Genomic DNA, 141151 nt, shown 5'->3' with positions numbered 1-141151 from the left:
TGTCCTGATGCCCAATAGGAGAGCGCGGGCAGAATCCACTTATTTGCATAACCTCGTCCCCCCTCTCCCGCAGGAGCGCCACTGAAAACCCGCCAATCACAACGCGGCGTGCTGGGAACCTTAATTTGCATACAGCCTCTATAAGTACCGAGCCGCTTCCGGTAGCCTCGGTCCCGCTGTTGTGCTTGCGTCCTTGGTCTTTTCCTGCCGCTGGTGCTTCCCGCTATGCCTGAGCCGGCCAAGTCCGCTCCCGCGCCCAAGAAGGGCTCGAAGAAGGCGGTCACCAAAGCCCAGAAGAAGGATGGCAAGAAGCGCAAGCGCAGCCGGAAGGAGAGCTATTCCATCTACGTGTACAAGGTGCTCAAGCAGGTGCACCCCGACACCGGCATCTCGTCCAAGGCCATGGGCATCATGAACTCCTTCGTCAACGACATCTTCGAGCGCATCGCCGGCGAAGCATCCCGCCTGGCGCATTACAACAAGCGCTCGACCATCACGTCCCGGGAGATCCAGACGGCCGTGCGCCTGCTGCTGCCCGGCGAGCTGGCCAAGCACGCCGTGTCCGAGGGCACCAAGGCTGTCACCAAGTACACCAGCTCCAAGTGAGTCCCTGCCGGGACGCGGCGCTCGCACGAGTCGCCGGCCGCTTGACCCCCCCCCCCCAAAGGCTCTTTTCAGAGCCACCTATCGTTTCAGTGAAAGAGCTTGTCGGTCACTTCTCTCATTCCAATGTCGGTACCGTCCTTTCCTATGCCACCTACCTGTTTCCCAGTGGGTGTCAGGGATGCCTATTCAGCAGCTCTGGGCCCAGACACCCCTCTGTCGTTGCCCCAGCCTGAATGATCTCTTCAGATGTGCTGGTTGATTGCCTCTTTCACGTGTAGCTCAGGGCTCCTTGGTGAAGGTTAGAAAAGCATGCCCCCCCCCCCCCCCCCCGAGTTGTTCCCAGCAGCAGGGCACAGCTTTACATTCTCCCGAATCTGCAGACAGACCTCTTTATTTTTCCCGACTTCGGGAGACTTCGGTAATTAAAACCTTTTTCTCTTTGGCTGGAGTTATTCCTCCACACCTCTGTTTCTCAGATGACATGATATGCTCTGTGGGTTTAGACTTCTGGACAGAACATGCAGGAATGCTCTTTGCCCTGCCTCACAGTTCAGTCAATATGAAGAAATCAGACACCGTCCCTTCAATGAACCAATTTCCCAGTGGGAAATTCGTACTTTGAAACGACAACTGGGAAGGTACAGATTTTGCAGCTTGAAGAACCTAGCTAGGAGGCATGTTCCCACACAAGTAACTGCCTCCACCTGAAAACCCTAATGGTGCGTGGTCATCGATGTAAATCTACTGAAGATGACGGGGTGTTGGGGGGCAAGCAGTGTTAAGTCTGGCATTTGGGTCAGGTGAGTATTTTGGAAATGCATTCTTTTTGATCTCTGGGAACTTGATTCAGTGTGATGGATACCACATGCCTCAGCACCTCCAGTAAAGTTTCCTGGTGTACCCAGATACCTTGAGTCTGTGATTTTACCTTACACATTTCCTCCTGTCTCAGTTATGTATTCTTCTTCAAGTATGCAGAATCAATACATGCTCTTGCTCTAATTGGAGAATTTCAACACTGTCCGATTAAGGTAATACATATTAAGGGACTTCAAGAACCTGGGCCTGCTTTTCATAAAATGTCCTCCCAGAGACTTTAAACAGCGGCTGATGTTAAAACTACTCCACCTTAAAAACATTTGTTCCTTGCCGAGAGCAATTCATTCTCTGTCCGAAAAAAGAGGCACCAAAAATTAGTAATACAAGCTCTCTCCATTTTTGAGACTATGGTTACAAAGATGTGTTTCCTAAAATATCTCAATGGCCATTAGACCCTGAATCAATCAACCTAACCATAAAATCCCACATAGGTCCACCGAACCCAAATCACTGGGATACTGTTCGTCAGAGGCAAGGATGAACACATTGGAACACACCAGGTGGTGCATAGTTGGTAACCACTGACATGGTTATGCGGTTGCCTTATTCCTTGCTTCACAGTTTTTAGTCACAACCCCCGGCGCTTTCTTTTTTCCTGTCCTTTCCCAGAATTGTTGGTAACATTATGTACAAAACTAGCTGCATTTTCCCTTTATTCCCTCATTAATTCCAGGCACCAAATGTAGGACAGGACTTTACATTCCTGCATTTAAACATTTTAAAGAGGTCAAATGAGAACAGAAGGCAAAGCACAAAATAAAGTCATAAAACTGAAACTCCATGTAAAAAATGTTAAGCACACTGCAACAGGGTCCTAGCGGTTGCTTTGGCTTTTTTTTCTCTTACGTACCTACGTAAAATCCCAAATATTATCTTCCAGCATGATATTTCTTATTTTTTGTGTGCTGTACCCAAATACAGGTAAATTATTTCCTAGTTATTGTACTAAATCCATCCCTTTCTCATGCTTTAGCCTCAGGAAACATCTCCCTGATGTAACACATGCCTTGCTTGGATCTACTGCTAGATGAGGCCAATTGCTAGAGCTGAGAAAGTTCAGCTTTAACTTTTTAGAGCTGGTGAGGAGGGAGATTGAGTTTTCAGGGTAGGAATAGAACAAAGAAAACATTTCTAGAGGCTCTCAGCATGTGTGAATAGCCTAATATTTGGGGGAGGCAGTGGTCGATATTTGTTTCTGAGGACTCAGAATGAGTAGGAAAGCAGAAAAGAACTAATCTTGAAGGGTGGAGAAAGTGATTCAATGTAAACTAAATTACCCATCAATCAGTAGTTCCCTTTAGCAACCACATTTACACTTACACGTTTGAAAACAAAACTAACACCCTGTTCTAGGTTATGTACCATAGAGTGATTAATAAAAGATTTTCAAATATATAACTATATTACAGCTGAATAACACTGAAGAAAGAATAGAAATAGGAGTTCAAGGAAAAAAAGGAAAATCATTATTGTTTTTTAAGAGTCATATTTGCATATTTTTAATGTGCGAGTATGTTTTCACAAAGGTTTTATGTTTATGTCCTTAATTTTCTGGGGTTCTATTGACCATGTTTTTCAAATTGTAGTTTGCAACTCATTAGTGGGTTGTGAGATCAACTTCATGGAGCTCAACAGGCATTTAAAAAGGAGGTGAAATGGAATAGGAAAGAAGAGAACAGCAAATTATTACTGTGCACCACACAAAGTAGAGGTAAGGGTTGTTTTGTAAAACTATCTCTGATATGAAATATAATTCTTACTGTAAGCTGCTGAGCAAAAAGCTGTGAAAAACTCTGGGATAAACAAAAAGCTAATAAAAAGGAGTTAAATGAGTTGGAGTGGAAGTTTGCAGTCTATTTTCTGCTTGGAGTGATTATGTGACTGGTTCTACATTAACCAAATTGAAGAAAATGAAAGAAATAGGATGTTTTGGGGAAAATGAGATTATGAGGGAAGTCTGAAATGTTTTGCACTGAGATGCCTTACTGAGTCCACGTGGATATTTCAGGTAAATCTGCTGACCTTCAGGAGAGGGGTTTTACCTGGAGACATACATTTGGAAGGTATAACAAAAAAGGATGGTAGTTGAGGCTGTGTCTTTGATGAAGACTACCTAGTATTTTTTTCTGATTTTAAAAGAAAGTGAGACTAGTTGCCCTGAGATGTCAGCTGATGAGACATGGCACATTTGGTCAGTTCCTCTGAGTGACTGCACTCAAAGACCTGTAAAGGAAACTGAAATGGTGCCTCTGGAGATGTTGCCAGCATTCTGTCCAGGTGGACCTGCAGAGCATGTGAGCTGGACTAGAGAAGGAAACATTTTCTAAGAACTTCCGTGTCTCTGAGGTTTCTTTAGGCACCAGTGTGCCTAAGAAAGGAAACCAAGAAGGCTGAGAAGTTGAAAAAGTTAACTTGGACCTGTATTGCACATTTACAATGTTAATAATAAATTCCTAAGCCTTTTGAAGACTTTTACGTTCCCTTCCCTTCTCCAATTTGAATGACCACTGCACGGTAACTTCAAAAACTGATTTGAGGTTGAGTTCCATAGCTGCTCCTTTGTCCAAGATGTTTAGTGACTGTATGTTGTAAATTGTGGGGCAAACAAGCTGAGACAATATGGCATCAATTATAGAGATTTTTAAAAAAATATTTCTTCTTCCTGCATTTTCTCTCTTCTATTGGTTCATTGAAGGGACGGTGTCTGATTTCTTTATATTGACTGAACTGTGAGGCAGGGCAAAGAGCATTCCTGCATGTTCTGTCCAGAAGTCTAAACCCACAGAGCATATCATGTCATCTGAGAAACAGAGGTGTGGAGGAATAACTCCAGCCAAAGAGAAAAAGGTTTTAATTACCGAAGTCTCCCGAAGTCGGGAAAAATAAAGAGGTCTGTCTGCAGATTCGGGAGAATGTAAAGCTGTGCCCTGCTGCTGGGAACAACTCGGGGGGGGGGGGGGGGGCATGCTTTTCTAACCTTCACCAAGGAGCCCTGAGCTACACGTGAAAGAGGCAATCAACCAGCACATCTGAAGAGATCATTCAGGCTGGGGCAACGACAGAGGGGTGTCTGGGCCCAGAGCTGCTGAATAGGCATCCCTGACACCCACTGGGAAACAGGTAGGTGGCATAGGAAAGGACGGTACCGACATTGGAATGAGAGAAGTGACCGACAAGCTCTTTCACTGAAACGATAGGTGGCTCTGAAAAGAGCCTTTGGGGGGGGGGGGTCAAGCGGCCGGCGACTCGTGCGAGCGCCGCGTCCCGGCAGGGACTCACTTGGAGCTGGTGTACTTGGTGACAGCCTTGGTGCCCTCGGACACGGCGTGCTTGGCCAGCTCGCCGGGCAGCAGCAGGCGCACGGCCGTCTGGATCTCCCGGGACGTGATGGTCGAGCGCTTGTTGTAATGCGCCAGGCGGGATGCTTCGCCGGCGATGCGCTCGAAGATGTCGTTGACGAAGGAGTTCATGATGCCCATGGCCTTGGACGAGATGCCGGTGTCGGGGTGCACCTGCTTGAGCACCTTGTACACGTAGATGGAATAGCTCTCCTTCCGGCTGCGCTTGCGCTTCTTGCCATCCTTCTTCTGGGCTTTGGTGACCGCCTTCTTCGAGCCCTTCTTGGGCGCGGGAGCGGACTTGGCCGGCTCAGGCATAGCGGGAAGCACCAGCGGCAGGAAAAGACCAAGGACGCAAGCACAACAGCGGGACCGAGGCTACCGGAAGCGGCTCGGTACTTATAGAGGCTGTATGCAAATTAAGGTTCCCAGCACGCCGCGTTGTGATTGGCGGGTTTTCAGTGGCGCTCCTGCGGGAGAGGGGGGACGAGGTTATGCAAATAAGTGGATTCTGCCCGCGCTCTCCTATTGGGCATCAGGACAAAGCTCTGCTTTAGCCAATCAACGTGCTCGGTGAACAATCGCCGTTCTGCCTATAAAAAGGTGAAGGGGAGCCGTTTAGGGCGACTTCCTCGATCGTCAGTCGGGAGCTGCTCGCAGTGCGTATCGCCGTCATGTCTGGTCGTGGTAAACAAGGAGGCAAGGCCCGCGCTAAGGCCAAGTCCCGCTCGTCCCGCGCTGGCCTCCAATTTCCTGTGGGGCGTGTGCATCGTCTGCTGCGCAAAGGCAACTACGCCGAGCGGGTGGGGGCCGGCGCGCCCGTCTACATGGCGGCCGTGCTGGAGTACCTGACCGCGGAGATCCTGGAGCTGGCGGGGAACGCCGCCCGAGACAACAAGAAGACGCGCATCATCCCTCGCCACCTCCAGCTGGCCATCCGCAACGACGAGGAGCTTAACAAGCTGCTGGGCAAAGTCACCATCGCCCAGGGCGGCGTTTTGCCGAACATCCAGGCCGTGCTGCTCCCTAAAAAGACGGAGAGCCACCACAAGGCAAAGGGCAAGTGAGGAGCCGTGCGTCTCGCGCCCACCCAGCCCCCGTTTGAAAGGGGCACCTGTGAAATCAAAGGCTCTTTTCAGAGCCACCCACTCTTTCAAGTAAAAGAGCTGTTACTATGCTAACCAGGTTCTTCCATTCCACGTTTCGCAGTAGGGAGCGCCCACCCCACCCATACGCGGGGGGTTGCGAGTGCCATTTGCCTTCGACTCCCAACCGTCCCTTCGCCCACATCTCGAGCACTCCCGCTGCCTTGCCTTTGGCAGGGCGGGGCCGTAATCTTTAAGGCCACGGATCAGGGCTAGTGGAGGCAACAAGACCTCTCGGGCGCCCCCAGCCACTCGGTTACAACTCCTTTGGGAGGCGGCCTCCGGCGCGCTTGATCGATCTCAGTCGGCGCCCAGCGCGCAACTCCCCAGTTACCCCGGAGACCTGTGCCCGGCACTTGGGACCTAGTAGGAAGGGAACGCTCACAAACGCACCACACGGACACCCCACCGCAGTCGGGAGGGGAGCGGGCAGTTTTCGAGACTGGCCAACCGGGGGCTTGCTTGGCCTGACCGAGCCGACTGTCTTTGTAGGTTAGTTTGCTTTTGGGTTTTTAGAAGTGAGAAGATGCCTTCCAGGCGGAGATAGGGGCTTTCCAGGGCGGGATCTTGTGCCCGGGGCGGGGACAATTTTCCGATCCGAAAGGCGGGAAAAGCGGTCCTTCAGACCGACTACGGGGTTCGGAAAACCTAACAAGGCCACCAGGGGGCGGGGGGGAGGAGGGGGCAAACGGAAGGTTGAGGTTCGGCGCGGGAGTTACAAGGCGTGGAAAGGAAGAGGGTATGGCGGGGAGCGTGTCCTAGGGAGTGGAGGGCTGCGGGGGAACATTCTGACACAGTCGCGGGTAAGAAAAAAGGAAAGAACAAGAAAAAAATGACTCGGCCCGAAAGAAAGGGGAAAAAAATAGAAAAAACTGTTGGCAAACTGCTGCAAAGTAGAGGGGGGGGGCGGGGGCGCGCGCGCGCGCGCGCAGGGAGAATTCTGCCCCAGCCAATCGGGGACGCCAAGGAGGATGACATCACAGCCAATGGGCAGCCAGCGCGGGACTTTCAATTTTATCGTCCCGCCCAATCCGGAAGCGACTGTGTCTATAAAGACGGCGGCGGTGGCCCGGGGCCTCGCTCCCTTCCCCGCCGTTGTGTTGTTCGGCTCGCGTGTCTGATCGCCATGGCCCGTACCAAGCAGACTGCTCGCAAGTCGACCGGTGGCAAGGCCCCGCGCAAGCAGCTGGCCACCAAGGCGGCCCGCAAGAGCGCGCCGGCCACGGGCGGCGTGAAGAAGCCGCACCGCTACCGCCCGGGCACCGTGGCGCTGCGCGAGATCCGCCGCTACCAGAAGTCCACGGAGCTGCTGATCCGCAAGCTGCCCTTCCAGCGCCTGGTGCGCGAGATCGCGCAGGACTTCAAGACCGACCTGCGCTTCCAGAGCTCGGCCGTCATGGCGCTGCAGGAGGCGAGCGAGGCCTACCTGGTGGGGCTGTTCGAAGACACCAACCTGTGCGCCATCCACGCCAAACGTGTCACCATCATGCCTAAAGACATCCAGCTGGCTCGCCGCATTCGCGGGGAGCGAGCGTAAGAAGTACGCGCACTCTGTTCCATCGCATCCAAAGGCTCTTTTCAGAGCCACCCACAACAGCACTGGGAAGGAGCTGTATTGTATCACTTGGGGCCTCCGTGCTCCCACCGCGTCCTGCCGGGGAGGGAAGGGGGGGAGGCGGCGGCGTTGGGTTCCCAACACAGGCATAGGCTCCAGGCCTCAAGACGTACTTCCCTCTGCTGCCCACTTTCCGAGGTGTCGTTTTGAGTTTCACAGGGGTTTGCTCAGTCTTAATGGGGACTGCCGGCGTAGCCGCTGCTCCCCTGGGCGAGGTCGGGACGCCCAGTTTCGCTGCTCGGACACCTCGCGCAGTCGTGGTGTAGGGCTCTCGTGGGCCGTTTTGGTCACAAGTGACCGGGGGTCGGAGGTTGGGCTGTCCCCCCGAGCAGCTACTGGGGGACGCTCAGGGACACGCCGTCCAGAGCGCACCCCGGAGGCCTCTCGGCCAGCTGCGGGCCTCCCGACCCCGCCGGAAACGGCCCCACCCGGCGCGGCTCTCGGGCTGCGGAGGAAAGTCGCCCCCTCTGTCGGGTGGGTTTCTGTCAGTTCAAGTCCCGGATGCCTGCGTCCCGACGGCAGATAACTTCGGGTCTCACTCGCCAACTGGGTGATACCTCCTATCCTGTGCTCCCAATCAAGGCCCCGGCGGGGGGAGGCGCGGGGGGGCCGCGCGTGTGTACAGGCCCTATGGGCCACTCGGGAGCTGGGCCTTCAGCGGGCCGTTTCCTGCCCGGGTCCGCAGAGTGAGACTCGCTGTACACCGGGGAGGCGTCTGAAAGCTTCGACCTGTGTCTGGGTACTCTGCCCGGACATGGTTTCTCCGCTTTTTTTTTTTTTTTTTTTTAAGCTCCCCTTGCCTCTCGAGATGTGTCAGAAGAGGGGAGAGCCGTGTAGGGTCTGTGTCCCTCCTGCTACAGGTGGCCACATGTTTCTGTTTCAGGCAATTTTCAGAGCATGCCTCTAGGTCTCTGCCCAGTCCCTTGTTGCTAGCGTAGGCCCCAGTGCAGGCTGGGTCCCTTGGACCGGGCCTGTACTCTTGAGTTAGGAAGTCCTAGTGACTTAGAGGTGTGTGTGTGTGTGTGTGGGGGGGGGGGGGGGGTGCCACCTTTGCATCCATCCTCAAGGCAAACCTTGCTTTCTGAGAGACACTCTGAGGCTCTCAGGTGAGTGACTTGCCCAGCATCTCAGGTCCAGGAGCAGCTAGCTGAGCTGACCCTGGGACCTAAGATGCTGGTGTCAGATGATGGTCCTCTACAGCCTCTTGCCTACACCCAAGATGGCACTGCTTTCATTTACCAGCCTCCCCCGCCCCTTTACTTAGAGGAAGTCTCCCTGTCTGAATCTCAAGTTTAGTGGCATCGTTGACATCTAGCCAAGAACAATAAAATCTTGTGTTCCTGTCACGGTAAAGGCCTGCCTACCCTCACAGCAGTCTTTCAGATCTTTCCATCTGTTTCAGAGGCTGGTGCAGACGAGTTCATCAATACAAGAGAACAATTTAAGATGCAGGTTTTAACACTTAACCATTTCTGCACTTAAAGCACTCCTCTACTCGCAGATGAGAGTTAAAGGATAATGAAGGACAAGGTAAATAAATGCTCTTCCTCTGATCATTAGCTTCTACACGGCCAGCTTGGTTGTGGGAAAAGTCTACCCTGCACCTGGGACTTTACCAAGTGAGAAACTTGTCTTCGTTCAGCCTGGTGCGTGTGCCCGTGTAGAGGGGAACTGTGTGGTATTATGGCCCTGTTGACACCTTTTGCTTCACGCCCTCTCCTGGTTGTCCTCCTCACCCTTTTCTCCAGGTCCCTCTCTCACCTTTCTCATGTTCTCCTCCTCGTTCTCTGCCAGGCCCATCGATATCCTGGTTTCACCCATGCTGGCCGTTGTCTTTTTCCTCCCTGCAACTGAAGTGAGATCACGGATTCCCTGCTTTGCACATCTCTGCCTCTGACAGCTGCTCGCAAATCGGTATCTCCTGCTGAGACCCCTGTCCTGAGCTCTACACCAATATTTTCTAACTGCCCTGTGACTGGGTCCTTCTGGATGGATAGAAGCCACTTCAACCTCAGCTTATTTCCAAAACTGCCACATCTTGCTTCCTTCCCAAAGCTGTGTTTCATATTTCTCATCTTAATGAAAGACACCTTCAGCTCCCCACCCCAACCCCCACCCCCACCCTTCCCGGGCAGAGGTTCCTTCCTCCCGTCCTTTGTCCAAATCTCATGAGTCAACAAATGCTATCAAATCTACTTTCTGACTTTCAATTCTGCCACCCTCCCTCCATCCGTCCGTGGTCCCTGCCTGAACTGATGCCCTCACCAGCTCTGATTATTCAGGATAGATTTCCCGCCTCCTTCCCAACTCCCTTCAGAAATGATGAAGTCCACCTTCTTCTTTCTCTTCTTTAATTATCTTTACTGTTGAAAATATTACAGATGTCCCCTTTTTTCCCCCATTGATCCCTTCCACCCCCAGGCCTTCCCCATACCAATGTCTGCGTCCATGGGTTATGCTTATAAACATGTAAATTCTTTGATTAATGTCTCCCCACCCACACCCACCTTCCCTCTGAGATCCCTCACTCTGTTCCATGCTTCTATGTCTCTGCAAGTCCACCTTCTTTTGCATGGCGGTTAATAACTAGTAGGGACTCTGCAGTTAGACGAGCTCGGATTTGAATCCTGCTCATGCTGACAGAATTTTCTGGGGATGTGGTAGAGGATCGGGGTATGATCGGGGGCTGAGAGTGAAGTACATAGGGAAAGGCAGGAAGAGGAGGAAGGACGGCAGAGAAGAGAAAGGGGATGGGAAACAGACCTCTAGGGTCCTCATTGCTATACAGGTAAGCTGGGGGTAGGAGGTTAAAGCCTGCGGCCCCTTACGGGTAGAGCCAGGGCTCCTGACCCCCTCACCCCTAGCAGGAAAAGTCTCCAGAGAAAAAAGACTGGGATCTCCATGTCCTCAGGTGTAAAGCAGGATCCTAACTGCACTCACTCCAAGATCACTGTGAGGATGAAAAGAGAGAGTACAGCCCTCGCACAAAGGGCTTAGAACAGAGCCTTATATGTGGTCGCAAATCTATTAACAGCAACAGCAATCATGATGTAAATACTAGTGACATTAGTATCGATTGATGTAAGTCCCAATTACAATCACTCACGCCACTTAAAGAAGAAGAAGAAGAAGAAGAAGAAGAAGAAGAAGAAGAAGAAGAAGAAGAAGAAAAACACACCCACAAAGAAAATTGGTGAATAATTTTAAACACACGACCAGCTTCCAGGCTGCATGGCCTGGGCAGTAAAAATACCCAGGTTCCTAGGTGGCTTATGGCTCATCTTTCCCTCACCTCCTCTCGTTCAATTTCACAATAACCCTGGCAGGGAGGGAGGGCTTTTTTTTTGGTATTCCTGTTGAATGGTTGAAGAAACTAAACCTTCAGTGGAGGAAGAGACACCTGGGAATGTGTGGTTCACACAGCCAGAAGATGGCATGGGGGGGGGGACCACTTGAGCCTGGGGGGTCTTGTGTTTTGCTTTCCATTCTGTATTAGATTGCTACATAATACTTACATCTAGAGGTACAGTACCACTATATACGTTCAGTAGCTCTGATTTCTGACTCTAAACTACGGTAAGATATAATTTTATGTTACTACCTACTGCACGTTCATACACACACGTGTAAAAATTGAAACAAGGTGTAGAAAAGGATTTCTTTTTTTTCACTTGGGATATTCTCAACCCAATTCTGCTCCATTAATTAAAGATACTGGCTCCCAATTTCCAAATTGAATTCACCACCTTGTTCATGGGTCACGACCAGCAACTGAAAACCACCGCAATGGAGAAAACAACGAAAACACAGGATACCGAGGATACTTTTCACACACTGGCCTGAGAGCCTGCCAAATTTGTTTTAAAATTGCGCTTAATGAGTTCACCCGTGATCTTATAACCTGTATTTCTTCTCCTTGATTTTCGAATGGGGCTGTTGGATTGGATTTTGCGAGTGCTCTCGCACCAGTGTAGTGGCACAAAACACCATCCAACCTGAACAGGGCCCCTAAGCCACCTGGCCTACTCTCTCATTGCAGAAGTGCGAAGGGAAGCCCAAAAGAATTAACTGATGAACAAGTGGCAGAACTGGCATCTCAGGACCGCAAATCTGGGGCCGCCTTGAGACTAACAGTGACCTTGCCCCGTCTTGCTGGTTTAAACTTCACACGGCCCAGTAACACGACCACAAATGTGGCTAACGCCCCAAATCAAACCGTCCGTGTTTAAAGATGGGGCACACTATCCTCTCAGACAGCTAGGAGAAAAAGTCCTCTGCCAGCATCCTTGCATCAACAGGAGCCCCCGATGAGGTATCCCAGCACCGTAACCGGGCAAAGGTAGCGAAAACTGCGCTCCAGAGGCAGGAGGGATGCTAGGCTGGCTTACAGAAAGGGGGGGAGAAAGTTCCCGCCTCACCCCTTCCCCCATCCCAGTCCCCTGAGTAGCCCGTCTCTACGCAAGTACGGATTTGAGTAATGCGAAGTTCGATTGGTCCAAACACCACCGCCCTGATTGGCTGAGTTCTCACACCGACTGTCCTGGAGCCCCACTGATTGGCCAATAACTATGCAAATACGGATACAGTCACACACCTCTGGACAGGGAAGGCCTCAGCCCCGTTCAAAATAAGCTTTGGCAAAAAGCTTCGTGGTGCCTAGGGCTGTTAAGCGCTTTGGCTATCACTACCCGCCCCCAAAACTGCAAAGCGCAAAGCAATCGCGCGCGCGCACACACACACACACACACACACGCGTGTGCCCAGCTCCCCCGAGGATTATGTGGGTGGCCCTAAAAAGGGCCTTTGGGATAGCCGCACGAGTAAGGCCTGCAGCGGCGGCCTAACCGCCAAAGCCATACAGGGTACGTCCCTGTCGCTTTAGGGCGTACACCACGTCCATGGCCGTGACCGTCTTGCGCTTTGCGTGTTCAGTGTAGGTGACGGCATCCCGGATGACGTTCTCCAGGAACACCTTCAGTACCCCCCGAGTCTCCTCGTAAATGAGCCCCGAGATGCGCTTGACTCCACCACGCCGAGCAAGACGTCGGATGGCGGGCTTGGTGATGCCTTGGATGTTGTCTCTCAGGACCTTGCGGTGGCGCTTGGCGCCGCCTTTACCCAGCCCTTTGCCGCCCTTGCCTCTCCCAGACATAGTGACCGCGCTCTGAGCACACAAGCCTCAGTGCCGGAGAGGCCCGCTCTGCCCCTGATATACAAGAACATCGGACCGGATTGAAAACCTCAAGCGCGCCGGCGGGAAGCCCTCGAAATTTGCCCCCGCCCCTCCGCAGTTTCTCATCTCGTTTCCCGCGGGCCCTGTCCCTTCTGCTCCACTCTCCACGCCGCCCCCTAGCGGACCCTGCCTGCCACAATCCCGGGAGAATTCAGATCCCAAAGCCGGCCTTCCGGACTCCGCAGCTGTTTTCGTCTCCCCGCCATTTCTGCGCTCTCCCCAGGCATTAAATTTTGGCGAAGAAGAAAGGTTTTTCCGGAGGGGGGATGGGGGGGGGAAGAACGGGGACGCGAGCGCCAGCACCGGGTTTAATCCCATCAAGGGGATCCCCAGGGCTGCGAGTCCGTAGTTAAAGAAAACCGCAACAAAAGCAATTCCAGTTGTTAGGCTGACTGACCTGTCTCCAGAGCAGCCGGCAGCTGGGCGGCGGGGGAAGAAGGTCCTGTAATGCTCAGGTTTAGTCTCCATTTTGTTGGTCCCGGTATTCATATGCTGAAGACCTAACTCCTAGCACCTCCGGATGTGAGAGCATTTGGAGATAGGACCTTTACAAAGGCAGTTAAAATGGGGGTCACTAGGATGGGCCCTAATCCAATGTGAGTGGGATCTTTATAAAACGGCGGGATCAGACACAGACAACACTGAGGGACAACTATGTGGGGACAGGGCGAGGACAACCATCTGCAAGCCAAGGAGAGACCTCAGGAGATACTAAACCTGCTGAAATCATGATCTCTGACTTTCACCTAGAACTGTGAGAAAATTGTTTAAGCCACCCAGTCTGCGGTGCTTTGTTATGGCAGCCCCAGCAAATACAGGCCCCCTTTGATCTCTGCCCAGACCCTCATTCCCTACCCAGACCCACAGCACACAATGGGATCCTCAGGATCTGTACTTTGTGAGTTATAAGCAGAAACATCAGTGACTTGGGGCTGTGCAGGGCTGGTACCTTGGCACTGGGCATCTCATCCATTGAAGTTTTGTTTTCAAAAGTGCAGCCTCAAGTTCTCAGAGTGAGTAATATTCCACCGTGTCAGAGCCATCAGTGGCTGAGCAAATCCCTGAGCATGTAGATTTCTACCTCAGGGCCATTCCTCCCCAGGACCATACTCCCTGAATTAATACTCAATCAGATTTAAAATGCCAAAGATATCCAAGACCTCCCTGTGGCCCTGAGATCTGACAACAGCCTGCGCATCTGTCATGGCTAAAGCAGTTCAGAGGTCCTCTGGCTTAGTGGGAATGGCTGTATCCTACCTTCGCCCTTCTCTCCTCTGTTCCTCCTGCCACAACAGTGGAGTGCTTGCTCACTCACCAGACTCAAAGCTTGCAGGCTGAGGAAGGGGAACACTGAAAGAAGGCAGAGAAGCAGGAGCACTGGGGAGTCTAGGGCCTGGTCCCTCACTAGTGAAGGACAGTGGAGGCCCTCCCTGGTTGGTCTTTCCTTGTTTCCTGTCAAAGGTGAGCCCCTTAAGGGTAGGGCCTTGTGTGCATCATTGATCTCTCTTCCAGGGCTGCTACACAGCAGAGGCTCTGGGCCTCAACCATGGAAAGGTTCTCTACTTGGCTTGATCTGAGAGCCCTGCCCACACATGAAACCCAGGAAACACCAGGCAGTGCAAACATGTATGTACACACGCACTTTCTGAGGAAGTGGGGCCTATCTGATCTAATATCTCTTGGCCAGCAGAGGGTCAGGCCCACCTGGGCAGGGCACTGCTGCCTTACCTATCAGCAGCCGTATCTTGGGGATTTGCCCCCACAGGGCTACGGCAACAGAGTACATTACTCAATCAAACCTGCCTCTGGCCACTTGGTAGGTGTCAGCCAAAACACCACACCAAGTTGGTTTTGCTAGTGGGAACTTTATTGCAAAAGAAAATGAAGCGAAAAACAACTCGCATTCACTTAAAAAGTCTCATTGTGTCCACCCTGGTTCCAAGAAAAGTCTGCCATGGAATTGGTATTGTTAATTGGACTTTGGGTCCTTAAATCACAGCTGATGGTGGCTTCTGCTAAGGCAGTGGCTAAGAGTGAAAAGAGATGAAATGACAGATTTGAAGTAATTATAGGTTAATTTGACAAGATTTGGTGATTTAGGCATGTGGAGAAGGCAAAAGAATAGGGAGCTTTTGCTTGGCCTGAGGAGCTGGGAGATGGTGGAAGATTTCACTAAAGTGGAGAATTCAGGAAGAAGAAATAGCTTTTGGAACCAATAAGATGCATAAAGCCCTTTCTGTCATTGAAGTTGAGATTCCTGTTATCTATCTAGAGTCTAGAAGGACACATTCACCAAGAGTTGGATATATTAATCTATTCAGCAAAGGGGCTCAGCTAGAGACATTTTGGGGGAAGCCCTTGGCAGATATTTAAGAACAAAAGTCAGGGAATTTGATGAGACCTATCCAGAGGTCAGGGAGAAGAGGGCTGAGGCAAGAACCCTGGGCAAATGGTGACTGGGCTGATAGTTGAAGAAAACACCAAGAAGCAGAAGGATAGCGGGAGACAGAGGAGGACCTCCAGGAAAGACAGAATGTCCAGTCCTAGCCAGTGTGACTCAGTTGGTTGCATCGTCCTGTGCACTGAAAGTTCCTGTTTGATTCCCATCAGTACACATACCCAGGTTGTAGTTTCGAAACCTGGTCAGGGTGCATACAGGAGGCAACCAATTGCCTCGATGTTTCCCTTTCTCTCTCTCTCTCCCTTCTTCCCTCTCTAAAAAATCAAAAACAGTTTTTGAAAAAGCAGTATGTCTAAAGAAGGCAAAGATTGTATCAACAGGGCCAAATCTTGCACTGATGTTCAGAAATATATATTTTTAAAATATGTTTGTTTTTTAGTGATTTTAGAGAGAGGAAGAGGGAGGGATAGAGAGAGACATCAATGAGAGAGAAACATCAATCCATTGTCTTGAGACTCCTGAAAATCTTTGTAAAAAGCTCAAGCCTCAAACAGAATTCCTCTAATAATTATTATATCTATAGCAGGAGCTATTTGCCTGAAGGCCATGGTAGAAATGCAGGCTTCAATTAAGATAGAGTCAGAGAGAGTGAGCATTTCACTCTGTTACACTTATGTTCATTAAACTCAGTCACTTCTGACTATACTTTGTATTTCATCTCTTTTATTTATATTTTTAAATTTTTATTTATTGATTTTTTGAGAGAGAGAGAAAAAAAACATCAATTTGTTGTTCCATTCATTGGTTGATTCTTGTATGTGTCCTGACCAGGTATCAAACCCACAATCTTGGGGTATCTGGGTGATACACTAACCAACTGAGCTACCCAGCCTGGGTTTCATCTCTCTTTTAATCACCATGACAACCCTGTATATCAGGTGAGTGTTTTGTCATCCTCATTTTATGGACTAGGAAGCTTGAAGTATTTTGCCCAAGCTCCCACAGCTAGTGAGTACCAGGGCCAGAGACTCTGATCAAAGTGCTGGGACTCCAAAGTTCATATTCTCAAGCAGAAAACACCAAGCGAAGAGCCCATACTAAAAGCCGAGAGGGGAAGTGACAGGAAGCTCATAATGCACAGGGTTGAGGGCCTTGTTGCTTCATTGGAATCTTTACCCGCTTACCCACTCCCCACCTGACTACCATCAAGTGGAGAAAAACCTCCGCACATGCCAGAGTTGAGCTTGTCACTCCTGTTACAGGCTTTACCACCTTTCCATGCCCTCCACCCCTTTGCCTTCAGATGAAACTTACACCCACGCATCATAGTCAGTAGAGAAGCAGAGGCTAAGTTCAATGGCGCAGATTTGAGTTTGAGTCCAGGCTCTGCCTCTTACTGCCCCCACAACTTTGGCAAATGCTTAATCTCACCAGACCTCAGTTCCTCATCTGTAAAATGGGGATAACGGGCCCTGCCTGGTGGTGGTGTCTGGGGACATATAAAGAAACAGTTCCCATAAAGTGACAAACATAGTGTCTGACCCAGAACAAACAATGGGGAAATTTTATGCTATTATTAGCTACTCAGAAAAAAATAGGACAAAATTATAAAAGTAAACCACCTTACAATTCCTAAATTATGAGTCTCCCCTGGTTTTTAATTAGATGTTCACTAGCTATTCCTCTAGCTGCACAAGTTTGTTCTGGACTGCCCAATAGTGGCAGTTCCCAACCACTCCCATGACTTGACAAACCCTTTCTTCTTTCCAAATATATTCCCCACCTTCGTAGGCCTATTGTTTAGTCTGTAGAACTCAGCCTGTGAAGCTTTCCTCATGTGCCTGCCCTACCATCACCACCCCTGCTACTCCTCAGACCAACAGATGGCATTTTCCTTAGGTTCTAATAAGCATGCACTCTCCTCTGTTTTAGTAGTTCCTCCAGGATTATTTATCTTTACAATTCTCCACTAGGTTCTGAGTTCCTTCAGGGTAGGCCTTTAGTGCTCTTCATCTCTTTAGGAAGGTTTTTGCCCATGTCACCTACTGCCTGGAACATGCTTCCTTCCCAGCCTCTTCAGGTCTCATCCTAAAAGGCCCTTCCTCAAGGAGGCCTTCATTATCAGCACCAACATTTAGTTACATTCTCTGTATCTGTTCTCCCATCTTAACACTCCTCACACTTTATTATAGTCACTGGTGTAATATCCATCTTCAAGTCTAGCCACTAAAAAAGTCCAAGAAGGCAGAAGCCACACTGTTCTGTTTAACCTTGTATCCTCACTCCCCAGCAGATTGCCTGGTATCTAACTGACACTCAATAATTGTTGAATAAAAGAATAAAATAATGATACCATACCTAACAATACTTAAGAATCAGAGAAAAGGAATGGTCCTAGAGAGCCGTTCTTATAGAACTTAATAATATTAATAGATAATATTTACTAAATTAATACAGATTTTCAATCAGCCATATTAAATGAATGATTAAACCTAGTCTGCCTAGTCACAGGGACAGTCTCTCCGTTAAGAGTCAGTTTCTGAAACCTAAACATAGCTGCCCCTCAGGCTTACTTTCTGTGCCAGACTTATTGCAAGCTCTTTAGTCCCCTTCTTAAAGGAGTGGGGCTCCTCAGACAACATTATGAAACCATATGGTACAAGAATTACTGATAAAGTTTACGTTTGTCCTTTTTTTTGTTTTGTTTTGTTTCTTGTGAAGGCGACTGAGGCAGTGAGGCAGCTACTGGAGGTTAGTGAGCAGATGGGCAGATCTGTGCTTTAGAAGATTACTCTGGCAGCAAGACGGGATGGATTAGAGCAGTAATTTTCAACTTTTTTCATCTCATGGCACACATAAACTACTAAACTTCTGCAACACACCAAGAAATATATTTTTTGGCGATCTGACAAAAAAAATAGGTATAATTTTGATTCATTCACACAGGACGGCTATTGTGTTGGCTGTTGTCATTTTTTTATTCGACAATCAAAGAGAAAAGAGGTCAGTGCCCCTGGCTAATAGGTATTGCACGTTTTAAAAATTCTTGTGGCACACCAGTTTGCCTCTTGCGGCACACCAGCTGAAAATGGCTGGATTAGAGAAGTTTTGAGCCTAGGAGAACAAATGTGAAACCCTAACACTTTCTCCCACTTGAACAGAATTAGTATATGTGTACGTTTCATCCCCCATCTGAGTTCCTTTGCAATCGAGGGCACAGAGTTTATCATGTTCATCTGTGGAACTACCATGACACAAATTTGGAGAGCATTAAAAAGTGAAAGAAGGACTGGAAACAACCCAAGTATCTATGAACAAGTGAATGGATTAACAGTTGTAGTGTGACTACTACTCAGCAATAAAATGGAATGAACTGATACATATAACAGCATGAGTGACTCTCAAAATAATTCTGCTGAGTGAAAGAAGCCCATACAAATGATACACAGTGTATGAGTTCACTTATATAAAATTCTAGAAAACGCAAACTATCTATAATCAGATAAAGCAAACCAGTGGTTTCCAGAGGGCAGGGATGGGAGCAAAGGAGGGTACTGGTGAAGAGTGGCCCAAGTGGGAAGAATTATGAAAAAACAATAGGAAACTCTGGGACGGGGGTGGTGGTGTGATGAATGTGTTCATTATTTTGATTGCAGTGATGCTTTCATAGATATACGTCAAAATTTAGCAAATTATACTTTAATCATGTGCAGTTTATTGTATGCCAATTATACCTCAGTAAAGTTGTTTTTAAGTTGAGGTGGGCATGGTAGAGAATAAGTTAAGAAATGTCATTTAAGCTGGAAGATACAGCCTTGGCTTGAAAGCAAGCTCTGGCCAAGCTAGAAAGAAGGGGCAGTTCAGTCCAGACCAGGGAAAGAATAAACAGGTTTAGAAGAAGGCAAACATAATTTTAACTTGAGCAGAAATAAAAAAAAGGAAGATTATTGAGGGCCTTGAATATCAAGCTTTTCCAAAGCGTGCACTGGGTTGCAGTCCTACTACTTACTCCCTAATCGACCCTGGAAGTTATTTAACTTCTCCAAGACTCAGCTTCCTTTATGTATAAAATAAGGTTGATAATAATGGAACCTATATTAAAGGGTGGCTGTAAAGATTAAATTAGGCAATGCATGTAAACCACTTGGCAAAAGACCAGGCAAATAGTTAGGTGCTCTAAAAAAGGATACAGAGCCCAAAAATAAAAAACAAAATAAAAGTAATAGTTAAAATTTAAAAAGAGATGCTCAATAAGTAGGAGCAATTATTACTATAACAATTATTGTTATTAATCCCAACATCAGCAAATGTATACAGATGTTTGAGCAGGAGAAAGAAGTGATCAAAGAGGTTTCTTAGGAGGATTCATCTCACCATTACTAATTGCCTCTCTCGGAAGTTAAAATACCAAACTCTATCACCTCTACCTGCCTTCCTCACTCTGTAACTTCCTTCCTAGTAAACACCATCCCCAGGAGGAGCCCATAACCAGTAACTACGGTTCTCTTGTGCTAGTGAAGGGGTTCCAGCTGATGAGCCCTACCTACCACTGTGGGGCTAAACTAAACTGAGTTCAGCTATGGCCTCTGGGATGGAGAACCAGAGCCCGCAATCTCATCCTCAAGGCCACCGCCACCACCATAGATATATATTCAGGATGCATTCTGAAGAGAATAAAGTAGGTGATATTTCTTTTGATTTTTATTTTAAAGCATTGGTATTTCCCCCCCAAATCCAGAGAGAGGCCCAGGTTTTCAGACAGTTACCTTACTTTCTCAAGGTCCTTAAACACTTTATTCTCTGGAGAGTTTCTGAGGAGAAGCCCTTCTGTGCTTCAGTCGCCTCACCTATAAAATGGGAGATAATAATGGTAACTACTTCATGAGGTTCTTGTGAGGATTAAACAAAATGAGTCAGTACATGTAAAGGATCTTGAACGTTGGCTGGCACATCTCTGTAGGTGTTGGCTAAAATTTTGTAAGGATTTTATTTTTTCTGTCTTGTTTATAATTCTTACTTGTGGTCATGTATTTTTCAATTACTAAGCATTAACAAAGTCCTCGTAACAGGCCTCAGTGCACCTCTGGGCTAGAAGTTTGGCTAATTAGTCTTATAAATATTCATTCTCCAAGTGAGAGGCACCCAGCTTTTCCACAGACGCAGTACTGGTTGTATATACTAACGTCATTTAGTTAGAAAATACACTACAGATAAAAGAATTCTAAATATATTTTTTAAGTATAGTCCCGATAATTTTAAATTAACTGGTAATTTTTTATTAATAACAATACCATCTTCATACATTTGAAAACACATGTAGAAAACATAAGATTTACTCAGTCTATGATAGTCTGGTGTCTATTTGGATTCATGAAACCCCTGTAATTGACTCCAGGACCTCTTAGTGAAAAGTACAGTTGGATAACTGATCAGACCATTGGTGTCTTTATCAGCAAAATCAAGGCTTGGACAGAAAGATTCAACATAATAAAACTAAAATGCAACTGTCCTCAAACCTGAGGATACAATAATGGACAATGTTAGCTGTATGACCAGTGGACCCATCACTTTGCTTCTCTCAACCTTGTTTATAAAAGGGTTATTAACCCTTTTAATAGGTTATTGCCTATCTTACAGGGTCTGTCTTACAAGGTCTCCCAAAAAGCAAATGAGACTGGTATGTGTAAATTAAAAGCTCACCTGGGTATGGAAGAGAGGGCTAAGGTGCATGTGTGTGTGTGTGGGGGGGGGGGGGGTATCAGAAAGGGGAAAAGGGTCTTTCCAGTGACCATGCTCTCTATGTAATAAAACCCAAAAGATGTTATAGTAAACTGAGAAAGGTACAGAGAAGACCTGCTATTGCCACCTCCTCTTTAGGGCAAAAAGAATCTTCAGGGGCCTCCTCCCAGCTGTTGCCCTTAGGTGACCACGGGCAGACTTGGGGGAAGGAGCTCCAGAACATTTCCATTTTCACCATGTTTTCACATACATCTAATGGAAATGAACCGCGCCCATCCTTCCATGGACATGATTAAGGGGTGCGATAAGAAAATTCAACGAATATTAATAAAAGTCTTTAAGTATCCGGTATGTGCCAGGAACTTAATAGCGCGGACGATATAGCGGAAAACCAGACTAGCAAAGTCTCTAAGGGCTTGAGAAAAACTCTAACAAAATAAAAAACAAATTTCTAACAGCTGCTAGGAGGAAGATAAAACCATGAGGGACTAGGACAGGAAAGGAGAGGTACAAGTTCCTGAGTGGATTTTGGAATCCTGAGAAGTGACTTCGAGCCGGGACTTGGACGGCCAGTGCCTTTAAGTAACCTGAATCCAGAGCATTCTAAATGCCCGGGGGGGGGGGGGGGGGGGGGGCGTGGAGGGAGAGGGTATAGGGGGGATAAATGGTGATGAAAAGATAATTTTGGAAACAAACAAAAAATGCAAAAATTATCCACAAGAATGAGACACAATAGGGATTTCAAAGCCCCGAAATGAGTAGAAACCAGAATCTGTGCATTTCAGAACGGCGCGTGGTTTTGAATATTAATGTAGTCCAGCCAGGGAAAGGCTGAGATCTTGTAGCTCGGACTCCGAGACGCTTAGTACCCAGAATCGCTGGTGTCCCCAGGAGGCCACATCGCAGTGCAGAACTAGTAACCCGCACCAAAGCAGCTACCAAATTCTCGAGAAAATTCTTCAGGGTTGTGACGCAGTATTCGCGGAACCTGGGTTATGTGCTGGGGTCCTTTCTTAAATGATGGCTGAAATCGTTTTAAAACACCGATGAAACATACCAAAGCACCAGGACACCCCAGTCTAGGACCAGAGGGTGGGAGGAGCACATTCTAACCTACTGTAGAGCTGACTCACAGAACAGGAGCAGAGGAAGGGGTTAAAGACGCGCCCTGCATTCAAAGAGCAAAGCCAGTCACGGTTCCGGGACCTAAAAAATGCTTAAAAACTACGTGTGCCAATTCCGTGGCCTTTATTAGAGTAACTTACTTTGTGAAAAGGAACAGAGAAGGAAAATTGCGAACAGCTCTTTCTCGTGACTAGATGGGTGGCTCTGAAAAGAGCCTTTGGAGTCAAGCAGCCGGCGACTCCTACGAGCGCCGCGTCCCGGCAGGGACTCACTTGGAGCTGGTGTACTTGGTGACAGCCTTGGTGCCCTCGGACACGGCGTGCTTGGCCAGCTCGCCGGGCAGCAGCAGGCGCACGGCCGTCTGGATCTCCCGGGACGTGATGGTCGAGCGCTTGTTGTAATGCGCCAGGCGGGATGCTTCGCCGGCGATGCGCTCGAAGATGTCGTTGACGAAGGAGTTCATGATGCCCATGGCCTTGGACGAGATGCCGGTGTCGGGGTGCACTTGCTTGAGCACCTTGTACACGTAGATGGAATAGCTCTCCTTCCGGCTGCGCTTGCGCTTCTTGCCATCCTTCTTCTGGGCTTTGGTGACCGCCTTCTTCGAGCCCTTCTTGGGCGCGGGAGCGGATTTCGCCGGTTCCGGCATTGCAGAAAACACCACACAGGGTAGCTGAGAAAAAAAGTGCAACGATAGGCGGACCTGATCCTTTTATAACCACCGTATGCAAATTAGGACTCCAGAAGTCTTTCGTTTCCATTGGGCCACGTAGAACCTTGCGTTTCCAGCAATAATTACGTGAAAACACAAACTCGTGACCTTATTGGTCATTTCTGGAGCCAGTTTAGGACCAATGAAAAATGCATTTCTGACCCCACCCCTAGGAAAGCTTATAAAGGCTTTCTAATTGCTAATCCTTCAATCCTGTTTTGCAGCGAGATTCTGAGCTTTAGCAGTTTTAACCTCCTTTCTAATCATGTCCGGTCGCGGGAAGCAAGGAGGCAAAGCTCGAGCTAAGGCTAAGTCGCGCTCGTCACGCGCGGGGCTGCAGTTCCCGGTGGGCAGAGTGCACCGTCTGCTGCGCAAGGGGAACTATGCCGAGCGGGTGGGGGCCGGCGCGCCCGTCTACATGGCGGCCGTGCTGGAGTACCTGACCGCGGAGATCCTGGAGCTGGCGGGTAACGCCGCCCGAGACAACAAGAAGACGCGCATCATCCCTCGCCACCTCCAGCTGGCCATCCGCAACGACGAGGAGCTTAACAAGCTGCTGGGCAAGGTCACCATCGCGCAGGGCGGCGTTTTGCCGAACATCCAGGCCGTTTTATTACCAAAGAAAACCGAAAGCCACAAGGCCAAAAGTAAATAAATGCTAACAAAGAAAACCAAAGACCAAAGGCTCTTTTTAGAGCCACCCAAGCTTTCAAAAAAAAGAGCTAATGCGCTATTTTGTGATCAGCCCTTCATTTGACACTTTGTTGGCTCTTAAAAGAGCCTTTGGGGTGAGTGGGACTGACTGATGGTGTCAAGCCTTAGTTACTTGTTCTTGCCAGGCTTATGACCCTCCGTTTTCTTGGGTAACAAGACAGCCTGGATATTGGGCAAGACACCGCCCTGGGCAATGGTAACACCCCCAAGTAACTTGTTGAGCTCTTCGTCATTTCTCACGGCGAGTTGCAAATGGCGAGGGATGATGCGCGTCTTCTTGTTGTCTCGGGCGGCGTTACCCGCCAGCTCCAGGATCTCCGCGGTCAGGTACTCCAGCACGGCCGCCATGTAGACGGGCGCGCCGGCCCCCACCCGCTCGGCGTAGTTGCCTTTGCGCAGCAGACGATGCACCCGGCCCACCGGGAACTGCAGGCCCGCGCGGGACGAGCGCGACTTGGCCTTCGCGCGAGCTTTGCCTCCCTGCTTTCCGCGTCCTGACATCACGGCTAAAAAAAAGGAATAACAGCCTGTTTTACCATAAGAAGAATGTGAAAAGGATAACCAATTTGGTGTAATTTATAAGAGCTACCGGGAGGGGGTAAAAGGAGGTAGTTTGATTGGCTAAGAGCGGGGCCCTATCAGCCAGCCAGTAGGGAAGCAGAAAGCAGCCTCTTGTTTGCATCCGGCACAACCAGGAAATGACGGATTTAGTAAATGCCTACCAATTGCTGCGAACTATATTAAATCCCCTTATTTGCATGCCAGGATTTTTAAAGAGACAAGATTTTCAAACAAAGCGCAATTTTGTTCTGGTCTTGTTTCCGGCTAGCATTTTTTCCAGTTTAGGGTGGTGGCTTTTTGTAGGTTTTTCGTTTGTTTTTTGCAGTTTAGAGCTGGAAGGGAAATCCCAAGAAGGACCAAAAGGACTGCGGAGGGCCTCCGGCCGATGCATTCACTCCCGCTCTGGGGTACGAGATTATGAAGCTGATTACCTCCTTGAGCCCTAAATTACCCTCAAAGTCCTGCCGTTTTGCCTCATCGCCGCCAAACTCCCCTCTCTTCAATTTAGTCACTGCCAGCGGCGTGGTTTGGCCCTACCCCCACTCGCCTCCGCCCCCGGAATCCTGGGTGACTAAGGGCTGCAACAGACTGCTCTTCCTCCTCTTCACCTGCGGGAGGCGTCCGAAACCACCTTGAAACTTGCTCCCTTGGCTTTCAAAATGTCCTCCGGCTTTCCTTTTCCTGCTCCAATCCCTCTGCCCGTCCCTAAATCCGCGCGTACATCCAGGCTCTGCCTCCCTCCCCACCCCTCCCATTGTTCACTCTTCCCGAAGAGTCTTGCCCGCTTCCGTGCTTTCCACTAACATCCAAACTTGTAGCAGGAACTCAAAGCCTTACACCAAACTGTTTACTGGGTAGTTCAACCCGTTTGTTCCAACTACTCTACCTGTACAAACGCGAATTTATTCAAACAATGCCTACCCTCTTCTCTTTGCTCTGTTTTCCTGAATTGCACCAACAGTCTTGCAGGTCCCTAAGCCAGAATCTACTCCTCCCTGCATCTCAACAGCATATCCAGTTACTTCCTTAACATCTGTACATACAGTTGCCTCTGGTTAGAATGCTTCACCCTCCTGTTCACCTGTAAAATCCTCCTCATTCTACCAGTTTCAGTCCAGATATCACCTCTTCCTTCATGAGGCCTTCCCTACTCCTAAACACACAGCCTCGGGGTACCCATATGCCTTTTAAACATCCTGGTGATAGCCCCAGTCTGTACTGTGCTTTGACCTTGGTCTCGTTTCCTTTTTATGACCACCTCAAAGGAGAGACCATGTCTTCATCTTTGAATCAAGAGTCCTTAATTCTCTCTACCTGGCTCTTAGTAGGGTAAATGTTTTTGGCATGAATAAATGAAACAATACTCTTAAGAGAATTAGTGTCATTTTTAAAATAGTTCTCTTTAGTCAACAACCACTCTCCAAGTGCCAACTACAAATAGTAGACTGTGGTGGTCAGAGAGATGGAAGATATAATAGAAGCTTGTCGGTTAAATGAAAATAATATACCCTACCGTAACAGAGTTGTTAGAATAAATGAGAATAAGTGTAAAGAACCTAGTGCAGAGCCTAGAACCTGGGAGGCTCAGAGCTGGATTAGGAAGCAGAATAGCTTAATGGTTAAGAACCCAAATTCCAGAGCCTGGGTTTAGAGAACAGTACCTTGGACCAACAAAGCAAGGGGCATCCTAAAAATTCTTCGAATGAATTTTTAATTTCAAAAATAAACATTAGATTTATCCTATAACCCAGAAATTCCACCCCGGAAATACCCCAAACATGAATGAATGTTTGCATCCAACAAAAAGCATATACAAGAATGTAGTATATTCATATAACTACAATACCACATGAGAAAATGAACAAATTACTGCCACACACATGGATGAATCTAACAGACAATGTTGAGCAAAAGACAACACAAATGAATTCATACTATTTGATTCAATTTATATAAAGTTCAAAAACAGACAAATCTATGGCGAGAGAGGTTAGAATAACGATTACTATAACAGGATGGTATTGACTTCCCAGAGCCTTCAAAAGTGCTAGAAATTTTCTGTATCTTGATATGTTTGTACTCATATGTAAAATTAAGCTGTACACTTAAGGTTTATAAATTTCTCAAGTGAAAATTATGTCGATAAGCACAAATTAATTTTTTCTAACAAACAAATATTGAAGTAATCATGGTGGGGGGAGGATCAGTATTTTGTTGGGCATCCCAATCTACATGTTACAGATTAGTGTTTACTGTTGTTTGTTTTGTTTTCATTACACACGAGGTGACCATCATAATTTCTAGGTGCTTAAAGCCTCTAAATGTCTTAATCTGGCCATGATAAACCTTCACTAAACAGTAGGTATTATTATGGCTGTTTTTATTAGAAACAAAGACTATAGGTGGCCCTATAGAGCTTGACCCTTGCAAAGGGTCAACAGAAATAATGTCAGCCCTCTCTATTCGGACATTATTCCATTCAATAAGTTTTATTGAACACCTAAGTGTGCCACAACATCTAGAATGTAATGAATACATTCCCTCTGCCTAGATTTCTCTTTCCACAGGGTTGGTTCCCTCTAGTCCAGAGTTTTCTCTGTGCCCCTAAGTCTGGGTGACTTGCCTCCTTGGCATTCTGTTTTAAGTCCCATCATAGCACTTAGCAATTGTCCCCTCACTTGTCCATCTTCTCCAGTGTTCTGTAAACTCCTTGAGAACAGGGTCTGCTTTATTCCCCAACCTACCGAACTGGTCTACCACACAATAATTATGTGTTCAAAAATGGAATGGAGTCCTATTTTCTTGTATGTAAAATAAAGGAGCAGGGCTACATGATTGGCAATAAAACGTATCGAATAATTCCAATCCCAAATGCGCAGGGATTGCCGGGTTTTTGTTTAGACCACAATTCCCGTGAGCCCTCGGGGCACACGTAGCACCTGTCAGTTCTACTATTGCGCAGCGAAGACTCCATTTCCCAGCGTGCCTCACTCAGGACTCGAGGACTGCATTTCACCTAGAAAGCCGGGAGTCGCGTCCCTGCACCGAAACTTCTGTAGCCAGGGCTGCGCCAGAGGTAGAAAGGGCCCAGCCTAGGGTTCAGAGGGGACAGTGGCCCAACCGAAAACCCGGAGTTGCACATACCTGCTTTTGCAACCTCGGTTCCAGGCTTTATTAATCCCCTTACTAACGAACGTGCCTCGCGAGCGGGCCTTCTCTAACCCTGCCGCTGCCGGCGGCCGCTGAGCGCCCAGACGTCACGCAGAGGAAAGGGGCGGGGCCTCGGGGTCTGGCCTTAGGGCCGGCTCTCCCGCAGCTGCGGGCTGTGCACGTCGGCGGGTGGGGGTGGGAGTAAGAGGGTGGCGGGATGTGGCTCTGAACCGGCGGTAGCCCCGACCCTCACTCCTCTGGCCCTTGTCTCTAAGGTAGCTGATGCTGAGTGGGCAGCTGGTCAGACGCAAGTTCTCCATGGCCGGCCGCGTCTGTCTGTCCCGGGGCAGCGCGGGATCCGGGACCATAGGTCCCGTCGAAGCCACCATTCGCACGAAGTTGGAGCAGGCCCTGAACCCCGAAGTGCTGGAACTGCGTAACGAGAGCAGCGGCCACGCGGTCCCATCGGGCAGCGAGACGCACTTCCGCGTGGCGGTGGTGAGCTCTCGCTTCGAGGGACTGAGCCCCCTGCAGCGGCACCGGCTGGTCCACGCTGCGCTGGCCGAGGAGCTAGCTGGGCCAGTCCACGCGCTGGCCATACAGGCGCGGACCCCTGCCCAGTGGAGGGAGAACCCTCAGCTGGATACGAGCCCCCCATGCCTGGGAGGGAGCAAGAAAACTCGAGGAACCCCTTGAACCCCAAGAGAGAGCATCAGGATCCAAATGGGTTGGGTGAGAGTAAACTGCTGGGGCCTTCTTTCCTTAAGTACAGTCCAATATTTGTAAGGGATGAGGACCAGTGGACCCTCGCTTAACAGGCACATACATTATTCTCGGAGATAGCAACTCATTGCAGATCAAAGCTAACTCAAGAGTAGAATCATTCATTCCATTTGCCCTGGACTATTCCGGAAAAACTGCCCAGTCATTTCATGTTAAATTGTGACTAAGGAACCACCAGATCAGATGAGTTGGAAATAATCCTGTACATTAAAAGGGAAATTATCATATGAGCTGTGTTGCTGTGTTGTGAATGCCTGCTGAATCAGTGCTACAGATGTTCTTGAGGGAAGAAATACCTTAAGTCTTGGGTAGTTAGGGAGGGCTTCATGGAGGAAGTGATTTCGTTGCATCTTTAAAGGAAAGCACAAAAAGGAAAGGAAAGGGGAAGAGCCACCCCTGCCTCCCCCCCCAAAAAAAACATAGAAACTAGACTCGACAGTGACTGACTGGACAAGAGGAGTTGCAGACACATTTGAGTTTCATACTGGGGGAATGTGTCTTTCTAACAGCCCATCCATTTCCAAAAGGATTTGCATTTGTAAGAAAAATTTGGGGGTGGGGGAACACTAAAGCAGTGAAAAGATAACCTAGAAAATGAGTATAGAAGATGGAGAAATTTTTAACCCTTTTTCATGAGCCTTCCGAATGTCATATTTCTTTTTAAATATGTTTCATTGATTTTTTAAGCAAGGGAGAAATAGGCTGCCTCCTGCACGCCGCCTACTGGGGACCAAGCCTGTAATCTGGCATGTGCCCTGGTGGGGAATCCAACCTGTGACCTCTGGGTGCAAGGATCGCTGCTCAACCAACCCAACCATACCAGCGGGGGCATTAAGTCATATTTCTCAGGAGTACTCAAAATAAGCAAATTTCTGTTGATCTCAATGTAGAAATAGAGCTTAAATACCAAAGAAAAAGTTTGATTCACATGTATTGTGACCATTTATGGCTAAAAAGTTTAGACTGCATCTGGTTGGGCAGTAGAGTCATCGAAGAGCTTTGAGGAAGAGCATGCCAGAGAGCACTGTGGGGCAGGTTGATCTAACAGTGATGTAAGTGGGTTGGCATAGGAAATCGAAGACAGAGATCAACCAAGACTGAAAGTGGAATGCTGACTTAGAAATCAGCTGTGGGACTAGAAAGGAAGGAGCTGATTTGAGAGCTACCATAAAAAGTCAGAAAATGGCTTAATTAGAGCTAATCAACTAGAGTGAGAAGGGAGTCAAGGCGGTGGTTTTCAGATTTCCTCACATAAGAATTGCCAAGAGAACTTGTTTAAATTGTAGGTTCTAGGTCCCCTCTCTTTTCAAAACAGGTTCCTGATTCCACAAGAATGGAATATGGAATTTATATCTTTAAAAAACAAGAGGATTTGGAGGAAATTGGTTGTTCTCAAGAAACATTACTCCAAGTTTTATTTTCATTTTTGGGTTAAGTATCTTAAAATTTATTTTTGTATATTTTATTTTATTGTGATAAGAACACTTGAAATGAGATACCTTTCTAACAAATTTTTAAGTGTACCATACATTATTGACTGTAGGTGCAATGTTGTACAGCAGATCTCTGGAACTTACTCATTGTGCTTAACTGAAACTTCATGCCTGTTGATAGTAACTCTCATTTCCTTCCCCCAGCCTCTGGCAACCACCATTCCATTTGATTATATGAATGTGACTATTTCAGATAACACAAGTAGCATCATGCAGTATTTGTCTTTGTGGCCGGCTTACTTGAGTTGGCATAATATTCTCATGGCTCATCCATGTTACATGTTGCAAAATTTCCCTTTTTAAAAAATGCTGAATAGTATTCCATTATATGTATAGAACACATTTTCTTTATCCATTTATCTATCAATGGACATTTAGGTTGTTTCCACATCTCAGCTGTTGTAAATAGTGCTCCAAGATCCTGATTTCAATTCTTTTGGTTAAGGACCCTGAAGTAGGATTGCTGGGTTATATGGTAGTTCTATATTTGACTTTTTTAGCAGCCCCTATATTCTTTTCCATAGCAGCTGCACCATTTTGCATCTCCACCAAAAATGTGCAAGGATTCCAATTTCTCCACATCTTTGCCAACACTTTTTGTCTTTGGGGGTTTTTTGGTAATAGCCATCTGATAGGAGTGAGGTGATATCTCGTGGTTTTGATTTGCATTTCCCTGATGATTAGTTACATGGAACATTTTTTCATATATCCATTTGCCATCTGTATGTCTTCTTTGGAGAAATTTTGTTTAAGTCCTTAGTTCATTTTTAAAACCAGGTTATTAATTTTTTTTGCTATGAGTTGTAGGACATTATCCCAAGTCTTCCAATCTGGGAAACTGAGAGGGCCCTCCATCTGTAGAAATGGAAAGGTCAGAATAGAGGGGCCAGTTGAGGCTACCTCAATATAATACCTCATGTTATTCTGGCTTTCAGTTTAGAGAAGAGGTGTTTTTCCATCTCACCATCTTCCAGCAGGCAGAACAGAGAGGCAAAGAAGCAGACATAGCCTATTTGGATTTTAAGGATTGGTTGTTTTCTTTTTATTTTTCATCAATATTTTTCATCTCATTTTTCACATCAACAGAGTTGGGTTTAGGGTTCCCCAGGAGAATAAGGGAATGGATGGATCTCTCCAAGGGGTGCAGGAGAGAGGGCTGCATCCAGCAAGGGAAGGGTGAAAAGGGCGCACACTCGCACACTGGGCACTGGAGGAGAAGGCAGTCCTTTGAGCACAGACACCAAAGAGTTAAACAGTCACCATCTCGTTCAGTGTTACAAAATGGGGAGAGTAACCATAGGGGGGGCACCAGATGCAGCATGAGGAGGGTGAATTTGAATTTTCTTTTTTTGTTGTTTTCACTTTTTCCCTTTTAACTTAACATTTTACAAACAGCTAAAAACTACAACACATCACAACTACAGTGGGGGGGGGGCACCAAAGAAAGCAGCCACATGGAGTAGGGTGGGGCAGGGGCAGCTTAACCTACAGGGACTATTTGTGGAGAGGGTGAGACGGGGAAACTGAGGGTCTGGTCCCTGCATTAGGGGTCCCTGGCTTACTTTCCACTTTAGAGACTTGATGTGTGGGCCCCTGCTTCCTGCCCCTGCCCCAGCTCTTTGTGCTTTTTGATCTGCTGGTTTGACCATATGCCTGGTTTCTTTCCCTCCCCTGCCCCCCTGCCCCCCTGCCTCTGAGGGGACAGGTTGGAGGTGGGAGGGCAGCTGTGCTGTTACAGTCTGTGCTATAGTGGGTGGAGTCTCACTCCAGAGGAGGCCTGTGCTTCTTGAGAGGAAGGAAGGTGCCCTCAGATCTCCCTAGACTGGTACTCTTATCCCAGCGTGGCTAGGGCTCCTCCCTTCCAGGCCTGGCACAAAAACAAGATTAGGGGAGGTACTATGGAAGGCAGGGTTGTGTGTGTGTCTGCTGAAATTACCCTTGGCTTGTATTTTAGGACATATAGTGACACCCCGCCCCATGGCACATACACACACATACATAAGTGTACACACTCAGTCACATACACACAGTCCTGCTGAGCTGCTTCAGAACTTAATATGTAAATAAATAAGAATCAGAAAGCTAATTTCATAAAATTCAGGCTTCTTACTTACAGCCTAAATTGAGGGGGAACTGGAGACTAGGGGTCTGAGGTTTATTGCTACTCCCCCAGCATCCAACAGGAAGCATGAGAGAGCACTCGAGGCCCAACTCTAAGTTAAAAGTTCTTTTGGTCCATGGTCTACACTAAGCTGCAGCCCCCAACATAACCACATGCCCATGATTTCACCAGGGCCTAGGCAGAGGAAATGAGGGGGAAGGCAGGAAGCCCGTTCTGGAGCCCCAGGAGCTAAGAAAAGCAGGGGCACCCCTCACTAACACTGGGGGAGAAGGGCGGGGCCAAGCCTTCTCTTGTGCAAAGTCAAGGGTGGCAGGAGGTGGGGAGTAGAGCGGCATCCCGAAACTGGGACGAAGGAGCCTTCCCTGTAGTCCTTGCCCACGGGGTCACACACATGCACACGCACACGCACACAAGGCTAAGACACCAAACACAGGCATGAGGAGTGATGGCTTGGGGCCAGGATGGCAGGGCAGGGCAAGGGAAGAAGTTGTTGGTCTCACAGTGTGCCTGCCACCCCCAAAGTCCCAGAGACTCCCTCACTGCAGCACCTGCCCCCGGGTCTCGGGCAGCTTCAGGGCCAGAGAGCTACCGAGGGCAAGAGCAGCAGAGGCAAAGAGGATGGGGGCAGCCTTGGTGATTCCCACAAAGGACGTGAAGATGCTGATCCCCAGCACCGCTGCCAGCTTGCACAGGGCGTTCAGGAAGCCGAAGGCTGTGGTCCTGTTCAGGGGTCCCCCAGTGCAGCGCGATGGGCAGGCCCAGGAGAGAGACAAAGAAAGAGGCATGGGAGGGTTTGTGGGGGAAGAGCGGGTATTTGGAAGCAAAGGAGAGGTGGCAGGCAGTGTCCAAGAGGGAGAGGAAAGACAAAGGTCAGAGAGGTGAGGGATGCACATCAGGGAATACAAATAAGTTGGGAGGCAAGGGGTAAGGAGACCAAAAATTAGGTAAATAGTTAAGATTTCAAGGAGTGAAGACAAAACCAACCAGCCTTAGAGGAGAAACTCAATGGGAATGTGTATCCTTTACCCCTAAAGATGCTTTTCCCATTCAGTCCCTCTTCCTCGCCTCACTTCTCCCCCACCTTCTATGCCCTCAAACTGCTGCCCTGCCCCCACCACACTCCAACTACCTCTTGTCCGAGGGGTAGAGTTCGACAGTCAACACGTCCAGCGCGTTCCAGGATGCAATGCTGACCCCCCCAAAAAGGCAGAGCAGAGCAATCATAGCTGACTCGCTGTTCCCGAAAGACAGGAAGAAGCAGGAGACACAGGACATCACACTGGAGCCAGCTGGAACCGGGAGGGAGAGTGGTGTGAGCCCGCCTGAAACGGAGCCCTCTCACCACCCACCCTGTCCCATCGGATGGTGTTGAGTGCAGCCCAGGATGAGACTCCTTTTCCAAGGCACCCAAAAGGAAGGCTTTTTACTCGTCCCCAGCCTCCTTTATAATTTTCTTCTTCTTAATAATATCAGTACCAACTACTTCTTCAACATCAGCTATGGGCCAAACAACTTGATGCTTTACGTTCCCTGATTTAATATGTCAACCCTCTGAGGCAGGTTCTGTCATCATCTCCATTTTCCAGATGAGACAACTGGGCTCATAGAGGTTAAGGAACCTGCCCAAGGTAGGTGGTGGAGCTGAGATTCAAAACCTATCATCTCAAAGCCTGTTCGCTGAATCACTTGCTATCCTGTCTACCTCCTTTACTCACCAGGGGAGCTTCTGGGCCAGGCCCCACCCCATCCTGCAGCCATCCCAAGCAGAAGACATGAGAGAGAGAACCTTCTCTGGCTAAGCTCTTCCAGACTAAGGGGAGAAGCCTGTTGACGGTCTCGCCTCCCCCCAGCACCCTGGTCAGTTCTCACACCACCACCCAGCTTCTCCCCCTTACCAAGCATTCGGAGCCTGCCAATCTTGTCCATGAGCAGGGCAGACACAATATTCCCAGGAAGCACAGCCAGCGTTCCCAAGAAGCTGACGAAGTACACCATGTAGGCGCCTTCGCCCGTCCCTGTCACATCTAACGGGCAGCCCTCCTTGTTGTGCAGGAATGTGCTGTTCACCAGATGGCTGTTCACAAATTTGTACTCAAACAGATCTGGGGTGAGGGTCAAGACAGGCAGGAAGTCATGTCAAATGAGAGAGGGAGGCTGCTACTGCTATGGCTCAGGGTTCTGCCTTTGTGGGGTTTAGCACTTACCGCAAAACAGCAAACAACATCACCATAGGAACTAGAAATCTTTTTTTAAGAAATCTTTATGGCAGAAAATGTCTGTAGTCTATCAAATGAAACAGTGTGACTGTTTCCAAGTTTTTAAATTAATAATCTGCTTCCCCACCCATGCCTTTCCCTTTCCCTTCCCCCTCCCCCGCCCTCCCCTCAGGCACATCACCTTTACCTTCCGCACTTCTAAACTCCAAGGGCCTTTCCTTTGCCTCTGTAATTTGTCTCCTAATCCCATTTCTTCTATGAATTAATTCTACCTCTGTGATTTTTCCAAATAAATGTTTTCTTATAAAAAAATAATAATCTGCTTCCTGTTCATTCTTTTTGTCCGCCCTGCTGACTATTAGCAGTAGCAATGCCATGAGTTTAGGAAAAATATTTAAAATCATTAAAAGTCCAGCCCTGGCTGTGTGACTCAGTTGGTCAGATGTAGTTCTGTGCACTGAAGGGTTGCCGATTCAATTCCCTGTCAGGGCACATGCCCAGGTTGTGGGCTCAATCCCCAGTGGGAGGGGAGCAGGAGGCAGCAATCGATGTTGCTCTCACATCAATGTTTCTCTCTCCTTCCTCTCTCTCTAAAAAATCAATTAAAAAACCATTCTAAATCCTATTCATTACCTTTTCCTGAAAGGTGGGAAAAACTCACCCAGTACTCCTCATTTAGAGGTGGGAAAGCCCTGTCTAACAATTCCAGCATTTCATGTGCATATAGTTTGAGAATCACTGTTAAAGAAATGGATTAATGCAATGATCCCCAACATTTTCCCCACCAAATATCTTTGTTTTTCTTTTTCCCAAGGACCCTGTTTTGAATGACTTTTGCCCTCTTCAAAAGTGCATTACTACTACCACATTGAGTTGTTTTAATTCCAGGCAAAGGCAAAGAAACTTGATATTTTTGTCAGATATTCTGTCACAGGAAAATGTTCAATTTCCATCCGAGTCTTAGAATTATTGGTGGTAGTCAGTAGGCCCCATACCACCGTCCTCCAAGGCTCCAGGGAGCTCAGCTTGAGAACCCTGAGCTAGGGACCCCTCCTCAAGGTGCACCCAACCTTTGGTCTGCGAGCCATCCGCCACTCCTCCTTACCGGTGTTATAGAACACGGTGTTGATGAACGTGCAGTTGCGGAAAAACGTGTTGGTGGATGTGACGTCCTCGAAATAACACTCCTCAAACAGGGAATCCTCAAAGGACACTGACTTCAGACGCAGCCCAATGAACCTGGAAGACCAGGGCGGTGAGAGGCACCTCCCCTCACCTTCATCCCCTCGCCCAAGGCTCACTCCCTTAGCGAAGTAACAGGAAGGTACGGCATTGAGAAGCCACAGAGCTCTGCCCCCAAAATACCTGCCTCAAAACTCCCAGACTCATAAAAGAGACAAGGGGCAGAAGGAACCGGAGAAGAATAAAGGCCCCCACATACTTGTCATTGAAGTACTGGCCCCCTCTGTGGATCTGATTCTCCAGGGTGAAGTTAAAAGTCACATGCTCTACACGCTCCCCAGGGAACACTTTGGTGCGTGCTGCGTAGTCCACCGCCTGGAGGTGGCGGATCATGTCAGGAAACCAAACAGTCAGGCCATAGTAACTGAAGAGTCAAGCACGATGGAATCAGACAGGGCTCAGGGATTAGAAGCAGGCAGTCCACAATGAGGGGGAAATCGAGGATCAGCCATGTAAGGACCTTGCTCACCGCTCCAGCCTTACCTCTCACCACTCCTCCCTTCACCAATTGTAGTGATTCTTCTAACCCTCCCACCATACCCTTTATCTCCCAGGCATTTGCTCTTCCCTCTGCCTAAAACATCCTTCCTAATCAAAGCTCAGCCTAACTCCAATTCATTCAGGACTCGGATCTGGGCTGGGATCATGACTTTGTACTTTCCCCCTCAAGGCACTCGTCACACTGCTTTATACTAGTTTTGCCCAGCTCCCTGCCCAATATGTAAACTCCATGAGGACTGGACCACATCTGTTTCAGCCCAGCACAGTACCTGACACAGATCAGAAACTTAATACTGTTCAGCCCGTAGCACAACTTTGTTGGATTAATGAATGGAGGAGCAGGGTAGAGGACCAGAGGGGATCTGAAGAAGCACCTTTCCTCATTATTTGCCCCCTTCATTTCCATGTTCTCCACCTCTCTCCCAACCCCCACACCATCATGCCCACCACATACCATCTACCCCACCCACCTTCTCACCTGAACGACATGGTGAACCACACACCCATCATCATCAGAGTGATGCGTCGATATTCTGGACCAAAACAGGACAGGAAATTCCCCCAAACCTAGGCGAAATCGAACAATGTCAGACAGTGGCTACACTAACTTCTAACACCCTCACATCCCCATGTTCCTGCCCTACCACCTCCCTTCAGTTTACCCATCACCCCCCACACAGGCTTGACCCCTGCGTTCCTCTCCACCCCTCCCACTTCCTTCTCTCTCTCCACCATGCAATCCCCTATTACCTGCCCCCCCAGGTTCGATGCGCGGACCCCCCAGCGCTGGTACCAGGTCCCTGTGTCTGACTGGATCTCAATCAACTCATCCTCCTGATGAATCGTCTTAATGTGGGTTACCTGGGGTCAAGAGAAGGGGTGAGCAGTCACCTAGTCTGTATTTCCCAACCCCTTCCAGGTGTCTCAGTTTCTCTTGCAGTAGCAAAATGGGAGGAAGGGGTGGATAGGATACCCTAAGAGATGTCATTGAGGGAGAGTATGGTCAGAGATGCCTAGGAAGGTGGTGGTATCCAGAGACAGGCCAGGTGGGGGAGGGGGTGCGGCAGCTTGGAGGACTGAAGGGTAGGGCTGTGGCTTACTGAGAAGACTCGTTCAGGATGCCCCTTGGCTCGCATGTTGGTGTCATGAACTTGCTTCAGCACCATCCAGGCCTCATCGTGCTTCCCATTCTAGAGCCGACAGAATCCCCATATCCAGGTTAGCCCCTTCCTGACTCTGGGTTATAGATCCCCCTCACTCCAATCTGCTTCAGGAGTCATAGAACACAAAAAGGCTCCTACCCCCAACCCCTGACCTATGGGCATATCCATTACCCACTCTGCAAGGGCCCCAAGCAAGATATAATCAGATTTGGGCAAGAGTGGGGGGAGTCCAGAAGACAGGTACAAGCATAGGTTCTAGGGATCTCTTGGTACAAAACACGCATATGACGATGATGGGAAGCAAGCATGTAGTCAGAGACGGAGCAGCACCCTAACCCTGCTGGACCGAGATATAGTTGGAGGGAAGAGTTTGGGATGGCGGCGGTAAAACTTCCCTGGACCTATGAAGTCAGGGTCAGGGCCCCTGCCTGTAAAATTGTAAGCCACCTGAGGTTGAACAGGTCCCCTGGCTCCTCTACCCACAGAAGCCTTCTAGAGCTACATTCCATACAAAGGAAGTAAGATAAAGTCCTACTGGGTATGGGCCCTACAAGGAAGGAAGGCAGCTATATAGGACCAAACCCAACCCACAATGGTGTTTGAACACAGGGACCCCTACCCCCAACCCAGCCCCAGCCCAGTCACCTCCAAGAAGAAGCGGGGACTCTCAGGCTGTGTGGTCAGAGCCCCGATGGCAAACACAGAAGGAAAGGCGCAGACGAGCACAAAGACCCTCCAGCTGTGAAACTGGTAAGCGGACCCCATCTGGAAGCTCCACCCTGGCAGCGATAGGCACAGGGTCAGCAGAGAGGCCACTGACCGGGGGTCCCCACCACAGAGAGCACAGGAGCGGAGGGGGACAGTCTGGGGTGCATTCCCCACGGGCTGCTCACCATAATGGGGGATGATAGCCCAGGCCATAGCAGCTGCATAGACTCCACCAATCATCCAAAACATGCAGAGCCAGCTCAAATGCTCCCCACGTTTCTCCTGGGCCAGAAACTCCGAGAAATAGGAGAAGACAATGGGGATGGACCCCCCAATCCTGGAGGGCATTGCAAGAATTCAGCATTGGAAAATGGCCATATTCCTGATCTCCTGCCCCAGTGCTCTGGATCGCCTAGTTCCTTTCGTCATCCAGACCTTTCTAAAGACACTCCTTCTCACACCTAGAGCCCCACACGCTCCCTCACCACCAGCCATCCAGCACCCATCCCTGGGACTCTGGAAACAGGGCAGCAGGTCTCAGGGAAAGGAAAGGAACAAACATTGAATCTTGAAGACACTACCAAGTTGGAAGGAAGGGAAGATAATTACAGAAAAAGGGAAATCCCCCCCGCCCCCCCAAAAAAAGATAGGCAAAGAAGAGCCTGAGGGCGGGTGTGAGGGAGCAGGCCAGGAAAAAAGCTTAGAAACAAGGAGGAAGTACATGCAGATAGGAGTGCAAGAGTAGGATGGGGAAGGCTTCAGGGTTCAGGTTGTCAGATGCAGGAAATATGTAGACTCCGGGAAGGAAACAGCTCAAGGGTCCACAGGCACCCAGGGGTGAGGATGAGACCCACTAGGCCTCTTCATGGAGTCAGGCTCAGAACGGAACTAAAGGACGGGGTGGAAGACTCAGGAGTGGACCAGACGTGGAATGGCATTCTGGACAGGCAGTGCATAGGTCCTGGGCAGGGAGAAGCTGGCCTGAAAATGGTGGGAGGAGAAAGGAATCCATTCATTCAACTCATGCATACTTAAAGTGCATCTGGTGTGCCTGGCACTATGCTGGACCCTAGAGATATTACAGTGACCACAGCACCATCCTGCCCTCCAGGGGCCTAGGAGGTGGACACTCACCCGACCCCAGAAAGGAGGCGGCAGAAGAGGAAAGTGCCATAACCCTGGACAAAAGATGAGAAAAAGGCGAAGACGCTGTTGACTGAGAGAGAGATGAGCAGACACTGTCTCCGACCCAGCCGATCAGCGAGACCGCCCCAGAGGAAGGCTCCCACCATCATGCCCAGGTAGACGATGAGGCCTGGAAGGAGGGAAACAGAGGCAGGAGAGGTATGAGTCTATAGACCCATTTCAATTTTTCCACTCACTGAACATGAAACGATCTGAAACTGCAGCAGAATGGATCAAGGACCCGAAGGACTTTGAGAGGCTAAGTCTACCCAGAGGTGAGAGCAGGGGAGAGAAGATGAATTATGGAAGCAAAGATGGAAGGCCATCTCTGCAGCCCAGTGGTTCAGAGGCAGGAATACAGATACAGGAGAACCCCAGAATTCTCCTTTCTGTCCCTCTCACTTCTCTCTCTTGCTGTCACACACACATAATACCCCCATCTCTGGCTTGCCTGGAATGAGGAATGGATCTGCCTAGATTCCCAAACCCACCCAAGGTCTCCCTCCAGCCTTCCTGCCTTGAGGCCCTCAAAGTAGCAGGAGGTGTCTCTCATGTTCCCTGGGAAAAGAGCCAGTCCTTTACTCCACCCAGGAAATCCTCCCCACAAAATCCATTCTTTACTCCTTGTAGTTCCAATACTTCTGGTCCTAAAACTCTTGTTCCTTACTTCATTCATAAATTCAGAGCTGAAATCAATCTGAAAAAATCATCTACTCCAAACTCTACATTTTACCCATAGTTAAGCCAAGCTCCAGGGAAAAGGGACCTGCCCAATATCTCATGGCAACTTGGTGGCCAAGCAAGACTGAGATCCTTTCTGAGTGAGTCTAGTAGTTTCCTCCTTCAGAGTCCCCATCAGGAAGGACCATCAGAGACCACTCACTGGCCCCTGACTCCCAAAGCTGACCAAGGGCTTCTCTGGCTGGAGGCAGGCCCAGGATTGTTCCCCTACCCCCACCACCCCAAACTGACCCTTCCCATACAACCTAGGGAGTTTGAATACTGACTTCTTGTTGCCCCAGTTAGGGAAAGGGAGCAGGATAGCAAGAGGAAAGGAGCTGAAGAAACATTAAATGAGGTGCCTCCTACCATGCCACCTCCTACAGAATTAAGCAGACCACCACCTAACCATTAGTCCAAGCCCCAGCCCAGTTGTCCTCCCCCAGGCTCCTCTTTTACAAACAACTTCACTGTGACCCAAGCCCAAGAGAAGGGTGTGTGTCAGGGTAGAATGCAGAGGAATCCTGAGCCCTCTGGAGACATTTTGAGAGCAGGGTCCTAGGGAGCCCAGCAGTGAGGACAGGAGTTCTCAGGAGCGTGAGGTATTCATGGAGTTTGGAGCAGGATGGGGCTGGAGCACCCCCAATGTGTCTTACCCAGCATGCCTTTGTTGGAGTCAGACAGGCACATGTCTTTCTCAGCGCTGGGCAGCACGAAGCCCACCACAAAGACCTCAACACCATCAGCCATCAGCGCCAGACCAAGCACGAAGTAGAGTGTCCACTGGAAGCGACCATGGCCACACTCCCGGAGGATGGCTTCATACTGCTGGGACAGTTCTTCCCGTTCTTTCCGCCGCTGTGCCTCCCCCCGGCCCCCAGGGGGGCCCTCCCCATCGCCCAAGCCTCCCCTCACTCCAGCCAGGGGTTCCCCATCTGCCATCCGCTCGCCTTTGCCCCCAGACTCTGCCCGGGGGATGCCCTGATATTCCCCCTCGTAGATCTCATCTTCCTCGTCGTGGCCCTCTGTGGCATCGCTGGAGACGCCACCTTCCTCCTCGTCCTGGGTCCCTTCCCCGTGGTAATAGCCATCAGCAGGGGCAGGGAAGTCATCATCATCATCTTCCTCCTCAAAGCGGGAGTAGGATCTGCGGGAATATTCGTCCTGGACTCTGTCCAGGCCCTTCACCACCTTCTTGGCTGCGTGTTTCTTGACTTCCTTGGCAATATCTTTGGCCCCACGGATGAAAGCTGCCCGGTCTCTGAAACCCTCTTCCATGACGGGTGTCCCTTATTCAGCGTTTAATCAAGAACGTGGAGTCAGAAAGACCCCTCTCCCTGTTACTTAGCTGAAGTGCGGTCAAGTATCTTTGGGTGCAGAACAGGAGAAAACAGGACCTGGCCAGTGAGTGTCTAGGAGAAGAAAGGAGGGAGAAGAGGTCTGGCCTCCACCCAGTTCAGCTGGGTACATAGGGGGGGGGAGAGAGGGAGCAGGGGGATGGGAAGGCGAGGGAAAGCCAGTTTGGGGGTGCTAAGCTGGGGAGCCAGGATAACTCAGGAAAAGCCGCCTACTTCTCTTCCAGGCACTTCTGGAGATCTAGAAGCAATAAGAGGGAAAGAAAAGAGGTTGTCAGGCCTAAGATGGTTAGGAAGGCCAATACAGAGCTCCTACCAACCCAGTGCCCCACCTGCACCACGTGGTACAGAGATGGTCTCCTTGCTTCAAGCCCTCACTCAAGAAAAAGGGATGATTACTGGGGCCAACTGCAGGTCATTCAGCATAAACCCCTTACTTTGACCTTGGAGGCTAGATCCATCTAATTTACTCCTGAGTCACAGTCATCTACACAGAGCTCTTCTGACCCTCTGACCCACATCAAGATCAGACCCCTTCCCTTACCACCGACCTGCAAAGACTAAAAGAGGAAGTATGAGAAACCAGAATTCCCTACTCTAGTCTGCTCTGGGTTTCTTACTGAGGGCAGAGCTTGGTGAGAAACATGTAGAAGAAGCACCAAGTCGTCCAACCTGTTGCCTTCAGTCCACTGATGGCATCTGAAGGTGGAGCTTCCAAAGTCCTCCTCTCAGGTTCCTTGTTTATAAACCTCCCAAGGAGAGGTCTTCTCCCAACATAGCCCAGTGGGTAAAAGCTCAGCTTCCAGACTTTGGTTTGAATTTCTGCTTCGACACTTACTAGCTAAGTGACCGCGGCAAATCCCTGAGCATATGCTCCTCAGTTTCCTCTCACTTAAGAAAGGAAAAGTAAGGGTTAAGTAACACAATGCATATCAGCTCCTTACCATAGACCCTGGCACATAAAACGTGATGAATAAATATTAGTTATCACCCTTTGTGGCAATAATGATATAGTGTGGTGCCCTCTACTCATAAGACCCCCCGAAAAAGCCACTTCTGAGTACTCTCGAGGGAGGGAAGGGAAGGCAGAAAGGGAAACTGGCAGGAGAAAGCTGCTTCAGCGCAAAGTACACAAAGTTATGTGACCTGAGTTGAAATCCCAGCTCTGCTATTTACTTACTAACCAACCTTAGGCCGGTGACTTAACTTCCCTAAGCCTCAATGTCCTTATATTTAAACTGGAGATAATAATCTCTGTTTCTCCAAGTCCATGTGAGAATTTAATCTCACAGCAGATATTCTATAAATATTAGTTTTCTTTCTATTAAATTGAAAAATGTGGAAGAAGCAGGAAACAGCAAGGGAAAAGCAGAGGGTCCTACTTGGGTGCTATTGCCCAGTATCCTCCCAAAACAATCCCAAGACCCATCTGTGTTCAAACAAATTCCAACAGCTGGGCCCACACTGTCACCAGCCAGACAAGCAAGGGAAGAGTAGAAAAAAGGGAGACCTAGAACCTGAGGCCATGGAGAAGAGGGCAGATCAAAAGCTAAGAAAGAGGTAATGACTGGCTGCTGCCACCTTCCTTCAGGATATCATCACTGGTGAGTGGCAATGGAGAAGGCCGGTCAAGCATACACTTCCAAGATGGGGGGTCCAAAGTCTACAGTAGTCAAACCTCATTCCTCCAGGGCCTCCTCTCTTAATCCCCCTTAATCCTTTCTGTTCCTCCTCCAAGAGTCTAGGGAAAAGGAGTCCACAAATACCGCACTGCGTAGGAGGTTGGTGTAGAATGAAGGGGGCCTTCAGCCTCCCCTCCAAAAAAGACATCCTCCAGAGGGAGACATAGGAGAACCCCCACTTCCTTCATAAAAGCAGAGGAAGCAGGACTAGATTCTCATCAGAGATCATTCCCCTAAAATATCTTGCCTCCTTTTGCTCCCACCCATCCAAGGCCTTCATTAAATGTCACACACACACACACACACACACACACACACACACACACACACGCCCTGGGAGAATGGGGTAAGTAGTGCTATGTGGTTCATAGAGAAGCACTGGCAAGCAGAGCCTTACCCCCTCAAGGACAGATGTGAGCAGTGGACCACGATGGCCAGAACCAGTGACCCCTATGTCACCTTCTTGTCTTTGTGGATCAGGGCCCAAACCATCCCCCATGAAAGAGAGGGAACTGTGGAATCACCTCTCTGCATGGCAATTTGCTTTCTTCTTTCTTTCCCAGCCAGGATCTCTCCCCAAACCCTGAAGGAGGCAGATGGACCCACCAGGAGCCATACCCAATGTCTGCTAGCACTGTTTACCCCCGAGGGTACATGTAGGGTAGAGAAGGCCCCCAGAGACACAGCAGGATGTGGTGGCTCAACAGCCAGCTCCCCCAGGGCCAGCAAGCCCAGGAGGTCAGGAGGGAGAGAAAGAAGACAAATTCTTTGAGCTGGTGAGAAAGTGATGCTATTTTTAGCCCCAAAAGCAGCACAGGGTGGCTAAGCCTGTGGGAGAGAAACAAGACTTGGAGAGGTGGAGGCTGAAGGAGACAAGATTCAGGGTTATACAGCCCTTTAAGGCTGGCTGGCTCCACCTGACTGGAAAAATGTGTCCGAGAGATTCTCGGCAGAGGAGTCGAGGACCAGGACTCCTGAGCAAATGCTGCCTTTCAGGACAACTCGCTCATCCCTGGATAAGAGGAGGGTCCGGAAGCTACCCCCCTCCCCGCAATGAAAGCACCTGACTTTTGGAGCCACCTGGAATCCCCAGCCCACTCTAGTCCAGGTGACAAGGTCATTAAGAAGCAGTCACTTATCAAAACATCCACAGAGGGGAAGGTGAGGGTACCCTGAGGGAGGAGGTACTGGAGCACCCCTCCCTGTTACCGCTGGGCGATTGGGCCTCAGCCCCCACCCCAGGATAGTCAAGGCTGCACCTCCCCTCCCTACATCCCACCCCAGGAAGATGGAGCATCCACATTTCTGAGGGGGAAAGGGTGTCAGCTGAGAATGCACACATCGGAAATACCGAGGGCAGAGAGGCAGGGACGAAGGAAGAGACCTCTACACGCACACGGGCACAGAGACCTTCGCTACCAGCATCTGTGGCGACCCCCCCCATCCCGCCTCTGCTCTGCTGTAAGGAATGAGCCCCTAGAATTGACTGAACCGATTCTCAGCGCCTCCCCTCATCCTTGGTCCTGCTGCTGGACCAGTGCCCATCATCACTCAGCACCCCTTCCCTCCACCCCGAGCAAGTGCCTCCGGACCCACCATCGTGCCCCCAACCCTGGTGGTTTACCATCTCTACCACCCAGCATTTCCATCCTTACCCCCTCCCCCTCCCTCCCCTGCCCTTCCTCCACTGCACCCCCACCCCAAGTCCAGGCGAGCAGACTGAGGCAGCATCCGTTCTCCCGCCCCAGCCAAGGTCATTTATCATTCACGGGGGGGAGGGGGAGTCGCCAAGGTGAGGAGGGGATTGGCGTTTGAGGGAACCCTGTCCCACCCGACAACCCACCACCCATCAGTATCTGAGGAGGGCAGTGGAGGAAAACGCCCCTCCTCTCTCCCTCCGCCTCTCTCTGTCTCTGTCTTTCCTCTCTCTGTCTCTCCATATATATTTTAATCAGCACAGCAACTGAAATAAATGTCCATTCAAGCCACTGCCAATCCCTTCACCCCTAAAGAGGGGATGGTCACCCTCCCCCCCAGCAAAGCATCGGAGGGTAAAATGGCTGCAAGGCAAGGATGCTCCTGCCCTGCGCGGGGCGGAGGCGGCACTGAGAGGAGGGGTCTCACCTGGGCTGGCCCCGGGGAGGGGAGTCCCGGGGGAGGGCAGGGGTCCCGGCCGCGGGGCTGGCGGCAGCGGCGACTGCTCCGGTACCCGGGGAAGCGGCAATGCAGACCTGCCCCCCCCAGCTCCGGCCCCGCCTCCCCCCCCCCTCCCGTGCTGCTGAGAATCGGGAGAGACCATTGTTGGGGGTGGGGGGCAGGAGGAAAAAGCATGGGGAGGGACTCGGGGCAGGGCGCCACGGAGAAATGATGCAGGACGAGGGGCGTTGTCACGGGGACAGCTGGAGACGGCACACCGCCCTTCCCAGCCTCTTCCCAGTACAAAATGAAAGAAACTGGGGAAAGAAATAGTGACCTCAGGGAGACAAGTGGGAGACAGGGCAGGTGGTGGACGAGGCAGCCCCTTCTCAGCCCCAGTCCCGGACCCGCAGGCTTCAGGGGCTCTCGCCGCCGTCAGAGCACCCCCCTTCCCCTTCTCCGCTGCTCCCAGCCCGAATCCTTCCCCACACGCCGAGTGCTCGGCCTTCAAGTTTACCTGGCTATTTTAGAGAAAGCAGAAATAACAAGGCGTGGTTCCCATCCTGAGCTGCCAGAAGCAGAGGCTCCTGGATCCCTGCCGGCTCTTTCCAGAAACAGTCCAGGTCATTATTTACATGCAGAAGACCTCCCCATCCTCCAGTCAGCGGGCGGCAGCAGAGGTGAGTCCTGAGAAGCTGGGTTGTGCAGGCCTGACCACTGGACATCTCCCCTCCTATTCATTTGCTGCACTGACTCAAAAAGTACTCTCTCTATACTCTTCCCCGCTTTCTTTTAACTCACACACACACTTCTGCTTCCAGGGCAGGAAGGAGTACATTGATTTCAGTTCTTTCCTTTCATCTGTCCTTTGTCCCTGTACCAATAACCTGGGCTCAGAGATCCATACATACAACTCGGTGACCATCCTGCTCCGGGGGGGAGGGGCTATGTGCTGGTTTGGAGATGTACATAATGTGTCCACCTATTCCAGGTAAGGCCTTAGGATATTCTGGACAGAGCACTGAGCAGGGGCTCTGACTTGGTTCTTGCTTCTAACAAGCTTTGGCCAAGGCTTTTGGTCAAGTTCTCTGCCTCCCTGAAACTGTTTTCTCATCGGGAAAATGCAGGGCTTGGATGAGATGCTGCATCAGATCACTTTCAGATCTAATAGTATGTGATTCTGCTTTGTTAAACGTGGAGATTTCATAATGCTGGGATATGTTACATAGAGAGGACTGGCAGGCTATGTCCCAAGGGACCTCACAGGTGGCATTTGTGGTATTGAATTTACAACGGGATGTGGGCCTGGGTTTCAAAGATTCCAGAGCTGCATCTTGAAAATACTCATTGTTTACAATTTAGGGAAATATAAAGCCATAACACATACATATTAATTTACCATGAGAAATCTTACTGTCAGACTGAATGAAAACTCATGTCCAGTACATTCTCGCCCTTAAGCCCAATCAGAATCATAATGTGAATGTATAAATGCACAATGACATAACTGAACAGGAGTATTTGCATCTTTAATGGCATCTGGCCATCCAGTAAGGAGTCATGCCAATGGGTTCAGAAAACTCTTCTTGGCTACAATTCTCTACCCCCATCTCCATGTTATGGGCATCCTGGCCAGTGCTCCTGGACTACTCCAACTGTTGGCTAAAGCACTTTCCAGGATTGTACACGGAACAGTGCCCATGTGGGTCTCAAGGACTCTCCCTTTACTAGGCTTTTATTGCTGACCCCTCTTCAAGGCTGACACATTTTTTATTGAAGTAAGCTAACATTCTCAATTAGGTTATAGCCAAGTACTGCTGGCAGGGAGCCCTTTCTCTTCTTTAAGGTGACTTTGGATACTTTCCACTGATCCATTACTTGCTAATAGAAATCTTGTAGTCTTAGAGAGATCGTATTTTTCCTTTTAAGTTCTAAGGAAAGACTTCATTGTTTTTTCCAGGTACCATGACCCCATGTACCTCACCAGCTACTCCTTCACAGTTCCCTTTGCTGGGTCCATTAACATTAGAGTTCCTAGGGGCTCAGTCCTGGGCGCTTCTCCCCTTCCACCTACTCTATTATCCTTGGTCACCTCAGGAAGTCTCATGACTTTTATGCTGTCTATATCCTGATGATTCCCACATTTATATCTCTAGTTCAGATCTTTCCCCCAAGCCCCAAACCAAAATTTCCATCTGTCAATCCAACATCACCATATGGGTATCTATTAAGCATCTCAGACTTAACAGATCCACAGACAAACTTCTGATCCAGGTCTTTCTGGACTGTCTCTTCACTAAGATGCTCAGGCTGGAAAAGACATTTAGTTATCTCTTCTCTTTCTTTCTCTCATCTCTACATCAGGTCTTGTCTGCCCTACCTTCAAAATATATTCTGAATCCACCACTTCTTACCAGCTCCATCACTTCCTCCCCAAGGTAAGCCATCATCTCTCTTTAGCTGCTGCAACAGCCTCTTAACTGGTTTCCCTGCTTCCAATCTTGCTCCCCTAAAACATTCTCAGCAGTCAAGTGAGAATAAAAACAGATCTGATCCAGCAAAGAAATTAGTGCATATATCCCACAGAAAGACAAGTATTTTCTGAGCAGCTTTATTTGTAATATTCAAAAACTTCAACTATTCACCAGAAAATGGTTAAACTTGGGTAAACAAATAGTGGTATATTCACATAAGGGAATGCTATTTAACAAATTTTTAAGACTGAACTAATATATGCAACAGCATAAAAAGATCTCACAAATAATGAACAAAAGCCAGACCAAAAAGAGCACATACTATATATATGATTCCGTTTATATAAAGTTCAAGAAAAAGCAAATTAATTTACAGTAAGAGAAAATAGTTACCTCTGGGAGGTGGAAATTGACTGTGATGGGGCATAAGGGAAACTTCTGGGTACTGCAGTGCTACATCGTGATCTAGATGGTGGTTTTAAGGGTGAATACATATGTGAATATCCACCAAAGACCTGTGTGTTATTCTGTATATGTATCACAATTTTCAAAGTTTTCTTTTTAATGTTTTTATTGATTTCAAAGAGAAGAAATGGAAACATCAGTGATGAGAGACAGTCACTGACCAGCTGCTTCCTGCACCGCCCCCTACTGGGAATCGAGCCCGAAGCATGTGTGGTGACCAGGAATCAAATTGTGATCTTGTTTCATAGGTTGACACTGAATCACTGAGCCATGCCAGCCAGGCTCAAAAAAGTTTTAGAGATCTTATCACTTCCCTTTCTTCAAATCCTCCATTATACTAAGGATTAAATCCAAACTCTTAACCAAGGCCTAGAAGGCCCTGTATGATCTGGCCCCTGCGGGCCTCCCCAACCCCTTCCCCACCTCTCCCAGGCTTCAGCTATTTTAGTCACCTAAGACTAAATTCCAAAGATAACCACATTAACGTAGATAGTATGTTTAGAGAAATCTAGCTTTCTTTCATCTCTCCTCCCTCCCCCCCATTGTATCAATTTCCACTAATTTGGGGTTTACCCTTACATTTTTAAAATATAAACAAATGTATTCATTATGTACCACTCCTAAGATAGGTAAGGTGGCACACTACATTGTTCTGCATGTGACTGTCTTCACTCAATATATCCTGGAGATCTCTTCACAGTAGGTAGCATCTATATTACTTTCTACTGCGGCTCAGTACTCTATTGTGTGAGCTTACCAGTGTATTCAATCAGTCCCTTACTGATGTATATGAGTTGTTTCCAAACTAGTTATTACAAGTAGTACTACAATGAATAGCTTTGTGCACGTTACTTCATGGTTTTGCCAGCATATCTCCAGGAAATTTAATTTTGTTCTCACTTAATACAATTACCATTGATACTAAGTCTCCATCTTACTATATAAGCTTGACATAGGAAATAACTGCTGCAGTGCAGGGTCCAGAAATTACAGCAGCACATTACAAAATAATTCTTTAAATGTGGACTAAACACCCTCACTCCTACATTACCACTCTTCTCCCAATATACAAGTATCTCTTTCTTCTAGAAAAAGAGAAAAGTTACTTTGCCAAGGAAAACACCACAAATAAACAAGAAGTTTAGCTTTATTTTCTCTGTGCATCTGCAAAATACTTAGAACCAACATAGAAAAAATAATAAAACTTCCTATGAAAAAAAATTATACTTAAAAAAAACGGCCTAAGGGCCCTGGCCAGTGTGGCTCAGTTGGTTGGGTGTTGGCCCATGCACCAAAAGGTTATGCACCAAAAGGTTCTATTTCCACGTCAGGGCACATGCCCGAGTTGCAGGCTTGAGCCTTGATAGGGGACATGCAGGAAGCAGCCAATCGATGTTTTGCTCTCACATTGATGTTTCTCTCCCTCTATTCCTCTCTCAAAAAGTCAATAAAAAAATCTTTAAAAAATAAAAGGCCTAAGGGATCAAGGCCTTAACCCCAGGAAGCTACAGCAACTCTGACTGGTCCAAGGAATTGAAAAGATACTGGAAAGATACAAGAGGAAAGAGAATGAGAAATTACTGAGGGAGAGGGCCTCGAAGTGGGCCACGAGGGGGAACTGGAGGCCGGGGAGTGGGTCTGGGTGGAGGCAGGGGCCCCCTCTGGTAGCCATAAGGTGGGGGTCGTGGAGGACCAGTGTATCCATGAGGGGGCATCAGTGGAGGAGGTCCACGCATACCATGGGGAGGCATAGGACCTGGGTGACCTGTAAGAAGAGGAAAAAAAGTTAATAAAAGCAAGAAATAGGAGATAGTTGATGCTGGGACAATGTAGGGAGAGAAGAGATGAGGAGACAGAAGAGCAGGGGAAAAGGGGTGTGACAAAGGAAGCCACAAGAATATGATGTATGAATATGAGGGAGGTGGCTAGAGCCTACTCACCCATGGGAGACCCAAATGGAGGCCCTCGGGGAGGCATGCCCATTGGAGGAGGTCCAGGATGAGGCATTCCAGGTGGTGGTCGGGGTGGTGGCTGCCCCCCAGATCCTGGAGGCCCAGCATGGGGATGTCCTAGGCCATGAGGGCCATGGTGGGCCAGCTGCATCTGAGACATTCCTATGAGAACAGATACACAGAGAAAGGGCAAAGAAAACAGAATGAAAACAAAGCGGAGACAGAAGTGACATCAGGAAGAGTATGGAAAATAAGGCTGGTAAAAGCTTCCTTTATCCTTGAACCCACTCCAACAATACAAACCAACCAACTACCCGATCAATTCCTCACCCACCTCACTTGCTCCTTCCAAGATTTAGGCACTGTAATAGTGCTGCAGAAGTATATAAGAAATTGAGTGATTCTACTGATAGAACTTGGGAAAGTAGCAGAGATACTGTCTCGACAAAGATCTATTTTTAAAGGATGAATAAGAATTTTTCAGGTGGACAGAGTGGGAATAAAGCATCGAAGGCAGAAAAGATTAGGACCATGGGTGTGTCGTCAAACAGCATAGTATGTTTCGGGAAAACCAGTAACTTCGTTAATCAGGGGCCATTGTCATGAAAAGCGTAAAATGCTATGGTACTGAGTCTGGGATTTACTCTGTACATAAAAGGCAGCAACAGAAGAATTTTGAGTAAGGGTGTTTTAGAAAAATAACTGGGAAAATGTGTCAAAGGTAGAGAAAACTGGAGTCAAAGTAGGAGTTAGGAAGTTCCTATAATAAATTGTATCTGAAATAGTGAGAGTATGAGAGCCTGAACAAGGGCACTGGCAGTGGGGGCCGATGCCAAATATATTAACATGACTTGGTATCAAGAGTGGGGTGATAAGGAATAGTCAAAAATGTCTCCCAGATTTCTGAATTAAGCACCTGAAAACAAAGAATATTAGAGGAAGAATAGGGTTGAAGGGGAGGGGTAGAAAAGTGGAGCTGTCCATTAAGAAGCAGGATTAAGTGTCTAGAATAAGCATGAATCAGAGATATACACCTAGGAGGCATCGGTGTGCAAGTAATGAAACTATGCAGGCACAAAGAGAGAAAAAGGAGCCTATTAAGTGGCCGAGATTGAGGAGAGAAAGATAAAGGATCCTGAAAAACCAAGAGAGAAGATTTTCAAACAAAAAGACATGGCCAACTCATAGACACAGACAATAGCATGGTGATTACCAGAAGGAAAGGGGGGTAGAGGGAAGCAGAAGAGGGTAAAGGGGTGATAAATGGTGATAGGATGCATTACAGAATTGTGCACTATATATTGAAACCTATATAATCCTATTAACAAGCGTCACTCTAAAAAATAAAAAAGTAAAGGACATGGCTACTTTTGAGTATGTAGGAACAAAGATCAAACCAGATAAGGAGCAGAAGTGTCCCCTAGATTTGGCAATTAGGTCACTGCTTTGGGGCAAAAGTCAGATAACAGGATGGAAGTAAAAGTTAAGGAAACAAAAACAGCAAGTATAGTTATACCCTTTAGAAAAACTTAAATAAGAAATGGAGACAGGGAGGTAGTCATTAAAGTAAACACAGTAAAGTATTTTGTTTGTTTTTATAAAAGAATATCTGAAGGAAAGGACAACTCTGGAACTATCTATTACTGTTAAAGGAAAAAGGGCAGCAGCATAAATGGTAATAGGAGATCCTCTTCCAATCTCATCCCTCCTTTTCCCAGCAAAGAACACCCACCTGGATGGGGCATCCCACCCGGTGGAAACGGGTGAGGATGTGAGTGTCCGTGTCCAGGATGTCCAGCCCCTGGGGTTCCTGCTGTAGGGGGCCCATGTCCTCCAGCCCCAGGAGGCATAGGTGGTGGGGGCATGGCTGGGGGTATGCCAGGTGGAAGGGCTCCAGGAGGTGGCACTGGGGGTGGGAAGGAGCCAGGAGGAGGCATGCCTATAGAGAAAATGGAAGAAGAATTAATGAAAGTAAGGAGAGAATGTCTTTAGTGAGCCTGTTCCAATGTGGCCTCTCCAGGTAGATGAGCTCTTTTCTCTCAAAAGCAATGTTAGCCAATACAAACAACTTCAGCCTCCTGGAGACACTCAGCAACTTTCCTCCCCACCACAACCATCACCCTTCAATCCCCTTCTCGTCACCCAGTGACTCAATGTCCTCTTTTATTGGTTCTTTTTCCTTCTTCCTGCCCTTCTTCCTTCCCCCCCAAACCCAAGACAAACATTTTGAATCAAAAGCACTGAATCAAAAGCTTTACCTGGTGGAGGAAGCCCAGATCCCAATGATGATACCACAGGATTGGGGGCAGAGGGTGGAGGCGGTGCATCTGCAAACAGCTGATGAGGGCGATCAGCCTGGGAGAGTGGGTTCTGGGCTGCCAGAAGTCGTTCAGCTGCTGAGCCATGACGTTCACCCTTGGAGTCCTTCTTGAAGGCATAGGACACAGTGATAGGGCGGTTACAGAGATACTGCCCATTCATAGCTTCAATTGCTGCGTCCGAAGCATCAAACGAAGCAAAATTAATAAAGGCATAACCTTTGGAGTTCCCTGTGTCAGGGTCCCGCATAATCTTGGGAGTTTGTAAGATGACCCCAAAGGCGCTGAAAGTATCATAAAGCAACTTCTCATCAATCTCTGGATCCAGGTTCCCAATGAAAATGTTGGCCCCCACATCCAGGTTTTTGTTGTGAGCTGATGCTTTGTTCACCCGGATTGGCTTCCCATAAAGTTTGATCATGTTCATGATCTTAATGGCATAATCAGCATCTTCCTCACTCAAGAATTCCACAAAGCCATAGCCTGGAGAAGTGGAAGAGAGGAGGTTAACTTAAGTGAAATGGTTCAAAATGGGCTATAACTCATTCACCTTTGAAAGCACCAAAAATAAGAAATAATAACCTCACTTCAATTGAGAAAAGTTCCAGAAATAAAAACTGTGAGCTAGATTTGAGAGAAAGAAATGTTTAGGTTGCTTATTCCAAAACAGTTGTGAATACAGCTGGGATCCTCCAGGAGCAGTGTCCCCTAGGAACATAAACGCACCTCTTGCCACGCACTCACCTTGGTGCTGACCAGTGACTCTATCCTTTGGCATGTGGGTGTTAACTACTGGCCCAGCCTGGAGAAACAGTTCCCACAGCAGCGGTTCGCTAACCTTCTCGTCCAGGCCCCCTACGTAGACAGTGGCATCTGAACGATGGGAGAAAAAGGTTAGGGCAGAGACGAGGATGACAGGAACATGAAGATGAAAACCCAGGCGGAGTAATTGGGGGTGGAGACAGGGTATAGAAGCGAAAAGAAAGGAGAAAAAAAAAGACGTTAGATTAAGCCCTTACACCTTCCTCTTTACAGGAACTACAGAATCTCCTGAAGTCTAACATAGAGTTCTGCTGTAAATTCTCTTTATGATTTTTTTTTTTTTTGAGTGGGAAAGCAGAAGACTGGACATAGAAAGTGCCAATACTACAGGCCTTAGCCTGAACCCGGCCACCCCGCCCCCAGCAGGCACGAGGGCCGGTCTCGCGCCCTCCGGAGTGACCCAGTCTCCCACCCCGACAGAAACACTGGTGGCCACAGTCGAGGCCCTCTCAGCCCCCCAGACCCATTCCTGGCTCGTTCCCTCCAATCACCCTGGTTCCTCTCAGAGATCGGCCCGGCCGCCATGGCGAAAGAGCTCCCGCCGACTCCAGACAGCGACTCCGCCCTCCGGACTCAGTCACTACTTCCACTTCCGGGGCAAAGGCAGACATAGGGGCGGTGGGCGGCCCGCGGCGGTGGGAGGAGCCGGAAGCGGCGCGGCCATCTTAGGACCGCAGATACTGGGTGCGGGCTGGTGGTTGGAATCCTCCAGTGCTTGGTCCTGCGCTCGGGTGTCACTGCGGTCGCTCAGGGCGAGTAACGCAAAACGGAAACGCCCATTCTCAAGTCTGTGTGAGACGTTAGAGGGTCACACTGCCCGCACAATGTAAATTTGAAAGCTAAAGGAACGACACTTTTCATTTATTTTGTTACCCGGAGAAGGGTGCGCTGAGGAACTCCCCAACCCAAGGACTCGGCTGCCTTGGGGCGTGGAGGCAGCTCGCCGCTCCGTTCCGCAGCCCCGGGCTGGGCTTGAGTTAATATTTTGCCTCCTTCAAGGGAGGGATTGCAGAGTGTCGGAGCTGAAGTGACGTTTCAGCTGGCCTCGTGGTTATTGCATAGGGGGTTCAGGGGAACCTGAGGCTTACAGATGAAGTGTGACCAAAACTGAGGGGTGGTTGACATTGACACCCAGAGGATTCAACTTCTAGAACATTCCTGGCCCCAGCAACCACTTCTTGGTAGGCTTTTGCACCATCTGTCCCTAAATGGGTGCAACAGAATAGATAACTTTTTCTCCAAACTGCATGTGAATTCTGCAGAGCCTCACCTGACCCATTCCTTATTTCCTTATCAATAATGTGGTGAGTGCCATCCTCTATTGGGTCACACCCACCGTGGGCCCACCCCACTCACCTAGGATCCTTTATTCAGACACAAGAAACAAAGCCAGCAACCATGTATAAATACTGTGCTTTAATGAACCCCTTAAATAGAAATTCACTACAAAAATATACAATTGTAAGATAGAGGGTGTCTTCCATATACATTTCATACCCATAGGAAGCTATAAGGGGAGAAACAGAAATTGGAATTAAAGCAGCAGCAAGAGGAGGTGAAAATGCGCTCTGCACTCAAAATTAACTGCTGGATATCCAAAAGGGATGGAATTGCCCTGAAAAAAAGAGGTGATCATATTCTGTACTGTTTTTGTTTCTTAATTCTTCAAATCACAAACTATATATAATCTTGAGGAACCAAACAGGACAGAGCAAGAAAGAGTTGGAAGTTAGCACCACCCATCTGCAACGGAAACTCAAGTCGGAGATCTTGTTTAAAGGCTGGAGTGTGAAGGTTGAGGCAGCAAGACCAGATAAGAAAAACTGAAAGGATTAAACAGGAAGACTCACCCCAGACCACCTTTTGCCCTGCCCATGAGAAAGCCAGCAATTTCAACAGGATTGGGAGAGAATGGAATTTGGATCTCTTTTCTTGGAGTGATCCTCAGGAGATATTCTTGGAGTCCATTTCCTTAATAGCTCCTGAAGATGTGATAGCTCATCCTGGAGACCAGCGATAGTGGGAGCTGAGAGGCCCATCTGGGAAGGGAGTGAAGAGGAGTAGAGGAGTGTTATTGTAGCTCTAGCTCTCTGCTTCTAAAATCTGTCCACTACTTCTGGCATCTTTAATTCTCTGTCCCCCTCCAACCATGCCCTAGGTTCCACTTGATCTAAGCCACAAGCAGTTTCCCCCACCCACCCATACTCCCAAATCAATCCACTTTGATACCAATATGAATGGTACTTCACTTCCCAATTTCCCCAGCCCTTTGCTTTTCCAGCTCCTGGAAACATCTGGTTTCTCCTAAAACATCTGGTTCAGCAGTCAAGCCCTTCTCCCACTCTCAGTCCCTGTCTTCCCTTCTCACCTGGACCTCAGGCCTTCCCCTTAGGTAGCAGCGTCTCCAGAGCCTGATCTGGGGTCCTAAATACCCAGGCAGTAGAAGCCCTGAGGGTAAAGGGCAAGCTCCCCAATGTGAGGGGAGCCCCCACTCTTGATCAGCCAGACTTTCCGAAGAGATAGCAGGTCGAGGGAGCCAACGAGAAGGGACTGCCAACAGGCAGGGACTGCCCCGCCAAGGACAGAGCTGATTCAGGGGAGTCAAGGCCCCTCTAGAGAAGAGCCACACTGAACTGGGAGGTCCAGGAACCATGAAGCTTGGCTAAAGGGGAAAGGAAAATCAACTGGTGACCAAGAAACCAGATGAACCCAATTTCCCCAAACTGGGTCAGAAAGGAATGTCTAGCTACTACTCACTGCACTCGTGATGAAACTATAAGCCTCCCACTGAGAACTCTTTATTTTTCCTCTTCATTAGGCTTCAAAGTAGGCCTCAGAACTGATTAAAGTTGATTTTAGGGAAACTTGTAAAATGTGTGCATGAGACAGAAGATGAGGAGGACCAAAAGAGTGCCCCCTTCTATTCTAGGATTTCTGTCTTCCTGGGGACAGTCGGGGACAATAAGTGACAGCTACAGAAGAGGAGGGAAGTAGCTTTCCCTGAGGAACTTAAGACACTGTATCTTTCCACTTCTCCCCATCTAGTAGGATGAGCCTGTGAGAAAGTCAAAGGAATTTAGGGAGTTCAGACACCTCACCTGCTGTCTAGGGAGCCAGGAATCTGGGCAGTGTTCAGGGTCATAGCCAGGATTATGGAATTGTTGTATCTGTTCACTGCTGTAGCGTAAATCCCAGTCCCAGACAGACAGCTGTGAGTTAACAGAGTTCCCAGAAGGGGGCTGGGAGTACCCTGGGCTATAGACTTGTGTATAGGAGTTGAACTGGACAGAGGAAAACAAGAAAAAAGGATGGTTAAACACAGAAAAAATATATATAATCCTTCTCACAGGTCTAGAGAGAAATTACAAAACTCTCATCTCATACTCCAGGAATCATACGTAGGGTCCAAATCCAGTCCTGAGAGAGAGCACCAACCTCCCCCTTTCCCACCCACAGACCTCACTTTTCATAAATCAAGACTAAACTTCAGAAAATTCTGCTCAGTGAGGGTTGGGGGGAGTGTGGAAGACAAGTGAAAAATGGAAGTCACTGACCTGTCCACTCTGCTTTCCACGCTCCCAGGGAGTGTCTCTCAAGAATGTAAGGGTGTCAGGAACCCTGACACTGTCATGAAGAGCAAGAAGGAAAAACTCAGAGAATTCAAACTCAGCTGGAAACTGCTGGAGGAGCTGCCAGACGCAATCAAGGAAGAGGAGAAACACTGGGGCCTGAGAAGAGGGAAATTAAGAGGATGGAAGCAACTATGGGAACCTAAAGGGGGAGGATGACAAAATGAGGGGGACACAGGGAACAGGGGCTACTAAGAAGATCAGGAAATGGAATCTGAATTGAGCATAGTAGGGAGTGTGGTCTCTCACTCATCTGGGTCTTCCTTCAAACTCAACCTAACCTCAGGACCCTTCAAACCTGATTCACCTCCAATGGATTACAATATATAATTTTCTGATCCTCTCACTTGTATAGTAATACTACCACCCACGCCAACACCCTCCCAAAACATTCTCACCTTTTCACTGACCCCAGTTCCCCCAAGTCGGGTCAGGAAGGGATGTCCAGCTGCCACCCATTCTCGCTGCACTAGTGATTGGAAACCAAGCAGTGTTCGGGCTTCAGGGGCTGAAAGCAGCTGGACGAGTGAAGAGAGGAGGCCATTGAAATCACGATCACCGCGCTCTGGGTGATAAAGAGGGAGAAGGGACAAAGAAGGAGGGGCCAAGAAACTAGGGCAGAAGAGAATGAGAAAAGGAAACATAGCAAGAAGTAAGAGGCACAGAGGGGAAAAGTTTTGGTAGATAGGATTGAGAGGGCACATAGAAGTGAACAAAAAACAAAGACCTTGAATGATTCACTTCATAGACTCCAGATAGAAATACCCAGCCTCACATGTAGGGGGCAGCATTACAAATGTCAACCGAGCTTCCACATTGTCCTTCCCATCACAACCCCAATCCCCATCCATGATGGAAGGATGGGAAGAGAGGGAGAGAATCCTTCTGTTAGGGACCACAAGCTGTGGTGGGGAGGCAGCGGTAGCACTGAAGGATGAGCTAGAGCTCATGGGTAGTTCCTAGTAGAAGGAGAGGAGATTGCTAGTACTAGAAGGAGACAAGGGACCGTACAGGTTTACTCCCTGAGCAGAATCCAGTCAGGTGGGTAACGAAAAAAGTCAAGTAATGGAGTTGACCCAAGAAACTCACCTTGAAGTACTACAGAGCGAACTCTAGATGTCACTAAGACTGAGATGTCACTGGCCTTTCGAAGACAAGACCTGAAGGGGCAAGTAAGGAAGAGAAGGGAAGAATGATAAGCCTGGAAGAGGGGAGTGATGGGTCATGTGATGTAATAGAAGCAGACTCCAAAATCCTGCCCCTTTCTCCTTTTAGGGAGCAGCAAACAACAATCTTCTTGGGAAACCAAGGAGAAAAGTTAATGGAAGGCCACTTAGGAGTCCAAGTTAACAGAAGTTTGGGGAGGGTTGAATTATATGTCATGGCTAGAAAAAGAGGGAGTACCTGACGTAGTCCAACCATCGTGTTCCTTCCAGGGCTGAGAGCCATTTATCCTCAGCTACAGGTGAATCTGATAGATAGTAGAGGGGTCAGAAGGGCAAAGAGATCAGGAGAACTCGGGATTCAGGATTCGGGGTCTATAGCCTGAAGGGTAAAGAATAAGTTAAGTAGTGGTTGCCTTGGGCTGGGGATAGGAATGAAAAGTAACTATAAATGGCCATGAGGTTTCAAAAGTTATATTGTGGTAATGTCTGTACAAAACTGTAAATTCACTGAATTGTACACTTAAGATGGGTGAAAGATGATTTTTATGGCACGTAAATTATATCTCAATAAAGCTATTTTTTAAAAAAATACGTTAGGGTCTGGAAGACAGGAAATCAGTATGTGGGAGATGGGAGAGTTGAGTAGAAAACTAAGGATCATTGGGCTAAAGGGTTACTCATCTATAGCAGGCAAATGGTAAACCAAGTGGGGGTGAGGGATCAAAGGTTATTCTCACCAGGCAGGCAGAGGGCCCTCAGCCTCAGGTGGGCAAGTTGTAGATCCGCAAGACTAGGCAGCTCATCCGTAGTGTCTACCAGGACAACGTCAGAGTGCCCAGCCTGGAGCATAGACTCCACTGCTCTGGAGGAGAGGGAGTCGGAAAGTAAGGGAAGGGGTCTGCCCTGAACATCTAATCTTTAATTCTTCCCATCCAACTTCCCTCACCTGATATCCTCCTTGTTAGGGTCACTGGCTGTGTAGAAACCTCCACAACGGAGAAGATCACTACCCCCAGGGTGATGCCAGGACAGGCGCTTCAAATGGGTGAGAGGAGGATCACTGTGGGAGAAACTCTTAGCCCCACCCTACCCTTGCCCCCACACTGACCTCACAGGGATCCCCTCCCTCCACAATGACCCCTGACCTCCCATAACCCTCCAATCCCCACCCTCACACTGACCGGTCCACGGCCCTGATGAAAGTGGCCAAATGCTCTCCTGACCTCACTGTCCAGAATTCGGTTAGGAACCCAGAAGTAACGGGGAAGGCTGTGAAATTAAGAGTTATGTCACATCTTGGCTCAGTGACCTCATAGTGCAAAGCTGTGATTATAAGGAAGCTGCTTAGGAGGGGATCATTCCAAGTGATCTCAGGTTTAGAGATCTAGAGGTAAGGGGGATAGCTTTGTGGATGTCCTAGGAGGCTTGAGTGTGTGGGAAGCAGAGCTTTAGATTTCAGAGAACTGTGGGAAGATTGGGAGGGCTACAGGGGTCAGGGTGGACTGGGGGATCACCTGGTGGCTACGTCGAATCTCTCATTGACAAGACTGACCCGCCAGCCACTGGCCCCCTGCTTTTTCCTCTCAGTCTCCCAGTCTTCTGATGTCTCCAAGAGGGGAATAGGTGGTTTTCTGGAGCCAGAACTCTGGCCTAGGGAAGGAGTGAGGCACAGAGGAGAAGAAAGAGAATAGCTCTTTTGTTTTCAGCCAGCCCTGATTTTTCACACTCTACCCTTTCCTTACCCCAAAGCACCCTCACTCACCAGCCTTGCTCAGAGTTATCCCTGCATACTGCTGGGCTTGACTGCTCTGAGCTCTGGCTTGGACAATGGCCATGGTCACCTGTGGAGGAAAGGACATCCATCCTTTTGGCTCAGACTGAAGTGAAAAGAAGGAAATGGGTCGTGTTGCTTCACTGTCTTTGTCACCAATAGAGAGAACAGCAAAGACAGTCTCTAACGAAGGGAGCTTCCATGGGTCATGGGGACTGGGCTCTGGAGAATACATCTAGAACCACAGATTCACAGAATGTTAATTCTGGAAGGAATTAGAAATAATCTCCAACCCTCCCTATTTTTCAAAGGATGATAATTGGCAGAGGCAGGCTAGAATTCAGGCCCTTTAATCTCATTGTACTATCATTTATCCCAGCCTTTTAGCCATTCCTTGAGGAAAGAAGCAGAGAGAATGAAGAGAGGGATCCTAAGAAATAAGGGAGTACTGGGAATTGCCAAGGAAAGGATCCCAAGGTTCTAAGGGAAGGGGAGGTCCTTGGGTTGGGGGCCTCTTCTTACCTGAAAGGCCTGAGGCTCTAGTCCTCCAGCCTCAAAACCAACTCTGAGCAGTCGGAAGTCTCGGCCATGAATCAGGATCTCCTCAGGGATAAATTTAAGCAGGGACCCTGGACGATGGAGTTGGACTCGAGACAGGCTACTCGCTGAAGTCAAGAATTAGAGAGCAGTGTAGCCATGGATCAGGGTCCCTCTAGGAGGAACTCTTCCTGCCCACCCCATTGCATCTCTGGCTGTCCTCCGAGAACAGAGGAAGGATTGAGGCGGGGAGCCAACACCCCCAGTGAGCCCCTTCACCAAACCCCCACACTTACCAGCCTCTAATCGCCCAATGTTGGCCAGGGCAAAATCATAGTCACTGCTCAGGGGAGTCTCCTATGGGAAGCACATGACATGCTGAAGACATCTGAAATCTCACATCCTATCTCAGCAGCTCCTCACCTTCCTAGAGATAGATCCCATTGACTACCCCTGATACATTCAAAAGAGAGCCTTTAAGAATAACTCTGTCTCACTTCCTGTAATGTTTGTCTAAATCCTTCTAGGCTCCCCTACCCATTCCCACTAGCTGTCCTTTCCAGTGGTCTAATCATCTCACCTGATTCCGCTGCCATCCACAGGGCTGGAAGGTGACCCTCAAGTTGGTGCAGATCAGGGTTCCAGGCAATTCAGGTTCCAGCCCCTTCCGCACCCCCGGGGCCCATGCTAGGATCTGCTCCCCTACAGGAGAAACCAGGTTATGAGCATTCCCAGTGTTACCCACACGTATACAGCCACTCCTCTAAGTCCTCCGAGACAGGAGGGTCTAAAGAGGGAAGATTAAGATCCTCCTCTAACTCCTAAGAATAAAAGCTTAGGAGGCGATAATTTGTAATCTTTGACTCTAAAGCCTAGAATAGTACCTGGCACATATTCTATAAATATTTGAGTGCCTACTAAGTAAATGAGAAAAGGGGTAACGGTGAAGAATACAGAGGGACCATTGAGATCCAAGCTCCCAGCCAGCTCTGATCAGAGAAGATAACAAGCCTCAAGCAGCAGCAGCTTTGAGCCCGGAGAGGAATATGAAGGTATCTTTCATGAAAGTATAAAATAAGATTTGAGTAGAATGAAATTTGAAGGTGTTTCTGAAGATGAGAAGTACTGGAAGGACATCATTACCTGGGAGGCATCCAGAGGCCAGGCAACTACCAAGCCGAGGACTCCTGGGCTCCGGCATCCCACTCCCCTGGACGGACTGTGGTCCAGAGAGCTGTGAGGGGTATAGGGTTAATCCCCAGGCCTCCCCAACCCTGGGGTCTGGGGCTACCTCAGCAGCCACCTTTGGAGGCCTATACTCAGACTCTCAGGGGAAACTGAGATCAGTGGCTGTGGGGAGCTCAGGACCCGGCTCGGCAGACAGTAAAGGGAGGGGCTGGTTAATGGATAATGAGGCGATGAACTTGAGACTGTGAAAAAGACAGACCAAGCTCCATCAGCCCGAGTACATGACACACCCTCCTCCTGCTCTAGACCCTTTTCTTCTCTTTTATCTCTACATCCCCCCTTCTCACACCCTCTGGCCTACCAACCCTTCCCCCCAAGCCCAACTTTCCTCTCCTTACCCCCATCTCTGGCTCCTTCTGGGGGGCGATGTTGAAACTCTGGCCCCGGCCCCCCCACCACATTTCTCTGGCTCCATCCGGGGACGGAGCAGTTAAAGGTGGGAAACCTTGAGGATGCTCAAACCACTTGGGGAGAGGCTGGATCTTGTAGTTGAGAGGAGGGAAGTTAGGGATCCGATCGGGAACGGGAACTGTCAGGGAAAAGGAACGTTTGAGGTGCACGGAGCACAATTTTGGGATCTTTGAAAGCTGTGTCCAGCCCAGCTAGAGGAGACTCCTCGGAAACTTCAGTCGACTTGGGAGAGGGCGGGAGAGATGCCCAGCCCCTTAAAGGAGCATACACACAATTTTGGGCAAGTGGAGCAGCCGGGGAAAGATGAGGGGAAAATGGGGAACTGGGGAAAAATACCCAGATTCCCTTCTTTACCCTACTCCTAGCTCCTATTCACTTCTTGTTCATGAGCATGGAGACTTTGAGGGGAGCAGTAATACCCAGTATTAAACTGGAACAATTTGGGCCACTTCTCTAGACTCTTGAGTGATGGCTTCCCCGGGAAGCTCAGTTTTTTTGTATCTTAAAAGGAGCGGGGGGTGGAGGAAGTGGGAGGAACACAAAAGTAGTTAAGACCTCCTTACAGCCTCCCCCGACACACCTAACAGGAGGGGTTGAGAAGTAAATGGAAATTAGGCCTCGGGAGTTCTGCCTGGGGAGACCCGAGAGCTGGGCAGGGGGCTGAGCTAGTGTTTCTGCACGTCCTCCGGAGAGCACGCACATACCTCGTGTAAGGGTGCAGTGGAAAAGGCGAGAAACTGACCTCTCCAGGATGCAGACGAGTACAGGTATGTTTATGTGCAAGTTCTGGGGTGGGGGCGGGAGGCCCAAGGAAAAGATCTTACCAACTTAATCCATCACACACACACGCACACGCACACACACACACGCATGCACCCCAATTAGAAACTGGAGCCCGCTCCAGGTACATGACCCCTCCCTCCAACCCAGACACCAGATCTCCAAATTAATCATTCATGTTCAGGACTTTGAAAGCTGTGGGCTGGAAACCTGTTCAGTTCAACAATCCCATTCCTCCTCCCTCCCCCTTGCCATCCAAGAAACAAAGGTGGGGGGAGGGCACTAGGAAGTAAAGGAACTACAGGTGAGGGGAACTAGGGTATGAATGCAAAATCTATGTTTAGACATGAGAAAGACAGGAAATACAAAACAAGAGTTAATGAGCTGCTGTTTTATTGATTTTTGAGTCTGTACAGAGGCAGCAATCCTTAGGTGGGGGCCCGTTTTCCAAAGTGTCACTTTATTCTCTCCACCCCCAGCACACACACCCTTCCGGCCTCAGCTTTGAAAGTTCCCTGTCTGGCTGCAACAGTGGAAATAGTGAAAATACATATTGTGAGACAGGGCGTCAATCTGGAACAAAGAGGAATACCTGATTCTGGAGGTCCTAAGAGCGACTAAGCATCCCCACCCCCACCTGCATTCCATGGGCCTCAACCTCTGGGGAAGAAAATACCTCCCAAGGTCTGCTGCAATAAGAGGTGTGTACCACAACTCTAGAATCTCATCCACTCGTCTCCCACCACCCTTCATTCAAGAGCCTCGTTCTGTTTTTTAATACTCTGAGGTAAGAACAGAGGAATACAGAGAAAAACATCAAGGGACTGGGGGCAAGTCAGAGGGAGAAAAAGGGTGACTTGGATTAGTACCCAACCAGGAATGCAATGGGGGCAGCAGCTGAGGGGTAACTAACAGCAGAACCACCTCTCACCACCCAGTACACTCCCCAGTGGAGGCTCAGTGGACGAAAGGAAGGGTGGAAAGGCCAGGGGCTGTACCAGATTAGTTTTCAGAATCCTGATCTGGTTGTAGGTTTGTGCTAGGAGTGAAGGCTGCCGGGAGGGGCAGCTGGAGGAGGAGCTGAGTGACTCACAAAATGAGTCACAGATCCAGTTATAAGCACAGAAAGAGGCCAAAGTCCTCCCCACCCCCACTCCCGTCAGTTCTGCTACTGTAGGCCAGCTTCCGTTCCTCTTTTACTGCCCCTTACCCACCAGGCCAGTGAAGGGAGGTGCCATGGAAACTGTCTACAAGGGAGACTTCATAATATCTTAATCAACTTCTGTTAAGTACAAGGGGCAAAACACCCTGTGATTTGCAGACTGGGTATCTACAAAGTGAGACAGTGCCTGTATGACTCACTGAATCTATAGTTGAAGGGCCTGGAGGGAAAAGGGAATTAGAAAATTCTGGGATGCAGATTCCAGGCCAGGAAGGGGCTTCTAATTCTGTCTTCTAACCTGTGGCGGTGTCTTGGGCACGGATGCTTGGAGAAAGAAGAGGACAGAGTCCAAGGTGTCTGAGTAACTCGGGGACAATCACCTCTGAAGCTCCTCTATTGGGAAATGTGACTGGAACCTTGGACATGTAGCTGTTTAGAAAGGAGTAATGGTAAAAGCTAGGTTCTCAGAAGTCATTCAGAACCAGCTCCATTCTTTCTCGCTCAGTTATCACCTCCCAAATACACACTACGAAGTCATTGCTAATTTTTGTTTTATTCGTCTGTGAACTTGAGTTTTGCCTGAGAAGAAACTGAGCCAAGAGAAGAGGGAGGGTACTTCCCTCCAGGACCTGTACAACTCTGTGTTTAATACCATCCCCACTCCAGACAGAGACTGAATCTTTAAAAAATAATTTTTAAATATATGATGTTTTTATTTTGATGATAGAATCCAGTATGAGGGGGAAACTTTTGGTTAAATCTTGTAACCCTCAGTAAAACCAGCAGAGATTAAGGGAGGATTTTGGAGGCTTATAGTATGCTTGTTCCATCAGGGCTGGAGTGAATTAGGGTGGAGGGGTAACACTGTCTAAAACCAAAAGGGGAAAATCTCCCCTCCCCAATAAAAACTTCAGTAGGTGCCCCAACACCCTGGATTAAGTGCACTTATTTAAGCCTGAGAGATATCATCCCTCAGCTAGGGTTATGCAGGTCTGCCTCCCCCACTTCACCCACAGACCTCTCCTAAAGAATTTTTGCTCAATTTGAGCACACACTGTGTACCACTCTTCACTTTTCTCGACACAGTAATTGCATGGGCTTGCCTCTTCCACCTCCTCATCTTCCCAAAATACTACAAACCAACCCAAGCTCGTTTCTTCACTCCATCCCACACAACCCCCTCAAATGAAGCAAAACAAACCTTACTCATCCCTATAGCAAAACATCCATTGACTCAGGGTCCCTCATCCTTAGAATGGAGAGGTTTTTTTAATGCCTCAATAGTTACCTTCCCAAATTAAGAAAAATATTAATTTATTTCTTAATAAAAAGTTATAGGGCCTAAATAAAGCCCTATTTTACCATACTCACCCTTAGGCCATCCCCCAGAATTTCCATCTTTTTTATTTGAAAAGAAGTCAGAAGAAATTGGGATTGGTTAATTTATAAATCAAAAGAAAAACAAACGACACAAGGTTTCCATTTTTGTTCATTTGTCCTCAGTTTTTAAAAACAAAAGTATTACCTAGAACTAATAACAACAAATCCAAACACAGCAGTCCAGTGGAGAATCAAAATGTTCCTGGTTTTGTTCTCTAGGGAAACCTCTGGTCTGTTTCCACTCCTACTGGTCCGGGCCAAAATCCTATGACATAGATGGATGCCTATGAAAAAGCTCAGAGAGTCGTGCAAATTCAAGGTGTGAGTCTGAGCCACCTGTGTTCGGGTGCACGGTAGGGGATGGAAGCCCACAAGGTGGTGGTCTCACTAGCGTTGTTCTAACCGAAAAACAGGGTGAGGGTGAGCAAGGCACTCATTTGGGGAACAAAATTTAAGTAGTGCCCAAAAACCCAGTAACCAAGATACTATTTTAATGCAGTATTTTTGAAAATCAAAACTGTTAAAACCAAAAACACAATGAACAAAGTATCGCAATTTTAAATAAAGACAGAATTCAATCCTGTATTTGCTCAACTCAGCCTTGCTTCCCTCATCCCAATCCCAGTCCTGCTAAATCCTGTCTTTAAGATTTTGGTGTTTTGTTCATCATAGATTTTTTTTTGCATTGATTTTTAAAAAAATATTGCATTAAAACATTATCTTGATTACTGTTTTTCAGTACCCTCTTCAGTTTTGTACCTGAGAGGAGTGCTTGTCTCATACTAGTCCCAGCCCTGCATAGAATATATACATACCCTCCTTTGGAACCTAATTCCTTTGACCTCATTGCTTCCTTAAAACCCGTCTATTTTCAAATAAAAGCTTAAGAATTCATAGCCATAGGAAATAAGAAAATCAACAGACTATCAGATTTGGAAAATAAGTAACTTTCAAGTTTGTTAAGGAACCTTTCTAAAATGTGAGCAGTTCCAATGAAGAGGACAGTCTTGGTGGCTTTGTTACCAAGGGAGAAACAGGGTGACAACTTTCCTGATTGGGCAGAAGCAACATATGGCAGACACGAGCGCTCCCCCCGCCCAGCCCATGTCTGCCTCAGATCAAATGTGGGGATTACATTCCATGGGGTGGGTTGAGTAGATACCTTCAAAGAGAAATCCAAATACAGAAAAATAGCCCAAATTAACACCTGGACACTTAAGTACACTTATTCTCCTTCTTTGTATGTACCCAGGAGTGTATACAATTGCATAGTTGATTTTTTTCCCAGGAAAAGGAAAGGAAAAGGAAAATTGGCCCAGAATAGGCCCTCTGGTTTAAAGCTCTTAAAAATGGTGCTGGCCAGAGCATAGGCTGTCCAGACTTGTGCTTTGTGCAAAATGCAAAGGTGCTCCCCCCACTGTGCCCACAGGCCCACTCCCACCCCCTGGGGAAAAGGGTTGGGTCAGGGAAAGGGGAAAATCCAAAGACAGATCAGCTCATTGGGAGTAATCTGTGATCTGTGGTTATAGTTCACTAAAATAGATTTCTCTAACTACCTTTTTTATAAATTGCCCCAGCCTCTACCCCATGTTTCATCAGTCCCATTATAAAAAATATCTCTTCTTACAAAGTATTTTTTATTATTTTAATAAACTAACCACAGATTAAGGTCAGCTATGGCTTAACAAAAGAAGCCGGGATGTTAAGTTCATTCTCCAAAAGTAGAGAGGAAGGAGAAAGAATCACTTAAATAGGAAAAAAAAAATTATTTTTAAAATGTTTTTGCTTGCTGGGGTCTTTTTCTTTTCCTTAAAAAAAAAAAAAAAAAGGTCAAAAAATAAGTTGCTTTCTACAGAAATGCAGCAGCAGAGGATGGTAGTGCTCTATTTAGGTTTTTGGTTTTGTTTGAAACAGTCTGGCCAAAGGTCTGTCCTCCCACCCCTCCCAAGGCACACTCGAACCCCAATATGTGGTTATTGCTAAGTAGTTTAAAAAAGATCACCTCTGCACCAATTCACCTGGAGAAAATTCAACACACACAGTTGGCTCTTCCCATCACTCTCTTCCCTTCCCCAGAGGGAACTTCTTTTTTTTAATAAAAGTCTTGTAAAAAAAAAATCACAACCTTCTTAATTTAGCTGAGCTCAGCCCCTCAAAAAGGATGAGGAAAAGATAGGGGGCCATCGGCCATCTCCTCTCAAACGAGCACAGATGACAGACGGAGTTCAGAAGGAAATAAACTTAAGAGGAAAAGGCTTTCTCTTTTAAGTTCTTCCCTTCCCCATCTCAATAAACCCATTTAAACTACCTCCCTCCTAATAGGCACCCATAAGCACATATTTCTGCCCTGTCTTTCTCGACCCTTCAGGAGGAAGAATTTATCCAACCCTAATTTCTATCTTAATTCAAATCAATAGCAATTTGTCTATCAGTTTCTCTTCATACTCCCAACTCCACCACCATGCGTTTTTTTCAGCCTAAAAGAACTTTGGTCTGTTTTTTTCTTTTATTGACTAAGAACCACTTTTGCCTGTTCCTCTCCCAGACAGCTAACCACCTCCCCACCCCCACACACCAAACCTGCCCCTACTGCTTTCTTGGACCCAAGGGGTTATGAGAGAGAATCACCATCTTCCCCCTTTGTACCTCCTCAGTCCCATCAAGTCAAGATCTGCAAAGGACTAGTCCAGCCCTTGCGGCACCGTCCAGCCCTGGCCTGCTCTTGCCAGCCTGGCAGCTCTCCAGTGCACACACACTTAAAAGTTTCTAGCCAGGCTCCCACAAACATTACTGCATTTGCCCCGTCAACGTGGGGGCTGGGTCTTGATGAGCCAATTAGTTGAGCTTAACTTTCTTTGTTTAGCCCCCTTGCCCTCCAAGGTCCCCCCAATTCAGAACCTGTGCACCAGCAGCTCCCCACTTGGTTCCCGTTCCCTCCTCCTCAGTTCTTCCCTGTAACAGCAGGAGCAGAAGTTGTTTGTCTCAGGGTGTCCATAGAAGCTGCAGTTCGGTTGTTTGCATTTGGTCTGGGTTGGGGGAAGCCCCCTGGGCCCTCCAGCCCATCCATCTGGCTCAGGGGGCTCTCGGTAGCCGTTGCTATAGGAATCAGCCACACGGAAGTGGGGTGGTAACAATGTACCCCTGTGAACTCCATCCTGGGAGTGACTGCCTGGCTCCAGAGAAAGGCCGCTGTCCTGATGGGGGTAGGGTCTCCCAGGAGGGCACTGTCTAGGGAAGGTGGCATATGGTGGGAGGCCACCCCCACATGGACCCCCTGCCAACTGCCTCCGGGGTTCCTGGCAGTGAACTCCACCCCCAGAAGGCCGAGGGATTGTAAAGCCCCCAGGGTAGCCAGTAGAATATGCCATTGCCTTGGACTCTGTTTGGGGGGCAGTCAGCAGCTCCTCCCCACCATCTGGCTCTGGCTTTTTGGCTGGAGGAGGCCCACTCCCTACCCCTCCATTCATGATCTTCCTCTCAGACTCCTTCTGCTTCTGCTCTGCCAGGAATCTCTCTTCAGCATCAGAAAGGTAGCGCTGGATCATCTCCTCCTGATATTGGTGCCGGTGACCCATCTTCAGGGTTCCAACAAAAATAAACTTTCCCTCCCCTTGCATTGCAATCCTCATGATGCTCAGGCTTTGCATCACCTCCTGGCTATACTTGCTCCCTCCATTACCCACAGACTCAGATGTGGGCTTCTCAGACACAGGTCCATCCCCAGCTGCCTCCTCTTTGCCACCCTTCCAGCTCTTCAGTGAGTTTTTCTTTTTCTTCTCCAGTGTCTCAGTGCCACTGCTCACTCCTGACCCTGTTCCCATCCCCCCAGGCTTAGAACCCTTGCTGTGCATCAGGCCTCCCATGTTCTTCTTGAGCTTGCTGCCCAAGGTTTTCCCAAAGCTGCCCAGTTTGTTAGCCACAGAATCTGCCCTCTTCTTGTCCTTCTCCCGATCTCGTTTTGATTTCTCTTTCCGCTTGCTGCCTTCATTGCTGGTAGAACTGCTGCCAACTGACTCCTTGTCTGATTCCCCAGACTCAGGAGTGGACCGGGCCTCATCTCCAGCTGAGGCTGTGGGAGACTCAGGCTGGGCCAGGGGAGCCTGGAAGAGAAAAAAACAGGGTTGTCAGTTTTCCCATTGGTCTGAGTTGGGGGAGGTACCCAGGGACCCCCTGCTCATCCATATGACTCAGGAATTAGCCAAGTGGAAGAGAGTGGTAATGCCCCTATGAACTCAACCCTTAGAGCGACTGCCTAGTTTTAGAGAAGGGTTGATGTCATGATGGGGAATGGTCACCCACGAGGGCAACTCCAGTCGCTCTCCCATGGACAAGGGAAAGATGTATCTAATATCTAACTTTTATATCACCTCCTGCAATGACTTCCTTCTGTAATAAGGAGATATTTCGATGAAGCCTGATGGCTCTTCAAAGCAATGAATTACGATATAGTACATGGCCTCTGGGTAAGGACAGAGAATATTCTATAAACACTGGAGTGTCCTTTATTTTATTATAAATTTCCCTATGCCAAATTCTTCCAAAATTAAACTCAAGAAAGTCTTGTCTAACCATAATCAACCAACTCCAACCATTCTGTAGTCCCCTCAACTTTTACACATTCAGCACTGGAATCCATCGATTTGCCCTTGCTCCTGTGTTCTTGTTCTATGGTTACTAATGACGTCCTCAGAACCTACTGGATCAGGAGCTCTTTAAGCTGTTCTGTCTCCTCTGGTGCCAACACAGAGGTCTACGTATAGACAACTTAGGACAAAGCAATGACAACCTCAAGTTCACCAAAAAGTCCAGAAAGCTTTCCTTGAAAAATGGGGTTTAGTATCAGAAAGCAGAGTTTGGTTGGAGAGATGTGGAAAACGGGGGGCACTAACAGGTAGAAAGGCAGGAAAAAGTGTCTTTGGGAACTTATCTAATATTTTCCAGTTATTCCTAATTTGGAATCATGAGACACCACTCAAGAGATTCAGAAAGAGAGCACCACCAAATCTCCTGTTCTCCGTCACTAAAAAGGAGGACCAGCAAGCGTCAGGTACAGATGTCCTCACCTGTGCATCAGAGGACACTGGGATCCACTTCACATTCATGTAGCTGTGCAACAGATGCAATTTGACCTCCAGGGACAGGATCACACTGTGAAAAGGAGAAAAACGGAATTAGAAATGTTCTGTGACCTATAAAAAGCAAAGCAGTGTGATTAGTTGGTGAAACAGGGTGGGTGAGGGCCACATGGCTTGGGACTGAGGCAAGGTTGGGTTTGAATTATAGCTCCACTAATTACTAAGCTTGATGACCTTGAGCAAGTCACTTCAACCTCTATGAAACAAAGTCGATAATGGTATGTATAGATAATAATATATCCTATAAGGTTGTTATGAAGATTAAAATGTCACTTAGAAAGGACACAGCACAGCCTTGGCCTGTGTGGCTCAGTGGTTAGAGCATCAACCTGGGCACCAAAGGGTTTGCACGTTCGATATCCTGTGAAGGGCATGTACTTGAGTTGGAGGTTTGATCCCTGGCCCCTGTCCAGGCATGTGCAGCAGAAAACAATCGATGATCCTCCCTCTCTCTCTCTCTCTCTCTGTCTCCCCTGCCCCCTCCCTTCCACACTTTCTTAAAAAAAGGGCACAGTACAGTGTCTAGCAAACAGGAAATTCTTACTAAACAGTAGCCATTGTTATCGTTGTTGTAAATATTACTTAGAAGGAGCTTTTGAAAGTTTGGTGAGAACTTAGTTAAAAAGCCATAAGCTCTGGGTTTTTTAATCAAACCCTCTCTGTAAGGAGCCCAAAGAAGGAAATGCTGCGTAAGAGGTAAGGGAGGAACTTTTACATTCGTATACTCATCACAGGAAGCTGTGGTGGGAAGCAGAGGAAGACTAAACCAGCTTCTGGGATGCAGGGCAAACAGTGGGGAAGAACATATTTTTCTTGCTATTCAAATTCTAGAAAGGCAAAAATCCAGAGCAAATTATTTTGGTCAACTATTTAAAACCCCTCTCACTTGGTCTGGGAGAAGAACTGTGACTTGAGTATCCTGATTTTCTGATCACCACTTTGGGGATTCTGGGAGGTATTAATGCAAGAACACTCTTCATATTGTAAGAAAACAAGCTGAGAGTTCGGGATTTTCATCTTTCACAGGGAGAAAAAGCAGTTCCACGCTCCAAGAGTCCTGGTGCCCAATCTATCTTCCACCCATCCATCATCCCAAAGATGTGGGATCTAGGATGTGACTGTCTTGCCTCTGGGCTGAGGAAAAGTCTCCAGGAGACAGACACTGTACGTGAAGAGATAGCAGCTACAAAGCAGATGGAATGGATAGGTCTGCCTCACCTGGCCAATCGGACATTGTCATTGTCATCTTTGCCCCACTCCCAGCTCTTTCCAGGGTCCACAGCAAAGTGCAAGGGCAGCAGCTTATGTTCTGAATCTGTAAGTGGGATCACAGCTGGGGAGGGGAAAGACATGTCATCAAGAAGTCTCTTCAAGGAGAGAGGAAGGCAACTGAACACAGACTGACTTCACTGAAAAGGAGGCTGAATCAGACCACAGGTAGGGTACGATTAACTGTAGTCACTTCTCAGTTCTTACATGTGAATTACCCTGACATTAAAAACTAAAAGGCTGGTTTTCGCTTACTAGCCAGCACACAATTTAGGCCACTAATCTCCATGACTCCCCACCATCCAGTCAGCTAACACTCATGATATTTTTGCCAGTTAATGCAGATTCAGGGAATTGAAAGTCACTAAGACAAATACAGCAAAGCATCATTTGGAAGGTTCTATGACCTTAATACATAAGCTCTTTATTTTAGGAAGCAGAGAATATAGACTACTGTGCTTTCCCCCAAACCTTTGTTTATTTGTTTGTTTAATTTTAAAACCCTGGTGTATTGTATAGCTTAGAATAGTATCAACATGCGCTGACCGGCTTGCTCCTACATTCTCTCTCTCTTTCCAGTTTTTCCAAGTGAAAATAAAGCAGACCAAAAAGCACCAGAGACAGAGACACTGTATTCAGCACCTTGTTCCTTGCCATTCTCCTTCTGCTCCATGGACACAAGTGCAGAAAAGTGGGCCTGGTCATAGGCGAGCACCAGAGGGGAGCGGTGACACTGGCTGGCTGGGACTTCCAAGGGCAGATAGATTCCCCCAAAGGGAATAGGAGCAAATGCTGCAGGAAGCCACAAAGATTATCATTAAGGCTATGTTCTTGCCTAGTGGGCAATCCCTCTACCCCAATCTACCAACTACCCCCTTTTCATCCCAACCTCTGCTTAATAATTCTTTCCTAAGAAGCCTCATCAATTAACCCCAACTTGAATCTCCTGGGAATTTTGCATTGTTCTAATTTGCACCTTGTTTCCCGCCCCCGCCCCCCCCCCCCCCCCGCAAGGGTCTATATATGCCCTTTCCTGCACTCCTCCCAGCGTTTAGTCCAAGGCTATGCACATAGTGGGTGCTCAGGGTGCAGTGAGGACTGACTGACTCACCTTCTCCCCCAGAGTCCCTCAGCATGGTGTCTGCCACGACGACTATGGGCCTCCTAAGCACATGGGCAAGGACAAAGACATGGAATTCTTCTAGACTCTCATATACAGGCTCCTCTGAACTCTCCACCCTACAGTTGCAGGAGGGGAAAGAGTGGAAGGGGTGCAGTGGACGGGAGGGAAGAAAACAAAACAGAGACTCCTGAAGACCAGTTCTGCAAAGAGGAAAAAGAGGAAAGTCCTTGCCTGGTTTTCTAAGCCTAAGGCTGCCCCGGACATAGCTGATTATTTTATGCTACCATGGCTGTTTCTGCTTCCGTTTCACAGATGGGGAAATCCAAGAAAAGATATTTGAAAGCTCTGTGGATATATGGTTAAAGTAGTGTTAGAAATCTGAAGGCAATTTCTCTATTAACACTTGTCTTGTTCAACAACCTTACCCAATTCTCTTTATAAAGCAGCTAAATACACAACTGAGCAGCCTCATCCTGCTGGCTTTACCCACCACAACCACCCACACATCACACTGTCCAACAAAAACAAAAACTCCTCCTGTATTCCCTTGATTGGAGAACAACCTCACTATTTACCTAGTAGTCTAATCAAAATCTGTGAAATATTTACTGTTCTTTATCTCTCACCTACAGTTAATCACCTGGTTCGGCCAATTCCATCTCCTAAGTGTCTCTTGTATCTGTCTCCTCTGGCTTATCTGTAATCCACTCCTTTGTTCATACCCAGGACTCTTGTTCTTGGATTACTACAACTGCCTCTAGTCTCCCTGCCCTCCACTGCATCATCCACTCTGCTGTCAGTGTGTTTAAATACAGTACATGAAATTGCTCCTGTCACTCACATACGCACAACTCAGTGGCTTTCCACCCCCCCAAAGCAAGGTTATCCAACATCGGGTGCTTGCTACAAATGCAGATTTCTGGGCCTTGCCTCAGTCCAACTCAAGGGGGGGGGCCCTGAAATCTGCATTTTAAACAAACTTCCCAGATTACTTTTATGCACAACAAAGTATGGATCAGTTATAATTTTTAACTTTTTATTATAGAATATTTCAAAACTTTAAACATATTCTAAACTAGAAAGAATATTACACTAAACTCTCATGTATCCATTGCCCAGCCTCAACAATTATAATAAACACACGATCAATCTCATTTCACCTACACCTTGATCTATTTCCCTATCAGCTGCCACCCCCACCTCACCCACTGGTTATTCTGAAGCAAATCCTAGACATATCATTTCATCCATAAATATTTCAACTTCTATCTCTAAAAAATAAAGAACTCCTTTAAAAAATACCCACAATACCATTAATATCACACTTTAATCAAACATGTAGGCACTGTTCACACTGCCCTAACTGTCTTATATGTTCATACGTTCCAACTGGTTGATATGTCTCTTAAGTGTCTTTAAACTTAGTTTCCCTCTTCCTTATTATTTTCCTTGCAATTTATTTATTGAGGAAATGGGGTCATTTGTCCTGCAGTTTCCCAAAGTCCGGATACCTTACCATGGTACAAGAGAAACCTGAGCATGGCACACATAACCTGGATTGCCCAGCCTCATCAGTCATTCTGCACCACACACTCTATATTCTGGCAATACTAAACTAAAACATGCGACTCATGCCATGGCTCCTCTCTTTCCTCCTAACATCCTCTTAGTACAGAGCTCTTTAGACTCTGAGGACTCAGTTAAGATTACTTTGTGTTCCCACACTTAGCCATACTTACCCACCACAGTTGGCTCCATTGGTACCTAGATGCATGCGGGGTTCACTTGAGGCAAGTTTGATCAGCTCATTCCATTCCTTCTGCCATTCATCCTCTGTGTATACCAGCCCCGACTGTGAAAGACAGGCAGAGGATATCAAGCAACTAGAGGCTAGGTTCAAGATGCAATAGCCATTCCAACTCACTCATATTACCCCACACCCTATTCTCCTAGCATTTGGCTTATAATTTGTACTATAAAGTCAAATCTCTTCTCCCTTTTAAAACCAAGACCCAAGAAAGAATATTCTATGATCTCTCTCACATTTTTCTTCCATTCTTTCCAACCCATTGCAATCTAGTTTCTGTTTCTGCCCTCCAGCCTACGCCCTCCATCTCCACACACCGCTTCACCTAACCAACTCTGGGCAAAGGACAGTGACCTTCTAATTGCCAAATTCAGTGGACTCACTGGTTCTCATCTTTCTTAGCCTTCATGTGGCATTTGATCTCTTTAAATTCCCTTCTCCTTTAGCTTCCACATTACTTTCTCCTATCTCTGTGAACTCTGCTATCCCAGAAACAGTGTTGTGTGTTAATGATTTTAGACTTGGTTTCTCCTGGGTGTCTCATCTACTGCCATCTACATGCTCAGGACTCTAAATTCTCCCTCTCCAGCTGTAGGAAACCATGAAGATTATTATTAAGGCTATGTTCTTTTGTAGTGGGCAATCCCTCTTCCACTCTGCCAATTGAGTCCCCCTTTTCATTCCAACCCCTGCTTAATAATTCTTTCCTTAGAAGCCTTATCAATTAACCCCAACTTGAATTTTTTGAGAATTTTGCGTTGTTCTAATTTACACCTTATTTTTTCCTCCAAAGGTCTATATATCCCCTTTCCTGCACACCTCGCAGTGCTTACCCAAGGCTCTGCAAATAATGAATATAATTCCTATATTCACATTCAGGTGACTACTGAAAATTGCCACCTGCCCACGACTACCACAAACTCTATACAGTCAAAACTAAACTACCTCTTCCAAACCCACTCTTCTTCCCGTAGTCCTACCTTAGTGAAGAGCACCAACTAGCACTCAAACGCCCAAGCTAGAAACCAGTGACTTGTGGAAGACTCCTCGCCTTTCACCTACCCACACTGGGATCCCTTTAGTCAATAATCCTTAAGCATAAACTACTGCAATGGACCCTTAACTGGTTTTACCACTTCCAGTCTATACATTCTTCTGATCCATTTTCTGCAATGCCACCAGAAAGATGTTTGTTTTTTTAATTAAAATATGATGTTTGCTTCCTGCTACAAATTCCTTGAAGAATCATTACCTATTAGATATAGTTCAAACTCCTTAGGCATAGCATTCAAAGTCCACTTCCTGGCCCCTACCTACCTTTCTGATCTCATTTAATTAGCTGTAGTTTTTTGAATGCACCACATTGTTTTATACTTCTGAGCCTCTGTCTAAGTTGTTTCCTCTGCCTGGAGCAGCCCACTCCCAATTCACCCAGTGAATAGTTTCTCATGTCAGGAGACAACCCAAGTACCACTCCTCTATGATGCCTTTCCTAAATCTCCCCGGTAGATCAACTACTTCCTCTGTGCCCTCCCTCCTCCACTGCTACACAGTCTCCCAGCATAAAAGTCAACCCTATTACTTTGTTGTAATTATGTATCTACATGTCCGTCTCTTAAGGGCCTGGACCAATTTTTATGCAAAATGCCTAGTGCCTACTATGTGATTAGTAATCAATAAATATATATGCTGAGTGAAACTGTAATTTCCATCAAAGGAGCAGAAGTGGTACAAACAATTTAAGAACATCATATTGGCTTTAGGATGCATATGATGATATGGGAGATGAGTCTATTATATTTGGTTTACATTAGTATTAAAATGCTTAAAAACCACACTGAAAGAGTAAAAAGAATCACAATGAAAAGAAACGTGAGGGGCATCAGGAAAAATTTAACAGAAATTAAAGAGCTACTGTGAGCACGTTCTACTTTAAAAAAAATGACAAAGCTATTTTCAGTATGTAAATTGATATCAAAATTTTTTTCAATTAAAAATAATAAGAACAATGCTCAGGTTATATATAGGGTGCTCTGGTCACTCTGATACATGGTAACTGATACATATCCAGGAGGATCTGTCTCCCTCTCTTCCTTTCACCTATTTCTGCTTGCTGTTCTCACACACAGCCACTAGGTGGCGTACCCTTCTAGCTTGAAAATGTTCTCACTGCATTTTACCAACCAAATTCAACACAAAACAAGGAGGTCTGGAAATCAAAATCATTTTTGTGTGGTATTTGATACTGCCTAATAGAAGCCCCCAATCCATCACCACTCTCCTCCCATTCCCACTCCCAAGATCTGAGCAATCTGAGCTCAATTACCTAGACCATATTTCTAGTATGGAACTTTCAATGTGCCCCACAAAAGGAGTAAAAAGATTGCTCCTTAGACAGCTACTATTCTCTATGCATATATTTTCACTGGAGACTTTGAGATGGAGTAAGTGGCTGACCAAGAATAGAACTTGGGGTTTCTGGGTCTCCTCACTAAATACCATCATAATCTAACCCCACCTTTAAAATAATAACTATAGCCCTGGCCAGGTAGCTCGGTTGGTTAGAATGTTGTCCTGATACACTAAGGTTGCGGGTTCAATCCCTGTTCAGGGCACACACAAGGATCAACTAATGAATGCATAAAAAAGTGGAACAGCAAACTGATGTTTCTCTCTCCCTCCTTTTTTCTCTCTTTCTAAAAAACAAACAAAAATACTAACTGTAATAGCTTAAAAGCTGGAACTGGACACACCTATTCTGGCTGTTGCTGTCACTTCTACTTAATAACCAGCATGTTCTGGTTTGGACTTTTCTTGTCCCCACAGTGGTCAAATCTAAGGTTAAGGTTTAGATGTTGTGTGAAGAAGGCAAACTCTGGGCTGGCTCTATCTCAGGCAAAAGAAGGTCTCCACAAGGTCCAGTTCAGCTCACCAGGGAGCCATGGGGTTTGGTGGTATAAAGAACTTGCCATGTACTTGGCCATGCCCTGTGCATTTATTTCCCTCAGGAATCTTCTGGGGCAGATTGCTGATCAAAGATAGGATTCTGATCTTATTATCATCCTAAATTTAACAATGGGTTCTTTGTTTTTTAAGAAAGAAACAGATCACATTCTACTTAATGTATTTTAAATCTTCAGGACATAAAATTCTAATGACTAAAAAAAAAAATCTTAGTTCTATATATGGCCAGTTATGATAAAACAATAAAAGGAGAAAAGAAAGAATATGAAAAGAAAAAGGTAAGTTTCTGAATAGATATTCCCAAGTTAATGCCAGAAACACCCAGCCATATACATGGCAAAAAAGAGATACACCCGAAGGGCAAGAGATAAACACAGAAGACAGAACCAGAGGAAAAGGAAATAGCGAGACCCATTGTCTTTATATAAATGTTAATGTCAGTATTAAAGTTAAAGGGAAGGGGTGGGTAAGCTTTTTCTATAAAGAGCCAGATAGTAAATATTTTAGTCTTTGTGAGCCATACCCAATTACTCTATTCCGCTGCTATAGCAGGAAAGCACTTACATAAACATACACATGTAAATGAATGGGCGGGGCTGTATTCCATAATTTTTATTTTTTTTTACAAAATCGGTTGGTGGAATTTGGCTCATAGGCCATAGTTAGCCCAACCCATTATGGGGATGGAAAATACAAACAGTCCATTGTTACTTTCTTATACAAAAGCAGCTTCAACATTTCCTAAGCCCCTGAGAAGTACCATTCAAACTCAATTTAACAGGCATGCTTTTAAACCTTTTAAACAAACTAAGTATCTGAAACATAAATGGTATATATGGCCAAAAATATATTTAATTTTTTACTTATTTATTTTGAGAGAGAGAGAGAGAGAAAGGGGGAGAGAGAGAGAGACATCAATTTGTTGTTCCACTTACTTATACATTCATTGGTTGAATCTTATATGTACCCTGACCAGGGATCGAATCTGCAACCTTGGTGTATTGGGGCAATGCTTCAACCAACTGAGCTACTTTGGCCAAAATTATTTTCAAGTATTTATATTTCTACACAGGTTGAGAACACAAGTCCTTAAAAATTGGTCTAGTCTTATTATAAGCAATAAAATCCTATGGACTTATATCTCATTTTGTAAAAGACTGCCACTAAAGACTTACTGAGTACCTATCAGGTGAAAAGCTGAGTTAGATACCTCCTCTAGAGGTCTCGGCTTCCCCACACCAGTGCTCATGACTATATCAGAAGGCATTGGTGTTATCTGCATTTTCTACAATTTCCAGGATTACCGGAGGACCTAAGCACCAGGAAACACTTCTTACTGGAAGGCACTGAGCATTTCCCCTGGGTAACTGGGAAGCAAGGTGCTACCACCCAAGCTCCCTCACCTCTTTATTCTGCTGTGTTTGCTGCCACCTCCAGCGTCGTTTTAATGCTTCCTTCTCCGCTCCCTTTTCCATCAGTGCATACAAAGCTTTCCGCAGCATCAAGTCCCGATCATGGAAACCCCACATCCCTGTGGCAAGAAAACAACAGTAAGACACCTTCCCATGACTCAATTCCCCTTATTAATTACGATACACAGATCCTGGAATGAAGGAAATCAGACTGAAGCCAAGTTCAAAGAAACCTTTCTGTTACTTAGGGGAAAGGTACTGAAGAAAAAAAAATGTTCCTGCTTTAGAAGTTCAGAAATTTTGAGGACTTGAAAGTGGGGGATACACCACACCCTACAGACTCTTGATAGAAAGCCCTTACCCCTGATGCAAGTCTAACAAACTAAACAGGGTAGCAGCAGATGAGACAGGTTTGGAACATGACAATCAGCATCAAAACTTGAGGGATGGTTGGAAAAATGGCGATTTTTTTAAAGCTAAGGCAAATAACATACTAAGTTATAAATAGCCTTTATAAAGTTATTAAGTCTGACAGAGGATTAATGAAAACATACTTTTTTATATACCAAAAGAATAGACTTATATACACACACATAGAGCTATCTATTGTCTGCTTTCTGCTGCTCATTATTTTTGACAGTCAACTTCATGTGTCAGGATAATTCTGTGTTCTCCATATGATTTCTGAGTAAGACTGAAAAACCAGGGCAGGACTCTCTTCCATCTCCTGCACCAACACACACACACACACACACACACACACATAGGTCTTTGCTCTGACCCATCATTTCTGTCTGTGATCAAGGCTGGTTGGACCAAGTCCTGCACATGACACTTAACTCTACTGATTCTTTCTACGAGGGAATGGAGGGCCACTTTCAAGACTCACCAAGAGAGGCTGCATGTAGGAGGCAGTTTCCATCTCCAGTAGTTGCCAAAGGAAGCAGCCTCTGACAAGTGGGGTCCACACTCACCCACCAGTTTAAACGCCCTACAGAAAAAGGAAGAAAAGAAGGGCAGATTACCCATAAAGCCCTTCCCACTTCCCTAATTTTAAAACAGACTCCAAATCTGCCTCTTCTAGGAAGCCTACCAGAATAAAACCATCATGCTATTACTCTTTATATCTCCTTCACTTATATCCAGTTGATCAGAACTTGGTGAGCACAACTGGTTAGATCAGTGGTTCTTTTTTTAAAAAATCCTCACCCAAGGATGTGATTTTATTGATTTTAGAGAGAGAGGAAGGGGGAGAGAAAGAGTGAGAAACATAGATGTGAAAAAGAAACATCCATCAGTTGCCTCCTATATGCACCCCAACCGGGGATTGAACCTGCAACCCAGGTATGTGCCCTGACTGGGAATCAAACCACGATCTCCTAGATCGTAAGTCGATGCTCAACCGCGGAGCCACGCTGGCCAGGCTCACGTATTGATTTTTAGGTCCTGATTCCAAGGCCTTTTGTATGTATATCTGGTATCCCTTCCATTAAACAGGAAATTTCCAGAGGAAAGTATCTAATTTGTGTCCTTTCTTTAACCTGAAGAAGTGCCTAGCTTAGTACATGCTTATCTGACTGCTGACTTTGATTGTAATCAGATCACACGCTTCGACTGGAAGTTATTGGTAAAGCCCCATTCCGCCAAGTGGCTGCCTACAGGAAGAGAGCAGAGGGAAGAACATGGAAAAGAAAGAACTTACTGACCTGCCTGTTCTAAGGCAACCAGCATGGACTGTTCAATGAGGTCTCTCTCTATGAAGCTGCGAAAGTCTTCATTGTACACAGTGAGATCTGGAAGCTGGAAGGCACAGATGGGCATTTCCAGGGGGTGCTCACTGCTCCCCCCACCCCCACCATTGGAGGAGACATGGGACCGGGCCAGGGAAACAATGCTGGAGCTGGCGTGGGAGATGCCCCTAGACAGGCGTTTTTCTGCAATGAGAAATTGAGTCACCTTAGAACATACACAGCTCATTCAGAGGACTTTCCACTCAGGGAAAAACTGAGTCTCAATGGCTGCCAAATACCACAACCCTTTCTCAAACCAAACACAATTGGAGAAATACAGAAAATGGTATTTTTGTGCACTCACATTAGCACCAAATATACAATCCTCTTTCTACCCTTTTGGGAATCTGCCTTAACTTCTTCCTCTTCCCATCACTGTCTTTTTCCACTTTCATTTCTCAATATAATAGGGACCCATTCATTTGGCAACTTGGTCACTGTTAGGTGGAAGGAAGAGGGAATAAGGGAAATGGGGTTGCATTTGGCTAGATTGACTTAAGTAATCTCTCTGATAATTTTAAGGGTCTTGGAGAATATAGAAAAGGATTTTCATTATAGAAAATTAATGAAAAATCTTACACATTCAGGAACTTCCTTATCTACATTAATAACATTTAATCACATTATTTACAACAACTTTTCTTGATACTCACAGTTATCACAAATGTATGGGTACAATCAATTCTTACTTAACTCGCTACAGAGGAAGATAGTAATGTAGACAGTGCCTCAAATTACTTCATTTATTTTGAATACATGGCACTTACAATTCTCCAGCAGATATCCCATTGTGATAATAATTTGCTCACTGTAGTATTATAATTCATTTGCATGGCTCAAGTTATAGAAAGATTATCAAAAGAGCTAAAAAATGAGTTGGGTAGCAGTTCTTAATCCAATATTTGCCAGAGATGATGTACAAAGTAAGTTGAGATTTGTCTAAAAATTATTTTATAGTGATATTATTTTTTAAACTCTTTTTTTAGGTATTTTAAAATACCACATGCCTATGGTAAAAAATCAAAATACTATCAAAAGGTACAAAGTGTTACAAAGAAATCTTCCTCTCGTTCAAAATTCCTGATCTCTTTCCCAGAGGCAGCCTTTCACATAGCCTTCTAGAATTTTTTATGCACATAGAAGCATATAAAGCTTTTAAAGTCATTTAAAAAACCTAAACAGGAGCATACTATATACTGTATCTTACCTTTTTTAATAGATTTTAGAGGTTTCTTCCCAAAGCAGCACATCAAGTTCCACCTACTTCTTTCTAACAGCTACAGAATACTCCACAATATGGATGATTACAAATTATTTAACCACTCCTCTATTAATGGATATTAAAAGTTCTTTTCAAGCTTTAACTTTCAAGCTTTACACTAAATATGTGTGTGTCTATTTATATATGTATTTATTTATTTAAAGTGTGTATATATATATACACACACACACACACACCACACACACATATACAGAGACACACATAAACACACATGATAAATTCCTAGAAATGAAATTGCTGAGTCAGTTTATATATGCATTTTTAAATTTTGGTAAGTACTGATAATATTAACAGAGTGGCCTCCAAAGAAGTAGACAGTAGTGACCCGTTGAATTCTGTCTTTATGTGTACCTTATCTCAACAATTAGACCGTATTCTCCTTCCTCTATTTTTTCACAGTATCTGAAGAAGAGCTTTATACAGGATAATAACACTCAAGACGCAGAGTGACAGTAAGGGGCTCCAACACCTGGACAGATTGAGGCCACCTCTGACCAGTTTGACTGGGGGATAAGGGGGAGAATGGAATCATCTCTAAAGAATCACTGAACTCCCTGACTCCATTTGGCAGCCCCCACCCTTCCTTTCTACTCCATACGAAGTATCCCTCAGTTCCTCCAGTACCTTGAACGATGTCATCCTGCCGCTGTAGGGTAGGTCGGGGAGGGCGAGTAGACTCTCTATCAGAAAACCCTTTTTCAGAGGTCCTGGAGGCACCACTCCCTTCACTAAAGGGTTGGGGCAGGTTCCCAGCGTGGACCTGACGTAGCTGTTCAAAGTCACTGAGGGCAGCACTCACATCCCAATTCTTTCCTGTCAGGAGACAATGCAAAAAGTGAATTGGGCACTTCAAATATAGAAAAATTGAGGGAGGACACTAAACGATCACTCTAACCATCCTATCAAAATTAGCAAGCATTTACTCATGCACACTTTAATCATTCTCCTTTCTTTACCCTGCTTTAATTTTCTTCATAACACTTCTATCCGAAATATCAAAATTTCTTTCTTTACTTATTGTCTATTTCCTAACTAAGCTCCAATAACACAGAAACTTTGTCTCTCTGTACTGAAAGGCCCTTAGAGACCTAGTAACCTCATTTTACATATAAAGGATATGAAGCTAAAGAAGTAGAGCGACTTGCCCAAAGTCACAGCCAGTTTGCACCCAGGCCCAGCAGGAATCAAGCCCAAGTTTCCTAATTCTAAGAGTTCTTAACCTAGACATCCTCTAGGGTGTCCTAAGCCATCTGAAACTGTATACAAAGTTATAGGTATGGGCATTTTTCTGAAGAGAGAGCTACTAGCTGTCATCAGATTATCGAAGGGAATGAACCCACCCAAATTTAAGAATCACTGCTCTACTGAATGCTGAAGACCCTAAAAGACAGATTTGTTATAACAGATTCTTCTGTTGCTTTCAACAGTTAAGTTATTCTATAAATAACAAACTGCATAACTCTTCACATTTCCTCCTGTTCTATTCCATCTGCTACCACCTTAATTCAATTCCTATCACCTAGTGTCCCACCTCCAATCTATTCTAAAGAATTCCTTGAGATTATTCTTTCTAAAGTACAGTTCTAATCATTTCAATTTCATAATCAAAATCTTTACTGGCTTACCACTGTCGATGGAATAAAGCCTAGGCTCTTTTGTGTGACATTCAAGGCTTTCTATGACCTAGTCTATTTTTCTAGCCTTTTTTCTGTACTTCAATTTCCCTGGCTATAAAAGTGGAGATGATATCATATTGGGTTGTTATGAAGATTAAGTGAATTGAAAGCACTTAGAACAGTGCTTGGTACACAGAAAGCATTATATATGCATTTAATGCCGATAGTGTTATATTTCTTATTATTATAAGTCTCCAGCTAAGCTATATTAATCATCCATGTCTGCTGAATTTACTTCTGCACCATTACATTCACCATTTGTTCCAACTCCCTCTGCTCACTCTGCTTTAGTCATACTGGCCTCTTTGCTGTTCCTAGAACATGCTAAAGACTGCTCCCGCCTACGGCCTTTCCACTAACTATTCCCTCTGCTCTTTCCCCAATATATCTACAGACAACTCCTCATCTCCTTCAGATATTTGTTCAAATGTCGCATTCTTAATAAGGCCTACCCTGACTAGCCAGTAAAAACCACAACCTCATCACTGCTCTTACAATTTTCCATATCACCTTATTAATACACTTTACAATTTACTTGGTTATAATGTTTATTGTTTATTGACTATCTTTCCAACTGTACGGGCAGAGATTTTTGTCTGTTTTGTTCAAGTACCTAGAACCTGGCACATAGTAGGGTACTCAATAATGTTTTTTGGAAAATGAAGAACTTTTGTCCTAATAAATGAATGACATTTGTCTTGAGCACCAGATCTATATTTCCAACTGTTTCCTCATAAACAGTCAACGTGTCCAAAACTGAATGTCCATCATCTTCCCTCCCAAAACTTTTTTTTAATGTGTCTTTGATTTCAGAGAGAGGGAGAGGGAGAGAGAGAGAGAGAAACATCAGTAATGAGAGAGTCATTGATCAGCTACCCCCTGCACTCTCCTAACTCAGGATCGAGCCTGCATCCTGGGCATGTGCCCCAACCAGAAATTGAACCGCAATCTCCTGGATCCTAGGTCGATGCTCAACCGCTGAGCCACGCCAGCTGGGCTCCCTCCCAAAACTTGCTTCTCCTCCGTCTATATTCCCCAAATTAGTCCCTCCAGGTCAGAAATTTCAGTCATCTTCAGCTCTTCACTATTCCTCAGATTTGATTCTTCATCTTCCCTCACTCATCTAGTCAATCCTCAGGGTTGTTTGTATCCCTGAAACATCTCTCAAATCCATCCTTTCTTGTTCATTTCTATTGTCACTATCCTAACTCAAGTCCTCACAATCTTCACCTGGTCTTTGGTCTTTTGGGAAGGGCTTTCTAGTCTCTACTACTCTCCCCTCTCTAATTTATTCTTTACATTACAATCAGAGTTAACGTTTAAAGAAAAAAGTAAGAGACAGAAAGATAGAGACAAAAAGAAAATGACATCAGGTCCTTTGGTTCCCCTTCTAAATTATATCTTAAATCCATCCACTTCTCACTCCACTGCTACCACTGTAGTTCAAATCACCATAATCTCTCACCTAAACTATGGAAATATTCTTAACTGATTTTACCACTTCTTCTCTGGCCACCTTCCAATCCGTTCCATTTCCTTCAACCAGTACATTGTTAAAAACTCAAATCCAATCATGTCACTCCCCTGGTTAAAATCCTTCACCAGCTTCCCACTGAAAAAAGAATGAAATTTAAACTCTACACCACGGCCTACAAAGACCTCACCCCCTATTGTCTCTCCTGCCTGTCTATCCAGCTTCCTACCTCTTGCACCAGTCTTACTACCTATTAGTTTTTCCTATGTGCCAAACTCTCTTTCACCTTAGGATCCTTGTATAAGCTATCTCTTCTACATAAGCACTCTCTTCTACATTCCTTTGTCTTGCTACTCCTACATATCCTTCAGGGTTCAGCTCAAACGTCACTTCCTCAGGAAGGCCTTTCTGCACTCTCTATCTAATTTTGGTTTCTCTCTTACACTTCCATAGCAGTTCTTTCATAGCATGAGTGTGTGCATATGGGTATGGGGGTATGGCTGTGAGAGAGTGAAAGCGAGACAGAAAGAATACTCAAGCATTAATTTGTAATATCATTGTTAAGAGCCAGACTCTGAAACCAGATTGCCTAGGTTCAAATCCTACTTAATCTCTCTGAACCTCAGTTTTAAAATTATAATACTGGGAATTGCAACCCTTATCTTCTATTTCCAAAGTAAGGCTCTACTTACAGGTAGCTAAGCAAATGTCAAATTGTTATACCTTTCCAAGGGCTGACAATTTATAAAAAATTACCCACGTATACTAAGAACTTGCCCCTTCCCCCACAGGCTTATCTATTTGAATTATTATATATTTTCATCATTAAAAAGCATCTGTTAATAATGACGCCAAACAAGAATCTCACACTGCATGATTCCAAGCCTCAAGGACTTTAAAATCTAGAACATTCACACTTATGTGTATATACAGTTACAAGTAAATAAAAGCAGCAAAAATGAAGACATTAAAATTAATTCACTCTACAGAGAATTATCCATACAAAATAGAAAAGAAACAAAACCATGGATAATCCCAAATATGAAAATCCAAGTCATTTATACATAAAGAAATCTTAAAGATCTAGAGTTATGCTTTTAGTGAACTAATATAAAATTTTACTTCCCTTACCTGAGCATAAATTGGCAGTGGAGAAAGCTATCCTAAAAAAATTCAACTTAAAACGAGTTTGCATTTTAAAATGATGGTGGGTCAGATATAGCTTAAATGTAAGGCCTACCATACACAAAATGTCTTTCTGATCACCTTCAATGTTCCAAATCATCCTGAGAAGTACCACATTTTACTTTCTTCTCATTCTCCCCCAATCATCTCCTACCTTCCAGGAGGTCTCGGGCCAGCCCTGGCTCGGCTCCCGTGGAACGAACAAAATCCGACAGGACAGCATCCATGTCCAGGGTCATGTGATCATTAAGTACTTTCAGGCAGTGGATGTAGGGAGGACATAGATCAAAATTCGGGCCTCCACCTGAGAAAGAAATAAACACGTAAGGTTCAAATTACACTGGAATGGGATGATCATAGCCCAATTTCAGCAGCTTCCTAACCAAGTGGGGAAGCTAACCATCCTAGTGCATTCATTTCAGGTTGAATTTATTATGAAGAGTAACACTTAGCTTCCTAATTCCTCATTAATATTATATTAATTTCTTAACTACTACATTAACCACAAAACCACAATACCACACCAAATAATGCTTTTCCCCTATATTTCTAGAATATTACATTTCTACCCATCAGTTTGCTTATCTAACCTAACAGAAGGAAGCAGCAGACTACAACCCTGAAAAACTCCCAACCTGCATTATTCTCTAACATAACACTTTGTTTATGTCCTTCCTGGTACTTTATATACTCTGAAATTATTTTAATTAGTTACTATCTGGCCTTCTCCTCTAATATGTAAGTTTCTTGAAAGCAGGGAGCTTGTGTGTGCTGTTCATTAATATGTCCCCAGCATGTATCACCTGGCACTTGGTACAGTGCTTGGCACACAGGCCCTCAGTAAATATTTGCTGCATGAATGAATGAGTGAATACTACACACTAACTTTACAGCTGACCACTCTTCCAATGCTAGTTGAGGAAATGGGAGGAACAAAATATCTGGAACAACCTAAAATAAAACCATAAGCTATTACACAGAGTGGAGATCCCAAAGGTTCATAGCAAAAGTCAATCTTTGTCCGCTGACTCCACCCAGGACAAATGATTGCCAAATAAGTTCACCTGAAAAGGATCTCTTCTTTCCGACTTGACTTTGGCAGAAACTGTGTCCCTGACTGACAGCCTGGCACCAACCTGAATTCCTCTGAAGTTAGTAGTCCCAGCTGAGGAAGCAATAATGGAATGAAGAACAATCTCTAACCAAACTGCCATATCAGACAGGTTGTTTATATTTCTCTGTAGAGGACTTGTTCATAAAGTCACCAGGTACACACCTGCCCTACCACACTGACTCATCTCCTGCCTTTTGGGGAAGGCAAAAGTAGAATTCTCAAAGGTAACGGGTGACTGTCTCTTTAGAAACATCTCAGATACTTTATCTTCATACCACCCTTGACCCCAGGACACCACTTGTTTAGTGGTGTGATCAGATTCTGATTTTCGGCATTCCTTGGAAGTATTAGAGGTCACTAACTTGATAACAATGAATTTTTCTATGAGAGAGATGGCAAAATAGAAAGTATTCTCTCTTGTACTGTATAAGAGATGTACAAACGCTGGGACATGTTTTATTCATATTTGTAGCCCCAACACTTAGCATAGCATCTAGCAATATTGTAGGCAGCCAATCAATGTCTGATTAATAAATGATTAAGTGAACGTCCACTTCAGCTACCACCAAACCAATCAATCTGAGGCTTAACTTAGCGGATCAGAAATTCTAGGGTACTTCATACTTTGTATCACTCCTCTATTTCTAAGGGCTTCCCTGGTCCCAGTCCATCTCTCAAAGTTTTATAAACTCTCCTTTCTAAAGAGACATCAACTGTACTGTCACTACTTCCACCATCCTCATATCATATGATTTTTACCTACACCTGTATGTGTTAGCTGGGTGACTTTTGTCAAATTACATACAGGGTTTCAGTTGCCTCATATATCCTAGACTTGGAGTCAATGACTTCTAAGATCCTTTCCAGATTTAAAAAAAAATGAATTTCAGTTCACTACAGCCTCATAAACTATGATCCTTATGTTCTCTTTTGGTCTATGTATTATCAATGGCTAAATTACTTCCATTCCAGTATCACAATTGTCAGAAAAAGCTACAAATACAAAAAGAACTTTTGGCCTAAGATACCTCAAATTCAAAATGTTATAAAATAAATTAGTTCCTTACATTTAATACTTAAGAATTAAATTTCTTAAGAATTCATAGATAAACGAGTGGCTTAATACAGATAAAAATTCCTTCTCTAGGACCATTTCAGTCACTGTCTTAGGTCACAGGAGATGGTAGCAGCCCAAATAACTTTAATGCATGAATAATCCAAAACCAAGCGCATACCTGAAAATGAATTTGCCAACATAGTAGGTCATTCTTCTCAGGAAATATTTTTTAAAAGTAATTTAGGGGTCCAACATTATCTAGAATGACTTGACTTGCTCAAAAATTCAAAGCACTAAGCCATATTTCTTGGCAGCACATTCTTATACTGATGTCTCCAGGTGCATGCCATGAACTTCACCCTAACCCACCCAACAGGTGAGGACAGCAGCTTTTGTTACATCACCAACACCTGGCTTGAGCTTCTCAAATTCCAAATGGGAATATCCAAGGCAACACCGAGACTCACAATCCTTGGCTCTGTCTCAGAACACAGGGAGGAAACGAAGAAAACAAAACCCTGGCTTTCAAACCTTCAAATGAAACAGAAGCAGCATTCAAATCGTTGTTGATTGAATGATACTTAGACAAATCGCAATTGGAGTCAAAATCCTCCAATCTTCCAACTGGAAGAAACTTCAGCAATTATTTAATCCATAGTTTGTCCCCATGCAAGAAACCTTCTATTATATCAGATCAATCATCCAGTCTCCACATGAATAGAAGCTTTGATGGAGAACTCATCCTTTGCTAGGATGTCCATTTTATTGTTAGACAGATTTAATTGTTAGGAAATACTTTTCTAAACTAATCACCATCCCTCCCCCACCTATAACTTTCAAGTAACGATCCTTGTTCTCTTCTCCAAAACAGTAAAATCTACTCCAGGGAATGATGAAATTTTCACAGGAAATGATCAGATTAAGCATTTCTTTACATAAAAATTTGTTGTGGCTCAATAGTGCAATGTTATGAGCCAGCCAGTGACTCCTACTTTACAAAATCCTCTCTTCCACAGCAGCACCTGCTTTTACCTGTATTCATTTGTAAAAGTGCTGACCCTGTAAGTGTAAACTCAACACATGGAATAAATGAAATTGGGTTCCCTGTTCCAAATGCACTTCTGCTATCTTTGCCTCTCATCCCTACTCTCACTTCTGTGCCCTCTTGAACTGATGCCAACAATCAAGAATAAAAAACAGCTGGGCCGGGCATGGCTCAGCGGTTCAGCATCGACCTAGGATCCAGGAGATCGGGGTTTGATTCCTGGTCAGGGCACATGCCTGGCTGCAAGCTTGATCAATGACTTTCTCATCATCGATGTTTCTATCTCTCTCTCCCTCTCCTTTCCTCTCTCTGAAATCAATAAAGATACGTTTTAAGAAAAAAAAGGTTTCTTTAAAAAAAAAAAAAAATCACCCTATTGCAGTGAGAAAAGTAGTTTGGAGGGAACAAAAGTGGATTTAGGGAGAATTGTTTAGAATATTATTACAAAAGAGATGATGGTGAGCTGGACTAGGAAGGATAGAGTGAAGACTGAAAAAAATGAAGATTCCACTTTGTCCCTTCTTGCCTGAGTGAATGTGAACCCAGTGATTGATGACTTACTTTCTTGTAGAACCTAGATCCTTATCCTTCTATTTCATCTGCCTGATGTGGACAGATCCCACATTCAACTTCTCTGCTACTAAATGGGGCCACTGAGCAAGACAAGATCACATAACCTTGCAGAGCAATACAACTACAAATATCCCTTCAATGTAACACTGCTTATCTTTTGACTGACTCTGGTACCTCAACCAAATTTCTCAGTACTATCCCATACTTTCACCATTTTCCTTGAGCCTCCTACTTATCACATCTCCTACTCCTGGCAGATGACCAATTTCACAGAAAAAATTACACAACAACGCAAGAGCATTCCTTCAGGTTTCCTCCCCTGCCCCTACCTGCTGGCTAGTCCCCTCCTCCCTGCAGAATTCCCTAAAACAGACATTCACTGATGCTACTTTCTCACCTTATATTCAGTCCTCTACCTACCAAATGGTCTTCTAGTGAAAGAGAATGGTGGTTCCTCAAAGAATTAAAAGTCAAATTACCTTATGACTCAGCAATTCCACTCCTGGATATTTATCGAAAAAATCTACAACACTAATTCAAAAAGATACATGCATCCCCATGTTCACTGCAGCATTATTTACAACAGCCAAGATATGGAAGCAACCTAACTGTCCATCATTCGGTGAATGGATAAAGAAGATGTGGTATATATACACAACAGAATATTACTTGACCATAAAAAAGAACGAAATCTTGCCATTTGCCACAACATGGATGGGCATATAGGATATTATGATAAGTGAAATAAGGCAGACAGAAAAAGATAAATACCATTATGAACTCACATATGTGGAATCTAAAAAACAAAATAAATACAGAAACAAACAAAGCAGCAACAAAGTCACAGATAGAACAAACTGATGGTCGCCAGATGGGTACTAGACTTACTGGGATGATCAATCCGTAAGATATATAAATGTCTATTTATTATGTTGTGCACCTAAAATTAATATAATAGTGTATGTCAGCTATAACTGAAAAATAATTTTTTTTTTTTAAGAGAATAGCACTGACATAGATAAGATCATCAGTCCTCCTTGCTGCTTATCTAATGTGATCTTTTTGCTTCTCTGGCTCTACATCTTGGTCACCTTTGTGGGCTCCTCTTCCTGTGCCGTCACCAAAGGTAGTGCACCCACAATTCTAACCTCAGGCCTTCCATCTTCTCATTTTACATCGTCCCCACGAGAAACTTCATATATGCCTCTGAGCACCCAAATGCTGATGACTCCAAATGTATTTGTAGCCCCTAATTCTACACCTCACCTGGGAATTCCACATGCACTTCACACTCAGCACCTTAAAACCTGAGCTCATTCTCTCATCTATGTCCCCTACCCTTTCAATCTGTTTCTCTTCTAGTATTGCCTATGCTAGCAAATGGTACCATCATCCCCCACCCCCCAATCACCCAAATCACAAGCCTGGGAGCCACCCTGGACTTTCTTCTTGCCTTATCCTCACTCGCAAATAGTCTTTTACTAAGTTTTACTAATTTTACGTTTAAAATTTCTCAGATCCATCCACCACCTTCCACTTGCTACATCTTTATTCTCTCTCAGGTTTGCATAACCTGGACCCTAGGAAATGGTTTCCATTAGCTATTTATCCCTTTCTCTGTCCAGCCATTATTTACAGTGGTTACTTGTGGAGGTTGATCAATCTAAAATGCAAATATGATAGTATTATATTCTACTGCTCCAAAATCCTCAATGGGTCCCCAGTGACTAAAGTATAAGGTCCAAATTCCTATACATGATAAATAAGGCCCTTCATGTTCAGCTGCATCTAACTCTCCAGCCTTATTTACTTCTCGTCATGATTCCCCTTCTTGTACTGGCAGTTCCCCAAGTACACTATGTGCTTCAAATTTCAGTTCCTTTGCACACGCTGTTCCCTCTGCCTGGAATGACTCCTGGTCTAGCATGTGAATTCTTATCTCTTCTTAAGACTAACTTGAGTATTACCTAATTTGCAAAATCTTCCCTGGCCTCCCAAGTTAAACTGCCCACTTCCTCCTTGGTGCTACACCTTGTACTCTACCTGTATCATATTATTCATCACACTGCACGGTATTTGTGTTTATTTACATGTTTGTCTCCTCACTAAACCATGAGCAATTTAAGGGCAGGAATCGTCTTGTTCATTCTGTATCCCTAGCATCCAAGTACCTAGTAGGTATTCAATTTTTATTCAGATGAACTGAACTGTATTTATACTAGTACCCCACTGCATGTATATACAACATACACACACACAAACAATATTTGCTGATAACAGAATAATCAATGTTGTAAACAGGGGAGTCTAAAACAATGGCTCATCTCATAGATATTTGCTTAAGATTGTTATATGATCTGATTTGCAATAGATTTCTTTTCCTAAACATTGTTTAGCTCAGACTAATATTAAAATCAGTCTGCATGCTCTGAGTACCCAACTATTTAGTAACAAAGAAAAAAATGACCCGAAATTAAATACCGATTGTAGATAAAAGAGCTATGTTAAAATGCCTGAGAAGCTACTGACCCTACATTCTCTTGTCTACAAGATCCCCCAAAGTGTCCTTTCTTCCAGTATACCCACTCTCCTGGTTCCACTGATACATTACAGCTGTGTCTGAGTCCTCTCCAACTCCTCCCAAAACTCACTGGAAAACCACGACATTCAAGACTGTGAAGAATTTTCAAAGGTCAGAGACTCCTCCACGTCTATGTCGTCAGTCTAGAGGAATCCAGACAGGGAGAAAGAGGAGGGACAAAAACCTTTAGAAATTTCACACAATTCTTGATTAGGTGGGAGGGAGAGAGGAAAGATTGTCTTGGCAGATTGTTTTTAGTTAATATGGGTCCTTCCAAGTGAAAGAAACAAAATACAACCTTCTTAGAAAAAAGAAAATACGACCAAATTCCATACTTAAAGGGACCTATGTTATCATTAAATGTTACAACCCTGGGATAATAACATGGGCCTGAAAGGAGGAAAAGAAGTAAAAAGAAGTAATGTGTTAAAGCTATAGACATTATTTCACTTAAACTTCCAAACAACTCTTAAGAGGTCTGTTCGTACTGTTAACCCCACACTATAGATGAAGACGCTAATGCTCACAAAGGTCAGGTAATCTACCCAAGATTACAGAGATTAAAAAGTGGCAGGGCCAGGATTTTTATGAACGCAGCCTGTCTGACTCCGGAGACCAGACACTTGCACTATACCACACTTAGTCCAGGGAGCTGGACTGAGAAAGCATGGGCAGTCCACCCATGTGGAAGTCCACTCTCACTGCTTCAACTCCTTTCAACTCATGTTGATAGAGAATCGGCTCTGGATTTAGACAGATCTAGGTTCAAATCCCCAACCTACTACTAAGGGCTGTGCCATCATGAGAAAGTAATATAGCCATTTTGTGCCTCTGTTCCTTTGTGTATAAAATATCTGCATTTCAGACTTCTTGTTAGGATTAAATGACTTAAGATATGTAAAGCCTTTGGGGCAGTGCCTAGCACACAGTAAAGTCCTCAAAAAATGTCAGCTGCCTTCTTTCTATCTAATTCCCTCCCAAGCACTCTGCTTCACTCCACTGGTGCCCAACACAATCCCTATATCTTTCCTTCAAAAGCTCCCTCTACTCTACCCAAATCCTCCAGCCCTACAACCATTTCCAAGGCACAGTCTTAACACATACACACAACACCCAGTCCCTATCATTCCCATTCCAGTGTCTTTCAACTCTTTGAACCTTCAAGAAAAATGTTGTAAAGGGGGTTCCTTAGTTGTACCTTCTACCAGAAGGTCCGTCAAAAATAACAGCAAGAGAAAAAAGTCTGTCCTCTCCTAGATATACAGACACAGCTAAATAGCTCATTCATTCCCAAATCACAAGAAACAGCAATTTCACATGTATTCACTGAAATTCTAATATCTTAAATCTACCAGTCCTACTTCCTCACCTTTACCCCTTAGTACTCTACTCATTCCAGATTCAATATTTTATCATATTCTCTTATTCTCATACATGTTATCTATTTTTTGGATTGTTGGAAAGAAATGTTTACATCTCCTCCTACTTACCATACACAATACTGGGATGTTTTCTACCTCCACTATAGTATATACTCAGGGAATGTCTATTTTCTCCCCTAAATCAGACTTAAGAAAAAAAAAAAAACCTCAATGCAAATCATACAATTTGCCACTCCCCAAACAATTTATTAGTTTACCATATGCTAATGTGGATACATACCAGTAAGACATACAAGTTAGCCCCATGGCTTCATCACTATCACTGGTATGTGTATATGTCAGAACAAGATTTAACTAATTTTTTCTAAGGTTTCGAGTTTTTCAAATCAGGCCTATAAATAGCAAAATAAATCTCTAAGAGACAATTCCCATTAATAGCCAAATGCTAATATAATGATTTCGAAGACATTCACAGAGAACTCCTTGTGAACTGGCATTTGTCTTTTCAGTGCTACTGATAAAAGGCTCCTTGGATTACAGTTATTTGGAAAATTTAATAATTTGGAAGATTTGTACAATGGAAATTGACCTTTGGAAAAATAAAGGCAGAGAGAGTCATAGAGAAAGTCTGTTATTATAATATTGGCACAACCACAGTAACTTGAATAGAAACAGCAATCATGTAATGTTTATTTTTTTAGATCCAGACCAGTATGTCTATTTATGACACACAATGAATTTTTTGTTTTTCCTTTCAGGTAGGGCAAGGATAGTCCAAGGTTTGGTTCTCAATAAATTCAACTTTTAAAAGAATAGGCTACAAAAACAAAAATTCTACTTGAGCCCTTAAAGATCCTGATTACTGAACTTTTGACATGAGAGAAAAAAATAAATACTACAAACCAACAGAGGCTAGTCCAATAGCAAAACACAGTTTCTCTAGACTCAACCCTCAAACATTCGGTAGCTAAAGACCTCTTCTTTTTTTGATTCCTAATTATAGGGCATTTCACTGTTAGTTATAGAACTTCCATTCAAGGGGGAAAGTGGCAGAAAGAAAAAATTCCAATTAGCTCTTTCTCTTCAATAAGGCAGCAGAGGCAGAGATACGGATCTTTGTGAAGAATCTGACTGGCAAGACCATCACCCTCAAGGTCAAGGCCAGTGACACCACTGAAAATGTCAAAGCTAAAATCCAAGACAAGGAGGGCATCCCGCCTGATCAGCAGCATCTGATTTTTGCCAGCAAACAGCTGGAGGATGGTCACACTCTCTTAGACTGCAATATTCAGAAAGAGTCCACCCTGCACTTGGTGCTTCATCTGCAGAGCGGCACCATCAAGCCATCCCTCCACCAGCTTGCCCAGAAGTACAACTGCGATAAGATGATCTACCACAAGTGTTACCCTGCCTGTACCCCTGGCGGTGACAAATGCCGCTAGAAGTACAGCCACACCAACAACCAGCACTCTAAGAAGGTTAAATAATTAAGGCCCTTCCACCACCTCCTCAGCCCGCAGGGCAGCCTCCTGACTGAATCCCATGGTGCTGAGGCCTCAATAAAGTTTCCCTTTCATTGACTGGAAAAGAAAAGAAAAAGAAAAATATTCCAATTACTGTAGTACCTGCAATTAGTTATTAATAGGAAATAAATTCCCTTTGTAAATTTCTTCTAGTAAATTAACTTCCTTTAGCATATAACTACTAACTTTTTAAAGCTTCGAACAATTTTTAAAAACTTGTCTTGCCCAGGCCAGTGTGGCTCAGTTGGTTGGAGTGTCGTCCCATACACCAAAGCGGTGCCAGTTCCATTCCCAGTCAGGGCACATACCTAGGTTGTGGGTTCAATCCCCCAGTCAGGGTGTAGATGGGAGGCAACCAATTGATGGTTCTCACTCACATCAATGTTTCTATCTTTCTCTTTCTCCCTTCCATCCCCTTCCTCTAGAGCAGGGGTGGGGAATGTCAGGCCCTCAGACCACAATCATTTGGTCTGGCCCTGCTGAGGCCTCACCAAAGAAAAGCAGTTCCAGCCATCCCATTAGGGGTGAGTTAATTAAATGTTTCACCAAATAGCGCCAGGTAATTTTTAAGCTGATAATTTTGTATGGCCCACAAATGATGTTCTAAATATCCAAATGGTCCTTGGCTATCATAAAAAAGGTTCCCCACCCCTGCTCTAGAAGATAAACGAACATATCCTTGGGTGGGGATTAAAAAACCAAAAAACTTACCTTTTACAAAATTATGCAATTCAGTTAAAAAAAAAAACACAAACATATTATGACTATTATTATTTTTAATTCTCCATCTGCAAGTTCCATAATTCCATCTTTCCTGGCCATATCTAAGCCTCACTGGAACTCCTACAGGCCAGTACGCAAAATATTCACTGGCACTTGCTGTTACCATAAAGTGCCCTGTAATATTAGTTGGCCTTGCTGATACTCACATCTTATCTCTCCAATATGACTATTAGTCATTCATTCAAAATTTACCAAACTGGGTCCACCATGTACCAGGCACTGCCCTAGGGCCTGGGGATACAAATAAAGAAGAGAAGCCACAATCCTACCTTCAAGGCACTACAGTCTGAAGAAAGAAATCTAAACATGTTATTAGTGCCCAATGGGGTAGGAACAGGTATAAGGAGCAACCAGTTTAGCTGGATAGGTTAGGGAAGTTTCTCAAACTGGGTCTTTAGGACATGTAAGAGCTTACCAGGCTGGAGAAGAAGACACATTCTAAATAGAATTAAGATCCTTTAGGTTGGCATCTTTCTTTAACACTTTTAAAAATTTTTAAACAGCCCTAACATAGTACATGCCTAACAAATATTTGTGGTTTAAATTATTCATGCCAGTCCATACCTGTTGATAACTGAGAGCTAATCTATACCTAAAACAGGCATGTGAATTATTTACTGGTTTTAAATGTCATCATTCACCCCATAGATATGTAATCAAGGTCTGTATGAAAAATATATTTGTACAGCTGTCCACTGAGGGAATAGTTTCTTGTCTGCTGTGAATTTTTGTTTTTAAAGCACTTTAGCAAATATGTCTTCATTTAATAAAAATTTTCAAAATTAAGTACTTTTTGAAACTTTTAATCTCCTCTTTTCTGATGGAAAACCCATACACACTGAGAAGCTTACAAAGCTTAAATGATACCCAGAAAATAAGGAGCTTGACCTAAGTTCTCTGAATCTGAATACAGGATTCATATTAGTTCTCCAGGGATGTAGAGCAAAACCAAATCAGTCTAGTCATACAAACTCCACAGGTTAACGTACTTTAATATTCTACCTTTAAAAATACCACCCATGTTCACCCACACTGTCTACTAGCCATCACCATCCTCCCGACCCCCGGCCAATCCCACCAACACACATATATTTCTATTTCCAGGTTGGAATTAAGAAGCAGAAACTCTAACCCAAATACTCTATCCTAAGTATCATTTGTGGCCCTTAAACTGACTTGTATAGGTTGTGCCTTTTGTGGTAATAATTTTTCTTTTAAAAGCAACCAGGCCTCTTATAGTTATGCACATAAAATGAGTTACACTTTTGGCCGGAACCGCCATTTGCCAGTAATTCGCCAAAATGACCAACACAAAGGGAAAGAGGAGAGGCACCTGCTATATGTTCTCTAGACCTTTTAGAAAACATGGAGTTTTCCTTTGGCCACATACATGTGCATCTACAAGAAAGGTGATATGGTAGACATCAAGGGAATGGGCACTGTTCAAAAAGGAATGCCCCACAAATGTTTAAACAGGCAGAGTTTACAGTGGCAAAACAGAAAGAGTTTACAATGTCACCCAGCATGCAGTGGGCATTGTTGTGAACAAACAAGTTAAGGGCAAGATTCCTAACAAGAGAATTAATGTGCGTATTAAGCATATTAAGCACTCTAAAAGCCGAGATAGCTTCCTGAAACGTGTGAAGGAAAATGATCAGAAAAAGAAGGAAGCCAAAGAGAAAGGTACCTGGGTTCAACTGAAGCGTCAGCCTGCTGCACCCAGGGAAGCACACCTTGTGAGAACCAATGGAAAGGAGCCTGAGCTGCTGGAACCCATTCCCTATGAATTCATGGCATGATAAGTGTTAAAAAAAAAAAAAGACCTCTGTACTGATAAAAATGTTTCTCTTAATTGGGTAGAAGTGTGGTATCCCTTCCCCAAAAAAATAATTAGAGAAAACTTTGTGTACTAAAAAAAAAAAAAAATTAGTTACAAACATGTAACACAATCTGACAATTCTATAGAGAATTGGGAATAGAGAATATACACTTCCATTATTTACGTAATTAACATTTCACATTTGGGATTTATGTGCAATAAGCCTGGCGGTGAGGTACAGAAAGTCAGTCTATTTTCCTTGTTTAGTACTTTAGAATTATGGATTTTAGAATTAGGACATCAGAGATCATTTCACTTCATACCCTCAAGTCACAGATGACAGCACTGAGAACCAAGTGAATAAGATTAAGTGACTTGCCCATAGTCACAGAGCTAACTAGTGATAAAACTGTGTATAGCACATAAATCTGTTGACCCCTATTCCAACAATCTTTACTTGACTTCACATATATCGGTAACTTTCAATTCTCTACGTGATCCACTCATGGATTTATCTATGAAAACTTCCTTTCCTCCTGCCACCCAGCTAAATCTCTTACTTCTACAAAAAAGATGAATATTTAGGAAACTTAATCACTTAAGCAAACCATATTAAGAAAGGAAAATCATCTATAAAGAAAATCATGAAGGCATAGCACAATCAAATCATCATTTTTGTTTCGCTCATCACCTCTAAAGATATAAACTGGATTGCAAATATTGTTCTAGCACTGTATCCCTGAGGTCTGAAGTGTTGTAGCAAGAGGGTAGGATAAAATTATGTTTTACATGAATACAGATTTTTATCTTTTCCATTGATAGTTTGAAGCTGTAATATACTTATCATATGCTATTAAGAAATCACAGCAATAATTAAATTTTGAACAGGATAAAACATAAAATAAAAACCAAGAAAGAAATAAAACACCAACTTTTAACAAATTACTTCTCCTTGTCCAAAAGGATAAAATGCTTGGAAGCATCAAAGCAATCACTTTCCTCACATTCACATTTATTCATGTTTATTTGTAGGAAAGCTACATTTCTTCTTCCTTTTAGGAAGGGTGACCAGCAACACAGCAGCATGCAGACCACTGCAGTTTTCCAATGAAAACCTTAACCTCCTACTCAGTCATTCAATAAGCATTTATTAAGGACCTACTCTGTACCAGCCAGTCTGCTAAGTAAAGGGGACACATCAACCAGTAAGTCATTATCCCAGCTTTCTATAAGTTCATCTCATGGGTTGGTTCCAGAGAAAATACCAAGATAGGTGTCAGCTAATTTCCTTTATATTCAACAAAGATTTACTGAGTGCTAGGCACCAGAAACAGGGAAAAAATGAGGAAATTCTAAAAAGTAAAAGGTCTTTTCAAAATTTACTAAACAACTAGCTCTTTTGAATTATTAAAACCACATGTTCTTCTCCAAGAATCCAATCATCAGCAGTTGGCTGTAAAGGCTTTTGATGACACCACCTAACCAATATTTGGGTCAAAGATAGTTTCCCTAATCTTACTACTTAGTGAGCCCAGGCAGATACTGTCCTGGACTGATACACTTTTGTTATTTATTTTAAGATCCATATTGTGGTTTATCTTACCAACAATCTGAGATAAGCTGTTTCCTATGTAGAAAGATGCCTCCAGTAGAATGCACTATAAGTCTCTAAGGTCAAACATGTGGCAAGTCCTGTTACACTTTCTTGCCACCATACAGTACGCCAAAGCACTATAGGCAACCCTTCAAGTTTTCAGGGTGACAGATCTCTGCTTTTCCTTCTCCCTTCCACAAAAAGTTCAAAAAATATCAATTAGTAAACAAGTTATCTGGCAAATATCCCATTTTCCTCTGATTTTTTCCTCTTGAAATTAATCCAGGAAACCAACCCTTATGAATCTTATTCAATTAATATTTTTAATATTATTGGTAATGGTGGTGATAGCAACTGCTAGCTTTGCAGTTCACAAAATACTTTCAAATACATTACACCATTTGCTGCGGGGGGGAAAATGGAGAGGGGAATAAGAGGAAATATCATAGGCAACTATCTCAAATATCAAAAATTAAACCCAGGTTAACCAAAATTGAAAAGCAAGCTTTTTCAATCCTACCCAGGGGTCAAGAAGTTATTTCTATTAAAAAAGCAGATGATTGACTCTAGCAATGCAAAAATCACAAATTTCCCCTTACATGTGACCTTAAATGCTAGGCCTAATTGATTCAATTTGTAAATGTTAAGACCATAGTCTCAGCAAGAATCTGATACTATGAATCCTTGTTACCCCAACCCCCTTCCCAAATGCTTTACGCATAGTTTAAGGCTCAATAAATATTCTTCTGAAGAAATACTTAAGGAGAGAAAGGTGCCCAAGAGAGACTGACAACACTTAGCATTCAACTACCTCTTTAAGATTTAACTGACATTTATTATGCACCAATAAAAATACCAAGCACTAGGTTAGACCCAGCTACATAAATCATCTCATTAACCTCATGAGCATGCCCAGATACTCCTGAATCCCCAAAACTAAACTGACTGGATCCTCAATACAAAAGTTTTAACACTTGCAATCTTGATCCTACCCAATTAATCCCTAGAACTCAACTGAACGTCAATTCCTACTGGAACCCAGCTCCTCATTTTCACAGACTGAAGCTTTTAATGCTTTCTACTAGGTAATAATGCTCACACAAAAGTGCCTTGTGTCTATTTTTAAGCTCCTAACTCCAAAATAAACACCATTCATCCCAGTATGGCACATGTGATAATGGCCATAATCTAAAACAAGTACTCTGTTGGATCACACTAGTTAAAAATACACCTAGAATGCTAAAAAAGCTGAATTTCAGTTGGGCAGAAGACATTGGATTTTAAATAGTCTTCCCAACCTTGAGACTATTTCCTAGTCCTCTGAATACAAAAAGCCTTCTCTACTTGAGTGAATTGCAGAAGGCAAATTTGACCCAAGGTTCATCAGAGAGAAGTAGGGGGGAAAGAAAAAATATTCCAACTGGCGTGACTACATTACAATGTTAACAACACATTACTCACCATTGTACTACAAGAAAGAACTTGCAAGTGGGCAAGGAACATTCAGGAAGCCAAGGAAACAAACAAAACTCTCCCAGTCCTCAAAGCACAAACACATTCAAGTGTCAAAGCAGGTCACACTGTCCAGTTTCTACCCAGGTATGAGTGGGCGACGAGGGAGTGGGAACAGGGGAGGGGAAGAGAGGAAAAGCATTATAGGGCAGGTATGCTTGTCAGCACCAAGGCAGATTTCGTTCTTGGATCCATCAAGAACCTATTTAACAAAGAAATACTGGGGGTCCCACCTATTTTCATCACTTGATTTATTTATATAATCACAGAGAACCAGCAATGTATGTAAATGGAAGCATAATATGATAATGGTTGTAGATATTCCTTTAGATCCATCAGATGTATTTCTAAATCCTAGCTCTGTCACCTTCTTGTTGTGTGACATTCAGCAAGTTATTTAACTTCTCTGTGCCTTAGCAGGAACCTCATCTCATATTCACTGCGATATCCTCAGCACTTTAAACAGTGCTTAACTATTCTGGATCAATTAAGTACTTCGTTAACATAGTAATAAATATTTTGGATGAGTTAACCTGTAAATAGGTTTAAAAATACCTATCTTATTTAATTATTATGAGTATTAAATGAGGTAATATATAAAGCGCTTAGTATAACTCAGGGTAGGGTCTCATTGTTAAATAATAAAGTTTTCTTCCCTTTAATGCCCAGCCAGGTCAGAAGTTATAACAGATGAGTCATGGCAAGGATTAAGATGGGATAAGAATTATAGAAGCCAAGCATTGGAAGATGTTTATTACTAGGGACCTAGTCATAAAACCCAGGAATATTTAATCTTGGCAGATGAAATTAAATACAGTGTCAGACCCTCATAGTACCTACATAATAAATATTAGTTCATCCAGAAAATGCTATTTTGAGTCCTCAGGTATCTGTTACCACAGACTTAAAGCCTGGCTGAAAAGAAAAAGAAACAGAAAAAGGGAAGAGCCCTGGCCATTGAGGTTAATTGGTTAGAACATCAGCCCATGCACCAAAGGGTCTCTGGTTCAATTCTTGATTCCCAGTCAATTGTTCCCCACCCCACCCCCTTCCACTGCCACTCTCTCTAAAAATCAATGGAAAAAATATCCTCTGGTGAGGATTAACAAAAAATTTAAAAAAAGAGGAGAGGTGAGACTGAGTTGCATCTTAAGTATGCCTGTCTACATACTGAGCAGTGTCCCATGCACCAAAAGGTTGCCGGTTTGATTTCCAGGCAGGGCACAGGCCCAGTTGCAGGTTGCAGGTTCAATCACTAGTAGGAGGCATGCAGGAGGCAGCCAATCTCACATCAATATTTCTCTCTCTCTCTCTCTCTCTCTCTCTCTCTCTCTCTCTCTCTCTCTCCCTCTCCCTTACTCTCTCTAAAACCAATAAAAACGTATTTTAAAAAAATACGTATAAAGGATTTTTTAAAAAGCTATTCAATTCTCTAAAAACTTCCCATTAGCAAAAATGTTGATTCACAGTATTTACTGGCCTTTTTAGGTAATACAATCAGTGTAAGTAAATTATTCTTAGCTGCTGATAGAGTAAATAAACCTGAAAGGTTTGAGTCCAAAACTCGTCTCGCTTTACTCCAAAAAGACTAATGGAGCCTTAGAGGCTACTTCACCGACAGCTTGTATCCAAAGCAGCCTATCTACACACAAGGGAAAGAACTATTTCATCTTCAAAACTGCAGTTCGAAGAGCATATGCAATTAAATCCGAAATCTGAAGGAATCTTTTCCCTTGACTATGAAGAACGAAATCTCAGAAGATATAGCTCGAAGAAACCAGAGTCACTGTTGCATTATGAGCCTGATAGAGAGAAGTACACATATTTAGTGTCTAAATATGAGGAAAACCTATGCAGAACTGAAACAGCTTGTGGTTAAACCTCATCATAATGTGGTCTTCGACTTCCCATTTCACTTCCCAGGCACCTGCTCTGTCTTTTTAACCATTAAACCCACCTCCTAAGCAATATGATATAGAAAGAGTACTGAACGACAGTTAAAATAATGGGCTCTACACCAAGTTCTACTACTTAAACCAGTCGTTTAAACTCTCTCTATTCAGTATTAACTGAGAATGCGGGGCTAGACTCAGTGCTCTTCAAAGGTTTCCACCCAGGTATCCCTTTGGAGAGCAGATATATCAGAAACTAACCAAACCCAGCTCTCCTATTGCTATAACCCAGATTAAAAACATATACATTGTTCTTGTCTACCCCTTTCCCACAAAAAATTACCAAGTTCTATTTATTTTTCTTCAAATCATTCGAATCATCCAGTTTCTCCATTACCATCATCCCTGCAGACTCCTTCCCAGGACTATTACAACAGTGCTCTAACTGGTCTCTCTTCCTCATTCTACACCACACGGCTGAATAAATTTTTCTAAAGTACTAATTTATACATAAAATTCCCTGCTTGTGGATTTTTCACTCTAAGCATAAACCAAACTTCTCTGCCTGAGATTTAAGGCCCTCTCCAACTTCACTAGTCTCGCTGCTCTTGCAGGTGGAACACGAGGCAACGAAGAATTGCATAGTGTCTACTCAGTCTGCCCACAAACCAAGGTGGGCTCAGCTTGCTGCTCTCCTGCGTTGAATGTATCCCCTCTATACTTACTCGATTTCTCTTCTGCGGCCTAGATTATCCGAAAGGTAAAAATGTGCCTACCTACTCCCTCTAACTTCCATGTAACTCCATATAACTGTACTCCTCACTTGAGTATCCAGGAATTAGTATAACTATTTATCTTTTTATGCATTCAGTCTTCACAACTAATTAAGTTCTTGATAACTTTTACTCTTTCTATACCTGAGGCCTAACTTTTCAGAAGGCAGATATCCAATAAAATATTGGTGGTAACTACTACCTTGGACAAATCATTTAAATTTTCTGGGCCTCATTTTCCTCACCTAAAAAATGATGACAATATGTAAATTTCCTTTCAGTTCTAAAATGCTATATGATGGCATACATACTACTAATAGCCTGTATTTATTTCTTGCATTTCTTGCTTTCTATATATGTATTTATGTATATGTAACTATTTTCCATTTAATCCAGAATATAAATTCCCAAAGGGCCAATTCTCCTACTACTTGTTTATTTACTGGGTAACACTTCCTTGGCATCTCCTTATAGCAACTTGTCCAAATTCCAGCACACAGCAGGTGTTCAGTAGAAAGGAATTTATAGTCTCAACCAGGCAGCAAACATCAAGGGGAATTTACGTAGATGATTTTTTTAAGTCTTCATTTCTAGAATGAACTAGTATATTACAAAAAATTACAAAGATAATGTGAGAGAAGTAATTTAATGTTAAAATGAGAGGTCACCTGTGCCAAATAGTTAGGAATTTACTTTAGGCAACAAAGAACTGCGCAGAAGCTAGAATGAGCATATCCTTCTGTTGTTGTTAATCCTCACCCAAGGATATTTCTTCCATTGATTTTTAGAGAGAGTGGAAGGGGGGGGTGGAGAGAGGTATCAATCGATTGGTTGCCTCCTGCACATACCCTGACCTGACTGGGGCCAGGGATCAAACCTGCAACCCAGGTACATGCCCCTGACCAGGAACTGAACCCGAGATGCTTTGGTGGGTAGGCCAACACTCTGTAACTACTGAGCCACACTGGCCAGGGCCAGATGCAGCATATCTTAAGGCTAAATCTCAAATTCTATTTTCAGAATTCTGAGCATTATGGGAAGTCTTTATCCCTGATCAGTAAACAACAGGAACCAAGTGTCCTTCACGTCAGGTAATCCTGTCCTTAGTACTGATGGAAAATTTCAGAAAACAAATAGTCTAACACTCAGCCGGGTCAGCTTCCAGTTCAAAGGAGACAAAAGCAAATGCTCACAAAGGAACTCGTAAGAGCAGGTAAATTTGAAAACAGTTGAGAATCTGCTGTCTAAAATATTTTTGTTAGCAGTATTATATTTTCCCACTGTCTTGCCTCAATTCCTCACACAGGATTGATTATCTTCAAATAAATATCAAAATTTACTAATACAAAAACCTCGAAGGAATTTTCATGTCAGTTATTAATGATTCAAAAGGTACTAGTAGACCAACTCATTTTAAATGACCCTGACTTTTCAAAGTACTATTTTAGAACACAAAACTTCTTTCAAAGCTGAATTCTATACATGATGTTTTCCAAGTAGTATGCGGCCTGAATACAACTTTGATATAGTTAAGGTACAAGGTTCATAAAGAATTCTATGCCAGGTTTAGAAGGATGAGAGGAAACAGAACCTGTTTAAATGTTTATACCTATCCCCCACCTTTCCTTTCCTGTTCTTCAGTCTGATACTATATCTGCTAACTCCTGCTATCTTCTGTTTCTTTGCTCCTTTCCCTGACTTCTGCATCTCCCTACCCCTTATCCTAAGAACTGTGTGGGGAACTACAAAGTAAGAGTCTGGCGCCGGAGCTGGGGTTCTTGCCCTCTTCCCTGTTATATCTCCAAGGGCCACAGGCAGTTTTCTCGTCTACGGTTTTTGCCACCACCACATCTCCCTTATCAAGACATTGGAGTAGCAGGAAAGGGTGTGGGGAGTCATTTACTCAAAGGAAATATAAGCTTATTAAAGTCTACTCCATCAATTCTATGATGCTATTGACAGCTTCATCTCAGGCTTATTTTCCAAAGCCTATCCTGGCTTACAACCCTCACACATCCCTCCAAAACCTTCCCAAATATACTAAATGTGTGCTAAGAAATAAAAACATTTTATCAAAAATTTGAGCTAAACATAACTACCAAAAAAAGTTGGCCGCAAGTTAAATTTTAGAAATACATTTTAGAATCACAAATGAACTTGGGATTATCCACTTTGAAAAGGTTCCTGATGTTTTTCAGAAACGCAAGAGGAAATCAAGGCCTGAAGTATTAAATTAATCCATACAAAACTGCTGATATGTGACTGCTGTTACCTACAAAATTGCAATCCCCAGTAGAGGGCATGCAGGAGGCAGCAGATCAATGACTCTCATCACTAATGTTTCTCTCTCCTCTCTCTCTCTCTCTCTCTCCCCCCCCCTTTCTCTCTGAAATCAATTTTAAAAAAAATTTTTTTTTTTTTTTTAAATGGCATTGCCTAGAGATGCTCTACTATGGTAGTGTGCTTCATGCTTGCCTGTTGTCTAAAAATATGCATATAAGTACGTAGTATACACGTACGTATGTGTATATTAGGCTTTCTTCTTTAGGGGCCAAAGAATTCCTGGCTCTCAGCAGTGTTCATTAAGTGAACAGATAGACTGCTTTTTCTCAACGCCAACATCCCATCTCCAGTGAAGGTGTCAAGACCTTGATGACAATGGCAGAATTTGATAGCTAGTGAAGTGAGTCTGGCCACAGGAGCACACTGCCTTAAAGGCCATCAGGAGCAATTCCCAGGAGTTTCCTCATTGGGATGAGATCAGCGATCAATTCCCATTTCTCAGGGATGTTTGCTCTCATCTACAGGAAGTTAGTCTTGACTGCTCTCAGCATTTATGTGCATTTTTATCTAATTTTCAGGCTGAAAGTTTCTTTTTAAGCTTTATTTTTCATAGAGGTCCCTATAATGCCCATAATTAAACAGTTCACCATTGCAAAAGACTGTTTACATTTTCTTATTCATTAATTAACCATTTAGTTGCTAATGGGCACTAAATGCCTACTATGTGTAAGTTATTGTGGCAAGCCCCAGGGGAGATACAAAGATAAAAGAGACAATTTATCTGCTTTCCAGGGCTTACAATGTCGTAGAAGAGGCATGCGAAGGGCACAAATAAACTCAAATAGAAGAATCTACAACTACCACCAGATGATAACCAATAAAATGAAAGGAGAATTCAGAAGTGGGAAAGATCATATCCTATTAGAGAGAGAAAAAATCAGGAAAGTTGTCATGAACGATATGACTTAAACTGGGACTTTGATGGGTAGGATTTTTTCAACAGGGTACATGGAGAGAGCAATGGAGGAAACAGGCTTCAAGACTGTGTGATTGAATGAACCAGATCTACATGTAGACACTTCTGAAAAACAATGTAGGGAGAAAAAGATGCAAAAGGATACACACACTATGATTCTATTTATGTAAGAATTCAAAACAAAGCTATGTGTTGTTTGTGTGTATATGTTAAAATAAAATAAAAAGAAAGGTATATAACATGAAACAGAATGATAGATACCAAATCAGGTCAGTAGTCATTTCCCTAGAAACAGGAAGGGGGAAAGGACGTAGGGCAGGGCTTTAGCTATAACTACCACTTTGTATCTTAAAGTAAGCAAGACATTTAAGACAATATGACAAAATGTTAATATCCACTAAATTTGGATTGTTGGCTCAAAACTGTGTTAGGGTTTTTCCCCTGAACTTTTCTAAACAGTATTTACAATATCTCATTGTCCAAAATTTTTAAATTAAGAAAGGGCCAGGTGACTGGATTGGTGAAGTCATTAACATAAAAAATAATCGTCAGGAAGAGGAAGGGTCCCTTAAACTTTAAGAGAACACTTGATTGGTCCAGTTTTAGACTAAGGAAGGACCCTTCATCTCCTTCACACAGTGTGCACAAAGACACCTAGAACAGATGAGGTGGGGCTGGCAAATATGGACAAGAAGGAAGTTGTTATTGCCATCCTAAATCAGATATCTGAGGGGAGAAAGACCCACCTTCCCACTAACATAAATGCCGGTGTAACCAAGTCCTCTCCCCAAAATAAAGCCAAGGAAACTTCCAGTTACACAAGAATTCAGATAAAGACTCACTGTGAGTAGCTATTCTGTGCCTCCTATCTCTCCTCCCCTCCCCCAAACACTCACAAACAAAAACAAAATGTACCCTTGCCCACTTGAGAAAGAATTAAGAACTGGCAGCTCTGCTAAAGTGGACAGTTTCCAAACCAAGGCCCTTCTCTGAAGATGTTGACAGAGCTGGAGAAAAGAGTAAAGAAATCACAATTCAGTGAAGTTTTAAGAAAAACTTATCAATGGAAGGTATCCATCCTTCCACATCCCCTTGTATCCCAACTTTCCCCAGGGGAAATCTAAGGACCTCTAAGATGTCCTCTATCCTGTTCCTAGGCTCTTCTCCAGCAAAAACGACTAAACCACAAAATCCAAACTCATTTAGCACTTTAAATCCAAACAATCTTCCTCACAAAAATCCAATGAAATTAAAAATATGAAGATTTAGAATCCAAATATAATGACATATCTTGTTTGTGGGATTTTTTAGATAAATATATTTTTTGTCAGTGCCCAATTTCTTTCTTTTACCCAAGTTCCATTGGCACAACTTAAGACTAAGTTTAAAAGAAAACAATTTGAAGGAAATTTAGCAGGAGAGATAAATACATCTGACACATGCAATAAATCAAATACCTTAACATTCTTCCACATCTGAATCACTACAGCTGAATAATGCTAACATCCTCTTCACTCCACTCCAGGGCACCCAACTGTCCGAGGTCAAAAGTCCCTACCCCCCAAAGTACTCTCAGGACAGATGTTCCCCACTCAGACCTGGGAAAATACCAAGGTTCACTTTGGACTGGTAAAATGGACAATGGAATGGAATGAGAGAAATTCCTGTGCCTTCTGGCACAATGCAGGGTGGGAGAATGTAAGAGCACTAGAATGGGACTTGTGAGGAACTTAAGAGAGGTGACCTAACATTTATTAATCACCTACCACATTGCAGGCACTGCCGATTGAATTCAAGACCAAGCGGTCATTAAACTGCTTCTGTGATCCTGAGTAAATGTCAGGCATTCCATGTGAAAATGAATGAGAGAGACTAAGAAAGCCTAACAGTCCCTCCAGTTCTCTAATTCCATGATTCTATAAACATCACTCAACAACAAATGTGTTACTGTTAAAGCATAATAAAGTTATTTTAAAAGCCTTCATTTTGTTCCTCTCCAATCCACCCTACACACTAGAACATGAAATTTACTTTATCGCCCAATGTGGTTCATCATTTACTTCAGCACAAGATAAAGCTGTCCATGATCAGCCTTACCTACTTCCCCAGCCTTATCCCTGCCCTCCAACCCTGTCCTCCAGCCTTAAGAGTTAATTAAAGTTACCTGAAGAAGCCTGGCTATTTCTTTCGTTCCTTTAAGCTTTTGTTCATGCTGTTTTTTCAGCCTATAGTGTACTTCTCCCTGCCATCTGTAGGGTATATCCTCAATTCATCTTGAAAGACTCAGCTCAAATGTCATCTCTGGGAGGCGCTTTCCAACTTTTGCATGCTCAAGGCAGAACTGACCTTTAGGCCCCCACTTTTCCCCCTACATACTTCTAGTGCAGCATCTATAATCCTTCATTCCATCTAGATATTTGTATATCTGTCTCCTCCCACTAAACTCAAAAGCTCCTTGTAGGTAGAGACCTTGCCTGACTCATCTGTTTCCTCAGTGCCTAAAAGAGTGCTTACAAGATGATGCTCATTGAAGGGATATTTGATGGAGCAGGGACTAGGGGAATGGGAAACAGGAAAGGAGAAGAATCCATGAGGATGGCCTGAAGGGTGGAGAACAGTCAGTGTTATCAGTACCACCAGCTTTGGCCTTCTGCTTTTTCCCTAACTCTAGCCTTCAGACATTCATTCTCTTGGATACAGCTACCACATCTATGCTGAAGAGCTGCAAAACCATACGTGCAGTGTAGTAAACCTCCCCTCTATGCCAGCTTTAGGCTCATCTCTAACAACTGGAATGGCTTTCCCTTGGACGTTTCATTGCCACTTTTAAATCCAACACATCTCAAATGGAACTCATTATATTCCTCTAAAAAAATGACAAAACCTTCCTAATTTCTTTATTTCAGTCAGTGTCTCAGAAACCCAGGTTTAAAATGTCACAGCCACACTCGATTAATCACTCTCCTCCACCTTCCACATCCAGTCCTCTTGAGTTCAAGCTTTCCTTCGCGGTCTTTTTCACTCTTCCCTCTCCTTACTCCACTCTCACAACTCTAGCGAGTCACCTCGCGCACCCCAGGTGCCAAATCGCCCTTCCCTCCGAGCTGACCTTGTTCCCTTGCTATCATCACATTACTCTCCAAATCAAAATTTCTCAGTGGTTCACAATTTTCTACCATTTAAAATCTAAACTTATAAGCCTGGCTTTTAAGGCCCCTTACAAGCATAGCTCTGAACTGTCCTAACCACCTTCGTTTCTCTACTACTCAGAGCTACTCAGTCTTCTCACTGCCCCAAGGACACCCCGAGTGCATCCCTACTCCAGGCTTTTGCCTGATCCCTCTCAGCTTCAAAATGATATAGTTTGTTGTTTTCATCCCTGTACCTAATACCATTTTATTTTTTAAGATCTGGAGTCTGTTTCAATTCCTCTGTGACATTCGTAACTACCTGAGTCCTCGTCTCTCAAAATACCTACGGTACGAAGTGTGTACTATACATTCGATAATATACTTCCACATTTTAAAATGTTATTTGTGTGGCATAATAGAGGCTCAATAGGTATTCATTCCTTCCTATTCTCCTTACTCCTAACTGGACTGTAAACTCTTCAAGGGCACAAAATTGTCATTTTACCTAATTCTCCACAGCACCTAGCATAGAACTAAACTCAGAGCAGGTGACTAAAAATAACAGCTTAGTAATTTCTCCTATTCAAAACGATTTCTTCGAGGAAATAAAGGGATAAAACATAATCCTAAAAAACACAGTTGAAAATAATCCTGAACTACATTGTATAAATTAAGATTCCTGAATTTCCACCTCTAATTTCCAGCTGAGATACTACAATCTTCTGACTCAAGAGGTAAATAATAAAACTGTACTCATGACATCACAAGCACATAGTTTGGTAATGATGATGATAAGGTGGGGGTGGGGAGCAGGTAGGAATGAAGGAAAGCAAGTTGATCAAAAGAACAAGGTTGAAAGAACAGCTGTGTGATTGTTCATTTTTAACTGTGGACACTTCTTGTTCCTTTTTTTAAAAAAATTAGCCATATTTTCAAAAAAGTTTACTTCAGGAGGAAAAATCTGACAGATTTTTAGTGGAGCTGACATCTGAAAGAGCCCCTACAAAGCACAAGTCTTTTGAAAGAAACACCTTAATCTTCAACAATGCAACATATCACAATAAGATTCCTCCAAACACTGTGAGTGGGGACGCATTCTGGCTGTAACACTGGCATCACTTGCTCTTAAGCATAAGGCAGACAGCCTCAGAGGCCACACTGGACCCACACAGATTTTGAAATAATTTGTTCTTCATTAACATATGCAGTCCAGTCTTAATTACCCACAAATGGATTATTGGATTATTCATTTTATGGATTTCTGAGGCAAAATCTTTAATCCAGGGTTGACTGTTCTTCGCCATCAGTATACTTTCTTCACCATTAAGTAGGTAATACAGGCTTAGAACTGCATATTCGTTTCAACATTAGGATGATCCCAAAACATGAAAATAAACCTGGTTAAAAAACAATGCATTTCAAACCAAGGAATTTCTTTATTACATTCTGAATTACCTATACTAGTCCCTACAATAGCAAGAAAGTTAAATGTACTAAAAACATGATACTGTCCCTACCATAAGCTCTTGAAGAGAATCCAACCACAGTCTTGGGACTTCCCCACAGATCGGTACAAAGTGAGACATGCGCAAGCAAAGCAAGTGTGTGAATACAAAAACTTCTACAAGAATCTTATGTCTCCTGGCTGGTCCTTTTAAGCCAGGATGATCCAGAAGAGAAGCAGAGGAGACACAATGTACCGGTGCCTGCCTGCCTCCTTGTCCCTGAGTTCCTGGACCAGAAGGCTCAATACTACTTATTAAATCCATCCTTTGTTCAAGGACCTACAATGACTCTATTGACCCTTCCATCAACTCACAACAGAGTCAGGCCACTGAGTCCCCTCCACCCTCTTGCTTGCTCTACCCATGACTTGACCAACCCACATTCTCTCCAGTCATTCTCATTTATTCCCCCGACAAGCACAACTTAATCATGCATACCATCAGTGCACACTGTACATTCTATACTTTCTGCCTGCAAGATCTTTTCTTTTACTCCTAACATTTACTTAAATGCTCACACGTATTTTATATATAAGGATGGATAAGTAAATTGTCCAAGGTCACATAGTACAAACATTAACCAAGATCTGAACCAAGCTCTCTGTAGCCCCTGCCTGGTTATGATTCTAATCCATTGCCTCCCTAGTCCATTTCAAACTTTACTGATTCAGAATAATCCCTAATTCATCTCATTCTTTTGTTACTTCAAGTTTTCTAGACTTTACATACTGCATTTACAGCACATTAAATTTGGTTTTGTTACTATGTTGTTTCCTAAATGTTAAAGCTTATAAAAGTCTGCCTTCCCATTTACTATATACCACCTTCCCCAAACCCATCCCATCCCAAAGGCAAAAACACCTGTCTACACCTTTTATATCTTCCCAAAGCCTGTCACTGGAGCTTGGAGACTGCTTTATCCACAGGAGTGTTCAATCATTACTCTGCAAAGACTTCTTACTTTAAAAAAAAATCAACTCCCTTCTCCTATCATATTAGAAAATCAACTGAGTTCAGGCATTCATGATAAAACTTCCCTGCATCTACATCCCAGTTACACAGATTTTAATTATCTAAATTTATTGGGGGCTACTGAGAAGATTCCATAGTCTGCCATTCCACGGCTCCCACATTCCCATAGAAAAGATGCCGCTGAAGTCACATTTTAGAGCATTGTTTTGGGATTTTTTCCTTGATGGGATGAATGATTACAGTAAGAAGGGGTGCTCCCTTACAATGTCCTCTGCCAGCATCCTTAGCATGCTTGAGACATTTAGGAGCCAGTGCCCCCATAACAAACTGAGAACTTATTTTTAATACTGAGTTATTCCATCATAATTCACTTGGTTAAATACGTTGAATCTCAAAATTCCAAACAAAGCCTTCTGAAAACTGAGAATAGTGGTGGGCTGTTGGGCTGCCCTACACTTAATCCTAGGTTTATTCAACCCCTTCAATCCTTACCCCCATCCCCACAGAATAATATATGTAGTTCAACTAGGGGAAGTTGCTAAATACAGATATAAATAGAATTTATCAGATATCATCACTAAGGCTGACACAAACCAACTCACATACTGAAAGAATTGACTGTCAGCAGACTCTGTGATTTTTAAAAATTAGCTTTTACCCTCCAAATTAAATCTTTTTTCAATAGGTGTCCCAAAGGAAAGAGATTAAGGAAATAAAGGTTCAAGAAAATTTCCAAGTTGTTGGTGACATAACTCCAAGTCCAACTAACAATTAGCATTCATTACTGGTCAGCCTGCCTTAATACAAGTCAGCAGACAGCCCCTTCCTTTGGCAAAGGTTTAGGTTTGTTGTTGTTTTTCCACAAGGAAGTCTTTTGGCATTAAATGAAAGGGGTAAGTCAAATTGGGCAACAACAACGACAAAAAATTAGCACTAGCTTGGGAACTATCTTCCTTCCATTTTTCCTTCCTGCTTGAATGCATAATGTCCAAAGTGGGTATCTGTTCAATTCTAAATTATTCATGTTAATGGATAATTATCAGCAGAAAGGTGCTGATAATCCAAAATGGGGAAAAAATTTAAATAACTTATTTCAGTTTTGGAATATCTTTTCAGCATATTTACCTTCTCAATTATTCCTAGCATGAGCTAATATTTGTATTTATTTGCAATCCCAAAGTACATAGTAACCGGCCACTTACTCAGGGAGGTGCTCTGAGGCACACAGGGTAGCTAGTGGAAATTATAACAGGCCGGTATTCAGGCTCCAGATGAGCAACACCAACTTCATTTATTTTACAGTTCAGTTCAGCCTTCAAAATGTCAATAGACTAGCACAGCCGGTTGGTTAGTAAACTTTAAAAGAACTGCTCAAAAAACAATGAGGACAAAGAGTATAATTGTTTGCCTATAATGTATTCATTTGTAAATTATGCAGAGCAAATGTTTAATTACAAGTCTTGATTTTCCCTAGCCACCTGGTTTAAGTCCCTACAGTCTTCTCCACCCCATCAAGACCGCAATCTCATTTGCTAGGAAGGAAAATTTTAAAGTTATATAATATAGAAAACGTTCTTAAAACATTTAGGATGAGCTACCCTTTAGGACTAGCCTTACCACCGCCTCTTCCGTCTACTTTGTCCTTTCCTACCTTACAAAAAGATTCTGAAAGACAAAGGGATCCAGCCTCCTCAAACTTCTCCTAAATACACAATATGACAAGACAAGACTGAAAAATTACCAGTTTCTGATTTTCTAAAAAGCATTTTAAATTCGCCATTATAAAAAGATAAGGAAATGAAGAGTTCAGGTCCCGCTAATTCTCGCTTTTGCATTCACGAAAACTCCCTTAAGAGTCTGGGAGAGAATCTCTTACATAAAATCTCACCAGTCAGCTTCTTTCAACTTAATATTTATATCTGTATTATGCGCAGAAGAGCCACCTACGTTAGGCACCTAGACGGAGAGCGCGAGGGAAGGAGGGAGGCTCAGCGCGCCGGTCCCCGCGAGCCGAGAGGCTAAAAATACGCCGGCCCAGTAAACAAATCCCGTTCCGTCCAGACCCGGGCCACACCGTTAACCTAGTAATTACGAGACGAGCTGTGAGCTCACGCAGCCCCCGGCTTACTCATCATCAGCGTCTAAAGTTTCCATCGGCTCATGGCAACTTTGCTGTTTCTGAAGTTCCTAAGGCTGCCCTAGAATCGCTCTCTCGCGCGCACTCTTTCGCGCTCCCTTCCTCCATTACTGGACGCACCTCAGTCTGGCTACGGCCAGGGGCGAGCAAGCCTGCCTTTCCATTTTACTTCTACACGGAGACTTCACAATGAACTTTATCCTACTGTGGGGTAGCAGCCTGCGCTCCCAGCCACCTTAAAACTCCACCATCCCTCCCCGAAAGTCCAGCTGCCGCGAGGGGACCGTCCAAGCTGCCCCGCACGCTCGGGAGGCCAGGGACGGGGGAGGGGGGCGAGCAACGCGGACACAGGTGAAAGGGGGGAGTAACAGGGGAAAGGCTGGGACGAAGCGAGGAACAGTCAGGGCGAGGAAGGGGTGCGGACGGGCGATGGCTCCGGGTGAAATATAATCAGAAAGGAGAAGGGGGACAGTGGAGATCAGAGGGTCAGAGTTTGAGAAACTGAAGAGGCGGGAGGGGCGGGAGCAGACGGGGGAGGGTGACAAGGCGGGGGCTCCGTTACCCTCGCGGCTCCCGGGGCAAGGCCCTAGGCCGGGGCGGAGCGCGGGGCCCGGCCGCCTCTCCTCATTCCTCTGCTGTGACCCCGGGGTCCGGCCGGCCCCTCCCCCGACGACGATGGAGGCGGAGGCGGTGGCGGTGGCGGCGACTGCGACCGCGGCTGTCGCTCCGCACAGGATCAGGAGCTGGAGCCGGACGGGACTGATCCGGACTGGTCTCGTCCAGTGGCTTTTTGCCTACTCCACACACGGTCGCCTCTCCGACTCCGGAGGCTGGTTCTGGATCGGTGGTTTTCGGCCGTCCGGCCGGAAACAAGCGCCAGTTTCCGGCCGGAGCGGGTTGCTGGTGACACCCAAGCCGCCCCCGGCCTCCCGTCCCGCCCCGCCCCGCCCCGCCCCTCCCCGTAGCAGCCCCGCCCCGCCCCGCCCCGCCCCGCCCCGCCCCGCCCCGCCCCGTAGCAGCCCCGCCTTTAGCGCCGCTCCCCTGGCAGCGGCCGGTTTGGCGCTTGCCCTGCGCGTGACCCGGTGTTTTCCTGGCCCGTGTTCCTGAAGCCGCGGGTCTGGAGAGTTCTTGAACCCGAGCTGGAGGGGTCAGGGCGGACTCCTGAGACTTTGCGGTAGACTCAGTTGGCTACAGCACTTTGGGAAGAAGCAGAAAGAAGCGGGGAAGTTCTAGAAAGGCGAGAGGGATGAAAATACTGAGAAGACTGAAATTCCAGTTAGAGTCCCTAGAAGACTCAATCGTTGTAGACTGGCCAGAGGAAAATCACCACCACTTCTTCCAGAACAGTCTCCACGCAGTTATGCACGCTCCTTTCTTCACTCATGAAGTGAACATACTCGTCTCTATAAACACCCAATACTTAGTTTGCATATGATGATACCTTATTGACACATCTGCTATAGACCGTTAGCACAATCAAAAAAAGTTAAAAAGTTATGTAGGACCTTTTTTTGGTAATGCCTTTTAACAGAATTACAGCATAATTCAACTTAAATATTTCTTGAGTCTCCACTATGTACAAGGAACTGTGCTCATTGATATTGGGGACACAAAAATGAACAAGACATAATTACAAGCATCAAGGATCCTACACTTTAGTAGAATACATAAAACTATATTATATAAGGCAGAACTCACATATGTACTATGTGCTTAACAATAAGCTATGGCTATGGGAATATAAGCTTGCCTGGCACATGGCAGACCTTCCACACTTATTGAATGAATAAATAAATATTAGGAGAACGTGGACTGTTTCAAGTAAGAAGTGTCATTTAATAAATATCTCGTATGACAAACACAAAATGAGGCCAGTCTCTGCTACAATCTGACCAAGAAAATTCTTCATGCAAATTCCTAACGTGGCACCTGGTCTGCATATTCAAAATGTCTATTGTCTAAATTGTGCCTGTTAGGTCTATTTAAAAACAAATATTACAGTCAACTGTTCTGTCCCCTCACTGCGTTCTGAAGTCCTCAGTTTCTGAACAGGTGGAGGATAGACATTTTAGAATTATCCAGCTCAAGACTAGAAAATCGACACCTGAAACAGGAAACTTCCTAGCTAGCTCTATCTCTTGGGGATACCCTGGGTTTACAGTTGAAGATTTAGACCTGGGCCTGGGGCCATATCAAGGCCAAGCAGGTCCGAGTACCTTGCACCCAGGATCAACGATACAGGTTGGCAAGCAGAGCCATTTGGCCTGAGCTTCAAACATGTGTGGACTACAAATTTTGGCTCCAGCTCAGTGGCAAATTTGAAGAGGAGAATATGATGAGACTTGGTCATTTAGGTTGACTCTAATTGAACGCCATTGATCACACCCATCCCTTGCTAGATAAGCCTGTGGCAGGAGGACACATCCACAGATGAGGGCACTCAAAAATCTAAAGTTGTCTTGTTTTACCAAGGCCCTCCCAGGACCGGGTTATGTCCGTTAACTATGTCTTTCTAGTCTTAAGTACCACAGACTTAGGACCAGGTATGGAGTTCAAAGGCACTCTCCACCCGCAGCACAAGGCAGACTTTTTACTTTTGGCAGTGACAACAAAAAGTTTCCAAATTCGAAAACTGAGCTAAGTTGCTGGTCAGATTCATTTAAGTGACCACACTTTACAGACTTGCCTGGAAATTTAGGGGCCAGGAAGTGACGGGCTTGCAGTTGCTTTGTGCCTGTTTCTTGCTCTGACCATCCATCACTCATTGTTGTTTGTGCAGTTGCTCAATGGACTGCTTGTTTGGGGTCAGCCCAGGCTGTGTGGGTAGCAGTGTGGTCAGCCAGGCTGGGAGCCAGGCCACCTGGGTTTTGGTCCCAGCTCAGCCAGCTCCTAATCCATTAGGTGACTCCCTTCCTATTCCTGTGTGTCATTTTCTCTGCCTAGAAACTGAAGACCTTTTCTGCAGTGATGTGCAGCCATTCAGGTTGTCACTATGCTAAATGCTCAGAAGAGTTGTGATGTCATTGTCGGCAGCCAGAACACAGCTGATCGGTTTTTTGCTGACAGGTAGAAGAATAGTGAGGAAAACAAGTAAAAGCAGCAGAGAAAATCCTACCAGTGTACTCAGGGCCACACACCCTCATCTGCTATTCGGTACAAAGTTCTCTTCCACCCAGGCGGCCTGTTTTTGTTTACTCATCTTAGTAATTCTAAGGGCTGCAGCAAGGAGCTCCCTGAGCTTTCACTTTACTTTAAGCAAGAGCACAAAAAACAGCTTTTCATTTCAGGAGAGATTATTTCAACACTGGGGCTAATGGATAGAGTAGGGGGAAATGTTCAGAGAAAGCTATTTTTGCAGCTAACCAGGAAAAAACAACAACACAGCAATTGTTTGCACTTATATGCTTTTGTGGTGGAAAAGAAAACCAAACCAAAATAACTTCCTTTCCACTACCATCACTATAATTTAGGCCAGCGATTCTGTAGAGTTTCAAAAATTACGTATTGTATGTGCTTAGGAACCTCAGACTCACTAAATCGAAATTCTTGGGACCAAGAATCTCTATATTTTAAAAATATCCACGGTTCTTTTCTTTATTGAGGTATAATTGACACATAACATTATATTCATTTCAGGTGTACAACAACATAGTGATTTAATATATGTATACATTGTGAAATGATCACTACAATAAGTTCAGTTACTATCCATCACCATAGTTACAAAAATTTTGTAAGATTCCCTCTCAGCAACTTTCAAATATGCAATGCAGTACTATTAACTATAATCACGATGCTGTACATTACATCCCCATGACTTCTTTATAACTGTAAGTTTGTACCTTTTGACTTCCTTTGTCCATTTCACGCCGCCCACATCACCCCCTCTTCTGGAAACCACCAATCAGTCCTCTGTACCAATGAGCTTCTTGGTTGGTTGGTTGGTTGGTTGGTTGGTTGGTTGGTTCGCTTGTTTTTTATTTGTTTTGTTTTGTTTTAGATTCCACATATAAATGAGATTATATAGTATTTGTCTTTCTCTGTCTGACTTATTTCCTTTAGCCTAAGATCCTCTAGGTCTATCCATGTTGTCACAAATGGCAAGATTCCATTCTTGTGGCTGAGAAATAAATATATATATATATATATATATATATATACACATATACATATATATGTGTGTGTGTGTATATATATATATATCTCTTCTTGATCCATTCATCCGTCTATAGATACTTAGATTGTTTCTGTGTCTTGGCTATTGTAAGTAATGCTGCAATGAACATGGGAATACATGTTTTTTTAATTAGTGTTTTCATTTTCATCCAATACTCAGAAGTGGAATTGCTAGATAATATGGTAGTTTAGTTTACAGTAGCTCTATTTTTAATTTTTTGAGACAACTCCATACTGTTTTCCATAGTAGTTGCACCAATTTACATTTCCACCAACAATGCACAAGGGTTCCCTTTTCTCTACATCCTCCCCAACACTTGTTATTGCCTGTCTTTTGGGTGATAACTATTCTACCAGGTGGGAGGTGATATCTCATTGTGGTTTTGATTCGAGTTTCCCTAATGATTAGTGATGTTGAGCATCCTTTCATGTGTCTGTTGGCCATCTGTATGTCTTATTTGGAAAAATGCCTGTGCAGGTCCTCTGCCCATTTTTTAATCAGACTGTTTTTGTTTTGCTATTGAGTTGTATGAATTCTTTATATTTTTGGATATTAACCCCATATCAGACATGTGATTTGGAAATACTTTCTTCCACTCAGCAGGTTGCCTTTTCATTTTGTTGACAACTTCCTTTGCTGTGCAGAAGCTTTTTAGTTTGATGCAGTCTAACTTTTTTTTCCTTTTGTTGCCTTTGCTTTTGGAATGAGATTCAAAAAATCATTGCCAAGATTGATGTCAAGGAGTTTACTGCCTATGTTTTCTTCTAGGAGTTTTATGTTTCAGGTCTTACACTCAAGTCTTTAATCCATTTCGAATTAATTCTTGTATATGGTGTAATACAGTCATCCAGTTTTACTCTTTTGCATGTGAGTATCCAGTTTTCTCAATACCATTTATTGAAGAGACTATCCTTTCACCATTGTATATTCTTGCTTTCTTTGTCATAGATTAATTGACCATATATTCATGGCTTTATTTCTGGTCTCTCTATTCTGTTCCATTGATCTTTGTGTCTGTTTTTATGCCAGTATCATGCTGTTTTGATTACTATAGCTCTGTAATATAGTTCAAAATCAAGGAGCATGATGCCTCCAGCTTTGTTCTTCTTTCTCGAGATTTTTTTGGCTATTTGGCATTTTTTGTGATTCCATACAAAGTTTAGGATTGTTTGTTCTATTTCTGTGAACAATGTATTAGAATTCTGATAGGGATTGTATTGAATCTGTAGGTTGTTTTGGGTAGTATATGCATTTTAACAATATTAATTCTTCCAATCCATAGGTACAGAATATCTTTTTCATTTATTTGTGTCTTCAATTTAATTTATTAGTGTCATAGTTTTCAGTGAACAGGCTTTACATTTACCTGTGGTTTATTTTATTGATATTTGCTCTATTAGATTGTGAATCTCCATGAAATAAGTTCACCATTTTATCTACAGTACCTCGTGTAGTGCCTGACCCATGGCATTCATTAAGTAAATATTGAATGAATGGGTAAATGAATAAATTGGCAGTTGAGAACTATGCTTTGATAACATATACCAGATTCATAATAGAGTCACATCCAGACTCTTATAATAGTATAACTGGGTCTCTCCATTATCAGGCCACGTATCTGCTTACACATCACTGCTGGATTATGCTTCCTAAAATATTTCATTGATAGTTTCCCTTTTTTTAAAAGCTATAGCAGCATGTTGGTTAGTTAACCAATGACCATCCCCCTTCTTCCTTCTTGCTTATAGAACCCTAATTATGTCCATGTAGCCATCCTTCTCTACATGACCTTGGGCTTCAGGGGAGACTGGCTCAAGTGGAGAGGTGGGGGTTGAGTGGAAGGGATATTGGATCTAAGCCAATCACAGGGTTCCATTTCCCTTGCCAGTGCTTGGTTTAGGCCTGTGATAAAGTTCTGACCAATATGAGAGTGGAAGAAATCTGCTGGACTTCCTTGCTCTAACAAAGAGACAGAGAAGTAAATGATTCTTTTCTGCTACTGAATGTCGCTAGATTTAGAACAGATGTTCTAGTTGGAGGATAAGCTGACATACTAAGAATGGCAGAGCAAAAAGATGAAAAGAGTCTGCATTTTGAGTGAACTGATGAATTAGCCATAACTGAGTGGTCCTTGAAATTTTCTTTTCTTTTTAATTGTAATACTGAACTTTTATTGAAGCACACTAAATCAAACCAGTTACAAAGATACATGTGCCACACCACAAGAAAACATGTTCAGTTATGCTGACAGCCCAAAATGCTTTCAAGTTTTCAAAGACAGTTTAATGCCATGGGGAAAATGCTCATGGTGAAATAAAAAAGCTAGATGCAGTACCATATATACAGTATCATCTCAGCTATGAAATAATTTTAATATTTATACATTACATAAAAGACTGGAAAAAAATGCACCAAACATTTAACTGCAGTTCTCTCTGTACAGTTGGTTGAACTCCTTATTATATGAAATAATGCATCTTCTTTATTGTTTAAGCCATTTTGAATTTAGTTTTTCTATTACTTATAATCAAAAGCATCTCAACTAATATAAAGCCATCAACAACTTCTCCATACCTATAGGATAAAGTCAAAATGCCTTAGTCTGTCCTATAAAAGCCTATACAATCTGACCCCAATCTAGCCCTAACTCCAGAATATGGATTGCTAATTTCCATTTCTACATTTGTGCTCTACTTCCTTTACCACAGTGGTGTGCTGGTAAATTAACAACCAGCTCTCCCAGAGGAAAAGTGTGGATTTATAGCATTTACCAATTTCCATGGTATAAATATTCTTACCCCTGACAATTTCATGCTACTAATGTGATGTCACTGAACACAGAATTTGGAAGAGATGTGCAATCAGCACTAGCAAGCCAGTAAGAGCATACCACCATGCTACTATCCAACTCTCTCCTCTGTCTCTAAATTTTCTCCCTAGAGTTCAAGGCCCAACCTGTATTTTAAAGACTTCCTATAAAATCCTAAACTATAAATGTCTTTATCAATCAATTGGAACCTAAAAATTGCCTTGAAATTGTTATTTTTCACAAGTATTTGTTCTTAAGTTGACTATTTAATCAATTAATGAAAAAATCTAGGAATAATAAAACAGCAGGAAAGAAGAGTTCAGTGACGCCATTTATGTTCCTGTACCTCGGAAAGGGTTCCTAGGATTAAGCAATTAAGGAACTCCTAAATAGAAAATCTCTGCCTACAGGCTTGTAAGCACTAAAGATCACTACACTGGAGGTACTTTGTTGTAAATAGAACTTATCAGTGCTCAATTGTTGCAAGTGCTGGTCCCCAGGAGAGCTATGTTAGGATATTAACTAAAGGACTCTTGGCAAGATTGGGTGTTTCTACTCCGGTCTGGACAAATCCCCTGAGGATGTAAGAATGGGCTTCTAAGGCCATCAGAGGCCTAGCAACAGGTAGGCAAGGAAGAGAAGCTGGGTCCTGAGGCTTTGAAGAGAGCAAGTGCTACCTTACCTGCTTGGAATGCCAGCCAGGTAGGTCAGCGTCATCTCCACCTCACAGGTGACACACCCTCAGGTTTGGAGGAAAAGCAAATAATATGGCTGCCAACATTGGCTGGGACAATGAGGAAAGACCAGGGGAATGGAGTGACTAAATCACTCTGTCCCCTGACTAGGTCAGCGCTGGGGAGCGGGCCAGATTCAGGCTATTGGAAACTGACAGAGCATTCAGGGGATAGAAGATGTGAGACTATACCAAACTTCCCCTTTTCAGGTGAGCAATGGCCCACATTGAGCTCTGTAGGTACTGCACACGAAGAATGTTTTCTAAATTACATCGTTTCTTTACCTGCATTAGAGAGTTCCAGAGCTGAGTCACTATATCTAATTGGCATCTATTAAAATCTCTCTCAGTAATGTGCCCTCTGACTATTGCTTTCCAGGTTACTGAACTGATCAGCATTAGGTTTGTTCCCATGTGGCTTCTGGTCTGTGGACAAGCCTGCAGATCATAGCAACTCTTCACAGAGAAGTAAATGGATGACAGTTTTTTCTGCTGAAAAAAAAGCTAGACTTGAAAAGTGTTACCATTACTCAGGTTACACTCACCTAATGCATTAGGTTACCTTCCTAGTTCAAGAAGAGATGGAATCCTGAGGTCAGAAGAAATCGGTGGAAGACCAAGAGCTAGGGAGGGATCCATGGATGAGTAAAGTACTCTAGGAGCACTCAAGAGAAATGCATAAGACCTGGGGAATATTGAAAGAGAAAGCATTGACTATGAGAAGAGAAAGAAAGAAAAAAGAGGAGCTGAATAAAGAGAAATAGTAGAAGGATGTCACAAGTGCTAATCAGGGATGCTGCCCTGCAACAGTTTCTAAGTGGGCCAGCTCCCCACCGGGGGTGGGTGCCCTTCTCCTCGCCTGGGCCAGAGATCACACATAAGTGGCAGTTCTGCTCTAACTTGCCAATACATCATACAGAACATAGCACCAGGCTGGTTGCCTCCTTGTCTAGATCCACTACAGGAGCAGCAAAAGCTCAACAAAATGGGAATTGACACAATTTAGTGAATTCTGTTGATATTTTTAAGCTCTCACCCTGTGTAAGGCATGCAGATACAATCAATGCCCCTAAGAAGCTCTCGTGAGCAAGACTAGGCATTAGAAGTCAAAATGCTTCTGGCTTGACACATGTCCTTCACCTTACCCAGGAAAAAAGATGGAAGGTGGTGCAGACTATACAAGGACAATGTGGCCTTTGACTACTGACATTTATTCCTGGAAGAAACTGAAAGGGCTGATTCTTACTACCCATACAGTACATTCTGTCATTGATTTCCTGCTTCCTACAACACTTTCCTTTTGATCTCTAGTTTCCTCCCCTCCTCTAGATGAATAGTATTTACAGGCCATTATGCAGCAAACAGCATCTAACACTCAGAAAGAGAGCATAGTGTTTACTTCTTAACCCTGAAGCACAGCCTAGTGAGTTGGTGTTGCTCTGGCCTATTCCTGTGGGATACCCTCACCTCTGGACATACACACATCCAGTTAGATTACATCGCAGACTCAGTTTGTTACTAGTGTCTTTGCTTAAACCTAGGTGATTGTTTTTTCATGTCTGAATGCATTATCAATACCTCTATGCTGAATCATTATATCTATTTCTTTCTCCTAATTCCCACTGCCACAATTCTAGCTCATTACCTCGACCTGAACTATAGTAAAATAACTCTACAATTGCTCTCTTGCCTTTAATCTCTCTCTTCTCCTGTTACCCTTCATGCCCTGCCTAAAACTAAGGTCTGGTCACATTATTCCCCTGCTCAAAAACCTTCAATTGTCCTTGAAGAGAAATGTATCTACTGCCAATAATAATAATAATAATAATTTTAAAGGAGATAATGTAATTGCTATAGCAAAAAAAAAATTCTTCACACTGCCTCCTCCCCCTGGCAGAATTGCAAGAAGGGAGTGGTGGCCATCAGAAGTCTCTGTTGGTCCTTCTGAGGCTCAGGATGGGAACTGGAACAGATGATCCATATTTTCGCAGGACACATTAATGAGTCCTTGGCTATAATAAGAAAAAAAATCAAACAATAAAAGGGAATCACTATGGAAGGTGGTCAGGAAAATGAGGAAGCTTTAAAGGAAGAGAAAGAACCAAGCAACATGGCAATATAAAACGTCTCGATTGCCTCCAGATCGTCACCAAAGCCTAACACATACACAAATACCCTGTGCAAGGAATATTTTCTGGGGAAAATGAAAGTAGTTGTTCCACGTCTTGGGGCAATGTGGTGCCAAACAGCAAGAGCACACTAGAGTTGGTGAAATGATCCATCCGTTGAACCAATCAGCAACAAAAAAAAGCATGACACACACGCCCACCTCCAGAATTCCTGGGGTGACCGGTGCAGGAGAACAGACCTAAAGCAGTTTCATTTGAATCTCACTGGTACCGTCACAGAAACGTGGGTTACAACTTGATGAGAGGTGTATATTCATTCCCCCTTTACTCCCTTTCCCTGTGAGTCCTACAGGGGGCCCTGTGGCACTCAGTACTAAGTAAATATGTGATGACGGTGCTGACCTTCATTTTTCATTTTCCTTTCCTTTAAAATGGTCTGCTCCGAGGCCTGGGCGGTCATCGTTTTCTGCTCCTCCAGCTGTGGCCACCAAGCTGTGTTCCCTCCACCCGTATGAATGCCACTGGGCCACTGCCCTTCCCTCTCCTCGAGGGGTGGAATCCGTCACAACCCCGAGAACAGTCGGATCCTGAAGGCCTCCTCCTTCCTGAAAGGAAAACACCAACTTTTTTCTCCAGACTTATTGCCACCCACGCTCCTTCTTCCCTGACAGGCCTCCCAGAGGTAATCTTTGCTAATAAGAAAGGTCCCAGATAATTAGTAGAGGAAATTGGAGTCAAAGAGAGAAATAATGGAAGACACCATACTTGTGTCCTATTTAGTAAAACCAGCATCTGAGCAGAACAATAGGTAGCCTCTGTGTGTTCTGAGGGAAGACAGTAGGCAAGAAAAGAGACAAAAAAGGACAGGGGGTTAGTAGTACAGTAGGAATTACAGGGGGTGATTCTCAGGTGACAAATCATACCTCCCTCGAGTCCAACAAGGAGCCCCTATACTCTGAGCCCTGAGCTTGCACAGGCCCCATTCCGACTCTCCTCTGGCCATCTCTCTCCCCAAAGGATGCGGAGGCTGTAGAATCAGGAGGCGTACGCATCTGGAGCCCGGGACACACGCACCCCTCTAAAGCACCCTCTGGGTTCTTGGGAATCTGGAATTGCCAGCAAGAGTGTCTGAGCCCCCTTCCAGGGCCTGGGCCTCTTCACAGGGTCCAGGTTCCTGAGGGTGAACACCACCGACGGGCCAGCTCACCTCACACGGCCACATTCCACGCCACAACCCACGAGTCCAATCATTCTAAACTTGACTGGCCTTTCAAACTATTATAAAAAAGATACTTGTCAAGTTGGAATGATAAAATAGATTTTATCTACCAACTTGTTAGCTTTATGAATAACTTTTAATTCTTTAGACATATGGTATATGGGCCTTTATTTGTACTCTTGCCCTAAGCCCCACAAATGATAGGGGTGGGTCTATTTATAATAAAAAGTGCTTGGGACTAGAGAACTATGTATTTAAGGGTAAGTATGCTTCTTTGCTATTGATTAAAAGTCTTGACTACAAACCTAGATTTTTATTTACAGCTAGTGATTTATCTGGAAATTTTTCTCTAAAGCCAAGTAGACCCCTATCAAATAATTATCTGTGTCTAGAATCACATTTTCATAACAAAATAATTATTGGTACTTGCTGATTTCTTAGTTTTCAAACAAGGGTGTGGGTCCTGGCCTCTAGTCTGTCTTATCTGTCCCTGCTCTGGTCCCTGCTGGGGCTGCCCCTCTCACCTCTTCTTCTCTGCTTGGCTTCAGCCTCCTTCCTTCCACTTCCATTAGCCATTCTTCTAATAAAATAAAAGTAATATAATTGTTCACTGCATAATTTAAAAGATATTTTATTCAATAGCAAAAAAATGGACTCATATTTCTTTCTCTCAGAAGGAAAAAAACTAACAATTTTTTAAGTGACTCAAGTCCCCCCCCCCCTCCTTTGGGTCATATACTTTTAGTAGGAAACATGCTCCATTTTGCTATATCAAGTAGTGTATTGTTAAGGCTTTTGATGTCTGATTTTTTTCCCCAATGGGGGTGAGGAGGAAGCCAGGCCAGGCTTTGTCAGGGTTCTCCAGGCTGGAACGACTTGAGTAAGGTATTTACTCACAGCAGCTGGGAGGGAATGAAGCCAGAGGGTGAGTGTAAAACTATATTTGGGGAGGTGTGGCAGGGGTTAAGTATTAATCTGGAGAAGCAAAATCTTGTCATCAAGTCCAAGGAGCAAGGTCAGCGAAAAATAGGAGGTGAAGTCAGAGATCAGGAATTCAGTAAACCCTAGTGCAATGATTAAGGCAGGTATGAGGTGAAAGGGTCCAGTGCTACGAATGCAACAGACTATCCCAGAGCTTCATGTTGTAGGGTGAGCAAACACGGCCTAAGCCCAAGACAAGTTTAGCGAGAGACAGTATGACAGCCCTGGCCCAGTGGAACTCACTCTAGTGCTCAATGAATCCCTTTCAGATGATGAAATCGATTTATTAATTAGGCAACAATGTAGATGAAAAATATATAAGGTTTATTACAGTAGGCATATTGCCAGCAAACTCAGAGCTCTCCTGAAGAAGGGAGGAAAATGTGTGAATGTGGACATTTAAAATTCACTAACGTTGCAGACAGTGGTCACTCTAGACTTTCTCTTGCTACCAAATACTCCATCTAACCCAGTCATTTAGGAGTAACAGTTTCTTATTCCAAAATGAACAAAAGTCCTTTCTCCCCCCCCCCCCCCCCCCCCCCCCATTATTCTGCTTTCCAGCCCCAAAATCTGGAACTTGGGATGGAAGTAGTGATGATGAGTCAGGGTAGTGATGAGTCAGGGTTAGGCCAACAGTCTCACCTGTGACAAATACTGTAAAATCGTATGCCTGCGTCTGAAGCGGCTGATCTGACTGAGGGGGCAACTCCAGCCCTTTGCAACTGGGATCCTCTAGAAGAGCCACATCCACACGTGCTCACGTGAGCAGGGCACGTACTTCATGTGGTTCTCAGACCAACAACAGGACATCACCTGGGAGCTCACTGGAAATGCAGGCAGCAGACTTGTGGGGGTAAAGAGACACCACAGGCCGTATAATGACATCTTATCAACATCTCTAAAATGGGTTCTGCAAACCACTAACGACAGATGGGAGTCTATTATCTGGGCAAGTCAGTCAGGAGTCACACTCCATATACCCTCAGTTTTATTCAACTCGCTAATGTCTCACTGAATTCATCTTATGTCCTATGGTATCTATTTTTAAGAACCCAAGAGAAAAAGAAAAAGAAAAAAAAAAACATGTCAAAGTGCCCTGTTACTAAAGGGTAGGAGGAGCCTCTCCTGAGAGACCAGAATATTATCATCAGCAGTGTCAGTGGCCTCAGCTGTTAGCATCCAGTAAGATTCGATTGTTTGCCATGGTTGTGGCATTTAACACAATTAAATGGTGGCTGGCAGTGGGAACCAGGCACTAGAAGAGACAAGGAAATTCCTCTTACCTGGTAAATGTTCTGAAAGTAGAATCAGGAAGTAGTGACTTTACCAAAAGGTACAGTAACCTGACCTAGTGACATCAATACTTCCCGCTTCCTACTACACATGTTAGTGATTAATGACAGAATTTAACCACCTTAGCCCAGAGCAATACTATTTCCTTCCCAGTTTTGCCCCATCAGTTAGTAGTCAGTGCTCAGGGATGTGAAAGACAACTATTTCTCAATGGAGCAGCACTGCTTAGCATATTAATAAAAGCACTTTTCAAACGTTTAGCTGCTCAAGGCAATGGAATAATATTTCATTCCACAAGTTAAATCTGGCCCCTGCTTAGCTTTTCAAGGCACCTATTATCTGTTTTAGATTACAAACTATAAGTTCCCTTAATAGAGCCATTTTCATTTTTGTTGTTAAGGATGAGACCAGGGCAAATAGTAATGACTGAGGTAATAGTTTTTCTGGCTGGAGCTTGTCCCTGATTGTTGCTTCTGCATTCTGGGCAATAAGGGATCTCACAGACTTATGAAGGGACATTAGCTTAAATAGGAAGAGAACAAGACAGAGGATAAGGGATTGAGTACCAGCAGATAAAGCCTAGGAACAGATGGCTTTCCAAAGAGGGCTAAAGATAGTGATCTGTATGCTGTTTTCCGTGTTCTTCACAAAGCTAGAAAAATTATTCTTGAGATTTTAGGAGTCTAGCTTGAATGACATTATATAACAAGAACTGTAAAGACATAAATATAGATATTTGAGAACAAATATCTCAATAAATAGCAATAATTGTAGCTACCAATTTAGAGTATGCTATTTACCAGCTACATATAGCTACAGGATTGGTGATGATCTCGTCATTTAACCCTCTCAACAACTCTTCTTTTACCCCTGAGTCTTTGGTGAAGTTTTATAAAACACCACAACCTGACCTGAGCTGAGTTACGAAAAGTAGAACATATGATGGGCCTCAGGAAAGACTGACTGAAACCGAGGACTCAGATATTTCCAGGGTTCCCTACAGCCTTCATCACAACTCCTTCCTACATTGGACCTTTATTCCCCCCAGTGCAGGCTGGCTTTTTCCACACAAGAGGAAATAACAGATCTAGAGCCTCACATCTCATAGTGCTTATCACCAGAGATGGTGTATAACAATGCTACTGATTTCTGAATATTAATTTTGTACCTTACGACTTTGCCGAATTCATTTATTAGCTCCAGTAGCTTTTTGGTGGAGTCTTTAGGGTTTTCTTTGTACAATATCATGTCATCTATGAATACTGACAGTTTTATTTCCTCCTTTCCAATTTGGATGCCTTTTATTTCTTCTTCTTGTCTGATTGCTGTGGCTAGGACTTCCAGTATTATGTCGAATGAGAGTGGTAAAAGTGGACACCCCTGTCTTGTTCCTGATCTTAAGGGAAACGCTTTCAGTTTTTGCCCATTGAGTATGATGTTGCCTGTGGTTTTGTCATATATGGCCTTTATTACATTGAGTTATGTTCCCTCTATTCCCACTTTGCTGAGAGTTTTTATCATAAATGGGTGCTGGATTTTTATCAAATGTTTTTTCTGCATCTATTGATATGATCATGTGGTTTTTATTCTTTATTTTGCTTATGTCATGTATCACATTTATTGATTTATAGATATAGTACCAACCTTGAATCCACAAAGTAAATCCCACGTGATCATGGTGTATGATCTTTTTAATGTATTGCTGGATCTGGTTTGCTAATATTTTGTTGAGGATTTTAGCATTTATTTTGTTGAGGATTTTTTCATGAGAGATATTGGCCTATAATTTTCTTTCTTTGTAGTGTCTTTATTTAGTTTTGGAATTAGGATAATCTTGGCCTTATAAAATGGGCTTGGGAATCTTCCCTCCTCTTGAATATTTTTGAATAGTTTGAGAAGGATAGACATTAGTTCTTTGAGTGTTTGAATGTCCAGAACTTTTGTTTGTTGGGAGTTTTTTAGTACTGCATCAATTTCACTAGATGTCATCTGTCTCTTCAGATTCTCTGATGCTTCCTGATTCGGTTTTGGAAGATTGTAGGTTTCTAGGAATTTAACCATTTCGTCCAGATTGTCCAATTTTTTGTGTATAGTTGTTTCTCTGGTGACAGCCACCCGCATTCCACTCATTAACCTCATCTGCTGTTTCTGGCTCAGTGCTCCTCTGCTGTCCCCCAGAGCCTGTTACTGACATGCTCTCCCTTCCACCTCCATAAAATTTACTTGCCCTATTTTTTATTTCCTCAGGGCCTAGGTTTCAGCCAGCAAATCAGACAAACTAATTTTCATTTAATAGAGAACAGTATTTGGAGAAGCCAAAAGGAGCACATGCCTAGGCAATAAATGTGCACCATTAACAAAACATTGTGCTTTTTCTGATTATAAAATACATTTGTATTATAGAAAAAAATTTAACCACCAAAAAAATAAAGAAAAGAAAATCCACACACAAAAATATCTCAGACAAGTCATAAGCTTTTGGTTTTAATATAGCACGGCAGTTAAGAGCCCAGACTCCTGCCTAAGCTTGAACTCCACCTCTACTATTTTCTAGTGTGTGACCTTGGTCAAATTACCTAACCTCTCTGTGTCTCAGCTTTATCATCATCTGTAAAATAGGGGTAGGGATAGTATCTATTATTGCTCTGAGGATTAAATAAGTTAACATATGTAAGATACTTAAAACAATCCTTAGCACATAGTAAGGTTTATGTGTTTTACTATCATTGTCTTGGCAAAATAAGAAAGACCAACTGACCGGCAGAAAAGGGATATATACCTATAGACACAAAGACTTTTAAAAAATATATTGGAATTACCCTTTGCCTACACTTTTCTTATACTTAGAAGTATACCATGAATTTTTAAAAAAATATGTATCTTTATTGATTTCAGAGAGAGGGAGAGGGAGAGAGATAGAAACATGAATGATGAGTCATTAATTGGCTGCCTCCTGCAGGCCCCTGACTGGGGATTGAGCCCGAAACCCGAGCGTGTGCCCCGACTGGGAACCGAACCACTATCTCCTGGACCCTAAGTCAATGCTCAACTGCTCAGCCCTGCCTGGCCAGGCTACCATGAATATCTTCCACATTTTAATATTCTTTAACAGCAGGTGTTTCAAGCTGGTAAATCCGGGCAGAATTCAGACCTTGCCTTTTGTCAGAATAGTGTTGCTTTATAATTTAAATTTTAATGCCTTTAGGTGGAGCATGAACCCTCCAGTGTACCACCAGCCTCACACTCACTAGTGCTTTATATTCGAATGTTTTGCACTTTTAGTTTACTTGCTAAGGACCTGTAGACATTTGTGTTTTTCAGCCCCAACATGATTATTAGTTGCATATTCTTTCATTCTGTGACTAGGCCATAATTTACTTAAGCAATTTCTATTGTTGTTTATCTGTTGTTTCTAACTCACTATTGTAAATAATGCTGTGAGGAACATCCATAAACAAAAAACTTTTTTATACATCTCTGTCTCTTTTCCTTAGAAAAACTCCCTAAAAATAAAAATGCTGGGTCAAAGTCTATTTTTAAGGTCTTTAATACATATTACTAAATTGACTGACCAAAAAAAAAATTGTATCATTTTACATTTCTTTCTTTTTTTTTAATGCTCACCCAAGGACATGTTTTTATTGATTTGAGAGAGAGAGGAAGGGGGAAGAGAGTGAGAGACACACACATATCCATCAGTTGCCTCCCACACACGCCCCCACCAGGGATGGAGCTCGAAACCTAGGCATGCACCCTGACCTGGAATCGAACCTGCAACATTTTGGTGTACGGGACAATGCTCCAACCAAATGAGCCACCCAGCTAGGGCCCATTTTACATTTCTACCATCTCATTTTTGTGAACAGTTCCTGATACTGGTATTTATCACCTTTTAAACTTTTGCCCAGAAACGGTCTACCCATCAGTAATATGCATCTTTTAAATATGACCTTTTGAGGATAAAATATTTTTTCCTCCAGTCTCCCAACCTCATTATTTTTCTGCTTTCCAGATAACTAAGTGAAATAATTGTGGGAAGGTAAGAATCTTAGCTATGGCCTTCAGTGACATCTAATATTACCCAAGTGTCTATGCCTCGAAGAGCTTGCCAGTGTAAATAGCAGGAGTAAGCTATGGGATCTCTTTAGTCTCCTAACCTCTATCATTAAGGTATGAAATTCACACTAGTGTAATTATTATTGCAGCTTAGTAATAACAGCAGCAGCTATCATCCGCTGCACACTTCATTATGTTCAGGCACTGTAATAAGCACCTTACCTTCATTAATCCTCAAAGTAACCCAGGTGATAAGTATTATAAATATTATAACGGACAAAACTGAGGGTTACACAGGTTAAAGAAACTTGTTTCAAGTTACATGATAATCTGTGGCAAAGGCAGAATTTAAGCCTTGACTAATCTAACTCCAAAACCACAATACTAAAATATCTCTAAGCATATTATTGTTAATAATATATCTCCTTCACTTAACACTTTTAATTTTCAAAAGGCTTCCGTATACAGAGTTTTGTGCTGATGATAGTAAGTCTGGGATTTGATGAAGAGGTATTGTACTGAGGCAGTCTGTCGCAGTATAGTAATAAACACAAAATCTCACATATCCATTGCTATCCATTAAGGTTATAACCAGTACCATACTTGCAGTTAGAACTCCAAAATTACTCACACAAGCACTTTGAGTTAGATGTAGATGACAGCCCTATAGATCTCCCACACACAGGCTTCTCCTAGTTCCAGCAGGAATGCCAATTACAGAATTATGACAAGAGTGCTGGCCCACTCCAACCCATCCTCACTCAGCAAGTTTGTTCTTTTTCTGTTCTCCAGCTGACAGAGCTACTTTAAAAAAAGAAATCATTTCTGCAAACATTTGAAGCAGCTCATCCCTCTGGTTTTTAGCATAATATGACAGTCAGAATAATCTAGAAATCTGTTTTTCCAATGCTTGAATAAAAGTTCTTGAGTTTTTAGTATAAGTTTTTTGGGGTTGTTATGGCATTAGGTTAGGTCAAAAATATAAATATAAATGTTGGTTTTGACTTGTCCAAAATAGCATATTTTGAATACTGCAGTATTATTTTGTACTTACCTATGGGCCTCATAAAGATTAACTGCAACTTTAAGCAAACATAATCAATCGGGATGGTCTATGGAAGAAGCTAGGGCTTCTGGAAGTTCTCACACTCTACGTAATCCTGAGAACTTTACCCAAGAGAGCTCTAGAGGAAGAACTCTATGTTTATAATAAAGCTCTATGGCTCTAAATTCCCCTTCCCTTAACTTCCTTTTCCCTTCTATAAATACCCTTCCATCTTGGCATGCAGGCCAGAGTGTGCCCATGGATTGCTATGTCTGCATGCACTAAGTTGCAACCCGTTCTTTTTCCTGAACAAATCCTTTTTGGTGATGAAACACCTAGTCAATACTATTTTTCAGTTGACAGGTCTTTTAAAAAGGTTAATATGATTCAGGGTACTAATAAAATTCATTGCATAATTAATTTTAGCAGCTTTCTTTACAAGATCAACACACAACAAAATGTCATATTTTGCCTCTGTTTTAGTAGCTCTCAATCTTTTTGGTCTCAGGAATCCTTAGCATTAAAAAATTATTGAGGACCTCAAAGAATTTTTTATTATAAGGGTTATAGCTATTGATATAGAATAAGGGAGAGAGAGAGGGAGAAACATTGATTTGTTGCTTCACCCGCTTACGCATTCATTGGTTGCTCCTTTTAAGGTGCCGACCTGGGATTGAACCTGAAACCTTGGTGTATCAGAGGATGTTCTAACCAACTAGCCAGGGCCTGTTGTGATATGTTGTTTTAGAAGGTTGACATATTTGAAGAAAATTCAGCCTCACAGAGATGTGTAGCTAGAAAAAGGAGGAATGTTTTAATAGCCCCCCACTGGACACCGAGCCCACAACTCTCATATGTGCCCTGACTGAGACTCGAACCATGATCTCCTGGACCATAGGTCGGTGCTCAGCCGCTGAGCCACTCCAGCCAGGCTATTTTTTATTTTTTTGTAATAGTTTTACCATTTTTATTTGTACATTTTGATTGTTAATTCATTTATTTCTGAGTAGGGTTTCAGGGAAGAAATCTGTCTTTATTTTCCAAATGGATATCTAATGTTCTCAAGTGCTTACACTGTCCATTTTCCCCCATTGATTTAAAATGACCTGTACCATAGAGTACATTTCCATTTAAACAAGAATCTATTTCTGTATATTCTACTCTGTTCCAATCTATCTGTCTTTCCTTTACAATTTACGAGCTATTTTAATTATTCTTGATGGTCTAATAGTTGACAGAGCAAGTCCTTCCAGCTCCATCTGGTACCCATTACTTTTTAAAAGAAAAAAATTTTTAATTGTCAATTTTATCTATATTCTCTCTTCATATGTCAAGTCCCTACTCCCAAAATTTTTCATTAGAGTTCTGATTTAGATTACATTGAATATAGAGATTAATAAGAAAGATTGACATCATTATAACATTGAATTTTCCTATGCAAGATTATATTTTCTCTTCATTTATTAAAAAGGTTTTAAATTGTCTTTTAAGAACTATTTACAATTTTTTTCATATAAGTCTCAAACATTTCTTGTTTAGGTTTATACTTTTTTAAATCTTATAAATAAGATTTTTTTCTATTACTTTTTTCATTAGTTATTGCTGGCATTTGGGAAGCTCTTGATTTTGTTTATCTTATATTAAGACATTTTATTGCACTGTCTCATTAATTTAATTAACATTCCATTAGTTGTCTTAGATCATCTAAACAGGCAATCATATTGCCTGCTTGTAATGATTTTTGTCTCCTCCTTTCCAGTATTTAGCTCTTTAATTTCTTTTGCTTTGTCAGAGATTTTAATGCCTATGAGAAACTTAGAGTTTTTAGAGCTAGAAAAAAGACAGTGAGGAGAACACAATAGATGCCACTCGTATGAAAGATACTTTAAATTTATTCCATATAGTTTTTAGAGGGTAAGTCCAAAGAGTAAAAATTAGTGGGGGACAGATTTTGGCTGTACTATAAGGAATAGATTTCTAACAATTTGGACTCTTCAAAAATGGAACAGCCTTCTTGTGAATTAGTGAGTTTAATCCTGTTTGAAAATATTCAATCAAATAATGGATGACTGTGCCAGAGAGAATGAAGAGAAACATTTACTTCAGGCCAGATGATTTCTATATTCCCTTCCAACTCTCAGGATTCTTAAGATTCTCTAATTTTAGGTTCATGAGCTCAGTACGAGTTATAATCATTATAATAACATTTTCAGATGAAAATGGCAGCCTCCATCTTCATAGTCAAGAATTCAAACACATTTGGTGATTTAATACAATTTTTTACAAAATTGGTCTGAGTAAATAAAAGCTCACACAATTATATTTTTTAAAATTTCAGAGCTATTAAAGATTTAGTTTAGATCATATTTCCCCACATATACATGATGGCTAATCCTACTCTAAGGGCTAAAAGCTCGTCCAAGTCAGGTGTGCAATGACCAAATAAACTCATTCATTGCTTACCTGAAAGGCAAAGAAAACTCTAACAACTCAGTAATATAACGTCTATAAAATAACTCAGCTACATTCATCTCCATAAAGGTGAAAAAATAAAGTTTAAAATATGAAGCAGAGAAAAGATATATTAACCTGTGGGAATGTTTTTTCAATTGTGTGCCTTTAAACTGACAGAAAATAAACCCTCAGTATTAAAATAGATAAATTATGTTACTACATTTATGTAGTAGTTGTAGCCAAGGATCCTAAAGAGAAAATTGTCCAGTGGTGCCAAGGAAATCAGTAATGGTATCAAGAATTATTAGCTTCAGATTTCAAATTGTATTTTAAAAAAGATAACATTTTATTTGTTTTTAAGCTAAACTCTTAAAATCAGAAATATTATTCAACAGATACATACCAGAGTTGAGGGAAATTTTTTTGGGGGGGAAAAAAGACAAAAAAGCACTGAGAAAGTTAATTAATTTTCTAGAGAATTCTGCTAATATTATTAGATTTAAATGTTTTAACTAGATAGTAATTTACTTGCTCTCTTGTACTTTATGTCATCTTCTCTACTTTATGTTGTTACAATCTTACATATGTTAAACAACAAAAACAAACTAATTACATATTTTGCATGATCAGTATGTTACAACATTAAGATCAGACTAATAATACAAAGTTACCACGCCAATCCCAATTTTTAAACTCCCTACAATCTTACAGCAAGTCCTCAAGAATGTAAAGATGTGAACAAAAGTCTTTATCTTACTACAGAAGGCATAAACATCATTATAAAGAGAAGAGATAGTTAAAAGTAATATAATTAACATGATTATAAAAGCATTTCTAACAAAGAAGAGGAAATAATTATATTGCTTGTAGTTCTATTCATAGTTCATTGAACCACTAAAAACAAATTTCTATTTATTATAGAAATAAAATAAATGCAAAATACGCTTAATCTTTGGCTATTGATCCAGCATTCACTTTTTCCCAATCTAAACAACTTAGTCTTAATTCCAATGGCATACTGGGTGGATTGGAAAAGGAAAATGCTAAAAATTGGCTACTGGAGAGTTCTAGGGCTGTGGCATAGGTAGTAACAGTGGAATTTAGGAGGGAAAGGCGGTCTTCTCCCAAAGCCCTGCTTTTACTGCAGACTTCATCTCAGACAATGGCAGCTTCGTCCTGCTGGCTGTTCAGGCTAAAAACCTGGTGTCTTGCTGGGGCTCCCCTCTGTGTCACATATCCTTCCCGCAAACCCCTAGCTAATACTGCCTCATGTGCAGAATCCACCGCTCCCTCACCATCTCCATCTCCTGGATCAGACCTCCCACGTGTTTGCCTGATCACCATAAAAACTCCTTACTCATCTCATCTCCCTGCTTTTTCCTTTGCCCTCTGCAGTTTCTCAGCCCAGCGGCCAGACTGATCCTCTCCTCAGAGCTCTCCAGTCACTTACCATCTCATTCAAAATAAGTCAGTGCCCTCACAGTAGGGGCCTCCACACACCGTTCCCCATTATCCGTTTTCCTCTCACTGCCTCAGCTCCAGCTACATTGGGCACTTTGCTCCTCTATGAACAGGCCACTCCCACCTCAGCCCTTTGCAATTGCTCTTCCTAGGAGGTTCTTTATTTAGATACCACGTGGCTTATTCCTTACAATTCCTTCGGGTTTTTGCTCTCTGTCTCTCTCAGGGAACGATTTGCTGGCCACCCAATTTATAACAGCAAATCTTACTCATTTCAATACTCCCTCACCTCCCTTCTTTAAACCTATTTTCTCTATAGAATTTATCACTATCTAATGACCATAAATTTTACTTATCTTGTTTGTCTGAATGGCCTCACTAGATTGTAAACTCCATGAGATTAAGGATTGTGTCTGTTTTGTTCAATGGTGTCTTTCCATGGCTAGCACATAATAGCTATTCAATAAATGCCTGTTGAAAGCAAGAATACCCTCCACAAATCCTCTAGTAACCAGTGTCAGGAACTAGACGTCTGCATAGGTGACCCACACTTTCCTCTAAGAACCACATAGAAAAATGACTTTGCGGAAGTTAAATGTCTTTCAATTTTGATGTTTTAACTCAATTAAAAGTAGAGCATTAAATATTCACATAGCCCTGGCCAGTGTGGCTCAGTGGTTGGAGAGTTGGCTGGCACACTGAAGGGTTTCAGGTTTGATTTCCCACCAAGGTTCGGTCCCTGGGCCCCATCCACGTGAGAGTGGGATGCAACCAATCGATCTGTCTCTCTCACACAGATGTTTCTCTCTCTCTCTCTTCTCTCCCTCCCTTCCTTCCACTCCCTCTAAAACAATCAATGGAAAAATATCCTTGGGAGAGGATTAACAAAAAACAAACAAAAACATTCGCAAAAATACTGGACCATCATTCCCTTTACCTCTTTCCTGTCTTAAGTCTTGATGCCATCACTTTACTTTCAGAAATAGTTCCTAAATACTCCACAGGAGAAAGCAAAGAAACACTGAGATACTGGGCCCCTATCTTTACGCAGTCTTCCCTCAAAAAGTTGATAGAATCCACACCCCTCCATCAGGAATTAAAGAAGGGAGATGTAGCCTTCTTCCCCCCCCCCCCCGCCCCCCCTTAAGGAAATGCTTTAGCCAAAACTAAAGGAATGAACAAGCTGTCCTCAGGAACCTATTCATGGATAGAGGAAAAAAGGACAGCATGTCCTAAGAAATGTCAAAGGACTCTGGAATTTATACCGTTTTGGGGGCTCCATACCAGTGCTAAAGCAGATCATGGCATTGTTAGATGTATATGAATATGTTGCTCCTAGAAACTGAACAAGACATGTACAGATATAAAACAAAGACAATGACTTCTCTATGCAAAAAATAACACTCATAGATTTATGAACTGGGGCTTTCCAGTCCATTTCCTTCATCTGAAAGACAGAATACTAGTGAGCTTAAATCTTTTCTGAAGCTCATCCAGATATCAGTAGTAAAATATACTATAAATCAGATTACCTGGCTCTCAGTTCAGTGTTCTTTCATTCAGTCAAAGTCCTCTCTAATCCTGAGTGTTCCTCTGACAGGGAACTGAATCATTCTATAGTATCTGAGTTTAAATTACCGTGTCACCAGAAAATAATAAATCTAATTTCCCAACATTATTCCTAAATTAAGTTGTGGTGAGTCTGGATGTTATTTTATTCTTTCAGTAGTAACTGGAATTTAAAGGAAAAAAATGATTTCACTATTAATTATATATTTTGTCATAAACAGAGAAAACTGTCACTTGCAGTATAGTATTCTGGGTATAACCATGGATTCTGGTGTTCACACCTCCAGGTTCAAGTTCCAGTTTTGTCACTTATTAGTGGAAATCTTCTTGATCTCTCTAAACTTTAATATTCTCATTTTTAAAAAGAGGGCCACAGCACCACTTACGTTGAGTTGTTGTAAGAATGATGCATGAAAGTACTCAGCATGTGGCCCAAGATATACATATATTCATACTGACAGATCTATTGTGGGTTGCAATCAAACATGAATGGAAGTTATAATCAAATTCCCACCCTTCAAATTTTAGGTCTGACTTTATACTTGTTAAATTAATCTCCCAAATTAGAATGCTTGTTGATTTGAACCTTACAGCAATTACTTTTGTCTAGCTTCTCAAAAAATGAAAAAATTATAAAGCAGTCACTTTATGCAACAATTCAATAAGACTTAAAGCCAAGAACAGATTAAACTCAACATTAAACAAACATCTTGTAATCTATTTTGGCAAAACAATGTATTTGCCCATATTCACGTAAGCATTACTCAGTGAGCCAGCACCCAACGTTAAAAAGAGCCTTCTTGGTGGTCCAAGGGCGCCCTCTGTCTGAGTGTTGAAAAAATTCAAATGTAAATTAAATACTTTTTAAAAGGGATGCTTTTTCAAGTAAATTCTTAATTCTACGAAATTAATCCTCTCTTTAATCACTAGCAGATAGTCAGAAAAAACAAATGCCATGTCATTTGTTACAAGAGAACTAGAACGGTCCAGTCTACATCCCTGTAATTTATCTAGGAATTTGGAGAGAAAACCCGTATTTCCCCAGAATTTATTCCATACTCTTCAATAAAATTATTGGTGTGAATCACCTAGATAAGTATATTGATCTCTTTGTTTTTTCTGTGCATGTAAAACTCTATACCTTATTTAACATGCCATTGTAGCAGTTTGCCCAGTAATGAGTTTCACCAACATTAAATATTTATTGGTATCTTCTGTGTGCAGGGCACTGCACTAGTGAAAAGGATATGGGGGAAACCAAACACATTCTTTATCCTCAAAGAAATAACAATGTACTTTCTAAACAAGTATAAAAATAATCTGTACAGAGAAACATATGGTAAAATGCCCACTGAAAAATATGTTTTTCTTTATTTGCTACTTTCTGTCACCTCATGAAAACGATTCAACTTCTTGGAACCTCAGTTCTGTAATATAAAGATAATACTCACCTCAAATGGAAGTTACAAAAGTTAACTGAGATATTTGTAAAGGGCTCAGCACATAGTAAAAGCTCAGTAATAGGTGGTTGTTATTTATTAATATTGATATTAAATATTAACATTAAAGAGAATAACAACATCCCATATTCAATTTCATTTGCTTCAAATGGAAAGACATGTAAACAAAATATTCTGTATCTTATTTTTTCAACACTAAATATTTTTTCTAGTGAAGAAAAACAAGTGATGCTGATCAAATAATAGATCAAGTCAGTAATGAGCCATTTCTAAAGGAATTTTAATATAGAAAATATCATAAGACTCCTTTACCCCTAATGAAACTTAAGAATTTATAAGAACGTGCATTTTTTGGTACTTACTTCATATATCTTGCCTATTTCTTGAAACACCTAAAATGTTAAAAATAATTGCATCACATTAGATGGTCATCTACATTTGTACCACAAAGAGCAGCCCAAGAACAGAATCATGACCATAAAAGGGATCTTACTAATATTATAGTTCTTTTTTTTTTAAGAAATAAGAACTTATGCATCTCTTTAATGTTACAAAGCACTTTTAACTTCATTTTGTGAATTTTAATAATTTCTGAAGGAGGCAAATACATGACAAATATTTTTATATTCAGTTTATAATAGGGAAACAAATAGTAAAACTAAGCATAGTACAAAATATTTGTTAAGCAAAAGTAATTAGGCTAAAGACTACATGTAGTATCTCACTTAACTCTCGCACCAACTTGAGGTAGGTGTTATCTTCTCCATTTGCAAATGAGGGAACTAGGGCACAAAGGGATTATGCACTTGACAAAGTCCTGCGATTAGTACACAGCAGAAGCAAATCCAGGCTGCCTCATTCCAGAGCCTACATTCTCATCCTCTAAATATGCTCCCTATTATTTTAAAGTAATAATTTTTTAAAATATCTATGAGTCTATAGTGACATAAATAATTGAAAAATAAATAAATGAAGGGAAAGATTAGCTCTTTTTTACAGAATTCCAAATGATAACTGTAGGAGCAATGAGGGAAATAATTACCATTAGATAAACATCAATTGTTTCAGGCAAGAACCATCAATGGGTTTCAGTTTAAATTAGGTGAAAGTATGATGAGATATAGGATATTAGCAACACATCGAGGTATCTACATCTGATATTAATTACAAGGAGAAAAACAGTAATTTTACAATGGAGAAATTCAGCAGACACCACCTAAACCAAGTGATCAAAGTTAACACCACCATCAGAAAGGCGAAATCACTGAAATTATTGAATGTGCAGACAGAACCCTTCATGCAAATTATCTTTTCTTACAATTTCACAAGGTAGATTATACATATTATCAACATC

At 43.8% G+C, this 141151-nt stretch overlaps 13 protein-coding genes, 1 long non-coding RNA gene and 1 pseudogene across 14 annotated transcripts; 7 read left to right on the top strand and 8 right to left on the bottom strand.

Moving 5' to 3' along the window:
* The first annotated feature begins 156 nt into the window (after positions 1 to 156).
* Positions 157 to 653, top strand: LOC148090880 (histone H2B type 2-E). The gene has a single exon (XM_087828076.1). It carries the CDS (start codon positions 226 to 228, stop codon positions 604 to 606), a length of 381 nt encoding a protein of 126 aa, XP_087684202.1. The 5' UTR covers positions 157 to 225; the 3' UTR covers positions 607 to 653.
* Positions 654 to 4713: 4060 nt separating this feature from the next.
* LOC107545391 (histone H2B type 2-E) lies at positions 4714 to 5211 on the bottom strand. The gene has a single exon (XM_016223478.2). It carries the CDS (start codon positions 5139 to 5141, stop codon positions 4761 to 4763), a length of 381 nt encoding a protein of 126 aa, XP_016078964.1. The 5' UTR covers positions 5142 to 5211; the 3' UTR covers positions 4714 to 4760.
* Positions 5212 to 5456: 245 nt separating this feature from the next.
* Positions 5457 to 5964, top strand: LOC107545388 (histone H2A type 2-A). Its single transcript, XM_016223476.2, has one exon. It carries the CDS (start codon positions 5498 to 5500, stop codon positions 5888 to 5890), a length of 393 nt encoding a protein of 130 aa, XP_016078962.1. The 5' UTR covers positions 5457 to 5497; the 3' UTR covers positions 5891 to 5964.
* Positions 5965 to 7079: 1115 nt separating this feature from the next.
* LOC148090879 (histone H3) lies at positions 7080 to 7582 on the top strand. The gene has a single exon (XM_087828037.1). The coding sequence runs from the start codon at positions 7095 to 7097 to the stop codon at positions 7503 to 7505; it is 411 nt and encodes a 136-aa protein (XP_087684163.1). The 5' UTR covers positions 7080 to 7094; the 3' UTR covers positions 7506 to 7582.
* A 4750-nt stretch (positions 7583 to 12332) lies between these two features.
* On the bottom strand, positions 12333 to 12758 carry LOC148090878 (histone H4). The gene has a single exon (XM_087827590.1). It carries the CDS (start codon positions 12733 to 12735, stop codon positions 12424 to 12426), a length of 312 nt encoding a protein of 103 aa, XP_087683716.1. The 5' UTR covers positions 12736 to 12758; the 3' UTR covers positions 12333 to 12423.
* A 9296-nt stretch (positions 12759 to 22054) lies between these two features.
* On the bottom strand, positions 22055 to 22754 carry LOC107539107 (histone H2B type 2-E). Its single transcript, XM_016215492.2, has one exon. The coding sequence runs from the start codon at positions 22728 to 22730 to the stop codon at positions 22350 to 22352; it is 381 nt and encodes a 126-aa protein (XP_016070978.1). The 5' UTR covers positions 22731 to 22754; the 3' UTR covers positions 22055 to 22349.
* Positions 22755 to 23040: 286 nt separating this feature from the next.
* LOC107539110 (histone H2A type 2-C) lies at positions 23041 to 23497 on the top strand. The gene has a single exon (XM_016215495.2). It carries the CDS (start codon positions 23059 to 23061, stop codon positions 23446 to 23448), a length of 390 nt encoding a protein of 129 aa, XP_016070981.1. The 5' UTR covers positions 23041 to 23058; the 3' UTR covers positions 23449 to 23497.
* Positions 23498 to 23561: 64 nt separating this feature from the next.
* On the bottom strand, positions 23562 to 24037 carry H2AC21 (H2A clustered histone 21). Its single transcript, XM_016215494.2, has one exon. It carries the CDS (start codon positions 24006 to 24008, stop codon positions 23616 to 23618), a length of 393 nt encoding a protein of 130 aa, XP_016070980.1. The 5' UTR covers positions 24009 to 24037; the 3' UTR covers positions 23562 to 23615.
* A 3023-nt stretch (positions 24038 to 27060) lies between these two features.
* Positions 27061 to 28228, top strand: BOLA1 (bolA family member 1). The gene is made up of 2 exons (XM_016215501.2): positions 27061 to 27144; positions 27494 to 28228. Exon 2 carries the CDS (start codon positions 27501 to 27503, stop codon positions 27912 to 27914), a length of 414 nt encoding a protein of 137 aa, XP_016070987.2. The 5' UTR covers positions 27061 to 27144; positions 27494 to 27500; the 3' UTR covers positions 27915 to 28228.
* Positions 28229 to 30506: 2278 nt separating this feature from the next.
* Positions 30507 to 45185, bottom strand: SV2A (synaptic vesicle glycoprotein 2A). The gene is made up of 13 exons (XM_016215573.2): positions 45042 to 45185; positions 40008 to 40947; positions 38581 to 38761; positions 37632 to 37783; positions 37384 to 37517; positions 36676 to 36765; positions 36326 to 36436; positions 36054 to 36142; positions 35274 to 35438; positions 34938 to 35071; positions 33512 to 33718; positions 32746 to 32905; positions 30507 to 32336 (listed from the first exon to the last, which is right to left on the bottom strand). The coding sequence occupies exons 2-13, from the start codon at positions 40627 to 40629 to the stop codon at positions 32153 to 32155; spliced, it is 2229 nt and encodes a 742-aa protein (XP_016071059.1). The 5' UTR covers positions 40630 to 40947; positions 45042 to 45185; the 3' UTR covers positions 30507 to 32152.
* Positions 45186 to 48592: 3407 nt separating this feature from the next.
* On the bottom strand, positions 48593 to 53120 carry SF3B4 (splicing factor 3b subunit 4). Its single transcript, XM_016215506.2, has 6 exons — positions 53047 to 53120; positions 52478 to 52606; positions 51674 to 52216; positions 51148 to 51354; positions 49404 to 49577; positions 48593 to 49228 (listed from the first exon to the last, which is right to left on the bottom strand). The coding sequence occupies exons 1-6, from the start codon at positions 53078 to 53080 to the stop codon at positions 49041 to 49043; spliced, it is 1275 nt and encodes a 424-aa protein (XP_016070992.1). The 5' UTR covers positions 53081 to 53120; the 3' UTR covers positions 48593 to 49040.
* A 1058-nt stretch (positions 53121 to 54178) lies between these two features.
* MTMR11 (myotubularin related protein 11) lies at positions 54179 to 61708 on the bottom strand. The gene is given in 18 exon segments (XM_016215505.2): positions 54179 to 54461; positions 54463 to 54594; positions 54924 to 55217; positions 55654 to 55836; positions 56110 to 56283; positions 56583 to 56749; positions 57274 to 57344; positions 57589 to 57655; positions 58088 to 58212; positions 58297 to 58385; positions 58532 to 58619; positions 58865 to 59000; positions 59113 to 59191; positions 59644 to 59786; positions 59955 to 60015; positions 60239 to 60360; positions 60802 to 60892; positions 61245 to 61708. Coding segments are annotated over 18 exon segments (2145 nt in total). The 5' UTR covers positions 61308 to 61708; the 3' UTR covers positions 54179 to 54401.
* Positions 61565 to 73122, top strand: LOC107539121 (uncharacterized). Its single transcript, XR_001603370.2, has 4 exons — positions 61565 to 62084; positions 62577 to 62884; positions 70801 to 71211; positions 71623 to 73122. It is a non-coding gene; the product is annotated as an uncharacterized LOC107539121 (long non-coding RNA).
* Positions 62469 to 115189, bottom strand: OTUD7B (OTU deubiquitinase 7B). The gene is made up of 12 exons (XM_087827887.1): positions 114971 to 115189; positions 85911 to 86060; positions 82046 to 82234; positions 80056 to 80283; positions 79239 to 79340; positions 78341 to 78468; positions 73906 to 74018; positions 72155 to 72282; positions 71686 to 71835; positions 70993 to 71107; positions 69703 to 69787; positions 62469 to 68739 (listed from the first exon to the last, which is right to left on the bottom strand). Exons 2-12 carry the CDS (start codon positions 85993 to 85995, stop codon positions 67531 to 67533), a joined length of 2532 nt encoding a protein of 843 aa, XP_087684013.1. The 5' UTR covers positions 85996 to 86060; positions 114971 to 115189; the 3' UTR covers positions 62469 to 67530.
* On the top strand, positions 93813 to 95318 carry LOC107539097 (ubiquitin-ribosomal protein eL40 fusion protein pseudogene; annotated as a pseudogene).
* Positions 115190 to 141151: the final 25962 nt, after the last annotated feature.

This window comes from Miniopterus natalensis, chromosome 19 (genome assembly GCF_054644295.1).
Source record: "Miniopterus natalensis isolate mMinNat1 chromosome 19, mMinNat1.hap1, whole genome shotgun sequence".
NCBI classification, from domain to species: Eukaryota; Metazoa; Chordata; class Mammalia; order Chiroptera; family Miniopteridae; genus Miniopterus; species Miniopterus natalensis.
This window is presented reverse-complemented; position numbering and strand designations above follow the sequence as displayed.

Coding starts and splice junctions, on each gene's coding strand:
- LOC148090880 (XM_087828076.1), top strand. CDS start 226: ATGCCTGAGCCGGCCAAGTCCGCTCCCGCGCCCAAGAAGGGCTCGAAG.
- LOC107545391 (XM_016223478.2), bottom strand. CDS start 5,141: ATGCCTGAGCCGGCCAAGTCCGCTCCCGCGCCCAAGAAGGGCTCGAAG.
- LOC107545388 (XM_016223476.2), top strand. CDS start 5,498: ATGTCTGGTCGTGGTAAACAAGGAGGCAAGGCCCGCGCTAAGGCCAAG.
- LOC148090879 (XM_087828037.1), top strand. CDS start 7,095: ATGGCCCGTACCAAGCAGACTGCTCGCAAGTCGACCGGTGGCAAGGCC.
- LOC148090878 (XM_087827590.1), bottom strand. CDS start 12,735: ATGTCTGGGAGAGGCAAGGGCGGCAAAGGGCTGGGTAAAGGCGGCGCC.
- LOC107539107 (XM_016215492.2), bottom strand. CDS start 22,730: ATGCCGGAACCGGCGAAATCCGCTCCCGCGCCCAAGAAGGGCTCGAAG.
- LOC107539110 (XM_016215495.2), top strand. CDS start 23,059: ATGTCCGGTCGCGGGAAGCAAGGAGGCAAAGCTCGAGCTAAGGCTAAG.
- H2AC21 (XM_016215494.2), bottom strand. CDS start 24,008: ATGTCAGGACGCGGAAAGCAGGGAGGCAAAGCTCGCGCGAAGGCCAAG.
- BOLA1 (XM_016215501.2), top strand. CDS start 27,501: ATGCTGAGTGGGCAGCTGGTCAGACGCAAGTTCTCCATGGCCGGCCGC.
- SV2A (XM_016215573.2), bottom strand. CDS start 40,629: ATGGAAGAGGGTTTCAGAGACCGGGCAGCTTTCATCCGTGGGGCCAAA. Junction 36,437..36,675: donor ATCCTGAACGAGTCTTCTCA/GTAAGCCACAGC, acceptor TCTTGACCCCAG/GTAACCCACATTAAGACGAT. Junction 33,719..34,937: donor CACCGTGTTCTATAACACCG/GTAAGGAGGAGT, acceptor CCCTCACCCCAG/ATCTGTTTGAGTACAAATTT.
- SF3B4 (XM_016215506.2), bottom strand. CDS start 53,080: ATGGCGGCCGGGCCGATCTCTGAGAGGAACCAGG. Junction 49,578..51,147: donor GGGTGGGATGCCCCATCCAG/GTGGGTGTTCTT, acceptor CTGTTCTCATAG/GAATGTCTCAGATGCAGCTG. Junction 49,229..49,403: donor TCCATTTGGGTCTCCCATGG/GTGAGTAGGCTC, acceptor CTCTTCTTACAG/GTCACCCAGGTCCTATGCCT.
- OTUD7B (XM_087827887.1), bottom strand. CDS start 85,995: ATGACCCTGGACATGGATGCTGTCCTGTCGGATTTTGTTCGTTCCACG. Junction 71,108..71,685: donor GGAGAATGGCAAGGAACAAG/GTGCTGAATACA, acceptor TCCCCTCCCCAG/CTGTGATCCCACTTACAGAT. Junction 69,788..70,992: donor GACAATGTCCGATTGGCCAG/GTGAGGCAGACC, acceptor TCCTTTTCACAG/TGTGATCCTGTCCCTGGAGG.